The sequence below is a fragment of the Nicotiana tabacum genome, chromosome 17, assembly GCF_000715075.1.
Source record: "Nicotiana tabacum cultivar K326 chromosome 17, ASM71507v2, whole genome shotgun sequence".
NCBI classification, from domain to species: domain Eukaryota; kingdom Viridiplantae; phylum Streptophyta; class Magnoliopsida; order Solanales; family Solanaceae; genus Nicotiana; species Nicotiana tabacum.
Window position 1 is genome coordinate 109,191,191 of NC_134096.1, and position 144,179 is coordinate 109,335,369.

General features: G+C 39.0%; 8 protein-coding genes across 9 annotated transcripts; 7 read left to right on the forward strand and 1 right to left on the reverse strand.

The window, feature by feature from the left end:
- Positions 1–21,663: 21,663 nt before the first annotated feature.
- On the forward strand, positions 21,664–22,176 carry LOC142172038 (uncharacterized). The gene has a single exon (XM_075235794.1). It carries the CDS (start codon positions 21,664–21,666, stop codon positions 22,174–22,176), a length of 513 nt encoding a protein of 170 aa, XP_075091895.1.
- Positions 22,177–39,052: 16,876 nt separating this feature from the next.
- On the forward strand, positions 39,053–40,992 carry LOC107773140 (berberine bridge enzyme-like 22). The gene has a single exon (XM_016592585.2). The coding sequence runs from the start codon at positions 39,166–39,168 to the stop codon at positions 40,810–40,812; it is 1,647 nt and encodes a 548-aa protein (XP_016448071.2). The 5' UTR covers positions 39,053–39,165; the 3' UTR covers positions 40,813–40,992.
- An 8,527-nt stretch (positions 40,993–49,519) lies between these two features.
- LOC107823762 (secreted RxLR effector protein 161-like) lies at positions 49,520–50,215 on the forward strand. Its single transcript, XM_075235795.1, has 2 exons — positions 49,520–49,986; positions 50,119–50,215. Exons 1-2 carry the CDS (start codon positions 49,520–49,522, stop codon positions 50,213–50,215), a joined length of 564 nt encoding a protein of 187 aa, XP_075091896.1.
- A 3,484-nt stretch (positions 50,216–53,699) lies between these two features.
- LOC107823765 (uncharacterized) lies at positions 53,700–54,867 on the forward strand. The gene is made up of 2 exons (XM_016650470.2): positions 53,700–54,341; positions 54,603–54,867. The coding sequence occupies exons 1-2, from the start codon at positions 53,865–53,867 to the stop codon at positions 54,654–54,656; spliced, it is 531 nt and encodes a 176-aa protein (XP_016505956.1). The 5' UTR covers positions 53,700–53,864; the 3' UTR covers positions 54,657–54,867.
- Positions 54,868–62,541: 7,674 nt separating this feature from the next.
- Positions 62,542–68,086, reverse strand: LOC107823766 (universal stress protein PHOS32). 2 transcript variants are annotated; one of them, XR_012701404.1, is made up of 3 exons: positions 67,159–68,086; positions 63,690–64,192; positions 62,542–62,818 (listed from the first exon to the last, which is right to left on the reverse strand). XR_012701404.1 is itself a non-coding variant. In XM_016650471.2 (2 exons), exons 1-2 carry the CDS (start codon positions 67,865–67,867, stop codon positions 62,790–62,792), a joined length of 738 nt encoding a protein of 245 aa, XP_016505957.1. In that variant the 5' UTR covers positions 67,868–68,086; the 3' UTR covers positions 62,542–62,789. The 2 variants fall into 2 exon arrangements, 1 of the variants encoding a protein (XP_016505957.1); XM_016650471.2 differs by lacking the exon at positions 63,690–64,192.
- Positions 68,087–74,322: 6,236 nt separating this feature from the next.
- LOC107823767 (E3 ubiquitin-protein ligase CSU1) lies at positions 74,323–77,239 on the forward strand. Its single transcript, XM_016650472.2, has 2 exons — positions 74,323–74,694; positions 76,376–77,239. The coding sequence occupies exons 1-2, from the start codon at positions 74,456–74,458 to the stop codon at positions 77,049–77,051; spliced, it is 915 nt and encodes a 304-aa protein (XP_016505958.1). The 5' UTR covers positions 74,323–74,455; the 3' UTR covers positions 77,052–77,239.
- Positions 77,240–81,083: 3,844 nt separating this feature from the next.
- Positions 81,084–85,506, forward strand: LOC107823768 (protein PLANT CADMIUM RESISTANCE 11). The gene is made up of 5 exons (XM_016650473.2): positions 81,084–81,588; positions 82,220–82,283; positions 82,713–82,877; positions 84,495–84,557; positions 84,805–85,506. The coding sequence occupies exons 1-5, from the start codon at positions 81,329–81,331 to the stop codon at positions 84,955–84,957; spliced, it is 705 nt and encodes a 234-aa protein (XP_016505959.1). The 5' UTR covers positions 81,084–81,328; the 3' UTR covers positions 84,958–85,506.
- Positions 85,507–86,693: 1,187 nt separating this feature from the next.
- LOC107823769 (pentatricopeptide repeat-containing protein At1g11290, chloroplastic-like) lies at positions 86,694–90,356 on the forward strand. The gene is made up of 2 exons (XM_016650475.2): positions 86,694–89,494; positions 90,040–90,356. Exon 1 carries the CDS (start codon positions 86,828–86,830, stop codon positions 89,267–89,269), a length of 2,442 nt encoding a protein of 813 aa, XP_016505961.1. The 5' UTR covers positions 86,694–86,827; the 3' UTR covers positions 89,270–89,494; positions 90,040–90,356.
- The last annotated feature ends 53,823 nt before the right edge of the window (positions 90,357–144,179 follow it).

Genomic DNA, 144,179 nt, shown 5'->3' on the forward strand with positions numbered 1-144,179 from the left:
CACATGTAGGTGGTCGACAAGAAACGACGATGGATTTTTTAGCGAACGGCACAAAGTGTTTAGGTCTGAAAGTACGTGTTGCACTCTTTTTCCTTCAGACTGAGTTTTATCCCAAATAGATATTTTCGGCGAGGTTTTTAACGAGGCAACAATGAATCGTGCTAACTTAGAATCAAGCCCGATTATGAATCGGCACCAAAGATCAATCCAATAATATTCAAGGTTCCTTTGCAATCAACCTTGAATACTGGGGGACTACTTTAACGAGAAGACTACTTCACAATGGGATGGTCTCGATAGATAAGATTTATTATAAAGGTCAAACGATTAAAACGAACCATACCCACAAAGATTGCTCGGGCCCCATTTTTTTTATCAAGAATAAAGAAAAGTACTTTGCTTACAAACATCTTATGTTTTTAAAATTGAGCCCAAAGAGCAGTGCTTAACCGGAATATGAATGATTTCTCCCTCACTTGGGGGCTGTTGTACGACTCAAACATCTCAAGTAATCGGGCCTCGGGCAAAAAATACCTAATAGGCAACTCCCCGACTTCTAAAGATCACGGCCACCCCACTCGGTGACTATTATCTCAGGCAAGCCCGGATAAAACGGGAAAACAATCCCAATGGGTAGCTTCCGAACTAAAAGGCCATGGCCAACATAACATGGTTAGGAGACGTCCGAAATCCGTAACAAATATAGGCCTTCGAAAATTAAAATATTCTTTCACAAACCGGTTCTAAAGGTTACCCTCGGTAAAGTCTCAAACTAAAGATATTTTCGGAGAAAAACTTGGGTAACACCGAACCCCAACAACGCCTTAACCCAGAAAGGAAGTAAAGGCAAGGTTTGTTCGAACCCTCGAATACAACCTTATTGTTTTATGCTAAAGCATTTCAAAATTTGTAAATACAATTAACAAAGCAAAAGGAAAATATGAGAGCCGAAAGAGAAAGAAAAACCTTATATTTATATACAAAAGTTTTATACAAATACCAAATCGGCCTAACACAAAAACTTATAACGGCCTCAGAAAAAATGCAAAAAGTAAAAAGTCCTATGTGGCTTGGTCTTCATCGGAGGTTATATCTCCACCCTCGGGATTTTCTTAGTCTTCGGAATCACTTGAGCTATCGGAGTCATCCTCAGGGAAGGCCAGCCTCCGGGCCCTGGTTTCCTCGGCTTTAGCATGCTTGAGCTCAGCCATTATATCGAAACCCTGGGCATTAACTCCCTCGAGAGGCTTCCCTTCGAGCTTGCCATTTTGCATGATCCACCATGCCCTTGGCCTTGGCCTGAATGGACTCAACGTCAAACTGGGCCACTTTAGCATCAGCGTTTGTGTTGGCCATGGCCACCTCGGATATGGCCACGGTCACCTCGGATCTGGACACTTCGAGATCGTTGGCCAAGCTTGCCTTGTAAGAAACGGCCAAATCCAACCGAGACTGAAGCTCATTGATCTTCTTGACATGTACCGAGGCCTTCTCTTTTACAGCTCGAAGCTGGGTCTCGGCCAACTCCAATTGCGCTTGGATGGTCTCCTTTTTCGAGGCTAGGATGTCAATGTTCTTTTTGAATTCTTCCGCCTCGGCATGTATCGCATCTACCTGCGTCTGGAGACATCCAATTTGTTCGAGCCTCTACCGAGCCTGCAGAATCGGATCATTAGTGGTTATCTCCAATTCATCTTCACTATCGTGAAGAACTCGGAATACCTGCTCGGCCATCTCGGCATGCTTATCCCGAGCTATCACTAAGTCGACCCGAAGCTTCTCACTAAGAAACTTGTAGGTATCACTTTTCTCAGTGAGGTTCCGAACCTCAGCCTCGTGCTTCTTCCGGATTCGGAGGAAAGCCTCGTGATGCAACACCAAACCATGCACACAAGGGAGAAGATGTTAGAATTATCTACAACAATGAGTTTAAAAGAAATAATGAAGAAACCTTTGCAGTTACTTGATTCAGAGCATGCTAGGCCTCATTGAAAAGACAAGCGACTCCCACCGCGTTCATCATGGCTTGGTCTTCCTAGGTCACCAAAGATCGAAGGTAGCTAGCAATCCCCACGGGATGAGAGAAAATCCGAGCATCCGCCAGGATAGAAAGCACTATATTCCGCCTACGGTTGGGATTAACACTTGGGGACGGGAATCGATCCACCAGTATTAGGCTCGATGAAGAATCGGTAGCGCCCGATGATGGTACTTTTTCGGTACCGATAAACTCCCAAACCCGATGGCATCCTCTGAAGCAGAATACTCAAACCCGTCCAAAAAACCTTGGATATCGGTCGCCTCACGAATACCTTTGTAAGAGCGACCTTCCAATATATTGGCCTCGAGGATCATAGCGTCCGAAATCTGAGGGGATCCGGAAATATCGATCACTCCGAGCTCGTCCCTCGAGACATCCTCTGCTGCCCGGGAAGCTTCGCCCCCGGTCTCTCTCTCGACCATCTCATCTTGGGACGGAGTGGCCTCTTCCCATTCTGGTTCAGGAACTATGGCCAAAGCTCCCTCTTCGACCTCTGCCAGATTGGAGGACTATGGTATCGAAGTACGAGCCCGTACGCGGGACACTAATTAGGGATTATTTTTATCTTCTCCTTCTTCGGGCTCATCCCTTAATCGACTAATTAATTTCGAAGACATAACACCGATGTTCCCCTTGGGCTCGCGAGGAACTCAAAGCCCCTTTTCTTTTCTTCTCTTTGGCCAGCTTTGGAGCAGGTAGAAGGACTTCTTCGTCACCAGATGGGGGCCTCATTGCAACATCTTTTCCGAGGCCTACAAAAGAAAAAGATTAGTAAGCTCGAAGTAAAGCCTGAATGATCACCGTTCTAAGAAGGAAACTCACCATGGTTACGGGCCTCCCATCGATCCTTCGACAACTCCATCCAAGCACGCTCTGAGTACGACCTCTGTAACACGAGTCCTTTGACCTATTTTCTAAGATCCGGAATCGGGTCCAGCATCTTGGCCACAGCTGCAATGCCAGAAAATATCAATAAAAAAGAAATGAGAAGAAAAGCAACGAGATTAAAACCTTCAGAGCAAAGTGCTACTTACGTTTCATGTTTCATTTCTCGGGAAATGGCATATATTCAGCAGGGATCAGATCCGAATTCCTTACTCGAACAAATCGACCCATCCAACCTCGATCCCGACCTTCATCTATGCTCGAGAATGGAGCCTTATTGGCTCGGCGAGCAAGCTTGATCAACCCCCTCAATAGAGTCAGGGACTATAGAGGCGCACAAGGTGATCGAGGGTAAAGGGACATCCCTCGATTTTGCTTACAAAAAATCGGAGAAGAATCACTATTCTCCAGAAAGAGGGGTGGATTGCCGAGGGTCACATCATACCTTTTACAAAAGGCAATAATGATGGGATCTAAGGGACCCAATATAAAGGAGTAACTGTAAACACTTAGAAACCCCTCCACGAAGGTAGTGATCGATTCCTCGGGCAAAGGAACTACCACATGCTTATCGACCCAGTTGCATTCCTGTTTTACCCTAGGGAGGAGTTTTTCGCTGATGGTAGATATGTACCTCGAGACCGGTTCACATCGGCCCACTACCAAAGAGGCCTTTTCTACCCTAAAATCAGTAACAGTCGGGTACCCTGCCAGAACAAATTCCTCAGGGTGAGGTTGTGTCGCAGCCTCACCGCCGGCGGGCCGTGATAAAGAAGCAGATTCCTTTTGCGGTACGGTTTTGAAAGTTTTCTCCATTTATGAGCAAAGGAAAAGAGAATTAGGATGATATGCGATTTGATTAGAGTTCTAGAAATTTTGGTGTAAGAATTGTGGAGCAAAGGGATTTTTTTTCTGAAGAAGAAGCAAGAGTAGAAAGAGCTTTTGAGTGTGAAAGTTTGAATACTTATAACTTGGTGACGACGGTTCAGAAGTGGTAGTGGCCGACAATGGCTGACAGGCATTTAATATCTTGGTAACTGGACCGACGGGATATTTTGTCACATACGTCATAATCGGGCTCGTCGCTGACGTCATTACCCATCTAGTCGGAGTTCAGAAATTCATATCGTTTCTCGCCATCTTCTTTCCAAGAAACGAGGGGACTATCTATATACGGTCAAAATCAAGCCTGCCTTTCATGTGATTTATCGAGAGTAGAACGTGGCTGTGCAAAGTTCAACCTCGTGAATATCGAACCATAATGCGAAGTTAGGTTGTCGAATCCGTGACCGAGAGACCGATCAAAGATCGAGATCGAGCAAAATAGAGACCGATCAAGCTCGAGATCGGCCAAGATCGAGGAAAGCTTATCGAGCCAAAAAAACAAAAAAGCCAGAATATCCGCAATTAGGCGAGAATCTTGGCGAAAATCCCGGCGCATATCAAGGAGAGGCCAATTAATTAATCTATCATGAGATTCCTTGTTGTATTTAGAAATTTTATTAAGAATAGGACTTCCCTGCTATATAAAGGGGGTCTGATCATTTGTAGAGGGATTCATTCATAGAATATAAAGCAATATACTGCCTTTCTTTTGGTTTTCAATATCCAGTCATTTTGTTCTTGTATCAGTTTACCCTCTATTTAGTTTGAGGGTGATCAAATTTGAGGGCCAAGACTAATTGATTCATTCAGTTTGCATTCATTTTGTTTACAGCTAATTTCGATACTAATATTTATATTTTCTTTATTTGTACCAAGTTATATCACGTATCCTTAAAATCACGTACAAATTCAATTGTTATCCATTTTTCGGGTAAACAAAACCCTAGCTCCGCCTCTTATCTTTGATTGAAGTGCATCGGAAGGGATGCACATTCGAGGCAGAAGCCAGCTGGAACCAAAGTAACGCGTGAAATTCTGAGAAGAACAAGATTAATGTGCCGGGAAAAAAAGGGGTATTATCACTTTTAACCCGCGCCAGAAACTATTTACATTTGGTAGCTGAAAAAGTGTATAAAACTTGTATATTTTTTTGTATATAACATACAGAATGTATATATATACAAAAAATATACATTTTTTTGCTATTATTTTGAGCTATTATTTTTACAGCGACAAAAGTACATATAACGCACTCTTAGCATGCGCTATACAAGTTTGGGCTACCGGCCGTTAACTAAGATTTTCTGCACATTAATCCCAGCTCCACCTCCGATCTTTGGCAGAAATCTTGGATGCATGCACTTACTGACTCGTATTCTTCATTAGAAGGGATGCACGTTCGAGATATTTAGTGAAACCGTATTATTCAAACTTATGTGTCCACAAAAAAAGCGAAAAAATCAAGTCCTGACAGGTTTTAGTGAATTCACCTGAATAATACAAAGAAGCATAATATATGATTGACTATGTTCCGGAATTATCCTGTTGAAAGAAATAGAATGACGGAGACAAAATATTCAGCAAGCAAATTGGAGTTTATGTGATTGTAACTCATAGGAAAAGATGATGCAAAGGTTCTTAAATTTTTGTTGGATTTTTATAACTTACAACACCATTATACATTCTTTGTTCCCCTCCTTGTACATTAAGCTAGTCAATCACCACCACTCCAGTAATTTCAAATTTATTAGTTTTTAGCAAGACATTAATACCTAATTCCTTAGTTGCCTTTTGGTAGCTAATAATCATCTTTCTGATTATTTGATTTTAGTATTATTAATCTCATGTTTGAATTTCTTTTTATTCCTTTTCGATTCCCTTTGTTGGAGCCGTTACTCTTTTGTTAATTCGAACCCACGATTATGAGATTGTAAGTGGATGTAATGACCATTTTAGCAACTCCTCTTGTCTGTCATGTTTGATTCATTTCATCATTTGGCTTATTTTCAAGTCAAGTAACTCTGTACGTAGTTGTGCAATAGTAGACGCATCAATATTTATAAATACTTAAACAAAAAGTCTCCTTTGAGTAATTAAGAACTAGATCATCTTTCCGAATATTTTGATTTTAGTATTGTTAATCTCGTCTTTGATTCCTGGGCTGACTTACAACTGTCAGGCATCTTTATAGTTGACACTTGACAATCCCAATATTTTTTATTTTATTTGAGTAATTAAGAATTAAATCATCTTAGCTTTCCGTATATTTTGCGTCGAGTATTGTTAATCTTGTCCTGCACTAATTGATTACACAATAATAGTTTCAATCTATTTTGCGTCTAGCATTGTTAATCTAGTCCTGCACTAATTGATTACACAATAATAGTTTCAATCACATTAGTACTCTACTCATGAGAACCATGAAAACTAGCAAAGTCCATCTGAAAACTTATCTAGCCGCCATGTGAGAGAAATTACTAGAACACAAGTATTAATCAGATACCTCACAAAATTAAAGTATATGCTTATGAATTGTACAAGTCTTGCCAGCTGAATACTCGTATTTAGGGAAAAGGGATATATGCATAATTTCCAAGTGGGAGAAATTTTCTACCACCCCAATATTAATTGGGATAATTATGTCACGACTCGGAATTCCCACCCTCAGGACCGTGATGGCGCTTAACATTTCACTTGCTAGGTAAGCCAACGTTAGAAATTATTTTAGCCATTTTAATAAATGCAATTAAGTGATATCAAGAAACTGAATAAAACCGAAATAGAGTGAGTAAACCCAAATAACAACGATGTCTAGATACAACCCCACAACTGATGTCACAAGTACACGAGCGACTAGAGTACTACAAATAAAAGTCAGAATGAAAGCATAACTGTCGGAAATACAATAAGTAGCTAGAGAGATGTGAAAGGGGAATTCAGGGCTGCGAACGTCATACAGTTGTACCTCAAGTCTCTCTAAAGCCATCAATCCGAGCAATCTACTGACCGCCGCTAGGACTGACTCCAAAATCTACACAAGAAGTACAGAGTGTAGTATGAGTTCAACTGACCCCATGTACTCTGTAAGTATCGAGTCTAACCTCGACGAAATAGTGATGAGGCTAAGACGGATCACCTACAATAATCTGTACGCAGTATAATAATAATAACAGGAAAGGAATACAGAAAAAGTAAGGCAGTTAACTTATGAAAATAAACTCGATCATCGAAATCAATAAAATCAGAAACCTCAGTCCTCAGAAACTCGAATGAAAACACTGAAAGCTAACACAATGCAACAATGAATACGAAATACACAATCTGTTGCAGCGTGCAACCCGATCCCACCATACAAACACAATCCTCGCGTATTTCACCATATCAATATCACGAATAATATGTAAAATCCGTTGCGGCGCGCAACCCGATCCTACCATATAATCAGAATCAATATCATAATCCTCCCCTATTTTACCGTATCAAAATTACATATAAAATATGTTGCGGCGTGCAACCCGATCCCACCATATTAATATCAGTCCTCCCTCGTTCCACCTGTTGCGGTGTACAATCCGATCCATAAATAAAATCAATAAATGTAATCAATTCAACAACTCAATTCACAAGAATCTCTACGATTAAAAATATGAAAGTAAAGTCATAAAGGAACCTCGTACCAAATCAAAGAGTGCTACAATTAATACAAAGCAACAAGACAAGACAAATATATGACAATTAAAGTGTACAAGTTATAAGACAAGTAGAAATTAACCATGGAAGAAACGAGATTTCAATACAAGAGTAAATAGATGACAAATAACAAGTTACAGCATAGAAAGCAACTAAGACATGTAATAGTTAAGACATGGAATGAGATAATTAATGAAATACGGGAAAGCATGAAAACAACTGTTTTGACGGCGTATATATACTCGTTACCTCTCATATACGCCGCTATACATGTAATTCATATAACACATAGCTCAAGGGTTCCTAATTCCCTCAAATCAAGTTTAGACCCAATACATACCTCGCTCCCCAATCAAATTAAAGCTCAACCTAGGTCTTTCCTCTAAAATTCGCCTCCAAGTCAATCGAATCTAACCAAAATCGATTGAATAACATCAAACAATGCTAGGGAAAACAATTACAATTTACAATAAATAAAGTTAAGATCTTTACTTTTTTTCCAAAAATTTAACAAAAGTCAACCCCGGGCTCGCTTGGTCAAAACCCAAGATTCGAACCAAAATTCGAGATTCGGACCAAAACTCGATTACCCATTCACCCTCGAGCTCGATTATGTGATTAGTTTTGAAGTCCGACCTCAATTTGAGGTCTAAATCTCAAATTTACAAAAATTCTAATTATACCCAAATCCCTAATTTCTACCATAAAAATTCTAGATTAATGTTGAAAACACTTGAAAAGTAATGGGTAATTTAAAAGAAATAGATTAAAGTTGCTTACCAATATTTTTGGAAAGAAAATCCTCTTAGAAAATCACCTCTAAGATGTTTAGGATTGAGAGTTTGTGAGAAATGAGCTAAATCCCGTCTTCTCAGCCTTTTGTCCTGGCGCAGATGTCGCAAATGTGAACCCCGCAAAAGCAAGAAATCCATCACAAATGCGAAGAAACTCACATCTCTGTTGTCATCGCAATTGCGATGATTTGTTCGTAAATGCAAACATTGGAACTTCGCAAAAGCGATCAATTGATTGCAATTAGGATCTCTGCTGTTCCGAGACCCTATTCGCAATTGCGAACAAAATATTCGCAAATGCGATCATGACAGACTTGGCCAGATATCGCAAATCAACTTCGTATTGCATCAAATTTTGCAGACAAGTCATAAATACAGAAATGAACCTATTCCAAGTTTCGAAACCGAAATCCGACCCATGTATCAACAAAGTCAAACTTAGAAATTCTTTTAACCTTCAAATTACTAGTTTTTAACAAATTATGCTAAATCAAGTTAGGGACCTCCAAATTCGATTTTGGGCATACGTCTAAGTCCTAAATCACGACACGGACCCACCGAAATCGTCAAAACACTGATCTAGGTACGTTTACACAAAACGCTGACCGTAGTCAACTCAAATGAGTTTTAAGGCAAGATTTTCACATTTTCATCAATTTTTCGGAAAAAGACATAGACTGCGCACGCAAATCGAGTAAGGCTAATTAGATCTATATATTCGAGGTCTCGGAACACAGAAATGAAGGCTAAAATTTAAAATGACCTATCGGGTCATCACAAAACCACATGTTTGTGAATAGTACAAATATTGCCAGCTAAATTGGATTTAGGGGAAAAAAAGTTCAGGATTTACATATACATCTTATTCCCTGGATTTATTTAAGAGTTTGATCTTGAGTCTAGGCACATGAAAATAAGATGTATAAATAAACAAATTCTTCTCTATAAGAAGTATCATTCTGAAGGGTAAGTCCTTTTTTCCCCTCAAAGAATGATATGTAGCTCAATTTTTGTCATTCTGCTGGTTATAGAAGGTGCTTCATGTCCTCTTACATTGCAATTTCTTGCATGAAATCTACTGTGCTTTCGTTCAATCATATTGCCAGAATGGGTTCACTTTATTTTGTTTTTTGTTTTTTGTTTTTTGTTTTTTGTTTTTTGTTTTTCTTTTTACTTGGCATGGATGGAAGTGACACCAACAAGTTTATTAGTTATTTAATTAAGTAGTATAAGAGTGAAAATATTGCCATATTTAAAAGGACTTTAGAGGTTATGTCAATATTGTTGTACTGTTATATATTGGAACAATGAAGTAACTGATGTTTAGAATGATTAACTAAACCAAACGTAGATGTTGGAAGAGCCTAACAATACGCCTATATCAAGAAGCATATGAATTTAAAAATTTGCTACAAGTTAATTTGTTTTCACCAGCGTCCTTAAAAAGATTGTATGGGTCAAAATCTGTCTTTAGAGTATTTAAGCCAAGATAATACTAATGGAAGAGTTCTGAAGTCATCGTTAGTTGATATGACCCAATAAGCAGCAAAGTCCATGGTCGAAGTGTCGACGAGAGCCGTAGCCGAGATGTCAACAAGGGTCGAGGTCGAGATCGAGTATCGTTGATAGAGTTGTAACGGCTAGTTTTCAAGATAAGATATTAAAAGAGAATATTCTAGAGGATATTCTAGTCAAAGTGTAAAGAACACACTTTGACTAAAATATCTCTCTCTCTTGCTAAGATACAAGCACCACCTTTTTACTAAGATTCTTGTCCATACTTTTCCATCAGATCCGAGAATAACTCAAATATTCAAGGATTTGTCTGTCATTCATCATTGTGAGGAGGAACATCCTCGTATTCCATCCTTTATTGGGTGAATCATTCTTCCTATTTACCTAAATTCTATTTATTGCTATTTATTGTTATTGAATGCTACATTCTTGCTCTTGCTTTCTAGAACAATTATTTCATGTTGTTACCATTGTTCGGCTGACCCCTCTAATATTTGTTGCTTCATTGAAGATTACACATAAGGATATTATTATTAATTAAGATTAACCCTTGCTCACATAAATTTAATTATTTGAACCAAGATATACGATTTTTGGTCAAATAATTTGGTGTCATCTGTGGGAATTTCATAGTTAAACTTTTAGTTTCCTCTAGATGTACAACTAGCACAGGTCACTAACGTAAAACAAATAAGACCTCATTTCTTTGTGTACACAAAATCCAACATGGCAGGTAACCGAGAAGAAAGGACGAGAATAACAAGTGACCTCTCAACCAACCTCATAAACGTCATCAACGAAAGTTGTGAAATAGCATATGAGGGCACGACACCCAGTGCTTCCCCTAGACGAGATGGGTCATCGCCCCCACACTGCAGCATAACAAAATCTCGTGGTAAAGGAGCCTCCACATATGTGGAAGAAGAGACGCCCTCAACTATGAAAAAACTCCTTGAAGCGTGGCTAACTGACACGCTAACAAGTGTCCTCAACAAGCCCACTCAGGGCTTGCACAATACAACAAACAGACGAGCAACGCAACCAACCCTTTCCTACGGAGAATGAAAACAAGAAACTCCGAGATCAAATGAAAGAACACCAAGAAAGGGTCGAAAAAATATCGAGTGCTCCCAAGCTATTTCCGAAGAGGGACGCCGGCCAGTTCGTCGAGAAGTCGTATAGTGATGACGCAGCCCTACATTCCATACTAAAGATCTTCAAAATGCCACCCTACCTCAGGATATATGACGGCACGACCGACCCTGAAGATCACGTAACTCATTACGTCACCTCCATAAAAGGCAATGATCTTGCCAAAGAACAAGTATCTTTCATTTTGCTGAAGAATTTTGGCGAAACTCTCACATGAGGGGCATTAACATGGTATTCGCAGCTACCAGCACACTCCATAGAAACTTTCGAGGAAATGACCGATAAATTCGTAACGGCCCATGCCGGAGCCAAGAAGGCTGAGGCAAAAGTGAACGATATATTTGCTATTAAGCTGTCCCTGGGAGAGGGACTAAGGGACTTCCTCTCCCGGTTCAACCGAGTGAGCATGACTCTGCCAAATATATCAGAAGGGATGGCGGTCACAGCCTTTCAGAATGGGCTGAGTAGAGATGGTTCAGGAGCAACTAGAAAACTGTTGAGTCGATTGATTAAGTATCCCCCAACCACTTAGGATGAAATCCACAATTCTTACTTTGCCGAGGTCCGTGCAGATGAGGACAACCTAAAAGGACCATTTCACCGACTAACCTCGGTATAAGCTGAATCAAGAAAAGATCGAAGAGACAATGCCAAAAGAGATCATCCAATTCCGTGACCTAACAGGGAACGGCATCAACCATATATCAGGACGGTCGTTGCACCCTCCCCCCGCTATGAAGAAGGTCCATCCAGACCAAGGACAGGAACTCATCGGAACGATAGAGGTATGCCTCCCATATTATCTGCTCACAATTTTTATGTGTCACCTACAGAGATAGTCTACGCTCTGGAGAAGCTCGGACCAAAAGTGAAGTGGCTGCCGAAGATGAGTTTGGACCCGAACACCAGAAAGTCTGACGCCCTCTGTGAGTTCTACCATGAACGAGGACATAAAACTGAAGATTGCATCGCCCTGAGGCAAGAAGTCGTAAACATGTTGCGACAAGGGCACCTCAAATAGTTACTAAGCGATGGGGGGAGAACCAACTTCACCAGAGGACGCGAATACCAAGGACCGCCAAAACCACCCTCACCAGATTGTACCATGAACATGATCATCGGCGGCAACAATGACACCTATGTCATAGCGTGAAGTTCACCACTACCCATAAACTCAAGCGATCTATCACCCATGAACGGTACGATTAACTCGAATAAAGTATCATCTTCGATAAGTCGGATGCTGACGGTTTGACCTTTCCTCATAATGACGCCCTCATTATTACTTTACGTATTTTAGATACCAATGTTAAACGCATTATGATAGATGATGGGAGCGGCACGCGCATTATCCATCCCCGAGTGCTTACCTAAATAAGACTCGAATATAAATAGTGTCGTGCTGCATCACGCTAACTGGTTTTAGCAATGCGGTTGAACAGACATCCGGGCAAATTACACTCCCCATTTTGGCCGACAGTGTAACTCTGGAGACAATGTTCAACATCATGGACCAGGCCACCGCGTAGAATGCCATAGTGGGAACACCATGGATACATCCCATGAAAGCCGTCCCCTCCAGCTTATACCAATTAACTAAATTCCCAACTCCATGGGGGATTTTCAGTATACAAGGAGAAAAGCGCACATCACGAGAATGCTACCACATTGCCTTAGACGGCACAGCCGTCCAACAGAGAAAAGACAAATAAAAGAAGGCATAGCAATCAACATGGTCAAGGTCGGAGCAAAAGGAGACAGAGAACGTCATCAAGGACCCTGATGCGGCCGAAGTCGTGGGTTCGACCATAGAATACCTCGACCCCGTTCAGTTGGATCTCAACGACCATAGCAAGAAGGCCTATATCGGCTGCAAGCTTCATGAACCAGGTAAATTCAGTCAAGTCTTAAAAACTAACGCATACTTGTTTACTTTCAGCCATGCAGATATGTCGGGAATCCCAAAGGAAATCACCATGCACAAATTAAACGTCAACCCACTCCACCCCCAGTGAGGCAAGTCGAACGTAAATTCAACTCCACAATTAATGTCGCAGTGCGCGAGGAGGTGGAAAAACTGCTGGAAAATGGTTCCATTAGGGAATCGAAGTACCCCAAATGGGTCGCTAATGTAGTGATGGTCAAAACGAAGAATGGGAAGTGGTGGATGTGCGTGGATTTCACAGATTTGAACAAAGCATGCCCGAAGGATTCGTTCCCATTATCACATATAGACCAACTCATCGATGCAACGATAGGGCATGGGCTACTAAGCTTCTTGGATGCTTACTCAGGCTATAATCAAATCCTTATGGAAGAAGAAGATCAGGAAAAAACTACGTTCATCACCCACCAAGGAACGTATTGCTACAGGGTCATGCCATTTCTACTAAAGAACGCAGGAGTTACTTATCAAAGGTTGGTGACAAAGATGTTCAAAGACCAGCTCGGCAAAATAATGGAGATATATATAGACGACATGCTGGTCAAGTCAAAAAAGGAGAAGATCACATCGATCATTTTAAAGAAACTTTCGACATACTCCGACGGTACGGAATGAAGCTGAACCCAGAAAAATGCGCATTCGGTGTAGCCTAGGGAAAGTTCTTGGGTTTTCTGGTATCACAACAAGGTATCGAGGTCAACCCCTACCAAATCAAAGCCATCGAGGGTCTACCGGAACTCTTGACCACCAAGAAATAAGTCCAAAGTTTAACCGATCGCATCGCTGCTCTATCGAGGTTCATCTCGTGATCATTGTATAGGTGCCATAAATTCTTCGGCATACTCAAGAAAGATAACGGCCTCAAATGGACTTCTGAATGTGTCCAGGCCCTGCGAGAACTAAAGGCATACCTATCATCTCCGCCTCTACTTTCAAAACCCGATCTGGGGGAGCGTCTCCTCATCTATCTGGCCGTATCCGAGGTAGTTGTAAGCGCAGTCTTAATTTGAGAAAACAAAGGTACGCAATCTCCTATATATTATATTAGTAAAACACTCGTCGACGCCGAGACGAGGTACCCACACCTCAAAAAATTTGCTTTGGCCTTAGTCGTAGCTTTACGAAATCTTAGACCATATTTCTAATGTCACCCCATCTCGGTCGTCACGACCTTCCCCCTCAGAAGCATTTTACATAAAGCTGAACTATCAGGAAGGATGGCCAAGTGGTTCATCGAGTTGAGTGAGCACGATATCACTTATCAGCCGCAAACGACGATAAAGTCACAACTGCTCGCCGACTTTAGCACAAAGATAATGCTTGAAGTCGAAAAGGAAGCCATCTAAACCTACCTCCAAACACAAGACCTCTGGATGCTATACGCCGATAGCGCATCCAACACGTCGGGGTCCGGACTGGGATTCGTACTTGAAGTCCCAATAGGCAAAGTGATTCGCTAGTCCATAAGGTGCCCGAATATGACTGACAATGAGGCCGAGTATGAAGTCGTAATTGCAGGTCTGAGACTAGCACTCAAATATGGAGCAAAACGGTTGAAATTGTGCTGCGATTCCCAGTTCGTTGTCATTCAAGTCACAGGGACTTTCCAAATCAAGGAACAAAGGTTGCAAAAATACCAGACTGAAATCTACAAGCTACTATCTGAGTTTGACGAATGTCAGCTCGACCAAATCCCCCGAGCATAGAATGTCTAGGTGGATGGCCTCGCCAAACTACGCAGCCCCAAAAAGCATCACTACCAGAGACACAAATGTGGTCCACCTCCTCAACTCATCACTAGACCAAGTCGAGGTAATAACCATAAACTTATTTTAGGACTGGAGCAGTCATTTATCGCATACTTGTAGGACGGCACACTACCTAGCGAAAAAAAGTAGGCCAAGAAACTGATAATGCAAGCGGCCAAGTTACAGTATCCTCCGCAGAAATCTGTACAAGAGAACATACAGTGGCCCTCTAGCGAAGTGCTTGGTCACGAACCAAACTCAGCGCATCCTTGAAGAAGTTCACGAAGGCCATTGCAGGGCTCACTCCGGCAACCGGTCACTGGTCAGATGCCTCATACAGGCAGGATATTACTGGCCCACAATGAAAAAGGATGTCGCAGACTTCGTAAGGCGATGCGAGCAGTACCAAAAGTACGCCCCAATGATTCACCAAGCAGGCGAACATCTCAACTTAGTCACATCCCCTTGGTCATTCATCAAATGGGGAATGGACATAATGGGCCCCCTACCAAATCAAAGCCATCGAGGGTCTACCGGAACTCTTGACCACCAAGAAATAAGTCCAAAGGTTGACCGATCGCATCGCTGCTCTATCGAGGTTCATCTCGTGATCATTGTATAGGTGCCATAAATTCTTTGGCATACTCAAGAAAGATAACGGCCTCAAATGGACTTCTGAATATGTCCAGGCCCTGCGAGAACTAAAGGCATACCTATCATCTCCGCCTCTATTTTCAAAACCCGAGCTGGGGGAGCGTCTCCTCATCTATCTGGCCGTATCCGAGGTAGTTGTAAGCGCAGTCTTAATTTGAGAAAACAAAGGTATGCAATCTCCTATATATTGTATTAGTAAAACACTCGTCGACGCCGAGACGAGGTACCCACACCTCAAAAAATTTGCTTTGGCCTTAGTCGTAGCTTTACGAAATCTTAGACCATATTTCTAATGTCACCCCATCTCGGTCGTCACGACCTTCCCCCTCAGAAGCATTTTACATAAAGCTGAACTATCAGGAAGGATGGCCAAGTGGTTCATCGAGTTGAGTGAGCACGATATCACTTATCAGCCGCAAACGACGATAAAGTCACAACTGCTCGCCGACTTTAGCACAAAGATAATGCTTGAAGTCGAAAAGGAAGCCATCTAAACCTACCTCCAAACACAAGACCTCTGGATGCTATACACCGATAGCGCATCCAACACGTCGGGGTCCGGACTGGGACTCGTACTTGAAGTCCCAATAGGCAAAGTGATTCGCTAGTCCATAAGGTGCCCGAATATGACTAACAATGAGGCCGAGTATGAAGTCGTAATTGCAGGTCTGACACTAGCACTCAAATATGGAGCAAAACGGTTGAAATTGTGCTGTGATTCCCAGTTCGTTGTCATTCAAGTCACGGGGACTTTCCAAATCAAGGAACAAAGGTTGCAAAAATACCAGACTGAAATCTGCAAGCTACTATCTGAGTTTGACGAATGTCAGCTCGACCAAATCCCCCGAGCATAGAATGTCTAGGTGGATGGCCTCGCCAAACTACGCAGCCCCAAAAAGCATCACTACCAGAGACACAAATGTGGTCCACCTCCTCAACTCATCACTAGACCAAGTCGAGGTAATAACCATAAACTTATTTTACGACTGGAGCAGTCATTTATCGCATACTTGTAGGACGGCTCACTACCTAGCGAAAAAAAGTAGGCCAAGAAACTTATAATGCAAGCGGCCAAGTTACAGTATCCTCCGCAGAAATCTGTACAAGAGAACATACAGTGGCCTTCTAGCGAAGTGCTTGGTCACAAACCAAACTCAGCGCATCCTTGAAGAAGTTCACGAAGGCCATTACAGGGCTCACTCCGGCAACCGGTCACTGGTCAGATGCCTCATACAGGCAGGATATTACTGGCCCACAATGAAAAAGGATGTCGCAGACTTCGTAAGGCGATGCGAGCAGTACCAAAAGTACGCCCCAATGATTCACCAAGAAGGCGAACATCTCAACTTAGTCACATCCCCTTGGTCATTCATCAAATGGGGAATGGACATCATGGGCCCCCTACCAAATCAAAGCCATCGAGGGTCTACCGGAACTCTTGACCACCAAGAAATAAGTCCAAAGGTTGACCGATCGCATCGCTGCTCTATCGAGGTTCATCTCGTGATCATTGTATAGGTGCCATAAATTCTTTGGCATACTCAAGAAAGATAACGGCCTCAAATGGACTTCTGAATGTGTCCAGGCCCTGCGAGAACTAAAGGCATACCTATCATCTCCGCCTCTACTTTCAAAACCCGAGTTGGGGGAGCGTCTCCTCATCTATCTGGCCGTATCCGAGGTAGTTGTAAGCGCAGTCTTAATTTGAGAAAACAAAGGTATGCAATCTCCTATATATTATATTAGTAAAACACTCGTCGACGCCGAGACGAGGTACCCACACCTCAAAAAATTTGCTTTGGCCTTAGTCGTAGCTTTACGAAATCTTAGACCATATTTCTAATGTCACCCCATCTCGGTCGTCACGACCTTCCCCCTCAGAAGCATTTTACATAAAGCTGAACTATCAGGAAGGATGGCCAAGTGGTTCATCGAGTTGAGTGAGCACGATATCACTTATCAGCCGCAAACGACGATAAAGTCACAACTGCTCGCCGACTTTAGCACAAAGATAATGCTTGAAGTCGAAAAGGAAGCCATCTAAACCTACCTCCAAACACAAGACCTCTGGATGCTATACACCGATAGCGCATCCAACACGTCGGGGTCCGGACTGGGACTCGTACTTGAAGTCCCAATAGGCAAAGTGATTCGCTAGTCCATAAGGTGCCCGAATATGATTGACAATAAGGCCGAGTATGAAGTCGTAATTGTAGGTCTGAGACTAGCACTCAAATATGGAGCAAAACGGTTGAAATTGTGCTGTGATTCCCAGTTCGTTGTCATTCAAGTCACGGGGACTTTCCAAATCAAGGAACAAAGGTTGCAAAAATACCAGACTGAAATCTGCAAGCTACTATCTGAGTTTGACGAATGTCAGCTCGACCAAATCCCCCGAGCATAGAATGTCTAGGTGGATGGCCTCGCCAAACTACGCAGCCCCAAAAAGCATCACTACCAGAGACACAAATGTGGTCCACCTCCTCAACTCATCACTAGACCAAGTCGAGGTAATAACCATAAACTTATTTTAGGACTGGAGCAGTCATTTATCGCATACTTGTAGGACGGCACACTACCTAGCGAAAAAAAGTAGGCCAAGAAACTGATAATGCAAGCGGCCAAGTTACAGTATCCTCCGCAGAAATCTGTACAAGAGAACATACAGTGGCCCTCTAGCGAAGTGCTTGGTCACGAACCAAACTCAGCGCATCCTTGAAGAAGTTCACGAAGGCCATTGCAGGGCTCACTCCGGCAACCGGGCACTGGTTAGATGCCTCATACAGGCAGGATATTACTGGCCCACAATGAAAAAGGATGTCGCAGACTTCGTAAGGCGATGCGAGCAGTACCAAAAGTACGCCCCAATGATTCACCAAGCAGGCGAACATCTCAACTTAGTCACATCCCCTTGGTCATTCATCAAATGAGGAATGGACATCATGGGCCCCCTACCAAATAAAAGCCATCGAGGGTCTACCGGAACTCTTGACCACCAAGAAATAAGTCCAAAGGTTGACCGATCGCATCGCTGCTCTATCGAGGTTCATCTCGTGATCATTGTATAGGTGCCATAAATTCTTTGGCATACTCAAGAAAGATAACGGCCTCAAATGGACTTCTGAATGTGTCCAGGCCCTGTGAGAACTAAAGGCATACCTATCATCTCCGCCTCTACTTTCAAAACCCGAGCTGGGGGAGCGTCTCCTCATCTATCTGGCCGTATCCGAGGTAGTTGTAAGCGCAGTCTTAATTTGAGAAAACAAAGGTACGCAATCTCCAATATATTATATTAGTAAAACACTCGTCGACTCCGAGACGAGGTACCCACACCTCAAAAAATTTGCTTTGGCCTTAGTCGTAGCTTTACGAAATCTTAGACCATATTTCTAATGTCACCCCATCTCGGTCGTCACGACCTTCCCCCTCAGAAGCATTTTACATAAAGCTGAACTATCAGGAAGGATGGCCAAGTGGTTCATCGAGTTGAGTGAGCACGATATCACTTATCAGCCGCAAACGACGATAAAGTCACAACTGCTCGCCGACTTTAGCACAAAGATAATGCTTGAAGTCGAAAAGGAAGCCATCTAAACCTACCTCCAAACACAAGACCTCTGGATGCTATACACCGATAGCGCATCCAACACGTCGGGGTCCGGACTGGGACTCGTACTTGAAGTCCCAATAGGCAAAGTGATTCGCTAGTCCATAAGGTGCCCGAATATGACTGACAATGAGGCCGAGTATGAAGTCGTAATTGCAGGTCTGAGACTAGCACTCAAATATGGAGCAAAACGGTTGAAATTGTGCTGCGATTCCCAGTTCGTTGTCATTCAAGTCACGGGGACTTTCCAAATCAAGGAACAAAGGTTGCAAAAATACCAGACTGAAATCTGCAAGCTACTATCTGAGTTTGACGAATGTCAGCTCGACCAAATCCCTCGAGCATAGAATGTCTAGGTGGATGGCCTCGCCAAACTACGCAGCCCCAAAAAGCATCACTACCAGAGACACAAATGTGGTCCACCTCCTCAACTCATCACTAGACCAAGTCGAGGTAATAACCATAAACTTATTTTACGACTGGAGCAATCATTTATCGCATACTTGTAGGACGGCACACTACCTAGCGAAAAAAAGTAGGCCAAGAAACTGATAATGCAAGCGGCCAAGTTACAGTATCCTCCGCAGAAATCTGTACAAGAGAACATACAGTGGCCCTCTAGCGAAGTGCTTGGTCACGAACCAAACTCAGCGCATCCTTGAAGAAGTTCACGAAGGCCATTGCAGGGCTCAATCCGGCAACCGGTCACTGGTCAGATGCCTCATACAGGCAGGATATTACTGGCCCACAATGAAAAAGGATGTCGCAGACTTCGTAAGGCGATGCGAGCAGTACCAAAAGTATGCCCCAATGATTCACCAAGCAGGCGAACATCTCAACTTAGTCACATCCCCTTGGTCATTCATCAAATGGGGAATGGACATCATGGGCCCCCTACCAAATCAAAGCCATCGAGGGTTTACCGGAACTCTTGACCACCAAGAAATAAGTCCAAAGGTTGACCGATCGCATCGCTGCTCTATCGAGGTTCATCTCGTGATCATTGTATAGGTGCCATAAATTCTTTGGCATACTCAAGAAAGATAACGGCCTCAAATGGACTTCTGAATATGTCCAGGCCCTGCGAGAACTAAAGGCATACCTATCATCTCCGCCTCTACTTTCAAAACCCGAGCTGGGGGAGCGTCTCCTCATCTATCTGGCCGTATCCGAGGTAGTTGTAAGCGCAGTCTTAATTTGAGAAAACAAAGGTACGCAATCTCCTATATATTATATTAGTAAAACACTCGTCGACGCCGAGACGAGGTACCCACACCTCAAAAAATTTGCTTTGGCCTTAGTCGTAGCTTTACGAAATCTTAGACCATATTTCTAATGTCACCCCATCTCGGTCGTCACGACCTTCCCCCTCAGAAGCATTTTACATAAAGCTGAACTATCAGGAAGGATGGCCAAGTGGTTCATCGAGTTGAGTGAGCACGATATCACTTATCAGCCGCAAACGACGATAAAGTCACAACTGCTCGCCGACTTTAGCACAAAGATAATGCTTGAAGTTGAAAAGGAAGCCATCTAAACCTACCTCCAAACACAAGACCTCTGGATGCTATACACCGATAGCGCATCCAACACGTCGGGGTCCGGACTGGGACTCGTACTTGAAGTCCCAATAGGCAAAGTGATTCGCTAGTCCATAAGGTGCCCGAATATGACTGACAATGAGGCCGAGTATGAAGTCGTAATTGCAGGTCTGAGACTAGCACTCAAATATGGAGCAAAACGGTTGAAATTGTGCTGCGATTCCCAGTTCGTTGTCATTCAAGTCACGGGGACTTTCCAAATCAAGGAACAAAGGTTGCAAAAATACCAGACTGAAATCTGCAAGCTACTATCTGAGTTTGACGAATGTCAGCTCGACCAAATCCCCCGAGCATAGAATGTCTAGGTGGATGGCCTCGCCAAACTACGCAGCCCCAAAAAGCATCACTACCAGAGACACAAATGTGGTCCACCTCCTCAACTCATCACTAGACCAAGTCGAGGTAATAACCATAAACTTATTTTAGGACTGGAGCAGTCATTTATCGCATACTTGTAGGACGGCACACTACCTAGCGAAAAAAAGTAGGCCAAGAAACTGATAATGCAAGCGGCCAAGTTACAGTATCCTCCGCAGAAATCTGTACAAGAGAACATACAGTGGCCCTCTAGCGAAGTGCTTGGTCACGAACCAAACTCAGCGCATCCTTGAAGAAGTTCACGAAGGCCATTGCAGGGCTCACTCCGGCAACCGGTCACTGGTCAGATGCCTCATACAGGCAGGATATTACTGGCCCACAATGAAAAAGGATGTCGCAGACTTCGTAAGGCGATGCGAGCAGTACCAAAAGTACGCCCCAATGATTCACCACGCAGGCGAACATCTCAACTTAGTCACATCCCCTTGGTCATTCATCAAATGGGGAATGGACATCATGGGCCCCCTACCAGCAGGGCAAGGTAATGTATGATTCCTTTTGGTTTTAACTGACTATTTCTCTAAGTGGGTGGAAGTAAGAGCATTCGCCCAAATACGGGAATAGGAAGTAATCACCTTTATATGGAGAAACATCATTTGCCGATTCGGCCTTCCCAAAGAAGTCAGTTGTGACAACGGACCCTGGTTCACAAGAAAGAAAACTATTGAATTCTTCGAGAAATGACATATCAAGAGGATAATCTCGACCCCGTACCACCCTGCTGGAAACAGACATGCAGAATCATCCAACAAGTCAATACTAAGTATCATGAAAAAGAAGCTCAAAGACGCCAAAGGACTATGGCTGGAAATACTACCAGAAGTATTGTGGGCCTACCGAACAACTCTGAAAACAAGCATAGGAGAGATGCCCTACTCTTTGGTCTATGGGACAGAGGCAGTAATACCAGTCGGAGAACCTAGCCTAAGGTACTACCATGAGAGCGACACGAGTAACGATGAGAGCAGAAGGAAGGAACTCGACGAAGTCGACGAACGAAGAGATATGGCCTACATAAGAATGGTCACCCAAAAGCAACAAGCAGAATGCTATTACAACAAGAAATCAAAGGTCAGGCCGCTCAAAGTCGGCAACTACGTACTAAAAGCTAAAACTCAAGCGAGCAAAGATCCCAGGGAAAGCAAGCTGGGAACAAATTGGGATGGTCCATGTAAAATCACAGACGAAGTAATTAAGGGTTCGTTCCAATTAGAGACAATAGAAGGAAATCTACTACCAAACAATTGGAATATCAGCCATCTCAAATTCTTCAACTTCTGAGAGAAAAAAACGTCCCCCAAGTCGTACTCGTTTTTCCCTCACTTGAGTTTTGTCCCATTTGGGCTTTCTCAAGGAGGTTTTAACTAGGCGGCGAAGCGAACGTTTCGAGTCAAAGTACACGAAAGTAGGGACACGGTTACTATTTCATTACTCGACCTCTCACTATTATCCAGATCGACTAATGAAGGGATTAGATAGACCGGGACTGGGACTGGAACGCCATCCAACACCCAAAAGTTTGTAAATTTCTCCAAGTATGTAACAAAAGCAACAATGTCAAGGCAATAAATTTTACACTTATCAGCACATCTTTCTCGCATTTAGGTTATGTTAGACCTCGCTCGAACTAACACCTACCGGCCCTCGGTCGCAACTTAAATGAAAGGTTATGTTCGACCTCACTTGAACTGACACCTACGGCCCTCGGCTACAACTTAAATGAAAGATTATGTTCGACCTCGCACGAACTAACACCTACCGGCCCTCGACTGCAACTTAAAGAAAAGGTTATGTTCGACCTTACTCGAACTAACACCTACCGGCCCTCGGCTGCAACTTAAAGGAAAGGTTATGTTCAACCTCGCTCGAACTAACACCTACCAGCCCTCGGCCATAACTTAAACGAAAGGTCATGTTCGACCTTGCTCGAACTAACACCTACCAGACTTCGGCCACAACTTAAATGAAAGGTTATGTTCGACCTTGCTCGAGCTCATACCTACCGGCCTTCGGCCATAACTTAATGAAAGGATATGTTCGATCCTACTCGAATAAACACCTATCAGCCCTCGGCCGTGATTTAACGAAAGGTAACGACCAAACAATTTGACACCCTTGATAAGTGGGGATTTTATCTGCTTATTAGCACCTTTTAGCTTTTGTTTTAGTCTGAAAGTATTGAATTGTGTTCCCGAAAATAATAAAATTGTGCAAATTGCAGGAATGCTGGAAGTTTGGTCTCCGGTGATGAAATCAGACTCAAAAAGGAGTGTTCCAAAGCACAAGGCAATAAAGGGCACAGAAGCACAAATGTGCGGTCCGCAGAAGGAATTTTGCGGCCGCAGAAGAAATTGTGGACCGCAGAATTTCATCTGCAGCTGCAAACCAAGAAGAAAAACCCAACAGGACTTTTAGCAATGTGCGGCCGAAGAACTAGGCCTAAGAATCAAAGATCAGAGAGTATGCAAAAAGACCAAGTCTAGGAGCCACTATGAAGTGCGGACCGCACAAGAATTGTGTGACCGCAGAAGATTACCTCGCGGCCACAATCCTAAAATGTGCGGCCACAGTCTAGAAATGTGTGGCCACAGAACTCACCTTCCTGCCAACTGAAGAAATATGCGGACCGCACATGGAATTCTGTGGCCGCAGAACCTCCCTAGGGGCATTTTTGTCCGCAATTTTTAGCCTTGTATAAATAGACGAGTTTCACAAAATTAGGTCAAGTTTGAACATACACAGCTATTGTAGCCGTTTTCTTTGCTATTTTAGGAAGTTTTAGCTTATTTGAGTATTTTAACATTAGATTTCATCATTTTAATCTTCCATTATGAGTTTAATTAGCTCTTTATGAGTAGCTAGATTTTTACTAGGGTTGTGACCCAACCCTAGTGTGTAAACCTTATGGGTGATTAATTTTATGCTTGTTTATGATTAGGCGTTGATTATTTAGCTTAGTTCATGCTTAGATTTTATAATTAATGATTGCAAATATTGATTCATGCCTATTTGACTTAGTCTCTACTTGAGAAAGAGGGACCTAGTCTAGACTAACTTAGCTAACAAGGAATTGGGTTAATTGAGAGATTGATTAACCTAATTAAAGGATTCAAACTATAAATAGTGAGAACCCAACTTGAGCTCTTATCAACTGTTTTGGTTGATACCCATTTGGACTTGAGAAGGTCAAATTGGGAAAAATCACTCTCTGACCGAGAGGTATTGAGTGGATAACATGGAGTTGAGAGCTATAATACACCCAAATCAACAAAATAGGTATAAACATCTTTATCCCATTAGGCAAACACCTAGGTGATGGTCATATCCCTAGGCCTTTAATCCAATTGGAAAAACCTCAAAAACATTTAACTATAATCTATTTTCTTTAGCTTGCATTCATTAGAGTAACAGTAGAAATAGAAAACAAAACCTTGTTGTATAAGTGCAATCTTAGATAACCCATTTGCTTGCTTCAAATATATACTCCTAACACCCCTTATAACTCCATGTGGAAATCGATCCCGACTCTTGTTGGATACTATTATTGCATATGACTGTATCATATCTCCTATAGAGGTGTGTTGTGGACATCATCAATTTTTGGCGCCGTTGTCGGGGAGTTAAAACAGTGTTAGATATATATTTGGATGTGTTTTTGGAATATCTTATTTTCCTTCCATGTTACTAACTTGTTTGAGAAATCGTAGGTACAACCATGTCAAACAATGAGCTCGAAAATTTACCTTTGGAAGATGTGGACGTCGAGGATGATCAAGTTAATGAGGTTCCTCTTGAACCTCAAGCCAATAGAAGAGGTCGAATGCCTCATGACAATGTCCCCGCTCCACCCCCACCATCACCACGAGCTGCTCCACACCGGATATTACCCAATGAAGGATATGCAAGTGCAATAATCCCTCCCCGTATTAGGGTAGGCAACTTTCAAATACCAATGTGATGCTCACTTTACTTGAGCAACGGGTTTTTTTTACCGGTGCTCCAACTCAAAATGCGTACAAACATTTGAAGGGATTTGTGGACACATGTTGGGGGAGTAAACAAACAAATGTCTCCGAAGATGCATTAAGGCTAACTCTTTTTCCCTTCTCTTTGTGGGGAAAAGCTTTAGATTGGTTGGAATGATTGCTAACCATTCCATTCACACTTGGGATGAGTTAGCAGAAATGTTTATTTCTAAGTTCTTCTCTCCGGGGCACATGGCTACAATTCGGGATGAGATTTTGGCATTCAAGCAAGAGCCAAATGAACCACTACACGAGATATGGGAATGCTATAGAACAATGGTTAAGGAATGTCCCAACAATGGTATGACGGAGAATATGATTCAACAAACTTTCTATCGTAGGATTAACATAACCAACCAATGTGTAGTGAATCAACTTGCTGGTGGGAACTTCATGACTACGCCTTATGCGGAGGCATGTGAAATTTTAAATGAGATTGCAGAAACGTTATCGGCTTGGCAATCCAGGGCCAATATTCCACAAGGTGACCCAAACATGATTCACCTTCACAAAGAATTGCAAGACTATGGGCAAGCCATTTCCGAGTTGACAACCACCATGACGCAACTAGCAAAGGCCCAACTAAATCAAGTGCAAAATCCTAAGCAAGTCAATGCCATGGAGAGAGTGAATATGATGGTGAACAAGAGGACGACTAAAGGCCCACAAGTGAAAAATAGAGTGGAGAATTATGTGCAACAAGATAGTGGTTTTGATCAAGATGATTCTTATAATGAACAAGAAGAGGAGGTGCAATATGTGAACAACTTTCAAGGGCAAAGAAATAACTTCCAAATCCCAAACCAACAACAATGGCGACATCAAAACAATCAAGGCAATTGGAATTCTAACAAACAAGGAAATTGGAGTGGTGGCAACAATCAAGGAAATTGGTTAACAATAACACTCAAGAAAATTGGAGTGGAAATAGTCAAGGAAATTGGGGGGGGGGGGGGGGATCAAGGAGGATGGAACAACAATCAAGGCAACTGGGGGTCGGGCTTTCAAAGGCCCTCGATGTATCAACAACCGAACAACCCGCCTCCTTCTCCTTAACATAGTTCAAGTTCTTCGAAACAACGAGATGGAGCATATTAGAAACAAGTTCAAGAAAATTATAGAAAAGAATGTCGATTCGGATGCCCAACTTGCCTCACACAACACATCAATCCGCAACTTAGAAGTTCAAATTAGGAAAATCTCTTAAGCTCTAAATTCTCTCCCAAAGGGGGCACTACCAAGTGAACACGGTAGTAAATCCAAAGGGTGAAAACAACACGGGGCATGCCATGGCCGTTATTACAAGAAGTGGAAGAGGTGGTAATGCACCCACCTCAAGTCAAAGGCAACTTGTGGATGATGGAAAAGTGGTGCAAGAAGAAGAGAGCCCGAGCAATGCGATGCTACCTAATGATGAAGTTCGGATTGATATTGATGATAGTGTGAAAGAGACTCAAGAGGAGGTAAACCCATCTAAGGATCATATTATTGGCATACCGGAGTCATTAGTGCAAAAGGCTAAGGCACCATTGCCTAAGCCTCCACCTCCATGCCCTCAAAGACTTGCTAAGCAAAAATGTGAAAACCAATTCAAGAAGTTTATTCAAATGATGAAGAATCTCTCAATCAATGTGCCATTAATTGAATCTTTAGAGCAAATGCCCGGTTATGCAAAGTTCATGAAGGATCTCATGACAAAGAAGCGGTCAATGAATTTTGAAACAATCAAAGTCAGTCATCAAGTGAGTGCAATTGTTCCTTCAATGGCTCCTAGGTTGGAAAAACTTGGTGCTTTCATGATTCCTTGTATAATTAGAAGTGCCGAGTTTGCTAAAGCTCTTTATGATCTAGGGGCAAGTATCAATTTGATGCCCTATTCGGTTTTCAAGACTTTGGGGATTGGGCAACCAAGACCCACCTCTATGAGATTGCAAATGGCCAATCGTACTATGAAGAGACCCTTGGGAGTGATTGAAGATGTCTTGGTTCGTGTTGATCATCAAGTGCGTGCAATTGTTCCTTCAATGGCTCTTAAGTTAGAAAAACTCGGTGCTTTCACGATTCCTTGTATAATTGGAAGTGCCGAGTTTGCTAAAGCTATTTATGATCTTGGGGCAAGTATCAATTTGATGCCCTATTCGATTTTCAAGACTTTGGGGATTAGGCAACCAAGACCCACTTCGATGAGATTGCAAATGGCAAATCGTACTATGAAGAGACCCTTGGGAGTGATTGAAGATGTCTTGGTTCGTGTTGATAAGTTCATTCTTCCAACGGATTTTGTCATTCTAGATTGTGAAGTTTATTATGAGGTGCCGATTATTCTTGGAAGACATTTCCTTTCTACGTGGAAAGATCTTTGTGATGTTGAAGCCGGAGAACTTAAATTCCAGGTTGGTGAAGAAAAAGTGGTTTTCCATGTAAGTAAGTCCATGCGAAAACCAAATAGCAATGAGGTATGCTCTTTTGTGGATTTGGTGACCGATGTTATTATTGATGACACAAGTGTTACAATCAATATTGGAGTCCGTCTTGCTTAACTTTTATGATGACGAGATGGATGGCTTTCATGAAATGTGTGAACTCATTGCAAGGAATGTGGTCGTGCAACTATGCACCCCGGAAATTATCTTTGGATCTTAAAAATATGACAACTCCTCCTACAAAGCCTTCTATTGAAGAGCCTCCCACCTTAGAGTTAAATACATTGCCTCCACATTCTCGGTATGAATTTCTTGGCCCTTGTTCTAATTTACCGGTTATTCTTTCCTCTTGTTTGACTAACATGCAGGTAGATTCTACATTGGCAGTGCTACACAAGAGGAAGAAGGCTATTGGGTGGACATTGGCGGATATTCAGGGGATAAGCCCTGCCTTTTGCATGCATAAGATCAAGTTGGAGGATGGCGCCAAACCATCTATTGAACATCAAAGGAGACTCAATGAGGCTATGCAATAAGTTGTCAATAAGGAGATTATCAAGTAGTTAGATGTCGGAGTTGTCTACCCCATCTCCGATAGTTCATGGACTTCTTCGGTTCAATGTGTCCCAAAGAGAGGGGAATGACGGTGGTCACCAATGACAAGAATGAGTTGATTCCTACAAGAATGGTGAACGGATTGATGGTGTGTATGGACTATCGCAATTTCAATAAAGTCACAAGGAAATATCACTTTCCACTTCCTTTCTTAGATCAAATGCTTGATAGATTGGCCGGTGGTGCTTTGTATTGATTTCTTGATGGGTATTCGGGATACAACTAAATTCTTATTGCTTCGGAAGATCAAGAGAAAACAACCTTTACATGTCCATATGGTACTTTCTCCTTCAAGCGGATGCCATTCGGTTTGTGCAATACACCGACGACTTTTCAAATGTGTATGATGGGTATCTTCACGGACATGGTGGAGTACTACCTTGAAGTTTTCATGGATGACTTCTAGGTGGTTGGAGATTCTTTTGATGATTGTCTTGCAAATTTAGATAAAGTGTTGGCTAGATGTGAAGAAACAAATTTGGTGCTTAATTGGGAGAAATGTCATTTCATGGTCGACGAAGGCATTGTCCTTGGCCACAAAATCTCAAAGAATGGAATTGAAGTTGAAAAGGAAAAGATTGAGGTGATTTCTAAACTTCCACATACAACTTCAGTGAAGGGTGTACAGAGCTTCTTAGGCCACGCAGGGTTTTACCGGCGTTTCATCAAAGATTTCACTAAGGTGGTGAACATGTTGTGCAAGCTTCTTGAGAAGGATGCTAAGTTCAAGTTCAATGATGCTTTCATGAGAGATTTTGAATTTTTGAAGTTCAAGCTGACAACTACTCCCATCATCACCGCTCCAAATTGGAGTGTCTCTTTTGAACTCATGTGTGATGTAAGTGACGTAGCGGTTGAGGCTATTTTGGGGCTATGAATAGTTCCCAGGTCAACTATACCATTACAAAGAAAGAGTTCATTGCCATTGTGTTTGCAATTGAGAAGTTTTGCCCGTACTTGATGGGTGCAAAAGTCATTGTCCACACGGATCATGCGGCGCTTCGGTATCCTATGAGCAAGAAGGACTCCAAATCTCGCTTGATGAGATGGGTGCTTTTGTTGCAAGAGTTTGATATTGACATCCAAGATAGAAAAGGGAATAAAAACCAAGTGGCGGACCACTTGTCTCGTTTGGAGGAGGAGGGGAGGCCGCATGATGGCCTTGAAATCAATGACTCCTTCCCTGATGAGCAACTCTTGGCTATTTCAATGACATAAGTGTCATGCTTCATGGATCTAGCAAATTTTCTTGTGTGTGGAATCATTCCGGATGAGTTCTCTTTGAACCAAAGGAAGAAACTCAAACCGGATTGTCAAGATTATTATTGGTATGAACCATACCTTTTCCAGATTTGTACGAATGGGGTGATTAAAAGATGTGTACCGGAAGAAGAGCAAGGTGAAATTCTTGGGGCTTGTCATTCTTCGCCATATGGTGGTCATCATGGTGGAGCAAGATCGGCGGCCAAAGTGCTTAGTTGCGGCTTTTATTGGCCCACTCTTTACAAGGATACAAGTGAGCTAGTGAAGAGATGTGATGAATGTCAATGGGCCGGTGGAATCTCAAAGAAGAATGAAATGCCTCTCACAACCATCTTGGAGATTGGTATTTTCGATGTGTGGGGTATTGAGTTCATGGGACCTTTTGTGAGTTCATGTGAAAACACCTACATCTTGGTCGCGGTTGATTATGTGTCTGAATGGGTTGAGGTCGTTGCTTTACCCAATAACGAGGCGAGAAGTGTGGTGGTTTTCTTGAAGAAGGATATTTTTACACGATTTGGTACTCTACGTGCTATTATAAGCGATGGGGGTCACATTTTTGCAACAAGGCTTTTGACACCTTGCTTAGCAAGTATGGTGTTACTCACAAAAACACGGCTCCTTATCACCCACAAGCTAGTGGGTAAGTGGAAGTTTCCAACCAGAAAATGAAGAGTATCTTGTCCAAAACGGTGAATGCTAATCGGACGGATTGGTCAAAGAAGCTTGATGATGCATTATGCGCTTATCGGACATCTTACAAAACACATATCGGGATGTCGCCATACCGGTTGGTTTTCGAAAAAGCTTGTCATCTTCCGGTAGAACTGGAGCACAAGGCCATGTGGGATCTAAAGAAGTTGAAACTTGACTCGGATGTAGCGGCCAACTTGAGGGTTGCACATTTGAATGAATTGGATGAGTTCCGGTACCATGCTTATACAAGTTCATCCTTGTACAAACAAAATATAAAATATCTTCATGAAAAATACATTTGGAACAAAGTGTTCAAGGTGGGCAATCTTGTATTGTCGTTTAACTCAAGGTTGAGGATCTTTCCCAAGAAGCTAAAGTCTAAATAAAGTGGTCCTTTTGAAATTGTGGGTGTGACATCTTTTGGTGCATTATCCTTGAAGAACAAAAATAATGAAGTATTTCGAGTCAATGGTCACCCGGTGAAGCACTATTTGGGAAAGGTTGGAGATAGACACGTCGTGGCGGTCATTCATTAAAATTAATGGTATTCTGCGTCGTGCCTCGACGTTAAATCAGGCGCTTCTTGGGAGGCAACCCATGTTTCTTATCCTTTTTTCTTTTGTAGTTAGGTGTTATTTTTGTGCTAACTTGATTTGAAGTGTGCTACAGGGTTGAGTGTGACTTACAGGAATTGTGGACAGAAATCTGGCTTAAGTGTTGCAAGAATTACAGACCGTAGTTGAATTCTGCGGACCGCACATTTATGGTTGTTGCAGCAAAAATGCAATGCGACCGCACACAAAACTGTGTGGACCGTAGATGAGAGGTTGAGTAAAGGTCACCAGGTAACAGAGTGCGGACCGTACATGAAATTGTGCGTCCGCACTCGCTCCTCTCTCCTTTAGCCATCCAACTCGTATAAATAGATGAACAAGGGCATGTATTACGTTTTTCACTCTCTGAGCATAGAAATAGTTCCCTCTTGAAATTTCTTGGTGCTTTCATCTGTCCACTCACACAACATAATTTATCAGTCACTCATTCATCTTATATGCTTCAATTTCTTGTTAATCTTTTTCGTTTAATTTGTAGAGTTTTAGTTATTTTTAGGCCATTTGTCATTAGAATTCAATTGTGTATCCGTGTGGGGGTAAATCTGTAATGGGTTAAATAATACATGCTCTATGGGGACTGGGTTAACATATTTTCATGCTTCTATGATGTTTCCATGTCAAATTGTGCACGAAATTGAAAAATCTAGAATGAAACAAATAAATTGTTCGTAATTTTTGAATTATACGGTCGTACCTGAATTTGTGCGGTCCGTAGAAAATGATTTTAGCGCAGCAATAGTGAAGAAGGGATCTGCGTCCGCAAGGTAAAATGTACGGACCGCAAAATTTCCATTGCGTCCACAGAAATGCACTTTTACTGTCATCAGAAAGTCCCTACTTTGAGACTCCAATGTGCGGCCACAAGTTTAATTGTGCGGACCGTAGAAAACGTGTTACGACCACACATCAACCAATTCTCTGTCATCAGAGAGTTGGCATTTTTTGGGTCTCAGAGGTGCGGCCACAAGCTGAATTGTGCAGACCGTAAGTCATCATCTACGGCCGCAAGAAAATTATGCGGACCGCAGATATGGTTTCCTGCAAGCATACTTTGACTGTGTACTCTCACTGTGTCTTCTGGTTTATAGCTTACTTGCATATCTCCTGTGTATGTCTGAACATTGAATTATAACTAACAATCACTTTTGGTTAATACAAATAATGATTCGATCTAGAGGACGCGGCGACACATCTAAAGGGAGAGGGGAACCTTCACGGGGTAGAGGCAAGAGTGGCTTACCCCTTGGCCAACAAAAAACTATTACAAAGAAAGCTACAGCCGACAAAGGGAAAGGTGTAGATCTCTCCGAGACGAGCTTATATGTCCCATCTAAGGAAGTATTAGAGGGCAACTCAGCCTCTGTTCAGGAGTAGTCAGCCGTACAATCAAGGCCGCAAGGGAGATACCAACTTAGGGATGAGCCGTCCTCATCTCATAGCACTTCCGAGGACTCGGAGAGTGCTAGTCAGGCTTCTGAGCCATCGGCTACACCTGTCCCTGAGGCACAAGATACACCAGTTCAGGATATCCCCGATGATGGCAGAGAGGGAGATGCTACAGCTGTCGGCCTTGAAAGGTCGAAGAAGAAAGAGGTATGGGAGGACCGATTTGTTAGCTTGGCTACCTTCACCAGCTTTCGTACATGGTGGCCAGTGAGGTCGCTAACTCTCTAGCGATAGTTTCTATTGAAAGATTTGGAGAGGTACAACCCAACAGTGCTGAAACAGTTCAGAGAGCGTAAGGGGTGGATGTGGTTCACTCAAAGTGTAGTGGACGCCAAAGAGTACCTGGCCCAGGAATTCTATGCAAATATGGCTCACATTAAAAAGGGGACAAAAGTGACTAAAGTACATAACTTAAAAGTGAGATTTGATCAACGTACACACAACACATACTTGGGCTTCGAAGATGTTGAGCCAAAGGAATATTTGGAGAAGTATACATTGGGAGACGCAGCCCGACCTTGGTTAGAGGAGATTCTAGCAGCACTAGGGCCACCACCTCCATGGATTGCCGTTGGGGTTCCTATCCACAGGAGCACTCTGAGTTTCGAGGCGAAGGGGTGGCAAACCTTCGTCTGCAGCAGACTGGACCCAAGCCGGAATGAGACTAACCTTCCGATTCATCGGGCAGTTCTGGTTGCTTCTATTATGGCCGGGTACCCGATCAATGTGGGTAGCTTAATATCGGCCAACATTTGAGTGATTGCTCGGCAAGATGACTTGTCTTACCCGTATCCCAACACTATTATAGAATATCTCACGGATGCAAGGGTAGAGCCGAGGTATTATGACATGAAGGTGAAGCCGAAGAACCCTTTTAATTGGTATTCATTGATGGATACGAATAATCCAAAAAAGAAAGTTCAGCCTCCTACCACCGCGAGTCAGTCTAATGAGCTAGCTATGGTAGCTGCCGGGGCAGTTGATATCCCATACATTTTTTCCGAACCTTACTCCAGTGCCACGGCTATGCCTCCGCCTTTCTCCACAGCCCCTACTGCAGCTCCCCCCTCGGCTTTGAAGTCAGTGCCTATGTTTACCGCTGATGAGCCAGCTATGGTAGTTGTCGAGGCAGTTGATGTCCCATCCACTTCGGCTAAACCTTCCTCCAGTGCTGCAGATATGCCTTCGCCTTCCTCCAAAACCCCTACTGTCCCTCCACAACTCCCACCTCGGCTTTGAAGCCAGTTCCTATGCCTACTTCCCCACTTTCTGCAGTGCGAGTCTCCCAGACATTGGCGAGTCTCAACAACTAGATGTAGACATCCACTACAAAGTTGTCTGACTTATCAGTACTGATGTAGTGCAGTCTTCTGTTCAGGCACCTCAGTTTTCCCTGACAGTTGAAGAGACATTGAAGAAGCTCCTAGAGAACCAGAACACTATTATGGCTACATGTCTACAGCACAGGTCAGTGATTGAAGAGCTAGGAAAAAAAGCAAAGAAGATGAGAAAGTCCCAGGCCAGTAAAAAGTCAGTGGACAAGCTCTGGAGACAGGTGACAAGGCTTGATACAGCCGGAGATCTCTCCTTTGACATGCTGCTTGACCCAGACCATTCTGTCCCAGATCCTACAGCACCGGCGGCACCAGCTGGCCAGTTTGAGGAGCCGGACCTTGCTGCCGACACTGCTGAGGCAGTGTATCATATGTTTGTCAACCCAGCCACACCTAGAGTTGAGGATGATGAAATTTAGTTGGCTGAGCCTGAGGTCGATGACACTTCTATGGACACAACGATGTCCAAGGAGGGAGTTTTCTTCACTTTTTCCCCTATTTTACTCTTCTTTTTGTTAAGCATTGGGGACAATGCTTATATTTATTCGAGGGGTGGAGTTTATTGATCATATTTGATACATTCTGAGACATTTGGCCTGTAATAACTTGATATTATTCTTTCTTTTCTTATTATGTATATATATTTTCTCTTTTTCTCTCATTATGTATATTCATTCTATCTTCAGTAGTTTTTGCTTATTAGCTTCTTTATTATTATTTCCTTATTAGTCTTTATTTGATTTAGTAGTTTCTTTGTTTGATGTAGTAGCTTCTTTGTTTGATTTAGTAGTTTCTTTTTATGTTTTAGTATATAATAAGCCTTTGATTTTCTTAATGTCACGGTTCTTTCCAAAGGTAGTTATTGTGTAAACCGAATGACTCGTCCCAATGATGGATGGTGTGACAGCCTTCTTAAGGGAATAAGTCAGTTCTTTTGTGTTTAGGTAATAATAGTAGTAGTAATGATTAAAATAATCTAATTAAGTCAGTGGTCGAAGCCCCCACGGTCCCGGAAGGAGCAGGACCAGACACCGTAATAGGAGGGATTGAGGCACGAGCAAAAATAGTCGCAGTCGAGGTTGGAGCGGAAGGCGAGGGCACAACAGCCTTTCTTTTTCGGAATGAGGGGGCGGGAGCTCTCAACCTCCTCGAAGGTCCCCTGGCTGAAGCTAGGAAAAAAACAGGGAAAGGGGAAGATCAGCAAAATAAACGAAAAGAAAAAAAACCACGACTCCGATAATAAAAGGGACTTACCAGCCGAAAGGAGAGCATGCCCAAACCTCTTGAAGAATCCCAGCCACTCACGCATCCCCACAATGTGAGGGAGGAGCCGACTAACCCAGTCGGAAATGTCTTCGACCAAAGGAGGAGGCGAGATCTTGGCTACACAAAAAAGAGAAAGGACCAGAAATCAAAACCCACAACCAATCGAGGGAGAAAAATCAAACACATACAAATGAGGAAACTAGGTACTTACAAGTACAATTCCAAACCTCAGGAAAACCGTCAACGTTGGCCACCACGTCTTCGGTTCTGACGAAGAAGTAGTTTAACCAAAATTGGCGGTTAGCTTTCTCATCCATCTTTACCACCAAATACTTGACTCCTCGGTGGCAAAGGTTCAATATCGCCACCCCACCCCCACCCCTATAAAAGCTAGGGGAGAATAAGTGTATTAAATGCCGAAGTGTGAGTTCGACCCCGACCAGCTCAGCAACATTGGTGAGCATCCTTATGAGCTTGTAAACATATGGCACGAGTTGGGCTGGGAAGATGCCATAATAACGGCAAAAATCCTCCACTAACGGAAGTAGAGGGAGAGTAAGGCCGACTTGGAAGGGGTAGGCGTAGAAGACGCAGTATCCAGGGTGATGGACCTGTACCATATCCCACCCAGCCGGGATTAACTCGAGGTGATCGGGGATGCTGAAATTAGCCCTAAGTTCTCCCAATTCCTTCTCCGTCATCACAGACCGAAAGGATCCAGGATCGGAGTCAAGAGATTTTGAGAAGTCAGACCTGGTGTCAGGATTGCAAGGAACTATCTCCTCCACCAAAGGGAAGCCTCCATCCTCGACGGTGGTAGGAGCATTCCCCTCATGAGGAGGGAGCACCATCGCTAAAGGGACCGCATCACTTTCCTCACTGGATTCGAAAGGTATGTTAGTCATGTTTTATCAGAAGAAAGAGAGGTATCAAGCAATGAATAATTGAAAACGATGAAAGCCCCTGGAACAGAGAGGGAAAGTGTCAAGTCAGAATGAAGAAAGAAAGATATATGGGGTTTCGAAGTAGAAAGCTTGAAACTTCAAAACCACATCTTAACATCTCTATTTATAAGAACTTGGGCACTAAAGCCGAAAACGGTTCATCATTACTGGCACCGTAACTGAAGCGGAAGATTCAATTAAGCGACACACGTGAAACAAAGCAACGTATCGGGAATGTGTGTCATAATGATGCATGACGTCATCCTAATTTGTGGACAGCCCCAACTCCAACAAACAGTCGAGAAAATTGAGGCATTTTGAAATAAGCTGCCCACGTAGGGCCACGTTTCCAGTTCGCTATGACCACCATGACCCGCACTGCTCGCTCAATTATTTTGACCATAACGAGCAAAATCCGCTCACCGGCCCTGCCTGGAGCCGGCCTCAATAAGCGGAGGACTAACTGTATGGGTCAAAATCTATCTTTAGAGTATTTAAGCCAAGATAATACTGAGGGAAGAGTTCTCAAGTCGTCGTTAGTCGAAATGACCCAAGAAGTAGCAAAGTCCATGGTCGAAGTGTCGAAGAGAGCCGTAGCCGAGATGTCAACAAAGATCGAGTTCGAGTATCGTTGATAAAGCCATAACGACTAGTTTTCAAGATAAAATATTAAAAGAGAATATTCTTGGGGATATTATCTGCATTTATACTATTAGGATTTCTTAGGAACATGTCCCATATAAATAGAAAAAAGAGACAATGACAGGGGCATGTGATATTCATTTGTAAAAAATACACTTTGACTAAAATATCTCTCTCTCTCTTGCTAAGATACAAGCACCATCTTTTCATTAAGATTCTTATTCATACTTTTCCATCAGATCCGAGAATAACTCGAATATTCAAGTATTTGTCAGTCATTCATCATTGTGGGGAGGAACATCCTCGTATTCCATCCTATATTGGGTGAATCATTCTTCCTATTTACCTAAATGTCATTTATTGTTATTTATTGTTATTGAATGCTACATTCTTGCTCTTGCGTTCTAGAACAATTATTTCATGTTGTTACTGATGTTCGGCTCACCCCTCTAATATTTATTGCTTCTTTGAAGATTTCACCTAAAGATATTATTATTAACTAAGATTAACCCTTGCTCACATAAATTAGATTTTTGGTCAAACAAAGATGTTGCATAATAACATGCTACTACTAGTACTCATTCGCCTTATAAGCAAATTTTCTCTCAGTTACAATTACCTATCTTCCATTTAACTAAATTCCAACACCTCTTTCAGTTACGATTGAATATATTTCTAAAATCAACATCATAATATTTTTGTTGGATTTTTTAGATTAAGTTGCAATAACATTATTATACATACATTCTTTGTGCCCATATACACTAAGGTAGTTAATAACCACAATTCCAATAATTACAAATTTCAGATCTTTACTATTATTAGTTAATCTCATGTCTGATTCCTTAGTCTCAATTCCAATTGTCAAGTACTATCTCCATACGTAGTTGTGCAAAAGAAGACACAACAATGTTTATACTTAAACGGAAAGTTTCCTTTTGACTACTAATTAATAACTACACTTTGAGATTAGATATATATAACATGCTAAATCCTAGGTTTGACCTATAGTTTCCTTTAAGAAGTGAATAACCATTCTTCCACGAAATTTTAAGTGAACTATTTAATGGACTAAAATATTGATATAATGTGTATTCCTTACAAGTAATATCTCATTGTTACAAAAGAAGTCTATATATTAGGGTGCTTGATGCACTTGAAGGCCGCTCAAAAGAAGTTAGGTTTCAAATATTTTACTGCAATTTCTTCTCTACAAGTTATCCAAAACTTGCAATGATCGTCAATCAGATATTATATTTGAATGATGAAAAAATAATAACTATTGAATAGAAAGAGAAGTAGTAATGCCAAATCTCTTAAATATTTTTCTACAATATCTGATAAGATAGCCAAACACTCCTAGTCTCCTATAAAGGTATAATGTAACAAGCCAACAAAAATAAGCTTGCACGTCTAATATCACAATCAAAACAAAATTTTGGTATAATGGAATGGTTGGTGATTCCTTTTACTGATAATATATCAAGAATCATATGGCCAATGAATATTTATACAACCCACTCAAACTTATTTGGAATTAAGGAGTTGATTTTCTTAAAACAAATAATTTCCTCTTTTATGATCTCACGTCTTTACTGTAATATGGTCATTATTTTGTCAAATGGAGTCCATCTCACATAAGTATAAGCATCTTTGCAAAGTGTAGATTTTGTTGGCAATATTCTTTGGGACCCAAAAATAATACATTGTGTATTGGACATCATTTGCACAAGTTGTATCTCTTCTTTTACACCTAAGAGGTCAAGACTTTTTTGCCTATAAAAGGGAAGGTCATTAGTTCATTTTAGATACACCAACAAGACTTGAGTCTTCATTTCTTGTTTCTTCCTTTCTTTCTTTATTAACAGTGTTTTGTATGAGAGTTAAGTGTTAGGAAGCACTTGTGTGAACCATTTCTTTGGAGTGATCTTGTGAGGTTATTCTCTTAGGGTATTTGGGATTAATTAGAGTGTTTACTCTAATTTTGTACTATCTTTTGTACTTTTATTCTTATAGTAAATTGCTCCTCTCCGCTTGTGGACGTAGGTCACTTTGACCGAACCACGTTAAATTTGTGTCTTCTTTATCTACTTTAATTGTCGTTGTTATCAACTTCAATTGTCTTTGTTATTGTCATTATACCGTTGTTTGACTATATTCCGCACTTCCCGAATTTCCGATCCTAACAGTTACCTCCCGATTCACGTATCCATTAGTATATACTTTTATCAGTTCTATTTTTCCCGATAACCATGAAAAACTTGTGCTGGACGAATTAAGCAAGATTCTTGACACGTTATTAACCCAAAAAGTAAACTTAAGAACCGAAGTAGCTATATACTACCGAAATGCTTGGAAATGGAATAACTAAGATAAAGACTTAATAGTTTTAAATAAATTATCACTATTACTATAAATTAATATATTATTCTCCCAAAATGAGACGTTACAATTTGTTTATAAAGCTTAGTTGTCTAGTAGATAATCTGCAAGTTATAAACTGGAAATACACGACTAATTATGTGAGAAAAATTCAAATATGACGTAGCTTCTTGCAAGTTGCCAGCCACTATTTAAAAATGTCAATAATAATTTCAATCCACATGAACATTTCAGCATTATGGGAACCATCGCAACTAGTAAAGTCCATTCACAAATTTATAAAGTCAAGTGGGAGAAATTTTCTTGCTCTCATATAATTAATTTTGGCATGCCAAAAGCATCTGTAAAAACAATACAAATTTTGCCAGCTGAAAACTCGGATTTTAAGTCTGTATTCATGTGCCTATAGTCAAAGTCAAGCTATTGAATAAATCTCTTTTTTTTCGTAAACTTTTGAATAAATCTAGATAAGTAGATTTACACTATAAAAAATTCTATAAATATGGATCATTCGAAAGGGTATAGTCATGAGCAAATTCATCTTCTTTCCCTTCATAGCATGATAGCTCATTCTTTCCCATTCTCGTTATAGAAAGTACATTCTAATCTCTCAAATTTGCATGATACCTCTTATGCTTCTTCTTTCATTCCAAAGAAAAGAAATGCGTAGCCTTCAAATTCTTTCTCTTTTACTCTTTTCATTCTTTTTGGCAAAATGTTACTCCCAAGAAGATTTTCTCCACTGTCTTTCCAAATACTCTAAAAACAATACCAAAAACATTTACACCCCAAACTCTCCAACTTATTCATCTATCCTAGAATACGCTCAAAAGAACCCCAGATGGTTGAATTCTTCACATCCCCTCTTAATTGTCTCCCCTAGGAAAGAATCAGAAATCAAGCCTGTTATTCTTTGTGGTAAAAAACTAGGCTTGCAAATTAAAATAAAAAGTGGTGGCCACGACTATGAAGGAATCTCCTTTAGGTCTAAAACCCCATTTGTCATGCTTGATTTAAGCAATCTTGATGATATCAAGATTGATTTAAAAGAAGAGACAGTTTGGGTACAAGCAGGAGCAACCCTTGGCCAACTTTACTATGCAATTGCCAAAAAAAGTAAAGTGCATGGTTTTGCAGGAGGTGTTTGTTTCAGTATTGGCACTGGAGGGATTATTAGTGGTGGAGGAATTGGTACTATGATGAGAAAATATGGTTTAGCAGCAGATAATGTTATCGACGCTCGTGTAATGGATGTCAATGGAAAAATCCTTGATAGAAAGAAAATGAAAGAAGATTTATTTTGGGCAATAAGAGGAGGTGGAGGAGCAAGTTTTGGTGTCATTCTTGCATGGAAACTCAAACTTGTTCGTGTTCCAGAGAAGGTTACTTCTTTCACAGTTTACAAGAGGCTAGAGGGTAACCAAAATCTCCTCCAAAAATGGGAAAAAATCGGACATCAATTACCTGATGATTTGCTCGTCAGAGTAGTTATACAAAATGATGGAGCAGGGAATGAGAAGTATGTTGAAATCTTTTTTCAAGCACTATATCTTGGACCAGTTGATGAGTTAATTCCATTGCTCAAAGAGAAGTTCCCTGAATTTGATTTGGAGAAAAAAGATTGTTTTCAAGAGCCTGTTGTGGACTGTAGTAACAGACCTTGCATTAAAAAAGAATGTCGTGAATCTTCATGGATTGGATCAGTCTTGTATTTCTATGGTAGGAGAACAAATGAGTCACTAGAAGTTTTGCTAGAAAAGAGTATTCCAATACAGAAGAATTATTTTAAAGCTACATCTGATTTTGTGAAGACTCCAGTTCCAGAAAAAGGTTGGAAAATGGTGGAAAAACTGTTCTTGGAAGAAGAAAGACCTCAGATGATAATGGAGCCATTAGGTGGAAAATTAGATGAAATTTCAGAATCTGAAATTCCATTCTCGCATAGAAAGGGCAATTTGTATAATATTCAGTATTTGGTCAACTGGGGTGATAATAGTGAGAGTGTATCAAGTCAGAAGATAGCATGGATGAGGAAACTCTACAAGAAAATGGGGCCATATGTTGCAAAATCTCCAAGAACTGCTTATCTGAATTACAGGGACCTTGATTTTGGAACAAACCAAGAGGACTACAGCTATTCCAAGGCCAAAATCTGGGGTGAAAAATACTTTAATGGCAACTTTGAGAGATTGGCCAAAATAAAGAGTAAGGTGGATCCCAGCAATTTTTTCAGAAATGAACAAAGTATTCCACCTTATCATACTTAATTAGTAGCTGATGAAGACTGGATTGCATGCAAGGGCAGAAAAAATAGTCCAAGTTGTTTGAAGTTTTTTTAAAGATTCCTTTTTTTTTTTTAATCTAATGCAATAATGTATCATTATGTCCACTTTATCACCGCTTAATCTACAATAAAATAAAACTTGAATGTTTATTGCATCCAAAAACGCTATAAAATCACCTTTTATTCTGAGAGTTACCCTTATTATGTTACTTTATACTATAATTATGAAGGGAACTCCAACCTGCGTGCTCGGTGGATTTTAAATCTAACATGCTCAATTGGTTTACAATTTTTTATCTTGGGTTTGGCTCTCCTTTCCCTCGTTTAGGTTTCCAGCATATATTTTTTTCGACTTTTTTATTACCAACTACTCGAACTTTACCCCTCTTTTTATTTTCATACTGTGAAATCCACATGATCAGAATGAGCTCTTATTGTATTTAAAAGTGTGGGCCAGATCAACCCAACCCGTTAGTTGGATAAAGTTAGACTAAAATGCTTTCAGTGATTCAGTCCATTTAAAATTGAAGTTTTTCGGCCCAGACCTAATCAGCCCACTGGCCTCAAGGAGTTGTGGCCCGTGAGGCCTAACATTAAAAATCTTCATTGGAAGTTCAGTTAACGACACGACAAAAAAGAAAAAAGAAAAAAAAAAAAGAAACCTATACTAAAGTAAACGAACACAAAAGAAATTGATTGTTTGTCCTTTGGAATAACCCTCGTTTCTGTTTGTGATTAGTGAAGATTAAGTAATAAGTAGATTTTTGTATACTAGCCGCACCCGAGTTTATTCATCCACTTTTTCTTTTAGAGGTTCAAAGACTAAATCAAACTTATAAACATGACATTTTGAAGTTAACAGACAGTCCGGTAGACAAAGCGTCAAGGGAAGGGCTGAATAATAAAACTGTGTGCTACATATTGTGAGTGGAAAAGTTGGAATGGACCATGTAATACTTGTGGACCTTGTAGTTTGTTTGGTTTGACTAACTGGCCAACTTGATTCATGGGCCAATAAATGGTGGCTGGCACATCAAATACATCTCAAACTAACAGGTTTAAAACAAACGCAGCTTCGAAAGGAAAACCAAGTGGCAGAGGAAGCTGACCACAAAGCTTTTCAGTTTGATTCTCACTAGCTATTTCTTTTCTCTTCCTTTTTCCTTTCCATGTGTAATTGAATAAAAAAAAATTAAAATAGGGGATAATGGAGATGGAGATGGCACGAAAATCACACTCAGTGTTTACATAAAGATTAATATGACATATATCTTCTAGATATATTTTTATCATTTAATTATTAATTAAATCTTCACCTGAATTTATTAATTAACTATGCGTCACAAAGTAATATGATTTAATGTAAATATTAAGTGTGGATGAATTATTTTTGAAATGACACCCCACCAAGAGACATCATTCCATATCAAATTAAATTATTTGCATTGAGAAATAATTTAATATTTGGTGTATTATGTAGAGAATGAAAGAAACATTTGAAATTAGGTTGGGACATTAAAAAACCATATATGTAGACAAAATTAGGAACATGATTATCCACATGGACCTAACCTTACACTAGAGCATGGAGGCTAGGCATTATTATTTCTTTGGGTGATATAAAGTTTGTTCTAGAAAATCATGGGCCTCAGCATTCCCCAGCCACAACCATAGATGCGTGGGTCATGCTTTCTATATGTTATCCTTGTTATAGATTTAACTGAATTTCCCTCTCTACCTCCTTCATGTCTCTCCTTATATATATTGGATAAGAATCACTAGCGAAACTAGAAAATTCAATAAGAGTGTTCAAAATCTGAACCTCATTTGCTAGTGAATTATGCAAGGGTGTTCAAAATCTATTTTTATTTATTTATAAATAACACGTAATATTTTACTCGGTACACGGTAGCCGCACATTACTTCGCCCCGGATAAGAATATAACCTTAATTAATATGCAGATAAGTCTCAATCTATAGATCAATTTATATGAAGCATGTGATAGCAGCAAGCCGCAGTTCCTTTTTCACATTTGTTCTTCTCTTTGTATGCGTGTATCGAATAAGTTAAACTGTAATTTTTTGTAAAAGAGTTAATAAGATTTCAGTAGCAAAAAACAATAACTCACATATGAAATCTTGCTCAGTCAAATAAATATATGGATTGAGTAACTAGTAACAGATGTAGTATATTGATAGTATCATCCCTTTGCTATATTGGCTTGACAAACAAAATATGTATAAAGGCAAACCTGTAAATGCTAAATCGATATTCTAAAAAAGCAACGGTTGTGTCATAAATGGCGATGTAGTAATTTCTCCCACGTTAATGTGGTGGTATAACAAAGCATCTACTCGTCAATTCATCAAAAGCTTATGATGTTCATTAACGTTTTATGAGTAAAAAAAAAAACTTTTATGGACGTTTTAGAAATACTCTACGACATTATTATTCTGTTTGGACCCCAAAGTTACATCATTGTCACTATGCTGGGCCATAACTCATCCTTGTCCGTCGAAAAAAGCAGGCAAACAAACCTATTTATGAATGCCATTTGGATTCGGTTTTCGTCTATTTTCTTTTTGGAAAGTTTACATTGCAGAAAATATATTTGGGGAAAAAGTTATTTGTTTGGATTAACTTTTCAGAAAATTATACTGTTATTTATTCTCTATAGTTCCATAACATTTTGGATAGATTTCCGAAACCCAAAGTTGCTAAGCATTCAATTTACAACACAGACTCGGTTAATTTCAACAAAGCTTTCACAAAGATTTTTTCAATCCAAGCAGGTTATGTTCTGCAGTTATTCACCTTTTTTTTTTTTGGAATTATAATTAATTTAGTTATTAGTCAAATAGTTTTGTGGGTCTTTAGAAACGTGTTTGTAGTTTTATGACTATCTCTTTTTTTTTTACACATAAGAGATTTACGTTTACATATAAAAGATCTAAAAAGGACATTTTCTTAATTTCAATATTGTGAATGATTGATAGGTTATATATACCTTGTTATGTTTTGATGATCTAACAAATTTAATGACAAGAACCAGATAAGGAACCTGATACACATCCTCAAGTATGTGACAACAAGACTTAAGCTGGAATTGTAAATCAACGCTTCAGGAGTCAAAGAATCAACAAGGGGAACATATGGACATTAGTTTCCCTAGTGATCGTACTAGTCAACTCTCCAACAACTGTAAAGTTGCTACCTGCACAGGCAATAGTGCGAAGTAATGCAGCAGTCAACTTCATTGGGAATGATCATGTACCATCCATGCTTGCATCATTCAAGTAATGTCACCAATGTTATATTAACATTAAACCAAAGACAAAACATTACTTGAACTTTTGAAGAATCCATCAAGCATTCTCTTAAGTGACCAATCAATCTAGCAAGCGATTCTCAAGAGCATCAAGAACAAAGAACAACATAACAACGGACTAGTTCCCTATATTGAGTAATTACATGTCCTTAGTTGTGTTGCACCTTTGTTAAAGTTTTATACTTGTAATTCCTACTTAGCTTAGTTAGAAGTATTGTGTAGGAAACCTTTGTAAATCATAAACCCTTGTGTTTGTGTCTTGGCTAGTTTTGTCCAGTTAGAAGTCTTTGTAATAGAGTTATTACAAAGTGGCTTGTAATAGAGTTGTTACAAGTTAGTGAGGGATTAAAAGGTTAATTCCTAGATTACAATAGGTTGTAATCTAAAGTTTGCTCAGTAGTGAAGTTGAAATCCTACAAGGGTAGGCCGTGATTTTTAATCCCGTGAGCTGGGAGTTTGCCACATAAAACTTCCTTGTGTCATTTACTTATTGCAGTGTGCGTGTGTTCTGTGGGAACTAATAGAGAACCTGGTTCTCTATATAGTTTGGTGGACCCTTAAATTCTATCAATTGGTATTAGAGCAGGTTCTTTCTATCAGGCTAACACCTAGAAAGGATCCTCATGGCTGCTCCACCAAACTTCGAAGAAGGTCAATCTACCTACAGGCCACAAAGATTCAATGGCCAATACTATGGATGGTGGAAGACTAGGATCCACGACTTCATCATGGCTGAAGACTCAGAGTTCTGGGATGTCATTTGCGATGGACCCTTCGTCCCCACAAAAACCAGTGGCGACCCAGCTGTAACAATCCCCAAAACAAGAAAGGAGTTCAATGATGCTGACCACAAGGCTATAGAAAAGAACTTTCATGCAAAGAAAATTCTTGTTCGTGGTATTGGTCCTGATGAATACAACAGGATATCAGCATGCCAATCTGCTAAGGAGATCTGGGAGGCTCTCCAAATAGCCCATGAGGGAACAACACAAGTTAAGCAATCAAAGATTAGCATGCTTACCACAGAATATGAGCTTTTCAGAATGAAAGATGATGAATCCATTCAGGACATGCAAACTCGGTTCACTTCTATCATCAAAGAGCTTCACTCTCTAGGAGAAATCATTCCAAGAAACAAACTCGTCAGGAAAATACTTAGTGTTTTGCCCAGTTCCTGGGAAAGCAAAGTGAATGCTATCACAGAGGCAAAGGACCTGCAGAAGCTAACCATCAATGAACTTGTTGGCAATCTGAAAACCTATGAAATAAAGAAGAAGAAGAAGAAGAAGAAGAAGAAGAAGAAGAAGAAGAAGAAGAAGAAGAAGAAGAAGAAGAAGAAGAAGAAGAAGAAGAAGAAGAAGAAGAAGAAGAAGAAGAAGAAGAAGAAGAAGAAGAAGAAGAAGAAGAGAAGAGAGCCCAAAGGGAGAAGAACTTGGTCCTCAAGATATACAGCAATGATCCAGGTGGTGAGGATGCTGATATGGCTTACGTGACAAAACGATTCCAGAAAATGGTTCGCAGAAATGAAGGCATTCCAAAAAGGGGCAGTTCCAGCAAGCCAAAAAATTATGACCTTTGTCATAAGTATGGTAATCCAGGAAATTTCATCAAGGATTGTCCTCTCCTCAAGCAAGATCAATACAAACACAACACAGACAAAGCAGCTAAGAGGAATCCGGTTCCTGACAAACGCTTCAAGAGGAAAAATATCGCTGACAATGTTGTGAAACAAGCTCTTGCTGCATGGGGATACTCTTCCAGCGAATCTGAAGAAAATGATGATCAAGGTGACAGCTCCATGATGGCAGTGGAAAGTGAAGCAGCTGATGATGACTCCATCTTTGCCTTGATGGCATAGTCCGATGATGATGAAGTAAATTTTCTAGATGTTCAAAGAAATCTGAAGTCCTATTCTCCTAAAAACTTATATCTCTGGAAAATATTTTAATTGATACTTATCACAGTCTTATAAATGATAAAAATGCATTGACTCTTGAACTAGGAGAAGCAGAATAGTCAAGAGATGACCTAGTAGTTATTGTGGTAGATTTAAAAGAAACCATTGAGAGTTTGAAGAAAGAAAAGGATGTTTTAACTGAAAAAATTGCAAATGTAGAACATGAGAGAGATGATCTAGTGGTTGTTGTGGTAGATCTAAAGGAGACCATTAAGTGTGTTAAGAAAGAGAAAGAAGCCTTGACTGAAAAGGTTGCTAGCATAAAGCATAAGAGAGATGATCTATTAGTAGTAGTTGTAGATTTGAAGGATATAATTGAGGAACTAAAAGGAGAAGGTAGGCATGAGATTCTTCAAAAGGGAAAGGAAGTTGCAGATGAAATACATCTTAGGCTTGAAGATGAGATAAAATTGGTGAAATCTAGTCTATGTGCTGAACTTGAGAAGAACAAACAACTTTAAGAAGAACTAGGTAAAGTCAAGAGTGATCTTGAAAAATCACTCAAGTGGACCTGGTCCTCTGATGCTATCACTGCTATGTACACAAACAATGGGGGGAAATAGGCAGGGAATCAGGTTCCAAAGGGAAAAAACTCTCTACAACCCTCATAGAAAGTACATTGGCTCTGCACTCACTGTGGTAACTCTGGGCACTTTAAGGAAACATGTAAGGCTAAGTTTCAGTCTCAACAGAAAAACAAAGTGTTTGCTAAGAAGGTAACTACCGCTAGAGAACCTAGTCCCTCATATAAAAGACGCATGATGCCTGCTTGGACCAAAAGAACTCTCATTCATCCCTTTTTCTCATTATAAGGGACCCAAACTTGTTTGGGTTCCTAAATCTAACCCTTGATTTCCTTGTGCAGGGAGCAGTGAAGGGAAGCAGCCAGCAATGGTATATGGATAGTGGTTGCTCAAAGCACATGATTGGAAGTACAATCGATTTTCTTTCACTGAAAGCCCTGCAAGGAGGGAGTATATCCTTTAGAAATGGCAAAAAGGGATACATTCTGGGAGTTGAAAGGACTAGGAAGTCACTCTCTCATTCTATTGAAAATGTGTACTATGTCAACGGATTGAAGTACATCTTGTTGAGTGTTTCCCAAATCTGTGACAAGGGAAACTAGGTGGAATTTGTGTCAAAAATATGCACAGTCACAAATCTTCTGACTGGTGAAGGGGTGCTAGTGGCGAAAAGATACAAAAGCATCCATGTTGCTGATTTTGAGTCCCTGCAGAGTGGTGATCTCAGTTGTCTAAGTGTTGTTGTTAATGATGCTGAGTTATGGCATAGAAGGCTCGGTCATGCAAGTTTCTCACTCCTGAACAAACTGGTCAAGAAGGACCTAGTTCATGGTCTAGCCAAGTTAATATTCAAGGATCACAAGGTGTGTGATGCGTGTGCTAAAGGAAAGCATGTCAGATCCTTTTTCAAGCCCAAAAAGGAAGTTAGTACCTCAAGGCCACTTGATCTTCTCCATATGGATCTATGTAGACCTATGAGAGTGCCAAGCAGAGGAGGAAAAAGGTACATCTTCATCATTGTGGACGGCTACTCCAGATTCACCTGGACTTTGTTTCTCAGAACCAAGGATGAAACCTTCCAAGTATTTGTTGCATTTGTCAAGAAGATCCAAGTGAAGATGGGTAAAAACGTAGTATATATCAGGTATGACCATGGGACAGAATTTGATAATGCCAAATTCGACGAATTCTGTGTTGAAATGGCATTACTCATAATTTTTCAGCTCCAAGAACACCACAACAAAATGGTGTTGTGGAGAGTAAGAATAAGACTCTTGAAGACATGGCAAGAACAATGACGATTGATAGTGGTGTTGCAAAGGGTTTTTGGGCAGAGGCAGTCAACACTGCATGCTACTTGGTGAACAGGTGCATGATCAGGTCCCTCCTGAACAAAACCCCGTATGAATTGCTGAATGGGAGAAAACCTAAGCTAACACACTTGAGGATATTTGGTTGTAAATGCTTTGTTCTCAATAATGGTAAGGAAGCTCTGGGAAAGTTTTATGCCAAGAGTGATGAAGGAATATTTTTAGAATATTCATCACAAAGCAAATCCTATAAGGTATATAACAAAAGAACTCAATGTGTTGAAGAAAGCATACATGTGATCTTTGACAAAGCACAGCGCCCTCTTGGAAAAGCTGCACATGATAAGGCTAATCAAGATGGAGAGCTATAAAATATCCCTGGTGAAGTTATTGACATGGCAAATGGAAAGGCTGACATGATGAGTCACGTCAAGGAATCTAATGAAGATGGTGTGACTATGTCTCCAACTGGTGGAGAGGAAGTTGGTCCCACAATCACGACAACTGAAGCTGAGAATAGAGTTGTCGATGTTGTCTAAGGCACCCCACATGCTAAGATAAGAAGCGGCCAAGAACCACAGTCAGATATACCTGGATCTTCTATCAATGAGATTCAGGTACCAAATTGGAAGCACAAAGGTTCACACCATCTTGAAAACATAATCACTCCTCTTGATTCAGGAATTCAAACTAGATCAAAGGCTCGAAACATACTTGCCTTCTCAACCTTGCTTTATCAAATAAAGCCAAAATATCAAAAAAGCATTAAAAGATACAAACTGGATTACTGCCATGCAAGAAGAGCTCCATCAATTTGAGAGAAACAAGGTATGGCACCTGGTTCCATAATCTGTGGATTGTACTGTTATTGGAACCAGGTGGGTATTCAGGAACAAACTTGATGAGTTTGGAAACACCACAAGAAACAAGGCAAGACTAGTAGTTCAAGGCTACAATCAGGAAGAAGGGATTGATTGTGATGAAACTTTCGCTCCACTCGCTTGAATGAAGTCTATCAGAATTCTTATTGCCTTTGCATCACATATGGAACTCACATTGTTCCAAATGGATATCAAAAGTGCATTTTTGAATGGCTTTCTAAAGGAATAAGTCTTCGTCAAGCAACCTCCTAGATTTGAGAATCATGAGCATCCTGAGCATGTTTAAACTTGACAAGGCTTTATATGGACTAAAGCAGGCTCCTCGCGCTTAGTATGAAAGGTTGTCAAAATTCCTTCTAGAGAATGACTTTACAAGAGGAAAAATTGACAACACCCTTTTTCTGAAAAAACATGGGAAGAACCTGCTCATTGTGCAAGTTTATGTTGATGACATTATTCTCGGAGCAATAGTCAATTCTTTGTGTGAGGAATTTGCAAAACTCATAGGAAGTGAGTTTAAAATGAGCATGATAGGGGAATTGAATTTTTTCTTGGGTTTACAAGTGAAACAATCTCAAAAGAGGACTTTGAAAAGTCAGTAAAAGTACATCAAGGAGCTGCTGAAGAGATTTGACATAGAAGCATCAAAAATCATTGACACTCCCATTGCCACAGCCACTCGTCTAGACATGGGTGAACTTAGTTCTCCTGTGAATCAGACCTTGTATAGAGGTATCATAGGGTCACTCCTGTATCTCACAGCAAGCAGACCAGATATTGTCTTCAGTGTGGGACTTTGTGCCAGGTTTCAATCTAATCCAAAGGAATCTCATCTGAAGGCTGCCAAGAAAATCCTGAGATATCTCAAAGGAACACAAGACATGGTTCTCTACTACCCCTCTGGAGATAACTTTGACTTAGTTGGGTATGTTGATTCTGATTATGCATTGTATTTGGTGGACAGGAAAAGCACATCTGGAACGGCACATTTTCTGGGTTCATGTCTAATTTCATGGGGTACAAGAAAACAAAACTCAGTGGCCCTCTCCACTACAGAAGTAGAATATGTGGAAGATACATCTCGTTGTGCTCAACTACTATGGATTAAGCAGCAGCTGGAAGACTTTGGAGTGTTCTCTGATTGTGTGCCCTTGCTGTGTGACAATACCAGTGCACTCAACATGGCCAAGAATCCAGTTCAACATAAGAGAACAAAGCACATTGATGTGCGTCACCACTTTCGCATAGACAATGTTGAAAAAGGGCTCACATGTATGAAACATTGCAGCACAGAAGATCAAATTGCAGACATATTCACCAAAGCACTAAATAGAGAGCACTTTGAAAGAAATCACTTGGCACTAGGGCTGATAAAACCAAGCTGAGAACCTGGTCCCTCGATGCTTGGCTATGAAAGAAATGTACAGGTAGTTTAGCTAAAAAGTATTTTCTGGCAAAGTCTAACTCATTTATATATTGTTGCAGGTAAACACGCATGATGATTATAGAGCAAACAAGCAACTACTGCATTGCACGTTGGTCAAAGGATGAAGCTTACATTTGCAAAATCCGTCAGGGAACCTGGTTCCTTTGACATAGGTTAGTAGTTTCTCTGTATTCTCATTCACAATTTTTAAACGGTTCAAACGGTGCCACGTCATCACATTGTCAGTTTCTTTTCTTTCCCGATTTTTGAACCCAAGCGTCTCACCCGTTAGGGAGCGACCCGACTACCCAAACTGCCGCCTTTCTTAACCTGTCCCTCATCCTTCTTAAATACATCCTTTCACCATCACTTCCACCACTATTCATATCAAAAATCCAAAATTTCCCTTTATTTTCTCTATTTAAACCAAAATTATCTCTTCTTCAACTCATTGCTTCCCACCATGTCTGAACACCAGGAAACACCTCGTGTTGAGAGAAGGTCAATTACATCTCGAGCAGACCTGGTTCTCATGGAAGCACTGGATGGCTACACCACCATTAACCTGCTTGGCATTATGATAGAACACATGTGGAAGGTAGCAGAGTTTAAGGATGGTAATCATGGGTTGCCTTATGGGTTCCTTCTCACCAAGGTGTTTGAGTTCTTCAATGTCCCTCTGGGAAAAGCTAAGGTGGGTACTCGTAAGCAAATATTCTCTAAGACCACTCTAGAGGAGTGTGAGTATATTGATAAAGTTGGAGGGGTTGGCAGCACTTTTACTATCTCCCAGTTTATCAACGCCCAAAACAGTGTCACTGATGAGATCAGGAAGCTGAAGGCAAGGAATGCCATTCTTGAGGGTCAGCTAAGTCAGCTTCAGGAGGCACATGGTTCTAGTAGCTCTCAAAGCACAGAGGTTGCCCATCTGACTAAGGAGAATGCCGATCTCAAGAAACAGGTTGAGGACATGAAGGAGAAACTGCTCAATGAGCAGATGTCAGCAAACGCTCGAATGGACATCGTCCTCAAAACCCTTGCCTCTTTCTCTATGCATTCCCCTTCCAATGCTCCCTTGAACGTGTTCCCTTTCCAGTATCAAATCCTAGTTTCTGCCCTTTGTTTTAGTTCTGATGATGTTTATGACTGGTACTTCTGTCTTTGCTGTTTTTATTTTGTGGATGTGCTGGTAACAATGGAACTACACCCTGCTTACTTTCCAAAAATTAATAGAAGTTTCATCATTTTGATGTGTATGTCTTGCTCTTTTGCTTTGTTTTTAGTCACGATTGTGTGCACACATGTGGCATGAATTAACCAAGCTAGACTTCTTTTTGCTTATTGCTTGCTACTGATATTTTTATGATGCCAAAAGGGAGGAAAATAATTAAGGGGGAACAAGCTGGGGAACATATTCATGGGGAATACAGGATACGTGTGTATGTCATTTTGGTTCTTAGGGGGGAACTTCAATTATAAGTTTTTCATCATCAAAAGGGGGGAAATTGATAGGTTATATGTACCTTGTTATGTTTTGATGATCTAACAAACTTAATGACAAGAACCAGATAAGAAACCTGATACACATCCTCAAGTATGTGGCAACAAGACTTAAGCTGGAATTGTAAATCAATGCTTCAGGAGTCAAAGAATCAACAAGGGGAACAGATGGACATTAGTTTCCCTGGTGATCATACTAGTCAACTCTCTAACAGTTGTAAAGTTGCTACCTGCACACGCAACAGTGCAGCAGTCAACTTCATTGGGAATGATCCTGTACCATCCATGCTTGCATCATTCAAGTGATGTCACCAATGTTATATTAACATTAAACCAAAGACAAAACACCACTTGAACTTTTGAAGAATCCATCAAGCACTCTCTCAAGTGACCAATCAATCTGGCAAGCGATTCTCAAGAGCATCAAGAACAAAGAACAACATAACAATGGACCAGTTCCCTGTATTGAGTAATTACATGTCCTTAGTTGTGTTGTACCTTTGTTAAAGTTCTATACTTGTAATTCCTACTTCGCTTAGTTAGAAGCATTGTGTAGGAAACCTTTGTAAATCATAAACCCTTGTGTTTGTGTCTTGGCTAGTTTAGTTGAGTTAGAAGTCTTTGTAATAGAGTTATTACAAAGTGGCTTGTAATAGAGTTGTTACAAGTTAGTGAGAGATTAAGAGGTTAATTCCTAGATTACAATAGGTTGTAATCTAAAGTTTGCTCAGTAGTGAAGTTGAAATCCTACAAGGGTAGGTCGTGGTTTTTAATCACGTGAGCTGGAGTTTTTCACGTAAAACTTCCTTGTGTCATTTACCTACTGCAGTGTGCGTGTGTTCTGTGGGAGCTAATAGAGAACCCGGTTCTCTATATAGTTTGGTGAACTCTTAAATTCTATCAACCATGAAAGCCAATTTTCCCGTGGAGAGATGTGATTAAACGGAAGGGGAAAAAAAGAGTCATTTGAATTTGGTAGACATGTACCGATGTACGTATAGAAGTGATAAATGAAAGACGAGAAAATATGTTTAAGGCAAAAGAAAAGAAAAAATTTCAGGTCAAGAAAAGTGTTAGCGAACACTTATTCAAAAATTGCCGAAAATACGGCAAAAACTTTAATCAAAGCTTAAAACATTAAAAAATTATACTATAAATATGGAATAAATTTTTGTCTTTCTAATTGACGATCTAAATTAGAAACAGTATTTCATAAAGCATATTAATTTTCTACAAGTAGCACCTCGCTAGAATGGTTCCATGAATCTTCATTCATGGGTTCCATAGGCAATGTTTCATCTTTAATAAAATAAGTATAGAATTTGCTTCTACGACACCCAATAACAACATCCCAATTTTTACAAATTCAATTAATACGTAGAAGAACTTAAAGTTTTATTCGCTTGCTATATGAAATATATATACACAATCAGGTCAGACTACAGTTAACTATTAGAATATGTTCACTAGCATTAGGAATGTGTTTGAGCTATTATAGCTTATCAAATTACATTAAAGATGTAACATTATTTCGTAAATAGTAATATACGGCGCAAATGAAAAGAAAAAATCTACAATATCAATGTTATTTAACTTGTTATAATAGATAACTGCTCTAATTTCAGTTTACCATATTGGACTTGCTATAATTGCATAATAGTATAGGTCAACTTAATTAAATGGTATAAAAACTCTGAGAGTGTAAACCACAATACCACACCCAAAACTAGTCCAGATTTTTTCTTGGCTCAAGAATTAGCTTAAAACTTGAGAAAAACTATTTTTAGTAATTTGACAGTTGTTACTTGTTAGACACTAACAAAATTTAAAAAAGATAAGGGGTGTGGTTGATGACCTGGGGTTGCGGGGGGTTCGTGATGTGACTGCTAAGTTTTTTTTACCTTTTCTATATAAGGGCCACTCTGGGTTGTAGTCTTGTACACATTTATATTTTTGTATGTAACATCATATTTTTCACAGTCTCCGGAGATCTAAAAATAGACCCAAATTTCAGCTAGCAAAATAAAAAATATTTTCTCTCTTTAGCATCTATTTTATATGTGTGATAATTCAGTGAAGTGCTTCTACAGAAGAGGCTAAAGAGAGCAATGAAGAAATGCGAGTTATGCAATAGTATAGCAAGAGTTTACTGTGAATCAGATCAAGCCAGTCTTTGTTGGGATTGTGATGCCAGAGTTCACGCAGCTAATTTCCTAGTGGCTAAGCATTCAAGAAATCTTCTGTGCAATTCTTGCCAATCACTTACCCCATGGACTGGCTCTGGCTCTAAACTTGGTCCTACTGTTTCAGTTTGCCAGACTTGTTTTCACAGAAATAATGATAGGGCAAATCATAATGATACAGATGAAGATGAAGAAGAAGATGACGGAAGCAGTGACGAAGATGATGGTGATAATCAAGTGGTTCCTTTGTCTTTTTCAACTACTGATCAGCCTCGTCATCCGCCATTGGCGTCAAGCTCTTCTTCAAGTAGTGAAGAGTCTACTAGCAGATTTTATAGGAGAAGAGTAGTTGGTGCCTCCAATTCAACTATTGGGTTTTCACCTAACAGAACAGATGAAAATGTTCGATCCCATTTTCGTATATGTCTTTAATTTTCTTCATCATACTTTTCTCCCCATTGATTAATGGAGCCCGGATTTTCTCGAAATATTATACTATTAATATGTAAGGGGATTCGACATCTACTATTTATATATAAAAAATAATTTTGACCTTATATTACGGTGTAATTTTTCGGTGATCCTCTTCCGCTACTCTAGCTCCGCCCCTGCCAATAATATTATCTAAAACTATAGTGTGCTCTGTTTCTTTTGCATTTCCAGGGAATTTCAAGACCTGAAGAGAAGGTAAAGATGAGTTCATGGACTTGGAGATAAAATAGGGAAATTTTCAGATTAAAAGCTTCTTTGTTATATATCAGATAGATGCAGGGAAAGAATATTGGCAGTGATAGATCGTCGTTATGAATAAATCTTGAAGAGTTAGTTGTACATAACATGAGGTAGCTAGTTTTTCATGTTTCCATCCTGCTGTTGACATCAATCCTGGAGTTCGTTCTTGGAAATTTTTAATTGATTATTTCATGCTTGGGAGTCTGCTAAGTTACAAGTATTACTGCATAGACTAAAGATTCCTTATATTTGTCCTTACTTTCTGGATGTTAATCTGTTTTAATTACTTTTTTTCATCTACTGCGTCTTTATTTTTGTTTAGTTGAAAATAATGAAAGCCAGATGTGGCCGAAATCAAGATGAGGGAAAATGATGATTGGACAGGACAGCTCCCAATTATAGGTAGGGATACTAATTTGATCTCAAACCCATTTGACCCGTCCCACTCATCTAAGCTTAGGCTGGTTATTGACTCGCTCATTTGTTGAACTCAACCCAACCCATTTCAACTCATCTAAAGGGGTTGATTTTTAGCCCAAATTGATCAATGAGCAACTTTATTAAAATATTTTTTAAAAAACATTATCTTTTTGTTTGATATGTTAATATGACAATAACAAAAGAATAAAAGTCGTATTTGATAATTAAACAATTCATAAGAAAACAGTACACATTAATTAAAGTTTGGTAAGAGTTGTGCGGGTTGGGTTATGACCCAAATTTTAGCACAACTTAACCCAACTCATCTCAATCCAAGTTACTTTTGGGCGGGTCAAATGATCCGTTCATTTATTGTCTCAGCTCATTTTAACCCGTCCAAAATCAATACAACTCGCCCATTTGACACCCCTAAATCCTAATTATAGGTGATGATAGAAAAGTCATGGTTTTATTCATTGGCAAACAAGAATGGTTTTTTCACCAAATACAATAAAAGAATGCATGACATGATGCTCATTCCTACAACAAATAAGATAAGAGGCTTATTAATCACATTTTCTTTGATTTCATCTTAGTGTCACATACAGTTTCTTTGGGAAAGTGTGTGATACCACCACCTATTACGTCGACGGGCGATTCACCGAGCTCTGTAAAAAAGATTTTTACACGAATAATGCAGTTTATATGTTGTAGAAGGTTGATTTTTAGCCAAATAGCTCATGCCGGAACAAAGTCTTTTTTTTTTTTCTTTGTAACGCTCCAGAAAAGACTTTACAGCTTGTAGCCTATTGGAAATAACTTCTCTATCTTCACTTAATAGAGGTAAAATTTGTGTACACTCTACTCCCTTTTAATTTTTATTTTATAGGATTACACTGGGTTTGTTATTGGTGGTTGTTAGAACTCAAGAAAAGACCATTGGTCTAATAGTCCAAAACTATATCAAGATAACAGTATTTACCTTACCTGCTCACATAATATGCCGAGTTACCCATGGTCCCAAAAACAAGCTCTTACCAATTAAAGTAAGATATTACTGATTTTCTTCTTAGTGGCACGACGTTAAGAAAAGGAAATATAATCTATTCCCTATGTAAGAACTACTTGAGTGGCCTTTTATAGCTAACCAAAAATAATGTCAAAGAGGACCCAAATTTAATGACCAATACTATAGCTACCAGCCAGCACAACCAAACTTTGAATAATTGTATCTTCTTACCGTGTTTTTGTGACTCTCAAGTTTCCTTGTCATTGTTTCTATCTTGACATATATGGTCCAATTTCAAACCAAACGGTCCACTTGTTGACTCAAGAAACTCTACAACAACTCTCCTTAATTTCCCCCCTCCCCCAAACAAAAACCAACAACGTATGGGGGGATGGGGGGGGTCCTAAAATTCTAAAAATATGTAGTACCAAGTTTCTGTTGTGGTATAAAGTGGGACCTCTTTGAGATAGACAAAAATGTGGAGGGTTTGGCATGTTCTACTTTTGATTTCTTCAATGGCTATCAATGGACCCTTGGACTCAAATGTCACAACGCAGATTGCTCACTTTAGAAGGATTGTGCATGAACCTGAGACACTTGTCCTTTTTATTGAAAGCTTTGCTCTTTAGCTGAAGCTTTGCCTGCTCCACAAGTTAATTTTCTACAACTCCTTCCCGGGCCAGAATTTTCGTTAAGGGATGTCAAAATATATAAAAGGAAACATATCAGGAAATTAAGGGGAGTCAATATATAGTATATATACATATAATTTATTTTTTTACCTAGCTATACAGTGTATTTTTTCCGCGAAAGGGTGTCATTTGACACATCTTCCTATAAGGTGACTCCGCCACCGGTTCCCCTAGCTTTTAAAGAGAAATAATGTAGCAATGAATTATTATACATTGCTCAAACTTTTGTTTTTTTCTTCCTCCATATTTCATTGATTTGTTTTTAAAGTATGCATTATCTCATTAAAAATTTAAGTTATTAGCACAAAAAAAAAGATACTTTATTTTAGGTCTGTAACATGTTCAATCGAGTACATAGAAATATATTTGCTTATGAGTTATGGTAGGACTAGGTGCCAAGATCTCATGTTAAAGTATAAGATTTTTTTTGGCTTTTTATAATAATAGTGTTGGACCAATCGTAATTTTCTTTCTCTTTGCTAGGAATCAAATTCGATCCTGTGAACTTCATTTCTACTTCAGCAACTATTATGTCAATTATTGGGTGCCTGTTAAAAGAGACACTTTTAATTATTAAAGGTTAAAGGGTATATAGCCAAGAATCTTGGGATGTAAAAATTGAAGTTAGTACAAATAAAAATTAAGTCGAATATAAAAAGTGGAAGCACATGTGCTGGGTTATTAAGGTTTCATTAGATTATACATGTCAGAGTGGAAGAATTATTGAGAAGCGGACAGCTAACCATATTTTGTTGAGGACTTGAGGTTAATGGACATATAATCAAGAATCTTTTGATTAGCATGCGAAGGAACTTAATCATGACGCTTTCTATTAATCTATACCATTAAAATATGTGAGCAGCTGAAGAAGAGTATAAAAATGAGATTAACAACAACTCAGTATAATCTCACTAGTGGGGTCTGGGGAGAGTAGTGTATATACAGACCTTACCTTACCTGGGGTAGAAAGGCTGTTTCCGATAGACCCTCGGCTCCCTCCTTCCAAGAACTTCCCACCTTGCTCTTGGGGTGACTCGAACTCACAACCTCTTGGTTGAAAGTGGAGGGTGTTTACCACTAAAATAACTCACTCTTGTCCAAAAAAAAAAAAATGAGATTAACAGACTGAGACATCTTAGACCCAAAGTTTTCGACATGGCCACGTGCACAACACAGACCCTATTAATAAAATTATTTGCAATTTGATATCAATTTAATTGCAATCCGTCAAATTGTCTAATGTTAATGTTAACATTTAGGGTATTTAGCCTATGCATAAATACACGTAAAAATATTACGCTATAATCACTACATTTTAACCAATTGTAGCTGATTGTTTACCTTATTTTTTAGGTAACTAATTCCCAGCGTATCATAAAAAGTTACTTTTACACTATTGGTATGCAAAAAAGTAAATTATAGTACTATAATACTTTGGAAGTTGTTAACGTTCAAGAGAATTAGGGAATCTAGTCTAGAAATAAAGAACTATGTGTGGTCGTAACACATTGCGTAAACAAGAAAATTGGACTCTTTTGATATGTGTGGATATGGTGTCATTATTTTCAAAATTGTAGCCACCATAACCATGGGATAAAATGATTGCTTTTTTTTTTTCTCGTGTATTGCTTTTCTTAGATACGGTCTAGCTAGGCCCTTTAAACTGAAAATATCTTTGGATTCTATTTCACCTGATCAGAGATTTGATTTGTGTGTTTCAGTTTCACAACCATAAAGACAATGATTCCTGAAAATTTTGTTGAATCATAGCCACCCAAGTCCACATTGACTTGGCCTTATCATTTAACAGCACTGATTTACCTCAGCGTGGTTTTTTATTTTCTTTTTCCTTTTCGTTGATTTTATCTCAACTTCAAAAACTATATGATAAGATTTAGATTGTCTAAAGTTATAGGAGACAATAACTGAAAAAATTCAGCAATGTAGGAACTCTTAACTCCCTTGCTTCACAGGTCTTTGGAGCGTAAATAACATAACATGGCCCTCAATAAACATGATTTCATTTTATGTGCCTATCTATAGTCTATACCTGCGGAACTTTAATTTAGTAGTCTTATTTTTTTAAATAAACTTGACTAAGACTGATACACTACCCTTTCAAGTAAAATTATAAAAGCGCAACCAAATCACTTTTAAGATTCATCATATTAATTTCAAGGAACTCAGCTTTTGGTAGTAAATTTTTCCAAGCAATGAGCAACCTTGAAAAATGGTGTTTTCCTAAGTTAAAAGAATTGCCAACTTCCTTTCGTTGGCCACCAGAAATGCATAGAAGATGCTTCTCATTCACTAAAAGCTGCACTCGAATCTTTGAGCTATAATATGATGTGTTGATGGACGTCTATGGTTCTGGAACATATCCCCAAATTGACCTTTTTCTTTGCTCTTTTGGTTCTAACCACTCTATTTCTTCCAATTTCTGACAAATTTCGAGTACATAATTTGAGGTCTCCAATATCTTTTTTTGTTGGGAATAAGTTCCCCATCACTTCTTTCTTCCTTTCAAAATGACACCTGCAAAGCATTAACATTTCGCAATTCTGGTCCTAGAAATACGAGATTTAGGGCGAGTTCTATTAGTTCGTCTAAATATATTACTTTTAACTGGAATTGTGTGTATATATGTGAAAAATTAAAGTTTAGACATAAAATCTCACACATTATGATTCCGGCGACTCTACATCTTGTATTTGTATCCGGTCCTAAATGAAGATTCCAACTCATCAGAGCCACTACACCTCAAAATTTTCTATTCCACACATCAAATATGTGCTAGGACCGAAAAAATCAGGTATCATGCCGAAGCTAGTAAGCAAACCTTGAACAACGGTACATCAGACATCAAAAGAGAAATATACCAAAATAGACATAAATATTTAATGTGGTTCGGCCAATTGACTTATTCCATGGTGGAGATGAGTAATCCACTATATAAAAGAGAGTACAAAATATCGAGAGAACAACCTCACAAATAGGCAAACACAAGTGACGCACTAACACTTGTCCCGTAAAGTTCTCTCCCTAAACACAACTCTCAAACCCCATATGGCTACATTGTGGATGTTATTAATGAGAATGAAGGATCCTCAATTTATAGAAGTCCAAACCTTTTTCCTACAAGAAAAGTAACTAGCCAAATATGAAAGACTTATAATTTCCTTCTACAAGAAGGAAAAGCCAATTACGGTAAACATGTTGTCATTTCCTTCAAGAGATAGGAAAATCAAATATGGTAAGAGAATCTGGACAACACCTAACAATTCTCCTTCTTGGTCTGAATTTTCTGATAAAATAAATTTGATCCACCTTCTTCATATAGCCTTCGACATGTCGCATCTCCAAATCTCCACCGCAAAGTTTGTCTCAATGTGAGTAACACTCCAATCAAATTTCTCATACAAAAATTATGATTACCGTCAAATAGGTTGCGGCTAAAACTAAACCCGCTAAGATCAAGATGAACTTGTCTTCAAGCTTGAAAAAAAAAATGTTGTGCTACACTAGCCCAAATACACTCCTAACATGTATGATATTGTCCGCTTTGGGGCAAGTCCACATCGTTTTTCCCAAAAGGTCTTACACCATTAAGAGATCTTTACACCTCGTATGTAGGCTCCCAATCTTTTCAGTTACCAATGTGGGAATTTGTTAGGTGTTTGTCCTGATTTTCTTACCATATTTGATTTTCCTATCTCTAGGAGGAAGGGACAACTATAAATCTCTCATATTTGGCTAGTCTCTTTTCTTGTAGAAAAAGGTTTGGACTTTTATAAATTGAGGATCCCTCCTTTTCATTCAGTAGCATCCACAATATAGCCATATGGGATTTGAGAGTCTTATTTAAGAGGAGAACTTTACGGGACAAGTGTTAGTGTGTCACTTGTGTTTGTCTTTTCGTGAGGTTGTTCTCTCGATATTTTATACTCTCTTTTATATATAGTGGATTGCTCGTCTCTGCAGTGGACGTATGTCAATTGATCGAACCACGTTAAATGTTTGTATCTCGTTTGGTATATTTCTCTTTTGTTATATGATTTATCGTCGTTCAAGTGTTTCTTTACTAGCTTACGCATGACACCTGATCATTTCGATTCTAATAAAAAGTGGTATCAGAGCGAGGTTCAAGACATGTTCATCTTGGCGGATTTAGTTCTAGCCGCAACCTATTTGACGGTAATCATGATTTTTGTATGAGAAATTTGATCGGAGTGTTACTCACGTAAGACAAACTTTGCGGTGGAGACTTAGAGATGCGACCTGTTGAAGATTATGTGAATAAGGTGGATCAAGTTTGTTTTGTCAGAAAATTTAGGCCAAGGGGGGGGGGGAGGAATTGTTATGTGTTCGTCCTGATTTTCTTACCATATTTGATTTTCCTATCTCTAAAAGGAAAGGACAACTATAAATCTCTCATATTTGGCTAATCTCTTTTCTTGTAGAAAAGGGTTTGGACTTCTATAAATTGAGGATTCTTCCTTTTCATTCAGTAGCATCCACAATATAGGGGTTTGAGAGTTTTATTTAGGGGAGGGACCTTACGGGGCAAGTGTCAGTGTGTCACTTGTGTTTGCCGCTTCGTGAGGTTGTTCTCTCTATATTTTGTACTCTCTTTTATATATAGTGGATTGTTCGTCTGGGAGAACTTTACGGGATAAATGTTAGTGTGTCACTTGTGTTTGCTTTTTCGTGAGGTTGTTATCTCGATATTTTGTACTCTCTTTAATATATAGTGGATTGTTCGTCTTCACCGTGGACGTAAATCAATTGACCAAATCACGTTAAATATTTGTATCTCGTTTGATAGATTTCTTTCTCTTTTGTTGGATGATTTATCGTCGTTCAAATATTGTTTTGCTAGCTTCGGTATGACAACTGATTTTTTTCAGTTCTACCAAGATGCACTTACCTTGCTCAGCTTGTTTACTCCCCAAAATATTACTGAAGATATTTCCTTAGAAATTCCATGTACTGTTAATGTAGGACTTGAGTTGATAGTTGCAACCCCACCAGGGTCCACCCCATTAAATTCAAGACGTGGATTTGGACCATTTGGTATGGAAAAAAGTAGCTACCAGGTTTTCCGCTATTTGGTTACTTAAGTTATTAGTAAATATTTCTTCCAAAGAATATTTTCACTAGAATAAGAAAAATGAATTCAGTGACTTATGGGCAAAAGTTTTTTTCTTTGATAAATATCCCAACTCCAACGCCATATCACTTAATCAAGTAGTTGTCAATTCTTTAGTACTTGAAAAGCTCCTACGCCTATTACAGAATCATACCCAACTACATATTAGAAAATGATCCACGAAATGATATCCCAAATGACTATGAAAAACATTTCCTCCATGCTAAACCAACTCCCTTATGTAAACTACATTAAGAGATAATAAAACAGATTATGGGGCGTAGGAACAAGGACCAGTTCAGCTATCTACATCTAGAAACTGCGATTTTCAGATAAATCTAAGGCTCAATTTGGGATACAATTACTGTAATAGGCCTTAGAAAAAAATGAGAAAAGTGCCCCTTCGATACTTCAAGGATTCTTTCTAGCTTGTGTACACTATACTATGAATCTTGTTGTAAGTTATCTGACACACATAGGATTGTAGCAACTGAATCTTAAAAAAAACATAGTAAAATAGAAAGAAAAGAAGAAGCAACTCTCTAGAATAAGAGAAAAAGTTTAGGCATAGTTGCAAGCAAATGCAATCAACATGGAAAGTTGAACAAAGCAGCTTCAAAAGATAGTTATTCCACATAAAAAGCAGGCAGCCATTTTTAAAACCTAAAACAAAGAGAAGAAGCTCAGGAATAATAACAATCATTTCAAACTTCATAAACTCGAAACACAGAAGACAACCATAAGCAGAAAGAAAGCACTGAAAACCACCAAACTCATTTTCCAAATGGCCCATGCCCACAACCAAAACCAAGTCCGTCTCATTAGAGTACTCGAACATCTCTGCACCTTCAACTTACTCGAGAAGCCTTCTCCAAATCTGCACAACGAGGAGAGCTCAGGTATCAGCAATGTCATCCAGAAGAGAGAGTAAAACATGATTTTAATTTCATCGAATGACAGGGCATTGTTTAGATGGAAGCACGTGCAGAAAGAAAGGCCTGTTTTTTCAAGGGATTTTCCCTTTTGGTACGGGTAGAAGACAGCAATTTGGTAGGAATGTCCTCACAAGGTATAAAAGGTACCCAATACTAAGAAACAAAATCTAAGAGACAGAAAAAAAGACAAACATTCACACCTCTATTTTGAGCTTTAAGAAGCAATTTGATAACATTTCCATATTAGCTTATCTTTAAGCTTTCCAGATTGGTTTTGGAACAGTTTAGATGGGCAGGCCTTTGTGTTGACCAGTGACTGTCAGTACATTAAAGGAAGGGTGGTTACAAGCAGCCATTTAGAAATTGCAAACAGTCAATAATATTTCAATCTTTTATCACCTATCATGAGTTTCCATGGAAATCCCCTCCCACTGATTGATCAGAATCCAGGTTTAAATTGTACATGGACATACAGTTAATAAGCTTAAAACTATTTATGCATGAAAATTGTTATATAGCACTTCCAATTTTTTTTCCCTTTTACAGTTGGCCCCCTTGGCACACTACAACAAAGATCTGACATAAGCCAAATTCTTGCATCATTGAACTTACTGCTTAAAATTTATACACCAATCTTTCCATCTTTATCTCATAGAAAATAATAATATCGTTCATTCAATCTGCATGGTGAAAATGCAGAATGCCACTTAGTGTCGTGCTGAAAAGTCATGGTGTGTCAAACCAACTATAGCTCTCACTTGTCAGAAAAGGGAAAGATGCAAGAAGTACAAATTAGGGAGCTGGAAAACTAACATAATTCATCGAGATCACGAGATGTCAAGGTTGGTGCCAGACAGGGATCAAAAGTCTGGTTTTCAACTGGAGAACGTTCGACGCTGATGCTAGATGTCAGTGCTGAACAAGCAGTGTGTTCAAGTTGAATGTTTCCAACTTCCTTCCTTCACCCTGCACTACTAAGTACCGTGCCTTGAATGATAGGACCAGCATTTTCTCTTTCCACTTGTATCAATCGCCACCCACCTCCTCTGAACCTCCCCCTCCTCTCTCCTCGTTGCCACCATTTTTACCAGCAACCATCCACATGCCTGATTCAAGACGCCCGCCTCCCTCCCTCCCTCTCCTCAACCTGTATTTATCAACACCAATTCAGACCTTGATCACCATAACCCCGCTTTTGAAACACTGTTCATTCCTCGTCTATCTCTATCGTTACCTTTACACACCAGCAGTTGCACCTACCTCCTCCACAGCGAAAACTGTTTATGTTGCTTACCTTTCTTCCCCCCTTCTCCCATCTAAAAATAATTGGAACCTAGGTGAAAAAGCTTCTTCTGATAGGTGACTTAAGAGAACAAACTATCTAATTAATGGTATTTGATGATAAATGCCCCACAACATCTCTAGAAATTCAGCTGATTCTCAAATAGTACTATATCAACAACTAAAACAGGTCGATCTTTTTTCCACAAAGAACTAAAATAGGATGATTAGACAATTATTTCTCAACCATACTTATAGTTGATTCATTGTTGATTGAAGACATGAAGATACAAAAGAATTACTGCTCTCTACTAATAATCATCCAACAGACCAACAGTCCTTTTGCAAAAATTATTAGTTGTTGAGTATCAAAGATGTTAGGTGCTGAAACGCAACAAAGTTGGTTCCACAATATTTTGTTAATTATGGGATAGAGAGTTAACTGTTAAGTTATATAAGGAGAACAACATATTGAAGATAGCTGAAACAAGATAATCATAATTAGTCTAACAAAATTATTTGCAAATTTCTCAACTTAGGAAATTAGGGTAGAAAGATCCAAATATATTACTATATAAGAAAAAGAGATCAATCTTTGTTGACACCAAATACTCCATGAAAACATGAGCGAAGGGTTGACTTCTCAATGGCTCTATCAAAGAAAGGGATGTTAAGCAATTATCCTAAACAAAATAAAAATGAGATTGCAGAGTAATAGACCTTTAGTGGTGAAAAAGGACTTTATACTCGCAAGACTTGCCTCCGTAGTCATCAAGAAAACAAGATATACTCATTTTTCGGCTATATTTTGGCGGTAACCACATTTAAAAATAAGGCAATCCACAAATGACATGTACAACAAATTCTAAGCAATAACTTGCAAACTAGAACAACTGGAAATGGTCTTTAAAGCAAGAATTACTTGCTTATACATAATGCAACTTCCATAAAGTAGCATTAGAAGAGTCCCATTAGTACTAGGAGGAACAAATGCTTAAAGCAAAGCTCAGCTTTAAAATCTATGCTTATTAGGAAAACCACATATTGACTTCTCTATTAACCCATACCTTTTACTAAATTTTAAAAATTACGTTTAAGAGGGAAGACCGAGCCTGAAGACTAAAACAATCCCCTCAAACGAACCAACTATCGAAATAGTTTACAATTAGCTTTGATTTTGAAAAATAAAAGCAATGTCATCAGAGAACTCAAGTGAGAACCAACAGAATAAAACAGCCAGACAAGAGAAAACTAAATTGTCAAGTGAGAACTTGCTTTGCAACTTTCAGTTGATACTCTTGATAAGAGCGAGTATCAGTAATGGTTTTGTTTGTGGGAAGAAGAGGGCTTAGCAGTAACCAAAAACTTATCATGTTGAATAAATCAAATCCGTCACTGCAAAAGGGAAGAGAGTTCAAGAACGTACTTACAAGGTAGTGCAACTTCAGGGAACATAACAGGGTAGCAGATAAACTAGCTAAATATGGAAGCAATATGCAACTGACTAATAGTACCAGCACAGTTCATTTTGCAGTTCCTCGTTTATTTGCCTTAGAGGTACTAGAGGCGGAGAGACATAGATGCCCCGGTTAGGAGGTGTGAGAGGTTAGGAAGGGTAGAAGCAGGCCAAAGAAGTACTGAGGAGAGGTGATTAGGCAGGACATGACTCTCAATAGGAAGGTGTGAAAGTCGATAATTAGGGTTGAAGGTTGACAGTTAGTCGAGAGTTTCTCCTAGTCTTACCAGTCGTATTAGTAATATTCTTATATTTTCTTATTCCTAGATCTTTGTTATTACACATTGTGTCATTCTCACCAGTAGTATTAGTATTATTCTTGTATTTCTTATTTCTGACCTGATCTTTGTTATTACACGTTGTGTCTTTGTTATTTCTTGTTGTTATTATTTGTTGCTTCCATTTAATTGTTCCTTGAGCCAAGGGTCTATCGGAAACCTATCTACCTTCACAAGGTAGGGGTAAGGTATGCGTACACATTACCCTCCCCATACTCCACTTGTGGGATTACACTGGCTTTGTTGTTGTTGTAGTAGTAGTACTACTAGAGGCAGACAAATTAGAAACTACTTAACCTAGAAGCATAACCATATTTAATGACGCTACAATATGTAATGGTTATCTTTAATATATAAATATTATCTTTTGCAGCCAAAAAGAATATATTATTCGTGACTATGTTTTTCTGAATTTTCTTGTACCAAAGATGCATTTGCATATGTGAACAGCATACAAAATGCCCAAACTAAAATGCAGATGTTCTAGCATTGAGAAAGCATAAGCATGATATTCCAAGGAAAGATTAGGTAGTTGAATATGCAGAACTAATAGAGTTCAAGGGAAGGAGGAGGAAAAAGAGATGGATTTTTTTTTTACAAAAGTTAAATTATCTCTACTAGATTAACAGTGACGAAATTTATTCTCCTAAATTTTACCCCAGCAATCCAAATGCAGCTAATGGTGTATCATCTACTGGTTTGAAGCGCAAGCTTACATATATACACCAGCTCAGAAAATGACACGAAAGCACGGCTAAAAAGAGGAACATAAGACAGAAACCAAAATAAATGATCAAAGTGAAATAGTCAAAACCTGATCACAGGCTACAACCCCATAAAATTCTCCTGTAATAAATCATCCAATCAACAATCATCCAATGGTAAAGAAACAAAATAAAATTTGCCAGGGCATTACTTACAACTAGCTTGGCTGATTGCAACATAAAACTACATTCAGCTCATTTCCTAGCTAATAATCAAACTCCTTGATGGAGTAATTACAACAAACCACTTTCACATACCTAAAGGTACACAAAAAGATTGAAAGACAAAGGTGCAAATGCATAAACCATCATATAAAGTTACGACCTTTGAGGTAGTAATCAACATCCAATCATTCAAACAAAACTTATATCACTAAACAAAAAACATACAGAATCAATGCCTACTTGCAAAGAAATTACAAATTGTAATCAATAAGATATACCTGCAGCTTTATCCTCGGCATCATGGTATATAGGTTCATCCTCAGGCACAGGGTGAAGAACCCCATCTGTCTCTTTTTTAACTGAACCTTCATTTGCATCATCAGCAGCAACCCCATCTTTATCATCAGGATATCTAACAACAACAACTGGGCAAACACAATGATGCACACAATAATCACTCACACTACCTAGCCTCCCTCCTTTTATGCTACGCCTCGAAGCACCAAACCCTCTACTCCCCATTATCACTGCACTCAAACCCAACCTCTCTACTTCAAGACACAGCCTTTCTTTCATATCATGATCCTTCACTATATGAATCTTGAACGGTATATTCCCCTCAACGAGCGGCTGTGCTAAATCATTAGCTTTTGTAGTTGTGAAGTTATCAAAATCATCTTCTAATTTCTGCTGCGATTCTTCATTTGTAGTGTCAACGGAGACATCAATAGCACCCCAATCAGCGCCGTAGAGGACGGAAGTTGGACGGACGTGGAGGAGGATAACGCCGTCACCTGGTCGGAGGTAATTTTGGACGGCCCATTTGACGGCGTAAGCGCTTTCGTCGCTAAGATCGACGGCGATAGCGATCTTTCGATTGGCGCGTGAAGTGGGTGTTCCGGAAGGGAAACGTGGGGATGCAGGTTGGTGCATGATCGCCGTCGGTGGTCGGTCGGATTCTGCCGGTGGCTTTTTGGGTGATGCCATAAAGGGAAACTGGAAACGGGTATTGGAGAATTTGGAAAGTTATTGAGTTTTTTGTGATCTCCGATGTGTGTGTGTGTGTGTGTGTTTCTGATAATAGAGGATGTTTTGGAAGAAGAAAGGTTACAGGAATTAGCTGGAATCGAGTGTACTAGATGTTCTTTGCACCCCTTTTCTATTTTTGTTTTTTAAAGTGAAAAGGCCTAAAAATAACGCTCAAGTAACATAAATGGCATATCTATGTCATCCATGTATTTATGTCACTAATATTATATTTTTGGCTTATTTATGTCATTGATGTTATATTTTTAACCTATTTATGTCATTGTCTACTAACAATTCTATTTTTTAGTTTTTAAATAATAAGAATTAATTTTTTGACCCCACCCTTGTCACATGTCTTTATTTTTCGACCCCACCTAGTCGTGATGTCACATAACCCAACTCGCTAGGTACGCCAATTAACAACTATCCAATTTAATGAGATTTGTTTTTAGACAAATAAATGATAAAATAACCGAACCTTAATACATTGCCCAAGTTATTTTATTAAGGTTCAATTATTTTAAGGTTTAGTTATTTTATCATTTATTTGTCTAAAAAAAATCTCATTAAATTTGATAGTTGTTAATTGGCTTACCTAGCGGGTTAGATTAGGTGACATCACGATTAATTGAATTTTGGGTCGTGACAAGGAATTAGGGGTTGGGTTAAAAGATGGTTGGATTTTATCGGGTTGGGCATGGTTAATTATACATAATCAGGTTTAAAAGAAATATAGGGTCAAGTAAAGGAGAACTAGTAATATAAAGACACGTGGCAAAGGTGAGGTTGAAAAATTAATTCTTGTTATTTAAAAACCATGAAATGAAACTGTTAGTAGACAATGACATAAATAGGCCAAAAGTATAACGTTAGTGGCATAAATATGCCAAAAGTATAACGTTAGTGGTATAAATAGGCCAAAAGTATAACGTTAGTGCATAAATAGGCCAAAAGTATAATGTTAGTGGCATGAATAGGGCGATCTTTTAACGGATGGCATAAATAAACTATTTATGTTAATTGAGTGGCATTTTTAGGCCTTTTCCCATTTTTTAATTAATGTGAAATGGTCAATATTTTGACTTTTGGCTATTCCTATCCAGTACAATACATGACACTTTGATTATACTGTATTTAGTTTCAGATTTTTTTAATAAAATTGGATCTAATACTACGAGTACTAGTATTTTACCTTTCTTTTCCTTATCTCATTTTTTTGCACCTCTGATTTCTCTGTTTTTCTTCTTCTTTACTTTTGTCCTCCCCTCTCTCGTTGTGCCCAAGTCACCTTATCTATTCTTACTTTTATATATACTAACTTCTATGTACGTGCGTTGCATGTATATTCTTATTCATTTTTTGCATACAAAAACGACAAATTAAATTTATAAACTGACACGTATTATGAAAAAATTGTTTTGAGTTACAGCAAATGAATAAACAATGCAACTTTTGCATGATATTATGATAAAATGTAAGAAAATTTATCGATCAAGAAAGTAGTTTTACTTATATTTAAATTTAGAATGTAAATCACATATACCTTAGAGAAGTTCACTAAAGAAAGAGACACACCTTAAAATCCTTATGGCGAAAAGAGATTCAAATGATTGAGAATTTTTAGATGACCAAATTAGTGACAATTGAGTGTTGATAAAGTTATTTCATCTAGGTGTTATCAATCCATATGGAAACTCAAGATAGTTTATGTTTTTTAAACCTTATAATCTTCTAATACACCTTCTGCTTGGCTAGTATACAAGGAAAAAAAGAGAGAAGAGATATTATATATATATTTTCCATGTGATACATATGTAGTTCTTTTAAGGTTCAACTTGCCACATGAATATAGGCACAAAATTTCTTTACGTTTATAAAGTCATGTGCATATTCTAATGCCAATGATCTAATTTATTGAATTTGAAGATTTGCTGGTAATATATGTCAAAGTTTATACATGTTACCACTTACCAGTGATATATATGTTCTTGTTTCAAGCAAATTTTAAAAAATTCAGCAGTATATACAGTAAAAATCCTTGCAATATTTTAACTTTGATGGGAATCAACATTGATATGTGAAAGGTAGCCAAATCCTTTTCTAATTCAAAGTTCTAATTTCTATTGGGAAATCTGAGGGATACCTTTTCTTTTTTGGATTCTTTCGAACATACACATATTAGTTTTTCTTTCTCAATCAATATGCAGTTTTTTTAATGAATTCGAAATACGAAATATTCAAAAAAATCCGAAACATTCTTTTAGTTTTTTGGGTTTTAAGAAGTTTTCATCCTAACATGTATTATTCCAAATTGTGTCCTTTCATTTTGAATTGTATTTAATATTTTAAAACTATTTTGGTCTACCAATATTGTATTCAAACTTTTTCCAAAGTTAGACCATGTTTCCAGCAAAAGATCATATTTCATTACTACCAATTTTTGAGTATCTTTAATTGTCAATATCTACGGTATAGGAGTTTAGCTTCCTCCGAAGTACTTTGCTCCCATGAAAGTTTCAAAGGCTATTTTGACTTCTTAATTTTATTCACCATATATATATATATATATATATATATATATATATATATATATATATATATATATATATATATATATATATATTCTCTTTATTCATGAATGAGTTTTTCGTGGTATAAAAATACATGGAGCTTCAATGCAGGAGAGGAAGATTGATGACTGAATCATAGAAACAAACAATTGCACTAACTTAGTTGATGCAAAAAGAAAGCGCCGTAAAAAACAAAGGCCGGAGAATATATATAATTGTTCTTCTCCTTCTCAAATCTGGCTGTAGAGCTTCAACCATAGCTCAATCGACTAAGAAGTTGGAAATTGAGTATGATTAGAGGTCCAAAAAATTTATAACAGACAAAGTTAGAATTACAATTCCATCCAACATAAAATTAGTTGTTGAAGGAATAATTTAGCTTTTAAAGGGTATAAAATTCAGTCAATATTTCACAGATATTTTGGTCAATCAATTTTTAGCGTTTCAATATTCGTACTTTTATAATAACTAGCTAGTATCTATAAGCGTGTGTTGCACGTTAATAATGGCACGTGGTGATTTAAACATTTATTTATATGAAAATTATTTTCACACAAATTTAAAAGGATATTCCTTAGTTTCGGAAGACGAAAGTTGAATTCAGGGATAAGAATATACTTAGAAACACATTAATCAATATCATAATTTTTGCATGTATGACGTTATTGTCAAAACTTCTATATAACATTTGTGTGCTATTACATAAGCTATTCGGCTTATCTAAGTTTTGTCAGTAGCACGAGGGGCATATTTTTCTTCAAAATTAACCTATATACAATGAAAGACCAATTTTAACTTAGTCTATTATATATACGGTGATACTGTGACACTGACATACGTAAGAAATAAAAAACTTGACAACAAACATGTATGGTATAAGGCCATTTGGTATTAAAGTATTTAAGTATTTTTCTTGGTATCATTTTCTGTTGAGTCAAAAACTGAACAATATTTTATTTTTACTATAAAATTTTGCAATTGACCTTTTATTAAGTTGATCAATATATTCATTTCTGCTAGCTAAGATATCTTTTTAATTCTATCATGCGATTTGCACAAATTGCGTTTTAATCTAATGATAGAAATATTTCTCTTATTAAATGCACTACTATTACCATTGGGATTGATAACCAAGTGTTCAGGAAGAACCAAATCCTCTTTTATTGGATGCTCTTTTTCATTTCTAACACGAAGTAAAAAGACACTGAATACTGGATCTATTCTTATTTTATATTTCTTGTCAGTTGAATCTTTTTCATTCGAGGCCAAAAGTATAATTATGGCAAGCTAGCTTTTACAGTCTCTGCTTTTATCGATTTTGGAACTACTGATAGTACTTGACAGAAATCACCTCCCAAACCATTAATTTTTCACCAAACGGTTCATTGATATCCAATATATCACTAGAACTCCGGACAATTATTTTGATCGGTTGACACTTAGCCATAGGTGCTTTATCCCATATTATCAATTTTGATTTCCTTATAAATTTAGCACAATTGCTCTGCTTTGATATATTTGTGATGGTTATTTAAGTTATTTGAAGAGGTATATAAAATCTAAAATGGGTGGTCTCACAATAAAATCATTATTGGTACACCACTTGCTATTATTGCTAGCGGTGTCATGCCTCTTGATATGATATTTGTAAGTAATGCATGACATAGAAAAATTATTTCGATTCCGCTGGAGGCATCTACAAAGAATAATCTCGTTATACCAGAGTAGACTATTTATAATATAGTCTTGAAAGCTTGTTCTTGTTTAGGATTTAGATTTGATTGTACTTCTTTCATAGTATAACATTTTGATTCTTAATAATATACTAACCTTTTTACTTTGTGTTCTAACTCTCTTTTTATGAAATTAATTTATATACTATAAGATTTTTTTTTAACTTGAATAAGAATTTTACTCATATGATGAATTTAAAAAATAATTGAATTGGATTCTCTTGCTAAATAATTAACTAAAAGATTTAATTTTTGGTTTTAACATAAAAAATAATTTATTCTATGTTGATTCAGATCTTAATATTAGTTCATCTCTTGTTTTGAATATTTAATTGACTCTTACCAACTATTTTTCTCTCTTTCTCATACATTTATATTCTTAAATATTTTTTTAGCTGTCGTTTAATAATTAAGTATTTTTCATTATTACACGAAAAATTGATTAATATTATTTGAGTAAGAAAATAGTTCAAATATAATATAAAAATATATTATCGCGGGAGTATTTTTTTTCTCAATTTCAACTCTTTATGCAGTCCATTTAATATTACTTTTTTTTTTTTCATATTGGATATTATGTAATGGTAATGTATTGCCAATACAGATGATTCTTATGAAATTGATTTTATTAAACCTTCCTACATATTTTAATGAGAATTTAATAGATAAAATTTTATTAATTTTAAAATCTTAAATATTAAAAATTAGCATATAATGTATTGTAATCCAAAAAATTGGTTATTATAGTTATGTCCTTTCCCTATGAGTTCTTGCATTTAATATTTTAGGGCTATTTTGATATATTAGTATTGTATTTATGAAAGATAGGCTCTCATTTTTCTAAATAAATTTGTACAATATAATACATTCTCAAATAAATTAGTAATAGGACATTATTATACGTTTTCAAATTAAATTAATAATAGAAACTTTTAAGAGGTATATCCTAAAAGTAATAGGATTACATGACTAAAAATATTTACTTGTTAATTTTATATGAATTAGACAGTCCGAAATTAATTTTACTAATAATATTCCTAAAGGTAATCATGTAAGATTCCTAACGTATAATATTATGTCATAAAACTAATAGGATTATAAGGCTAATATCTAAAATTTCGGTTATGTCCTTTTATTATGAATTATTATATTTAATATTATAAGGTTATTTTAGTAAACCGACATTGTATTCATGCTTTTATAATAACTAGTCTCTATATATACGTGCGTTGCACGTAAATCTTCAATTAAATATTTATATGAGAAATAAATTAAATATATTAAAAATTCTATACAAGTAGAAAGAACCATTGTAAAGTAATTTACATGGATAAAGTTCAATAATTTTTTAAATACTAAAATTCAATATTATTGCAGTATATAGTACTTGAATTTAAAATGATTCAACACTGAACCTACAAAGATGATCAATTTAATTATATTAGATAGTATTTGTTTTTGTAGCATAGAGATGTGCTACTATTTTTTTGTGAACAATATCTTGGTGTATGTTCATTTAATTTTGTGTCACTTTAACTACTTTGTGGGACATAATTTTAACCAATTAGGTTTTTAGCTCTTCTTGTGCGTCTTCTTCTAATAAATCAGAATTAGGACTCACATTCTTTATTCGATGTTAGTGTCCAAGTGAAATTAGCATTACACGATCACTAATATTACGATTTCATCATTTAGGGATGATTCCTTTTAAAATTAATTTAGTTTTCAAAGGGTATAAAAGTCGAGTAATATTTTGAGGATATTTTCGTCGTTTAATATTCAGTGTTCTTATATTCGTGCTTTTATAATAATATAGATAGATATATAGATATAGATATAGATAGACATAGATATATAGATAGATAGATATATAATAGATATATAGATATAGATGAGGAGAAAAAAAGAGAGCAAATATTTGTAACCAAAGTTCTTGAAATAGAAAAGAAAAAGGGAGAGAAAAAACCAAAGGAAAAGAAAGACATAAAGAGACGAGGAAACGGATTATTCTCCTAATAAAAGAAGGAAAACGAGAAGCCACGTGTACCAGCATTTTGTCACCGCCAGTCACGCTATAAACCCCTAGGAAAACCGACGACAGAAAGTCAGAAACTGACCCGATTGAAATTTGGATAATCCAGTTTCATCGTAGATCTTCCTGCATAGGGTTTTGTTCGTTCTCTCCCCCAATTCGCAAAAATCGTCCCCCAAAATTCAGCTGAATCACATTAGGATTTAGAGAGATGCCGCAGAGACATTCGAAGAACAACAACGATCTCGCCTTCTTCACATACGATGAGAAGAGAAAGTTAGGGTACGGAACGCAGAAGGAGAGGCTGGGCAAAGACTCAATTAAGCCGTTCGATGCTTGTTGCCTTTGCTTAAAACCCTACATCGATCCTTTGTGTTGTCAGAAAGGACACGTCTTTTGCAAAGAGTGCATTCTAGAATGCCTTTTATCCCAGAAAAAGGATATCCAAAGGTGCCTATTTTTGTAGATTTGAAAAATATAATTTTTAATTTGAATTGCCTTGTTTTTTTATGCTTATGGTGCGTGTGCTATGAAATATGTCTTGGTTTACCCTGACTTAATTCCTATGGTTAGCTTAGGTGATCTCATTTACTTTGTAGTATTTCTCAATTTTGTGTCCAGGTTTGTAAAATTCTGCTTGTGAATGCTATTTCAGTTAAGATAAATTGACAATATGTGTGGTTTTTAATTGAGGAATGATTTGTGGAAGTTGGCTTTAAGTTAAATTTTCTTAGTAGATTGGTAAGTGGAACTTTAAGATGGCTTTATAGTGCTGGGAGACTAGTAGTTTAAGGAGGATACTGCAGTATATCTCAGAATTAGCAACTACGAGGGCCATAGCTAGTGCTTTCATCCATTTGACACCAAAATAGATAATATCTCATTGGTTAAGAGGCTCCTCTTTTTTTGTCCTTAATGTAGTTCTAGTTAGGATTTGCTAATTGTTTGATGTCTGAGGTTGTAGGATATTGCTTATGGTGCAGTGTATCTTGAAGACAATCTGTTTGATATGTTCAGTGGTGGATGTAGATAATAACGTATGGGTTCGACTAAACCCAGCATATTTGACACTGAGCTTGGATATATGTGAAAACTGAAATTTCAATAAATATTATATTTTGAATCCATAATGTTAATGTTACAATGGGTTTGGTGATAAGAACATAAAGATTGAACCCATCATGTTTAAATGTGGATTATTGAATACTGCCTCTGGATATGTTAGTCTATGTTGTGGTTGTGGAATTGACTTATTACATGCCATATCAATTAAGGGATTTTTGGTTTAGTTGCAAATGTACCCATATCATTTGGACAGGGTGCTGATTTGCAAGATATATAATAGTGCATCGTTGACACAAACTATTGTTGTTTAGTTATTGATATAAACTAGAGTCTCTTGCACTAGCAAATTACAATAATTTGATGACATGGTTAGTTTTAAGAAGGGTACTATTATTTTTCAGCAGCTTCTTTAATGCTATTCTTTACTATTACCCCTATACCAAAATGCAAGTACAACAACTATGCCTCAATCCCAAGCATATTGGAGATGCTGTATGATAATGTGAATCCTTACTATCCATGTCACTCCATTTAAGCTCATTTCAGTCCGATACTAATATGCAAGTGAAAAAAAAAGAGGATAACACTAAAAATTTTCACAAGCCACCTTAATGTTTGCCTTCTATTATTTCGATGATAATATGCTAGTCAAAATTATTTCTGGTCTCCAAGTCCAATTAAATTGTGTCCCATAACTTGGTGGTGGTGGGATAAGGGAGTACTAGATAAACTAGCTAATAAAGAGGTCTTCGTACTGAATAGTGGAATACTTGTTTGGAATCCCTTTCAAGTGAACACAGCAGCCTGTTCGAAGGATATAGTTACATGATCTTGAGTTGCAATGTCTGTTGCTAGTTGCTTCTACTAACAAAACAGTTGTCCACATTCCACCTAGAAGGGATAACATTGACTAATACATCTGCAGATCTTTCTTCAACCTGCACTTCTCTGTGAAAAAAGGGCAGTGAGGAGTGAAAGGGGGTGTGGGGTGGGAACATACTTGTGTGTAATCTCAGAATCATCCTTTGGAAAATTTCATTTGAGAAGCTGTTATTTTGTCTTGCAGAAAGTTGGCTGCTCACGCTGCTCAGCAGAAGCAAGAAAAAGAAGATGAAGAGGAGGGGTTGATGCTGCAGAAAGCCAGGGAGCTTGAGGCATTTGATCAACAGAATCATGGTCCAGTGCCCCAGTACAACGATAAGAACTACAACAGAGACAAGAATGGATTCCATGGGGCCAACAGCGTGAAGACCACTTCTTATGAGGAGGAAGCACTTAGAACCATGAAAGCATTTTGGCTGCCCTCTGCAACACCAGATGCACCTGCTAAAGTGGATGCCCCATCCACAAGCACAGTTTGTCCTGAAGGGAACGAAAAACTTAAGATGAAAAACCTTTTCCCTATTCACTTTACTGAAGATACCAGTGCACAGAAGAAAACCAAGTCTCTTGACAAGAGTTTCATATGTCCCAGTTGCAAGGTCACGCTAACCAATACTTTGTCACTTGTAGCACTTAATACTTGTGGACATGTCTTCTGCAAGAAATGTGCAGAGAAATTTGTGGCTGTAGACAAGGTTTGCGTGGTCTGTGACAAACCATGTAAAGATAGAAATCTGGTGAATGTGGAAAAGGGAGGAACCGGGTTTGCTGGCCATGGAGATAATCTTGAAGCAAAAGACTTCAAACACTTGGGGAGTGGAAGCGGGTTGGGCCTGGTGAGACCTGCCATGAAGACATAACCTGCAGTGTGCCAGTTCGCACATTAAAGTGGCTTTGTTATGTTGTAGTATAATTTGGTTTACTGTCTTCTACAAGGAAAACTTAGTATTTTCTTTCTCTGTGTTTGTTCAACTACAGCTCTGCAAAAGCAACTTCTGTAACTTATTATAGCATTTCTATTTCACAAGGGTTCTATTTCATTTGAAAATTGATTGAAACTCACTCCTCCAGCGGTAGCTGATGCTTTTCATTGTTCGTTTAGTCACTTATATTTTAGGCAACTACCCCATCCATTCTTGGAGCTGGATGGAGCTATCAGTTTCAAATAACTGTATGTACGTTGAGGGGTGGTGAAGGGAGAGGAAATTTGACTTGTTTTCTGTCAACCTATTCTCAAATCAAATCAAAACAAATTATCTAAACATCGATTTCATCCCCAAGAATAATTTCAAATTTCTTTTCATGTTTTTTTTGGAGGGGCTGATTTAGAACTCAAAAGCCGAACAGCAAAACCAAAAGTTTGACAATGAAAAATTTAATTCCGCCGTCCAAGAAACATAAACAAAAGTAGAAATTTCCGAGTCATGAATTAAACTCTAATATTTAAACCTATCAAATATTAGGTCTCGTGTTTATATTTCAGGAATGACCCAATCAAGTGAAAGAAAGTAGGTTGAATATGAAAGCGTCAATTTTGAGCCGCTCAAATTCTTTAAGTATACAAAATGGCATTATCAAAGATCCGAAAGCGAAAGATTGAGGAAAAACACATTCTCCTAGTCGGCCACAACTTCACTAGAATAGTATGGTCAATTGGTCCATGTGTAGGTGACCTTTTGGAAATAATGGCCAAAATTGTTGCAACTTACAAAAGGGCTTACCATTCATGTGCAGCAGTTGAGGTGTTTCATCTGAATCTTATCCAAATAGACAACTCTTTTGTCATTGTCCACTAGGCCACTTTGGTTCCCCACCACTGCTTTTGCTTTGTTTTTTTAATTAAATACAAAAACATGGGTAAACCAACTTGGACTTGATCAAGAATCCTTCCCCATCTTTGAAAGGGTAAAAAGGAGTAAACGCACTTTCATTTCTAGAACTTCTTTTTGATTTCCTACTTTTATTGAATGGTGATTGAACCATCTACACAACTTGAATTAGGTTGTTAAACAAGAAACCAAAATCCGCTTGTTGAAAGAAGCAAACTGTTCCTGCTTCCTTTTTATTTTGTGACTTTATGAATGAGGAATCCTTTTTGTTATATGCCTTATACACCCCTAGATTTCTTTATTATTGTTATTATTATCTAGCTATACTATCATATAAAAATAATATGTAGTACACTCATAGTGGGTTCATGAATTGAATCAAATGAGACCTTTTAATTTAAATAACTGAACACAATTAAACTAAGGTTTCATGCCCTTTAAGTGCCCTATAAGAGTTCTTTTTCTAAAATCAAGATTTGTCTAATCAAATAATAGTGGCTTCAGTGATTCGAACGTGTACGTGAGTTTTAAATTGTGACATTTTAACCATAAAACTCTTCCCTAAAACACTGCTTTCAGTTTGTGTAATTAAAGTGTTGTGACAAAGGAAGATTTGCATAAGAGAACATGTTCGATTTTTGAAAAAGTGAAAAGTCATCAAACAAGAATCTAAACCACGCCTATTTCCTTCTTCCTTTTTTTTAGTAATGCCACCTTTGAACGAAATTCCGTTTGTATCAAAACCGAAAATAGAAATGACTAGAAAACGGTAAATTGGAGTTAGGCTTTTGTGAGCAGAAACTTGAAAAGAGGCTATAGGAATTGTGGCGAGTTATATTACGTGAAAGGATCATTTACTTAGCGAAACTGTTATGTTTTGTTTGCTTTCTGGTCTGTTTCAGCTTTACAGCCTTGTTTTTAGGAGACAAAGGATTACTTACTTGAAATTCAATTCTCTATTGAGTTTGTAGTCTAAGGAATTCCCTCTGGTTGGCATCATCTTGATTCTTAGTTGAGGGAGAAAGCAGGTGACGGAGTTAAGATTAAAATCAATGGTTTTTGTTCTTTATATATATACGTATTTTTATTAATTTATTTTTACATACATATAAGGTTTGAATTAGACGTAACAAATTCGACCCAATTCGTTGGCGTTAGGAAGAAAGGCAGGGTTAGTGGACTAACATTTTCTTTGCATCATTTAAACTTCCATGAATAAGATATTAAATTTCAATTATCTTTCCGTCCTCGTCCAAACAAATCAAATACAAGATAAAAGTTATTCAATCATTAGTCACCACGATTATTTAATATAAGTTGCTTTATTATTGGTCATATTCATCATCCCATTTATAAGTAGACAAAATAATATTCTAACTTTATCTCAAAAAGGATCCAGTAACAAATTAATATTTTATAACGTTGTCCCAAGGAATCAAAGAGCATTTAAACCATGATCAATTATGATTGAGACCCCTATAATATAATATAATTAGCACAACACCCACCAAATACAACATATAGATACAGCTAATAGATTATAGGCTGGCTCACATTTCACACTGGCTATCATTAAGTCAACCCCTTTCAATTTACAATCCTTTGCTTCAAGTGGTCCAAAAGTCACAATGAATGAATCACAATAATATGCAATCAAAGGGTGAATTTTCACCTTTTGGTTATGGGGTTTAAGGTCAGGAAAATCAACAACTTCTTAGTAGAAATATTTTTTTCTCCTTAATGGACTTACATGGTGAATTCAAATTAGTTGAGCTAATGATTATAAATGCCAAAAACCTAAAAATAATAATTAATTCATTAAATTTAAGATAAAACGGACCAAGATTAAGATTTTTTAACTTTGCCGACGAGCTTATGTTTTTAACTTCTATTATTTATATATATATATATATAATACTTTTAGCTATTATGAGTTCGATCTATATTATCTTCGTATTAGGTATTGCCTACTTTATTATTGACGAAAAAGAGCTATTCATAGTCGATGTTTATATGAAACATCTTAATTATTATGTTATATATAACTTAATATGAGTAAATTCATCATAGTTAAATGTGTAGTGTGTATAAATAACATTTATCATGTAGTATTATTTAGTCTAATATAAACATCAGTGTGTATGATCTTTTTTCCTTATTGAATTTGTGGAAAAAAGAAAAAAATTATGATGGTGTGAATAAGACAAACAATTCCTCTGTTAATCCAAGAACAAGAATCACATGTTGCACTAAAATTTTCTCCATATGATGCATTAATTAATGAATGCTTTTCTTATTGATTTAATGTGAGTCAGATATATTTGACCGTTAATTCAGCCAAGTAAAATCCCTCGAAAGAACAAAGCTATAAATCCCTTCGTTATACTATTGAGTTATTTATACCCTGCGGTCATACTTTGGGTTCAAATATATCTCTCATTTAAACGGAAGGACACGTGTCATCATCCTATTAGTCAATTCTAAAATATCTTCTAATTAATTAAAATGACCCATTACCCATACCTGAAAAATATTTTTTTTTCAGTTTTTACAAATAAACATATATTTTTTTTCAGTTTTTACAAAAATATTGTTTTAGAAAATATTTTTCAGTTTTTTTAAAGCAGTTTTTTGTAAAAACTGGAAAAAAAATATTTTCGTTTTTTTCAGTTTTTAGTAAAAACTTTTTTTTAGTTTTTTCAAGTTTTTTTTTAAAAAAAATTATTTTTCGGATATGAGTAATGAGTTTTTTTAATTAATTAAGAGATATTTAAAATTAACCAACAAGACGATGACACGTGTCCCTTCGTTGAAATAAGGGGTATATTTAAATCCAAAGTATGACCGTAGGGGTATATGACCGTAAGGATATAAATAATCAATAGTGTAAGGAATGTTATTCTTACGTCATTTTTTGAAAGTATACTTTAACGAAGCTATATTCACGTGTAGACGTGTCACCAGCTGTACCCGTCATCCATAATAAGGGGCCCACCATCATTATTTCTCGCGCCAACCAAAATGCCTTTTTATTTTTTACCAATAATAGAATCGCCACCAATTATCCAGCCACGATATCCTCCTCCCAATAAATTAACTCAACAGATTATGCTCCACATCGATCCTCATTACCAAATATATAACTCTGTTTCAATCCCTAATAATTGTTATTGGTATTACATAACTCATCTATATCTATTCCGTTATATTCGGACCAAAACTGCTCCTCAATCCAGAATACTAATTCCGTTGATTATATAAATCTGCTATAAGGAGAGGTGCAGTTGAAGGAGCAATTTTGGAAGAAAATGGATGTGATGGAAAAGAGAGAAGTGGATGAAGAGGGAGAGAGGTTGTTGGAAGGGGTGAGGGTGGTGGATTTTGATATGTTGTGTTCAACGGTGGCACTACAGGCACAAAAGGGACAGTGGGTGAAGTTGAATTTGAATAATGGGGATGAGGAAAATGTTGGTTATGATTACGGAGGAGGAGCTGTTTTGAGAATGTGGGAAGGCGAGCTTTTCTGTGACTCTCTTGAGGACCGTCGCATCGCTATTCAATCCCTTTGGTAAAGTTTTATTCTTTTTCTTTTCCTAATTTTCATTTTCCAGTTTTCTTGTTGATTTCATGTTTTTTTTCATTTTCGGATGTGGGTTTTGTATTTTGGACCATTTGGTTACGGTATTGACTAAAATTTTCTCACTTTTGTTGTGTTCTTCGTTTTGCTGCTCTTCCATTTAGTTTCTTTTTCATTTCTTGGGTTTGTTAATTGAAGTTAGTAACTTTTTCTCAATTAGGTTGAGATTGAGGTTCGATTGATTGATTGATTGATTAAATTTTAGTTTCTAATTTGGTTCTTTGGAAATTCAAGTGATCATTTTCTGTATAGAACAGATATGGAGAAGATAGTTGGGCTCTTTTTCATTTCCTCTTTTGTTATTGTTAGCCTATGTTTGGATAGGGGACATCTTTTGGGAAGGTGTAATTGATTTCAGCTGATAGGAAACCATCAAACCCTCTTTCAGTACAGGAAAATTTAGCAGTCTTGCCAAATTTGACTTCCTTGAATTTTCTATTTATAGCCATGAAATGGACTATTTTAATTTCTCAATTGGACATTTTTCTCTTGTTCTTAATTCATCATCAAATAAGTGGTTGTGATTATGGTGGTGATTTTAATTTCTGTTCATGTATTGCAGCTGCCCATGGTACAGATTTGGGAAGAATATGAAACGTGCTGGTTTTGGTTCCTGCTTTGTTCAGGTCAATATTTTTATCACATTTAAATCCATGTTAGTCAATGTTGTTAAACCTACCCACCCCCTCAACTTCTTTGTGATCCTTCGTGGTCAAAGTCTTCTTTAAATCCGTTTCTATTATATCGATTAGCTATGGCCTCTTTTAATTATGTATTGTAGTTGGTAAATGGTAATCTATCTTAAATTGTTAATCTATGTCGTCAACATAGATTGGTTAGAACTAGAAGGGTTTTGGTGATTAATTATTGTACATCTAAAAATAGAAAATAATATAGTGGACTCTGGATTGGTGACTTCCATAACACAATGTCTGTATAATCTGTTACTCTCAATAAGAACGGATGAAAATTTACTGCTTAGTACTTTAACATTGGTTTGACAGCATACACTAAATACTCGTGTACTGAAACAGATTTATATACTGGTCTTGCAGGGTTCTATTTATTTGATTCTCAGTCTTGTTGCTCTCCTAAGCATGCTAGCATTCATTGTCACAAAGAAGCACTGCTTTCTCTACATAGGCGGTGGTTTTATAATCTCAGTTGGATTATATTTGGGTTATCACCGCACAAAAATGAGAAACAAGTTCAATATCAGAGTGAGTATTTTAATTCCTTATTTTTGCTTTTATTGCTACTTTTCTGTTTCTGTATGCTTGATCATATATCCTTTCTAGAGTTGCACAAGCTATGTGGGGGAAAGTGGTTGAAATATCGATGAGGTGGTTTGCAGAAGATTACTATAAAATATAGGGTTAAGAGGAAGTAGAAGTAGCTTTGAGAATACAGGAAGTGGGGAGTAGTTGAAGGGTTATAGAGGTTTGGGAAAATTGAGAAGGGAATAATCAATGTTCTAGATACCTAAAGTTTGATCCTCAAAGAATGAATCGGGTCGCAATTTTCCTAATGTAGAATTGGGAGTGAGCTCTGTTATACTTCCCTTTATCTGGATGTTGAAGTGTTTCCCTTGATTTAATAATCCTATAAACAAAAACTAAATTGAGGAATGCACACATCCTATATTTCATGAGCCTGTGCAAGCACCAGTACTTTTCTTGATCCACTTTGAACGTATGCACTGTCAATCCTCCCGAGCACCATTATTTTGCATCCTGCCACTTACTTTATGGGGGTAAGATGGATGACTCTTGACCTGTTTTAAACGGTCTTGCTTTAGAGGAGGTTAGCAGAAAGCTGCAGCAAAGAACTGGTGTCTGTAATGCCACTAGTCCAGTCACCTTTAATTTCCTCTTTCAGTTTAAGTTTATTTCTGGGTCAGCATATTAACCCCAGGGAAGCAGCCAGCACGTATTTGAATTTGTGTCATGTGAATGTCAAATAGTAGATTACTCGAAGTACTTTACTTTTTCTTTCCTTTATCTCGTTGTCTGAGAGGGTCTTCTGATGATTTCTGACTTCAAGCTTGTGTTTTCACCAGTGAATATTACTAGGTAATTTGAAATTTCAAAGCATGGAAAGAATAGAGCAAATGGCTGCATGATAAAATTTTCTCATAGTTTGTATGTAGGATATGCTCTTGATTACAAGATACTTGGTCCAGTGGCGTACGCAGGATATTTCATAAGCGGTGTCATAATTTTAAAAAGTGGACTAATGCGATAAGCGGTGTCATTTTTTATATTTATCCTCAATATTTTCATTTTTCTAAAAAATTTCGATGAAGCGGTGTCCTGTGACACCACGCAACAAGGTGCATATGCCCCTGACTTGGTCCTCAGAAGAAAATTTTAATCAATCTATCGTGCTTGGTATTATTAATCGTTTTCTGCAACCTGGTTTGTGCAAAGAATCATTGATCTTTATCGGTGTCATTTTTTATATTTATCCTCAATATTTTCATTTTTCTAAAAATATTCGATGAAGCGGTGTCCCGTGACACCACGCAACAAGGTGCATACGCCCCTGACTTGGTCCTCAGAAGAAAATTTTAATCAATCTATCATGCCTGGTATTATTAATCGTTTTCTGCAACCTGGTTTGTGCAAAGAATCATTGATCTTCTTCAGTTTTTCTTCTTAAACCTACCCTCTTTATCGGATTTGCGCATTCTCATATCTTCTCTATTGTATCTTGAGCTGCTGAAATGCTAATGAGTGGTTCCACATGTGGATGAGCCACAGTATTTTACTTGATCTGTTATCATTTGTCTTTGACTATTGTGATAGCTAACTCTTACTCTTTTTACACTTCTTCAGGGCGATAGTTCTTTGGATGATTGCATCTTCCATTTGACCTGTCCATGTTGCACCTTATCTCAGGTTTGTTCTCTTATTCAATCTGCATTAAAGAACAGCAAAGTGGAGTTTACTTATATGGTTGCATGAAGTTGCCTGTTGCTTCTCACCTTCTTTGTCTCACCCCTCGGTCCCCAAGAAAAGCTGAATAAAAGCGCATAGACTGATCCAGAAAACACAATCTAAGTCAATTACGATTTGTAGTTTGTGAAGCTTGATGTCATATTTTGTTCTGTAATTTGGGTTTAATTTTTGTTGTTTTATTGAGCAGGAAGCTAGAACATTAGAGATGAACAATGTCCAAGATGGCATTTGGCATGGTAGAGGTGATACCATATGCATAGGAAGTTATTCTGAACTTGGCAAGACTCCGTTGGAACTAAGTCCGCCTGCTATTGTGTCTACAAAGTCTCCTGAACCATAAACTCTGCAAGGTTCAGAACGCAACACAGAATGAAAATACGCTTAGTAGTTAATTCTAGAGTAGAGCATCCTTCACATTGTTCTTTCCCTTGAAAAGTTAAGCCTACAAGCAAGGATCTGAATTAGGAAATTCTTTTTCCAGAAAGGAAGAATTTCATTTAACTTGCCTATGATCAAAAGGGGAAGAATCCCATATAGGTTATCGCTATGTAATGTTAAGGCACAGAATGCCTGCTGGGTTTTAGGAAGCAAAAGGCATTTTCCAGCATCAAAGTGGCAAATGCTTCAGAAAGATTTGCTTCCACTTTCAAAGATGTATTGCAAATATGAAACTTGCAAGCATATGTAAAATATGTAGTATAGGCAATTGCTTCCAAAAAGAATGAGGGAGGCAGTTGCTTATTGATCACCTAGTACCAAGTCCATTTTCTTTTTAGAATAGCACAAGCTTTCGTGTGTATATATTCCATTGAATCATAGAATAAGAGATTCTACTTGTCTCTTGAATTAAATTATTGGGGAAAAAGAATTTTCTTCTTGATCCGGCTTACTAGATATCTCGTTTGTTAATGTTGTGGTTCAAATTACCCTGCATCTGTGCTCGTGGTCTATTTTCTCTTTACCTTTCTCTAATCACGTCCAGAGTACAGGAGGAGTTTTATGTTAAAAGAATGGATAAAACTAGATTGCAAGTTTAACATGGTATATTGTATCTAGTGGTGGCAAAATGGATAAAAAATTGATTATCCATCCAGATTATCCACTAAAAAATGGGTTGGAGAATGAACTTTTTAAAAATAGGTCAAATATTGATAAGATCCATATTATCCACTTAAAAAATGGATAATCAATGAATTTAACTTTTCCCTTTACAGAGACTCAAATTAGGAGTTCCTCAAGTTTGAGAGACCAGGAATTCCGTCAAAAGTGATCATATTTAAGAAGCATCCATATTATCTTCCGGTTAACCTATTTTCTATACGTATTAAATATGGGTCGAGTCAGATAGTATATCCATTTTTGCACTACCCGTTTTCGACCCGCCTAATCCGCCCGCCCTGCTCGGCTGCCACGCCTAATTGTATCTAATAACAAGTGTATCATGATATCCCCCTCACTTCTACCAGTAAGATAGGACATTACATCCCTCAAAATGCCATTATAAATGATCTTGACGCCTATGGATTTGGTTCTAGTTTAGGTTTGGAGAACTAGTCCGAGTGTGTTTGAAAAATACTCTCTGGAAACATACTTATATCTGAAATAAAATTTAAAAACATTTTATTTTAGTAAACCCAATAAAAATCCAAAAGTAGTTTGGACAAGTTCTTAGATGAATTTGGAAGGAAGTATTATGTTGGAATTATATTGTGAGAATTTGTTTTGGAGAACATTAATGTTAATCGTGTCAAAACCTTACTTTGAGTTGTTATTGGTTTCCAAAAGCATATTTGGTTTGATTTTGAAAACGAAGTCGATTAAGAGAACAAAATACCACTACAAGATGTAACTATCTTTGTTGACATCTTAATTAATTCTTTATTTTTTCCTTTCAAGAGTAAATAAAATATCTATTCATATAAAAAAAAGTAAATAAATAAATATAGAATTTATCCGATGATCAGATCTTTCAAATATTGATTGGTGATTTTTTGTTAAGTATGTCCCGAAAGAAATATTTTAAAAATGAAAGTCCTTATATTCTCAAAATATAAATTGTTTAGATTAAAGAAAAAAATTGCAAGAACATAGAAGCTGAAAGATAATACTCCAATGATTATTAATGGACATTTACAACTCCATAGTACGCTGCACTTTGGAAGTTGTACTTAGCTCTATCTGTAGATTCCCAGAGAAAGTCGCTAAGCTTCATGAGTTTCCCGCTGTTAGCCAGCTCCACCACTCTACCACCACCACCGCTACCGGCGGCGATTCCCGGCCAGCCGCCGTCTCTAGCTCAAAGGATCCACATCCCATCACATATATATAAGCACCCAACAGCAATCCTTCTTGAGCTCTGCACTTCCATGAAAGAGCTTCACCAAATTCTCCCTCACATCATTAAAAATGGTCTTTATAACGAACACCTTTTCGAAACCAAATTAATCAGCTTATTTACCAAATATGGTAGCCTTAATGATGCTACCAAAGTCTTTGACTTTGCTAAACTCAAAGTTGACCCCATGTATCATACCATGCTTAAAGCTCATACTCGTCAATCTACTGTGGATTCATCTTTATCTTTTTACTCTCGTTTGAGATATGATAATGTAACTCCGGTAATTTACAATTTTGGGTATTTGTTAAAAGCTTGTGCAGATACTTCTGATGTTTTAAAGGGTAAACAGGTGCACGCACAGTTGATTCTTCATGGGTTTTCGGATAATTTGTTTGCAATGACTAGTATAGTGAACCTTTATGCGAAATGTGGGATGGTTGGTGATGCATGTAAGATGTTTGATAGAATGCCTGATAGGGATTTGGTTTGTTGGAATACGGTTATCGCTGGGTATGCACAAAATGGGATGTCGAAGAGAGCGTTGGGGTTGGTTTTGAGGATGCATGAGGAAGGGTGTCATAGGCCGGATTCGGTTACGGTTGTGTCCATTTTGCCTGCTTGTGCTGCTATTGGGTCCTTGCGAATGGGGAAGTCGATCCATGGATATGTTTATAGAAACGGGTTTGAGTCGCTTGTGAATGTCTTGACTGCTTTGGTTGATATGTATGCTAAATGTGGGTCGGTGGGCACTGCTAGGTTGGTTTTTGATAAGATTGATTCTAAGACGGTTGTATCGCTGAATGCTATGATAGACGGATATGCACGGAATGGATATTATGATGAAGCTCTTATTATCTTCCGGAGAATGTTGGATGAAGGATTCAAACCGACGAATGTGACTATTATGAGCACTTTACATGCATGTGCTGAATCAAGGAATCTCGAGCTTGGACAATTTGTTCACAAATTAGTCAACCAACTAGGTCTTGGTTCTAATGTTGCAGTTGTTAACTCATTGATTTCAATGTTCTGCAAGTGCCAAAGAGTGGATATTGCAGCTGGATTGTTTAAAAACTTGACTGGAAAAACACTTGTCTCATGGAATGCTATGATATTGGGCTATGCACAAAACGGGTGTGTAATGGATGCATTAACTCTTTTTTGTAAAATGCATCTGCTGAACATCAAACCCGACTCATTTACAATGGTGAGTGTTGTTACAGCTCTTGCTGAATTATCCGTATTGCGTCAAGCTAAGTGGATCCATGGATTTGCTATAAGGACTTGTTTAAACAGGAATGTTTTTGCAGCCACTGCACTTGTTGACATGTATGCGAAATGTGGAGCAGTTCACACAGCAAGAAAGCTATTTGACATAATGGATGATAGGCATGTTACAACATGGAATGCCATGATAGATGGATATGGCACGCATGGCTTTGGAAAGGAAGCTGTTGAATTATTTGACGAAATGCGAAAGGGGCATGTAAAGCCTAATGACATAACATTTCTATGTGTCATCTCAGCTTGCAGCCACTCTGGCTTTGTAGATAAGGGGCGCAATTATTTCAAGATCATGAGGGAAGAATACAGCTTGGAGCCTTCAATGGACCATTATGGGGCAATGGTTGACCTACTTGGTCGAGCTGGTCAGCTCGGTGAAGCTTGGGACTTCATCGATAATATGCCTGTCAGACCAGGACTCAACGTCTATGGTGCAATGTTGGGAGCTTGCAAGATTCACAGAAATGTAGAGCTGGGGGAGAAGGCAGCAGACAAGCTATTTGAGCTAGATCCTGATGATGGTGGATATCATGTGCTTCTTGCTAATATGTATGCCACGGCTTCAATGTGGCATAAAGTTGCTAAAGTCAGAACTATGATGGAGAGAAAAGGTATTCAAAAGACACCTGGATGCAGTCTAGTTGATTTAAGAAACGAGGTCCACACATTCTACTCGGGAAGCACTAGCCATCCTCAGTCTGAGAAGATCTATGCTTACCTTGAGAAATTGCTTGATAGGATTAAAGCTGCTGGGTATATACCTGATACCGATTCAATTCACGATGTGGAAGATGATGTTCAGGAGCAATTGTTAAAGAGCCACAGTGAGAAGCTTGCTATTTCATTTGGGCTTTTAAATACAACTGCTGGTACAACTATTCACATCAGGAAAAATCTTCGGGTTTGTGGGGACTGCCATAGTGCAACAAAGTACATCTCGCTTGTCATGAAACGAGAAATTATTGTACGTGATATGCACCGCTTCCACCATTTTAAGGATGGAGCCTGTTCATGTGGAGATTACTGGTGATCTGAATGATTGATAACTCTTCCAAGTTGTTACCTCATGTTGATTTTGTTAAAACATTATATTAATCTGAAACAAAGATCTACACAAATGCAACAGTTCAGCAGCAAAGATCAGAAGTCACGACTGAAGTTGGATTGTTGTCTTTAATTTATTCAACGTCACATTGGCACCTTGAGAGGTATTGAATTGTGGAATGATCATCATATTCAACAACAAATTTTTCAGGTATTTCCTGCTTACCCACAAAATATTTTCAGAAACTTCAATTTTATTCTGCTGAACTTTTTATATTTTCTCGCTGTCTTTTGGAAGTGGATTAATACCTTGAGCTGCTAGTGATATCATAACATTAACATCCTTGTATTTACTTGACTGAAGACAAAATATTACCCTCCTCGAATCTGAGATCTTTGGCCAATTCTACAGAAAATGTGATCTCTGAAAAAGGAATTACTAAGTTCAAAGATCTGGCTCTATCGGTATCTAATAATACTAGAGCTGATATTTTAAAGAGTCTTTACAACCACTAAATATTTGAGGAGTAAATGTACATTTTATATGCTTATTGTTTCTCTTTATCTATTCAGTATCTCAGAATCCTTAATGTCCTCGTAGCACTTTATCCTTCTAATCCCCTTAAAAAGAATCTACACTACCTGATATTGCACTTCTACATAATAGCATGAGAAGGTTTCAAAGTTATATGTTTCTTTTTTCCTAGGTATGGCTATCTGTAAGTAAATTTAAGCGGTAGATTGTCTTATTTTCAGATTGCCAACAGTTGCAGCCTACATGGAAGAACTGACAACGAGAAGTCGCATACTTGGTTCAAGAAAAAACCTGATTAATAGAGTGAAACTATTGGCCATTTAGCAACAAGTGGAATATCACTTTTGAGCACTATTTTACTTCCTAAAATTTGGAAGTTTAAACAGAAGAGTCCCGCAAACTTCAAGCAAAATCTCTAGTGCTTGATGAACTTCCCGGTAAATTCTACTGGTACCTGGTTGTGGTACTGCTGCTTTCCGATCTGGAATTTCCCAAATTTCTATTACGAGTAATAAAAGGCAACCCTTATCACAAGAAAGGTTCAACGTGGAAGACTAGCAAATACTCTTGATATTTAATACTAAGATTATTACAACCCATATTCGCGTACGTTAGATCACGCCGTAAGTTAGTCGACATAAATCCGAGAAGAGATTATCTTTGAGATGATAAGAAGTTAATCCTATTGGTCTTAAATGATACAAGGGCGTATAAGAGTGGTTAACAAGTATTAGAAGTTAAACGAATCAAGGATATTGTAACCCGTATTTTCGAGTGAAACTAAAGGTGCTTAATATTCTCAGGAGTTCGTGTTTTAAGGTATTTGAATCATATAATATCCGTATCATAAGTCTTGAAGTCAAATGAGTTATGAAACAAAAATCGACAAAAGTTGTCGCAACTTACGTTCATAATTTTAACTTTAGGTCAAATGTTACTAAGCTTTTCTCCCAATTTACTTGGAATTATGGGGTGATATACCCACTAAATAGAAGATCTATGAGTCTAGTTTCCAACGCATTAAACCGTTCGTCGAACAAGATATTCCGAAGACGGCCTTCCGAACAAGATATGGGCACTTTGAGTTCTTGGTGATGTCGTTCGGGCTAACAAATGCCCCAGCATCTTTTATGGATCTCATGAATAGTGTATTCAGACCCTATCTTGACGTGTTCGTGATCGTATTCATTGATGACATTCTGGTGTATTCTCGTTCGGAGGTGAAACATGCGGGCCACTTGCGGATAGTATTATAGACCCTTTAGGATCGTAAGTTATATGCTAAGCTCTCCAAATGTGAATTCTGGCTGAACTCAGTAGCATTCCTTGGCCATGTGGTATCTGACGATGGTATTAGTGTCGACACTCAGAAGATCGATACAGTGAAGAATTGGCCGAGACCTACAAAACCGTCAGAAGTCCGCAGCTTCTTGGGGCTAGCAGGATATTATAGGCGGTTTGTAGAATGGTTTTCCTCTATATCAGCACCATTGACTAAGTTAACACAGAAAGCTACCAAGTTCCAGTGGTCTGACGCTTGTGAACGTAGTTTTCAGGAGCTAAAGAATCGATTGACATCCGCGCCAATGCTCACTCTCCCAGAAGGAACAGAAGATTATGTGGTATATTGTGATGCCTTAGGTATAGGTTTGGGGTGCGTATTGATGCAACGTGGGAAGGCGATTACTTATGCATCGAGACAATTGGAGAAATATGAAAAGAATTACCCGACTCATGATTTGGAATTGGCTGCAGTAATATATGCTTTGAAGGTATGGCGACACTACTTATATGGCGTCCATGTTGACATCTACACAAATCACAAGACTTTACAATACATCTTCAAGCAGAACGAGTTGAATTTGAGGCAGCGTAGGTGGCTTGAATTACTGAAAGACTACGATGTCGAGATTGTACCATCCCGGTAAAATCAATGTTGTGGCAGACGCTCTCAGTCGTAAGTCAATGGGAAGCTTAGTACACATTGAGGCAGGTAGACAAGGGTTGACTAAAGAGCTTCATCAGCTGGCCAATATGAGAATCAGATTGTTAGACTCTAATGATAGAGGTGTTACTGTACAGAATACAATAGAATCATCTTTGGTAGCCCAGGTAAAAACACGACAATATGAAGATCCTACCTTAGTATTGAGAGAGGGCATTCTGCAACGTAAGATTACAACTTTTGAGATCCGAGAAGATGGGGCACTGAGATACCAAGGCCGATTATGTGTGCCTAATATGGTAGGGTTGCGAGAGAAGATTATGATTGAGATTTATCAGTCCCGATATTCCATCCATCCCGGCTCGACAAAGATGTATCATAACGTTAAGGAGCTGTATTGGTAGGATAACATGAAGAAGTTTATTGCAGAATTTGTAGCCCAGTGTCCTAATTGTCAACAAGTAAAGATCGAGCATCAGAAACCCGGTGGATTGATTCAGAATATAGAGATTCCGACCTGGAAATGGGAGGTGATCAATATGGACTTCATTATTGGATTACCTCGCTCTTATCATAAGTTTGACTCCATCTGGGTGATAGTTGATCGACTTACAAAATCTGCCTATTTTGTGCATGTTAAGACAACTTACATAGCTGAAGATTATGCAAGATTGTATATCAAGGAGATTGTTAGGCTTCATGGTGTGCCGGTATCTATTATATCAGACCGATGAGCTCAATTTACGACTAACTTTTGGAGGTCTTTTCAGAAGGGTTTAGGCACACAAGTGAATCTCAGCACTGCATTCTATCCGCAAACTGACGGACAGGCTGAACGCACCATTCAGACACTCAAAGATATGCTATGAGCATGTGTTCTGAATTTCAAGGGGAATTGGGATGACCATCTGCCACTCATAGAATTAGCCTACAATAATAGTTACCATTCCAGTATTAAAATGGCCCCGTACGAGGCGCTGTATGGGAAGAGATATAGATCACTAGTTTGATGGTTCGAAGTCGGTGAAACAGAATTATATGGGCCAGATTTGATTCACCAAGCCATTGAGAAGGTGAAAGTGATAAAAGAACGACCGAGGACGGCGCAAAGCAGGCAAAAGTCTTATTCCGATGTCCGACATCGTGATCTGGAGTTTGAGGTTGGTGATTGGGTTTTCCTGAGGATCTCACCGATGAAGGGTGTTATGCATTTTGGGAAGGAGGGTAAGCTGAGTCCGTGGTATATCGGGCCGTACAAGATTTTTCGACGAATTGGACAGGTTGCTTATGAGTTAGAATTGCCATCCGAATTAGAATTTGTCCACCCGGTATTCCATGTATCTATGTTGAGAAAATGTATTGGAGACCCTTCTCGGTTCGTCCCTATCAAAGATGTACAAGTTACAGAGGACCTATCATATAGAGAAGTGCCAGTGGCTATATTAGATCGACAAGTCCGCAAGCTGAGAACAAAGGATGTAGGTTCCATCAAAGTATTGTGGAGGAACAAGAATACAGAAGAAATGACATGGAAAGCAGAAGAGGAGATGAAGTCTAAATACCCTTACCTATTCCAGATTGATGATAACGAGGATGCCGGGGGAACACAAGACGCAATGGAAGCTGAAATGGCTCTATGAGGTAAGCAATAGCTTGAGAATACTCTTCCTTAATACAAAATGGTGATATGCAGATAATGTACATATCCATAATGCTTTGTATAGCCTTGTGAGGCCATAGATTGGTTTTAACCGCTTGCAAGTTTGGCTAGTGTCCATTTTATAGGGGAAACTCGGCCGGAAATTTTCGTTGGAATCCACGATGAGTTAGACTCCCCATAAATCCTTACATTCGAGGACGAATGTTCCTAAGGAAGGGAGGGTGTTACAACCCATATTCACGTATGTTAGATCACGCCGTAAGTTAGTCGACGTAAATTCGAGAAGAGATTATCTTTGAGATGATAATAAGTTAATTCAATTGGTCTTAAATGATACAAGGGTGTATAAGAGTGGTTAACAAGTATTAGAAGTTAAACGAATCAAGGATATTGTAACCCATATTTTCGGGTGAAACTAGAGGTGCTTAATATTCTCAGGAGGTCGTGTTTTAAGGTATTTGAATCATATAATATCCGTATCATAAGTCTTGAAGTTATACGAGTTATGAAACAAAAGTCGATAAAAGTTATCGCAACTTACATTCATAATTTTACTTAAACTTTAGGTCAAATGTTACAAAGCTTTTCTCCCAATTTACTTAGAATTATGGGGTTATATACCCACCAATTTGAATATATGTGAGTCTAGTTTCCAACGCATTAAACCGTTCGTCGATACTGCGCAAGCAGCATTCTATGGGACCCATATAAGCGGTTGAGATATATATTGATACATATGCGATACCTTAAGCCCGTTTTAACTCATTCATTTTCACTCTCTTCAGACCCTAGACACCTAAAAACTCTCTCTCAAGGTTCTCTCATTATCCAAGACCCAAACAAAGGGCAAATACTACAAATCAAGTGTCGGGAATCCCGTGGCACTAGTAAGTTTCTTGTTCTTCTTGTTGTTGATGATTTTTGTGGGGTTCCAGCTCGCGTGAGAGTTTGTTTTAGGTAGTTAAGTTCTGTAAAATACTCTCTCAAGTTTTTAATATCAATCTTAGGTGATTTCAAGTCTTCCAAAGTGATTCTAGTGCCGAAAAACCCGAATTGATTGCTAGTTTCGCTTCTTTGTTCTTGTGGCAGCATTGGAAGGATATTTCGTGGCGAAGTAAGGTCAAATTGGAGTTTTTCTATATGTTTAAAGGTAAGTAACCTCTTACTATACGTGTATTTAAGATTATCCAAGTTGCAGCTAAGTCGTTGAAGTTAGAACTTCTGAGATATCTATCGAAAAGCTTGTTAGTAATGTTGTTGGTTAGTGGACTGTTTTGGGAGGCTTAATATGATAATTATTGATGTTGTTTGGGCTGTTTGGTGATTGTTTTAACTTGTGAGAAGTCATATAAATAGGGGAGGCGCTGTCCGTTTCATCATAAAATAGGTTGCGCTCAATATATAATAGTTACGACACTTAAACGATAGCGATAGTATCATTTCTCTTATTGTACACTAAGGAGTCATGACATTTTCATAGCTTGAGGTTGGGAAGTATATAAAAGGTATGTGAGGCTATCCCTTTCCTTCTTTTGTACGACTCCGATTGTACATAGTGTAATGAACGAGCTTCCAAAGATACTCCACTCTTAGAAGCTAGCAGTACTTACATTGTTTCCCTTCTTATGGAATGATTGATGTTGATGTTACTTCTCTTATTCTTATGTTATCAATGTTGTTGGTATTTTCTGATTCTTATAAGATCCATGACGAAGAGTTAGTCCTAATAACATGAAAACATCACCAAGATATTTAATAAAAATAAATTTAAGGAAAGGCATACAACATGGTGAGTTGGGAGTTCATAGCTGAAGCATTGATTGGATATGGGTTCCTGGAGACTTTCATACAGCTAGTCATGACATGTATTACCACCACTAAATCCCCACTACTATTTGTCTTAGTCATGTTGTACTTTTCCAAAACACTTAAGAAAATGAGTGAGCTTCCAGATTTCACATACCACTGACAAGGCCAATGTGTATTGAAATTTTCTGCTCGTACTCTGTCAAATTCTAGTATAGTTTAAGATATCGTCCCACAGAGACTGGATAATCTATGCTATAGACTTGTAATATTTTAACTACTATTTGAGAGAATCAAATTGATGAAAAGTGAGTGAGGTTTAAAACTTGTTAATTACTTAAACAAAACAAATAACTTTTGAAAGATTTATAATTTAAAAAAAGAGTTGGGAATCATTGAATTCACTTGATAATATTACTATAACAAAATCTCAATTTCTACATTTATTTCTTTAAAGAATAATTATTTATTTCTAATACAATTATATTTTGCTCACTAAGAAATAACCAATTAATAACACTCCATGAGAATTTAATTAACCAACTTAAGACTAGTGATGTTTAAATCAAAATATTTTTCTTGCTTGAATTATGCTAAAAGAAAGTAAAAACTTCGTGAGAATATTTTTACTAAGGATCAATAATCTTGCCTACAATAATTCCTCCGTGAGAATTAAAACTGAGGCAAGCAAGATTATTGACTTGAAATAATAGTTTACTAAAGAATTAATTTCACTTTACTATTTTATTCATCAGTTAATATATATTAATTTTGCTCCGCGAGAATTAGAAAATTAATATATGAATAAATTAGAGATAAAATATGTAGATGTGATGATAGAGTAATTAAAAACCATTATTTCAGCACAATATGAAATGTAAATAAAAAGTTTCAAGCCAAGAATATAAAAACTGAGATAGTATTATAAAATATATCAAGTTTCATCAACTATCCCAACGAAAAGAGATTATTCCATTATGGAGTAAGAAAAGATTAAAAAGATATTTAGAAGACTAGAAATATTTAAAAGACTAAGGAAATATTTTTACTACAAAGAAAGAAGACTAAGATTAGTTCTTGTCTTACAAAGATTTTATATCCTTATACAAAGAGAGCTTGCAATTTATAGGAAAAGATGAGTAGCTTTTGTCATGTTCCACTTTTGCGAATGTGAAATCCATGTATGCGAAGTGACCTTTGTGTACGTAAATTCCATATATGCAACTATGACACTTGTGCTTCACTCTTGATTTCATGAGTTAGTCTTGCAAATATAAGTTCCATGTATGCGAATGTGACCTTTACAAATATAGATTCCACACATGCATCTATGGCTCTGTTGCTTCAATTCTTGATTTCATGAGTTAGACTTGCAAATGTAGGTTCCATATATGCGAATGTGACCTTGCGTATATAGATTCCACAATATGCAACTATGCTCCTTTTCATCTCTAATTATCTCTTTCTATAAGCCCATATGTATATTCCACATTTGCGAATATGAAGATGATGTGTGCAACTATAGCTTTGCTCCATTCTCTTGTCTTTTAGCCTCTTTCCTTCTTTTTTATAATTTCTTCTTCCTACAAGATTTATTAGAAAATACGCGAGGATAGGATATCATTATTCATATTTTATTTTAAAAACTTATTTTTTACATATAAAATTACATGAATAATTTATATCCATCAAATACCCCCATACTTGAATTTTTGCTCGTACTTGAGGAAAAGGAATACTTTAAAAATATATCTTCCAAAATCTATGACTATTGTAGGATAAAAAATTTATACAAAATAAATATCCTCCAATATGGTCAATGCAATTAACCTTTATAAATTCACCAAATCTTTTACCGTATTTCTGTATTCTGCTTTGATCAACAAGAATTTGCAATCTTCTTCCCTTGCATTTTTCAGAATTGATAGATTTATGATCACTTATTCAGTTAGTATCATACTCTTGTCCATAGGCTTGCTCCTCATGTTTTTCTCCAATAATATAGATTCAACACTGATTTCTAAAAATTTTCTAGGACTTTTCCTAGCTTGTAATGTTAGGCTTCAGGCTGGTATGATAACGATATTTTTAGAGTGACTATTTTTTCCTCCAGCTTAGAGCAAACATTTCTTAGTGCTCGATATTTCCTCCCTTTGGTAACACTTTTTTGATTTTTTTTTGTTTTGTAATTTCAAACACCTTATATTCACATTATTATTATTTTTCTTAAACTTTTTTTTTCTTCTTCCATCCTTTTTCTTAAATATACACACCAATCTCTGCTCATTTTTAGCTGGAAGATCTCATGACTATATATATATATAGTTACTCTTTTTTTTTATTTTTTATAATCAAGGTGTTAAAAAAACAGGATTAAGGCTCAAAGAAGGATTCTAAAAGGAATATATTTATTTATATATATATGTATTTGGTTATAAATAAGAAGGCTAAAAAATGGTGAATCAAATAAATTCTAATTTCATTTTTCAAAAATCAGTATCACCCATTATTTCGCCTTGAGAAACATTTAGAGCAAGTTCTAGCCAAGTTTATTGATTCTACCTGTTTTGCGATCATAATTATTCTCAATTCCAACGATTTCCTGAGATAAAGACGCTTGCTCTTGCCTTCACAAAATTAAAATCATAGATATTGTATTTATATGGTGAAGATGAAAAGAATTAATCATTGGACATATAGTAAAGAATTTATTTTGTTAATTAAAAACCTACAAATAGGATAGAGGAGAGAAAAATAATTATATATAAATATATAAGAAAATAGAACTTTATATAAACATATATATCTATTAATTAGATACATATATATAGCATATATTAGAACTGCATCAGAATATACCCCTTCACATGTGAGCTGTTTCATCCTCCTGGATAAAACGCGTGATTAGAGATATACTTATATAAGTATTAATTTAAAGAAAAAATTATATAAAAAAATCTTTTTGGCTTTCAAATTTACAATCACAAAAGAAAGATTGAAAGAAACTGTGACCACACATATTCTATGTGTAATACAACAACAACAACAACAACAACAACCCAGTATAATCCCATTAATGGGGTCTGGGAAGGGTAGTGTGTACGCAGAACTTACCCCTACCCTGAGGTAGAGAGGCTGTTTCCGAAAGACCCTCGGCTCTCTCCCTCCAAGAACTCCCCACTTTGCTCTTGGGGTGACTCGAACTCACAACCTCTTGGTGAAAGTGGAGGGTACTCACCATTAGAGCAACCCACTCTTGTTAGTCATTTGGTCCTGGTTAATAATAAACCAAAAATTACCTGAGCCAGCATTCGACTCGAATCATTAAATGGTTAGCCAACCAGTTACTTAGGCATACCGATCACCATGGAGTTTCTCCTATGTATGTGACTCTGTTTTTGTAGAAGCCTTCATGAGATACTCTGGTTGTGCAATAACCTAGATATTGACCAGATTAATTGGTTAAGCATTTAATTACCAAATCTATATTGGCCTTATAAGGCTCCATTGCTTCACCCTCAATGGCTACGGGTATGTCACTATAGTTCTGAGTTTAACGTCGTCAGCTCGACTTATTACTTGTAAAATTCATCAGTCTATCAAAGTGACAGATGAACGTTGCTCAAAATATCCTCTAAAGTACAATTTGAGTCTTTGACCATTTACCTTAAACTTGTCACCTCCATTGTTCGGTTGGATTTCAATTGCTCCATATGGAGTAACATTTGTTACATTGTAAGGACTTGTCCACCTTGATTTTAATTTTCCCGGGAATAGCCTGAGTCGACTATTGTAAAGAAGTACTTGATCTCCAATTTTAAAACTTTTTTGTCGGATCAAATTGTCATGCCATTTTTTTGTTTTTTCTTTAAAAAGTTTTGCATTTTCATAGGCTTCCAATCTCATTTCTTCCAACTCATTAACCTGAAAAAATCTATTTTTACCAACATAGGCTAATTCAAAGTTTAATGCTTTTCATGCTCAAAAAGCTTTGTGTTCTAATTCAAATGGCCAATGACAAGCTTTTCCAAAGACTAATCTATATGGGGATGTTCCAATTGGTGTTTTGAACGCCGTTCGGTACGACCATAATGCATCATCTAATTTTAAAGCCCAGCCTTTTCTTGAGATTCCAACCATTTTTTCAAGAATTCTTTTTAACTCACGGTTGAAAACTTTAATTTTCCCTTGAGTTTGAGCATGAGATAAAAATTGCACGGGGCGCCCTATTTGATCGCCCCCATTTAACATATACCCATATTTTTAAAATTCTTTAACCTATACCCTAATTTTGATAATTTCAGACGCCCCCTCTTTTTCCTCTTGACCTATGCGCTCCTTTCTTCCTCCTCTTCTTTTCCTCTTCTTCTTTTCTCTCTCAAACACATGAGATTTGTATAAGTATTATTGATTGGATATGTAAAGTTTTTATTAAATCTTATCAACTACCATATTCTATGTTGAAGGACGAGTAAATAAAACTCCACAAGCTGGTTAAAGTAGGTGTGATTTGTGTCCTTCCTTGATCCATCCTTCTTAAACATACAACAACAACTGACTATTGCATGTCCTCTCTTCCAAGTTACCTGCCACAAGAATGGCACATGCATGTAAAATTTATTATACATAATAGTTGCTCTCACGATCTCTTGGAATTAGCTTACCCCTTGCTTTATGATATCATCTGCAAGAAAAATGACAGAAAAGGGCTGCAGAACTGAAAAATAAAAGATAGAAAAAATAACTTCAGAACATTATCAAAAAAAATTAGTTAAAATTTCAGCACAATTTGGCTTAAGTTATATTTTAAAGCCATCTAACTTCAAAGAAAGGAAGAGCACAACTTCTGCTGAAGTTTAGCAAATGTAAAACAAAAATTTCAGCTCCTAGAATACCGAAGTTCAGCAAATATAAAACAAAACTTCAGCTCCTAGAATGCTGAAGTTCAGCAATTACAAAACAAAACTTCAGTTCCTAGAATGCTGAAGTTCAGCAATTACAAACAAAAACTTCAGCCAAAACATTATGTAGTTTTATTGAACTGAAGTTTGCCATTGCACTATGAACTAAAGTTTGCGTGATTGCCTTTGCAAGTCAGTCCAAACTTCAGGCAAAAATATCTGAAGTTTTGCTTTGATAAGGCTACACTTCAGGCAAAACATTCTGAAGTTCAAACTTCAGACATAAAATTTTGCTACTTCAGGCCCGTATGTCTGAAGTTAGCTGAAAAGTGAGTACGCTTGCAATTTTTTTTACAAAGCGGGTATAAGTTAAAATGTGATCCAAAAATTGGGTATAGATGCAGATCTCCCGATATGGTATTCCTGTTTTATGAGTCACACCATATTTTGTCAGCAAAACAGAAAATTGTCTATTCATAAAATGAGTCCCTTGGTCACTAATGATTACTCGTGGTGTGTCAAATCTGGTAAAAATAATTTTTTTTAGAAACTTGCATACAGTTCTGTCATGATCCCATTTTCTCCTACGTAGGATATCGTGATGGCACCTAGTCTCTAAGTCTAGGTAAGCCTAACAATTTACGGAATCAATAAGTAATAAACTGAACTCCCATCTCAACACATGATATATAAATATAAAAATATCATTCAATAATTACAACTGCTAAAACCCGGTGAAAATAAGTCATAAGCTTCTAAGAGCAAATACTAAGTGTCTCTATACATCAAAGTCTAAAGAAAGATAAGGAATACAACATAATAAGGATAGAGGGGGGGACTCCGAGGTCTGCGGACGTTGGCAGATATACCTAGAAGTTTCCACGTATAGTCCAACTCACTGGTATCTAGTATGGTGGGAAGAACCTGGATCTCCACAAAAATATGTTCGGAGTGTAGTATGAGTATGCCATAACGGTACTCAGTAAGTGCCAAGCCTAACCTCGGTAGAGTAGTGACGAGGTCGGGTCAGGGCCCTACTGGTTTAAAAGAAAAGTAAGGCAGAAGATATAATAATATTTTGAAATGACTAAGAATTTAAACAATAAGAAGTTTCAGAAAATATCAGCACAATAAATATAGGTACACAGTAGGGGCACTCCCGAGGTACCGCCTTGAAGTCCCAAATGTAAAGAAGTAGTACAGGGGGGATCTCCCGAGGAACCGCCTCGTAGTCCCAAAGTAAATATGCAGTACAGGGGGATCTCCCGAGTAAACGTCTCGTAGTCCCAAAGTAAATATGCAGTACAAGGGGGATCTCTCGAGGAACCGCCTTGTAGTCCCAAAGTAAATATGCAGCAGGAAATCAAAGGGAAACACGAAATTTCAGCAAGAATCTTACAGTTAAAGATTTAATTCAAATCAAGTAAAGTAGGTAATTCAACTAAGCATGTTGCACAAATTACAAGTAAGAGTTAAGTGTAATGATCCGGCTGGTCGTTTTGAGTATTACAACCCCGTTCCACCATTTACTGCTCTATTTGTGCTTTATAACTGTATTATGACCTATCAGATTAGTTAGTTCGGGTACGGAAGGAATTCAGATTGAATTGAGACACTTAGTCTCATAATGGAAAGCTTAAGTTGGAAAAGTTGATCGGATGTTAGCTTATGTATAAACGACCTTAGATTTGAATTATGATAATTCCAATAGCTCCGTATGGTGATTTTGAACTTATGAGCGTGCCCGGAAAATTATTTGGAGGTCCGTAGTGGAATTAGGCTTGAAATGGCTAAAGTTGAATTTTTGGGAAGTTTGACCGGGGGGTTGACTTTTTGATATCGGGGTCGGAATACAATTCTGGAAATAGGAATAGCTTCGTTATGTCATTTATGACTTGTGTGCAAAATTTGAAGTCATTCCGTATTGATTTGATGTGTTTCGGCACAAGATATAGAATTTGAAAGTTCTAAGTTCATAGATTTTGAATTGGGGTATGATTCATCGTTTTGATGTTGTTTGATGTGATTTGAGGCCTCGAGTAGGTCCGTGGTATATTTTAGGACTTGTTGGTGTATTTGATTGAGGTCTCGGGGGCCTCGGGTGAGTATCAGATGGTTAACAAATTAAATTAGGACTTAAGCAAAATGGTGGAACTGCTGTCTCTGATGTTATCGCACATGCGAGGGTCTTGGCCACAGGTGCGATGCCGCAGGTGCGGCGTGGTTGGTGCAGATGCGGGCCTGGGGTCTTCGAAGGTGCGGCGATTTTTGCGCAAAAGCGCGACCGCAGATGAGGTCCTAAGCATCACATGAGCGGAGGCCCGCAGAAGCGCAATTCCTTCTGCAAAAGTGGATGCGCAGGTGCGAGCCCAGGCTCCGCAGGTGCGGAAATGCCTGGGCAGTGTTAAAAATGAGGGTTTCCGAGATTTTTCTCATTTTGGTCATTTTGGAGCTCGGTTTGGGCGATTTTGGAGAGGAATGTTTTCACACAACTTGGGGTAAGTGTTCTTGACTCTCTTGTGATTATATTCCATGAATCTATTTTCATTTTAGCAATTGGTTGATGAATTTAAAGAGGAAATTGGGGGAGTTGGCCTAAAGTTCATAATACGAATTTTTGGAGTTTTGAACACCGATTTGGAGTCGGATTTGAGTGAAATTTGTATGGTTGAACATGTAATTAGATGGGTTGTCGGATTTTGTGAGTTTCGTCAGATTCCGAGATGTGGGCCCCACAGGCGATTTTTGGAGTGTAATTTCAGATTTTGTTGGGAAAATATTAGAATTTTGATATGGAATTAATTCCTATAATTGTGTGGACTGAATCAAATTTATTGTGGCTAGATTTGAGCCGTTCAGGAGTTGATACGCGCAGAATGGGATTTCTGGAGCATTGTTAGCTTGCTCGTCATTGGGTTCGTCTTGTTCGAGGTAAGTAACTCTTCTAATCTTGGAGCTGAGGGTATGAACTCTGAATATACGTATTATGTGAATTGTTTGGGGGTGACGCACATGCTAGGTGACGGGCGTGTGGGCGTGCACCATAGAAATTGTGACGTAATTGTTTCGTGGAATTTTGTAGTCAAATAATCTTGGCATTTTCATGTAGTTTTATGTGTCAAAGAAATTGAGCTGAGAATCATATTAAAAATCATGTGAGGCTATGTGCCAGTATTATTGAGACCCACAAAGATCATATTGTTGTGAATTATTTGTTCAAAATAAAATTTCATACTCAGTCATATTCCTTTCATTGCATATCATATCTCAGTCTCTGTTATTTATTGATACATCATATCATCATTTTCGGGCTATTTTCATGATATTGTGAGCCCATGAGAGAGAGACTAGAGAGATTGATGACTGAGGGAGGCTGAGAGCCTAACTATGAGGATATTATTATGTGGATCGGGGCTGCCCGCTTGCAGCAGGCCATATTGGCTTTATATATATTATTATTATTATGTGGATCGGGGCTGCCCGCCTGCAGTAGGCCTTATAGGCTTTACTATAGCACGCGAGTTGTCTGTACAACACGTGAGTTATCCGTGCGATTTATAGCGCTTGGGCTGAAGGAGCCCCTCCGGAGTCTGTACACCCCCAGTGAGCGTGGTTGATATTATTGAGGGATGGATCTTCCCTGGACATGGATCTTGTCCGAAGTATTATATACCTGGAGATGGATCTTCTCCACGGGCTGGATTGGCCCCTACTCGGTACTGAGTGACTGATGATCAGTTGATGTGTATATTCCAGGATGGATCTTCTCTGGGCCAGATTGGCCATATACAGTACCGAGTGATTGGCATGATGAGTGGAATGTGTGAGAAAGTGAGATTGAGTACTCTGAGAGTGTGAGTACACGAGTTCATCTCTGAGATACATTGCGTTGACATGCACACATGACATACATGCATAGAGATGTATTTTCCTCATGCTGTACGGTATCACATCATTCATGATTTCTCACACATGTTGACAGATGGGGCATAGTGATGCATTTGTTTTACACTATTATCTAGAAAGAAAATGAAATATCTTATTTATTATTGAAAGGATTTTGAAAAAATTATTATTTTCAAACTTATTCATATTTTTGGCAATTCCGGTAAATGATTTGGGTTTTCATTGATGTACTTGAAAGGCAGAATTATTTTCAGAAATCATGTTTTTGTTGAGCATTTGATTGTTGAGTTACTTTTGGTATTATTTGTTTTATGTTGTTATGAACTATTGTTGGTTATTGAAGTTGGGACCCGACCTTGGTACAAGCTCGTCACTACTTTCAACCTAAGGTTAGGTTTGTTACTTATTGAGTACATGGGGTCGACTCTACTCATACTATACTTCTGCACCTTGCGTTCAGATGTTGGCTGCTGATGTTGCTGTGTTCGTTGGGAGCTGGATCTGAAGATGTACCTGCGCTCCGGTTGTAGCTGCCTCTTGTTCATAGTAGCCTTAGATTCATAAAATTCTGTTTATGTACTTTTCAAACAGATTATATATTTACTTCATACCAGCGTTGTATACTCTATTCTTAGAAGCTCATGATTTGTACTACCAGTTCTTGGGGAATGTATAAGATTAAGATAATTCTTTACTTAAATTGTTTTATTAATTGTTATTGGAATTGGTTAGTGGTTAAGTGACTTACCTAGTAGGTGGGTTAGGTGCCATCACGACTAGTCGGATTTTGGATCGTGATATTAAGGCACGTAGACATGCGATACTAGGCTGAACATGATTACTACATATGCTAAGGCAACTCAGTTAATGTATTTTAAAAGAAGACAACTCCGTTAAAGTATTTTAAAAGGAGACAACTCCGTTATTGTATTTTAAAAGATGACAAATCAGCAAGAACTGAATTTTTTCATAACCAGCCCATGTATGCACTCGTCATTTTGCGTACACGGCGCTCACATATCACAAATTGTTACAACATTACCAAATCCTAAGGAGATTTCTCTCACACCAGGTTAGACAAGTCACTTACCTCAAATGTCGCTCAATCAATCGGTAAGAATGCCTTTCCCTTGATTTTCCGACTCCGAATGGACCAAATCTAGCCAAAAGCAAATTCATAACACGAAAAAAATTACAAGAAACTAATTTAAATCATAAATTTACGACTTTAGCAAGGAATCGAAAAATCACCCCAAAACATCGACCCGAGCCCACGTCTCGGAATCGGGTAAAAGTCACAAAATACGAATACCCATTCAACCACGAGTTCACCCATACCAAAATTACCAAAATTTGACACCAAGTCGCCACTCAAATCCCCAAATTATACTCTCCAAATCCCTAGCCTCAAACTCCCACATTTCAGCTTAAACACACAAAATTTAGGTGGAAAAATCAATGGGGAAACAAGATTATTGATCAAAAATAAGCATAAAAGACTTACCTCAATAAATCTCTCAAAAATGCTCTCAAAAATTGCCAAAACCGAACTCAAATATCCACCAAATGATAAAAATCCCGAGCCCTTGAATTAATAGAATCTGCCCAGGCTTTCCGCTTTTGCGGACCAAATTCTGCTTCTGCGGTACCGCTTCTGCGGTGAAGTCTCCGCATCTGCAGAGTTCACTTAAATCCCCAGGTTTCGCACCTGCGCGCAAATCTCCGCATCTGCGGATGCGCTTCTGCGGTCCTCTCACCGCACCTGTGATCACTGGACAATTCCCTTAGCCCCGCACCTGCGTCCCATTGCTCGCACCTGCGGTCAACCTTGCGCAGGTGCGATTACACCAGAATCAACCCAGCACCAAAAAATCTTCTAAGTTCAAAAATGATCCGTTAACCATCCGAAACTCAACCTAGGCCCCCGGGACCTCAACTAAATATACCAACCAGTCCTAAAATATCACACGAACTTAGTCGAGCTTTTAAATCACACCAAACAATGCTAAAAATACAAATTACACATCAATTCAAGCCTAATGAACTTTAAAGTTTCAAACTTCTACATCCGACGCCGAAACCTATCAAATCAAGTCCGATTGACCTCAAATTTTGCACACAAGTCATAATTGACATTACAGACCTACTCCAACTTTTGAAAGAATCCGACCTCGATATCAATGTCACGGCCTAATTTTTTCTCCGTTGGGTATCGTGATGGCACCTAGTCTTAGGGACTAGGTAAGCCTAACATTTACTGAATAACAACCATAATAAATAACATCTAACAACTTGAAATGGAATTCTTTATAAAAAATTTACAATTCCCAAAACCGGTAGTACATGTCATAAGCTCTATAGAGATTGCTACAAATTTCTAAATACAACTATTTGAAAATAGGTAAAACAGTGTGAATACAAAATAGGAAGGTGACTCCGAAGCCTGCGAATGCAGCAACAGGTTTACCTTGAGTCTCCACAGCAACAATCCGCACAGCTAGCTAATGATCATCTGACTTCGAAATACCTGAATCTGTACAAAAATGTGCAGAAGTGTAGTATGAGTACACCACGGCAGTACCCAGCAAGTATTAAGACTAACCTCAGTGGAGTAGTGATGTGGACCAGTCAAGACACCTACTGGACTAAATGACCTGAACAAAGTATAAGTATAGAAACAACAGAGTATAATATCTACATAAAGGCTACGCGATATGACTAACAATACAGTAATTGCAATAGGAAAGGACAACAACAAGTATCAGCGGAATACCATAATAATGACAGAAGGGTGAACGTAAACACAAACTAAATCTGAAATCATAGATACAACAAGAACAAATAATAACTCAGAAACAACGACCGCTTTCACATCAGGTTTTAGTCAACAAACTCCACGAGGTACCGAACCTCGGACAAATCACAACTCACGGGTCTTAATACTTGAACCCTAACACTTGACATCCTGTGCCCTCATTACACCTCATAACCGCACTGACGACTCGCGTGCCAAATAGAGCCATTCTCACATAGAAGGCAAGTAAGCAAGGGTGTGCATTTATACTCAACAATATCAAGAAAACCTCTTATCCGATAAGAGTGCTTAACTACGTGTATGCTTGTGCAAGTGTCCTAACATAGTTCATACCAGCTAGTGAGCATAAGGAAAAGAACAGACATCACGTAGAATGTTTTCTCACAACTTTTACAAGATAAAGTTCACACAGGTAAGTGTACCACTACACAAATATCAACAACAAGAATGCCCCCAGGCCATCACAAATCATCACAAACCAATCCCTGACATAGCCCACCTTGTCTCGCCATACGTGCATAATAATGTTCCCACCTTGTCTCGCCACATGCGCAACCCACACATATATATCCCGCCTTGTCATGCCGCATGTGTAAATATCAATAGTAACAATAGCAAGGCAGAAGTCTCGTGCAACCCCATAACAAAGAGATGTCAACAAAAGGCACTCCCGAGATACCGTCTCGTAGTCCCCAAAGTAAATATGCTAGACAGGGGGATCTCCCGAGGTACCGCCTCGTAGTCCCAAAGTAAATATGCAAGAACAACAAGTACAACAACAACAATAACACTAATACAAGGGTACGACAAATAAATCAACTCAGAAATTCCAGAACTCAAGGGAACGGAGGAAATAAATTCACAAGGAGTGGCCACAATAGAGAATGCTACTCATAATAAAAACAGCTCAATAAGAAAGGAAATATTATGTAACAACGGTCCACAATGTACAGTTCGACAACGAGGGAGCTAACACAAGGTGAATAATTCCAAATAAGGACAAGTCAACTAAAATATAGGATATCTAACTTCTTTTAAGGTTGGCAATTAAGAAAGAGATACAACAAATTCAATTAGGGATAAGCAGCAGAAAGATAATCATAGCCTCAGTTTAGAATGAACAATTACAAAAGAGATAATTATAACTTTAGATAAAGATAAGCAGTTAGGGGAAAGATAACATGGCAATAGAAGAGATAACAATTTCAGTTAAGGCACAGATGACTCAAATAAGTATCAAGGGCGGATCATGAAGCAATTAATTCTAATTAAAGCAGGTAGAGGTGAAACTAGTAATTAAGAGACGTATTCATAACATAACAACTGCATAATCAGTGAATACAAGGACCTAAGAACCCAAAAGGGCCAACTTTTCACAAATAAGTCCGAGCACGTACTCGCCACCTCACGTACACGGACTACAATTAGCATAGAAGACTCAAATCCTAAGGGGTAGTTCCCCCATATGAAGTTAGGCAAGATACTTACCTCAAAGAAGACAAACCGATACTCAAAAAATGAACTTCTCATGTGAAATGACCTCCGGGCGGCTCAAATCTAACCAAAATAACTTCAAAGCACAAATAAAACTCATAAGAAACTATTCCGGATCATAAAGCCTCAATCTTTATCAAAATCTAAAAATCAACTCAAAAGTTGACCCACGGGCCCGCACCTCAAAACCCGACAAATTTCACAAAAACCCAAACTCCCATTCCGATACGAGTTCAACCATACTAAAATTATCAAATTTTGATACATTTCGGCCCTCAAATCATGATTTTTTATTTTGGAAGTTTTCTTCAAAAACGTCCATTTTTCTCAACTGAAAACACAATTTAATGATAAAAATGAAGATAAAATCATGGAATATATTAAATTCAAGGTGAAGTACACTTACCCAATCGTTTTTCTTGAAAAACCCACAAGGAAGCTCCCAAAACCGAAGTCTAAAACTCAAAATATGAAGAAAATGGCCAAACCCTCGACTTAAATGATTCTGCCCAGGACTTCCGCATTTGCGGACAAGGAAGCACATCTGCGCTCTTGCATTTGCGAGAAATCGTTTGCATCTGCGAACTCAGCTGATCAGGCCTGGAACCGCATCTGCGGATTTACAGCCGCACCAGCGGCACCGCAAACGCAGAAGCGAGATTCTTCGCTGGTGCGACCGCTGGACCGCAAAAGCGGCCTTCGCACCTGGGTGCCGGCCTCCGCAGAAGAGAGCGAGACTCCAGGACACCATGAACGCAGAAGAGACCACGCTCACGCAGAAGTGGAGCCGCACCTGCGCTCCAAAGCATCACAGGTGCGAAAACACCAGAATCAGACCTGTTCAAAACCATGAAAAACATCCGGAACTCGTCCGAAACACACCTGGGGCCCCCGGGACCCCGTCCAAGCATACCAACAAGTTCCATACCCTAATACGGACTTGCTTGAGAACTCCAATCACATCAAACAACACTAAAAACACAAATCACCCTCCAATTCAAACTTAATGAATTTGAAACTTCAAGTTTCTACAACCGATGCCGAAACCTATCAAACCGCGTTCGATTGACACCAAATTTTGCACACAAGTCATATTCAACATTACGGGCCTACTACAACTTCCAGAATCAGAATTTGACCCCGATATCAAAAATTTCACTTCCGGTCAAAATCTCCAAAAATTCGACTTTCGCCATTTCAAGCCTAAACGAGCTACAGACCTCCAAAACACAATCCGAACACGCCCCTAACACCAAAATCACCCAACGGAGCTAACGAAACCGACGAAACTCCATTCTGGAGTTGTCTTCACACAGTTCTGACTACGGTCAAAATCCTAAGGCTTATGTTTCCGTTTTAGGGTCTAAATGTCCCAAATCACTCCGAATCATGCGGTAATTGAATTCAAACACGCACGCAAGTCAATACACATAATACGAAGCTGCTCAGGGACTTATGCCGCCGAACGAGACTTAAATTCTCAAAACGACCGGCTGGGTCGTTATAATCAAAAAGTCCACTCCTGGTTAAACTTTTCAAAAATCATCATTTTTCCAACTTTCGCCAATTAGCGCTAAAATGACCTACGGACCTCCAATTCAACATCCGAACACTCTCCTAAGACCAAAATCGCCCTATGGAGCTATAGGAACCGTCAAAACTCCATTCTGGAGTCATCTTCACATAGTTCGAACTACGGTCAATTTTTATGACTTAAACCTCCATTTTAGGGACTATGTGTCCCATTTCACTCAGAAACTAAAACAAATCTTCCCGGCAAGTTACAAAACCCAAAAATGAATTAGAGGGAACAATAAATAGGGGTTCGGGGCTAATTTACTCAAAATGACCGGCCGGGTTGTTACATCCTCCCTCTCTTAAAATATACGTTCGTACTCGAACGAGTATAGAGACATACCTGAAGTGGCGAAAAGATGAGGATAGCTGCTACACATATCATGCTCGGTCTCTCAAGTTGCCTCATCGACCGGATGACCCCTCCACTAAACCTTCACCGAAGCGATGTTCTTCGACCTCAACTTTCGAACCTGCCTGTCCAAGATGGCCACTGGCTCCTCAACATAAGATATGTCCTTGTCCAACTAGATTGAGCTGAAGTCTAACACATGAGTTGGATCGCCGTGATACTTCCGGAGCATGGAAACATGGAATACTGGATGAACTGCAGAGAGACTAGGTGGTAGTGCAAGTCTGTAAGCCACATCTCCAACCCTCTCAAGGATCTCAAAAGGTCCGATATACCTAGGGCTCAACCTGCCCTTCTTTCCGAACCTCATAACACCCTTCATGGGCGAAACCCAGAGCAAGACCCACTCCCCAACCATGAATGCAACGTCGCGAACCTTCCGATCCGCATAACTCTTCTTCCTGGACTGGGCTGTACAAAGTCGATCCTGAATCAATTTAATCTTCTCCAAGGCATCCTGAACCAAGTCTGTACCCAATAGCCTGACCTCGCCGGCTCGAACTAACCCACTAGAGACCGGCACCGTCTACCATATAAAGCCTCGTACGACGCCATCTGAATGCTTGACTAATAATTGTTGTTGTAGGCAAACTCCACAAGTGGCAAGAAATGATCCCAAGCACCTCCAAAATCAATCACACACGCACAAAGCATATCCTCCAATATCTGAATAGTACACTCGGACTGTCTGTCTGTCTATGGGTGAAATGGTGTACTCACCTCCACATGAGTACCCAACTCACGCTATACGACTCTCCAGAACCGTGATATAAACGTCGTTCCCCAGTCAGAGATGATAGATACCGGTACACCATGAAGTGTGACAATCTCGCGGATGTAAACCTGAGCTAGCTGCTCCAAAGAGTAAGTATTAACCACAGGAATGAAATGAGCTAATTTGGTCAATCTATCCACAATCACCCAAACCGCATCAAACTTCCTATGAGTCCGTGGGAGCCCAACAACAAAATCCATAGTCCGTGGGATGCTCATACTTCACCTGCTGACAATTTAGGCAACGAGCTACATATTCCACTATGTCCTTCTTCATCTGCCTCCACCAATAGTGCTGCCTCAAATCTTGATACATCTTCGCAGCACCTAGATGAATAGAGTGCCGCAAACCGTGAGCCTCTTGGAGGATCAACTCATGCAAACCATCTACATTAGGCACACATAGCCTGCCCTACATTTTTAATACACCGTCATCTCCAATAATGACTTCCTTGGCATCACCATGCTGAACTGTGTCCTTAAGGACAGGCAGATGGGGGTCATCATACTGATGCTCCCTGATGCGATCATAAAGAGAATACTGAGAAACCACACAAGCCAAAACTTAGCTCGGCTCGGAAACATCCAATCTGACAAACTGGTTGGTCAAGGCCTGAACATCCAAGTCTAAAGGCCTCTCCACTACTGGTAGATATGCTAAACTGTCCAAACTCTTCACCTTGCGACTCAAGGCATCGACTACCACATTGGCCTTTCCAGGATGATAGAGAATGGTGATGTCATAATACTTAAGCAACTCCAACCATCTCCGTTGCATCAAGTTAAGATCATTCTGTTTAAACAGATGTTGTAGACTCTGGTGATTGGTGAAAAGCTCACAAGGAACACCATATAAGTAGTGCCGCCAGATCTTCAAGGCATAAACAATAGCTGTTACCTCGAGGTCATGGACATGATAATTCTTCTCATGCACCTTCAACTATCTATTCGTGTAGGCAATCACCCTACCGTCCTGCATCAACACCGCGCCGAGACCAATGTGCGACGCATTACAATACACCTTATAGGACCCCGATCCGATAGGCAGCACTAATACTGGGGCTGTAGTCAAAGCAGTCTTGAGCTTTTGAAAGCCTTCCTCACACTCCTCGGTCCACCTGAGCGGAGCACCTTTCTAGGTCAATCTGGTCATAAGTGATGCAATAGACGAGAAACCCTCTATAAATCGACGGTAATACCCCACCAAGCTAAGAAAACTCCGGATCTATGTAGCTGAGGATGGTCTGGGCCAACTATGCACTGCTTCAATCTTCTTCGGGTCTACCTTGATCCCCTCATTCGATACTACATGCCCCAAAAATGCCACAGAATCTAGCCAGAATTCACACTTCGAAAATTTTACATACAACTTCTTCTCCCTCAAAGTCTGTAGCGCAGTCCTCAGGTGCTGCTCATGATCTTTCTGACTCCGGGAGTACACCAGAATGTCGTCAATAAACACAATGATGAAGGAGTCAAGATAGGGCTGAAATACACTGTTCATAAAGTGCATGAATGTTGTTGGGGCGTTGGTCAGCCCAAACGACATTACAAGGAAATCGTAATGACCATACCGAGTCTTAAAAGCAGTCTTCGGGATATCTGGCTCCCGAATCTTCAACTGATGATAGCCTAAACGCAAGTCGATCTTAGAGAACACTCTAGCACCCTGAAGCTAATAAAAAAGGTCATCAATACATGGCAAGGGATACCCGTTCTTCACTGTAACCTTGTTCAATTGGCGATAATCAATACACATTCGCATAGAACCATCCTTCCTTTTCTTCACAAACAAGACAGGAGCACCCCATGATGACACACTGGGCCGAATGAAGCCCTTATCGATGAACTCTTGCAAATGTTTCTTTAACTCTTTCAACTCTGTTGGGGCCATATGATAAGGTGGAATACAAATAGGCTGAGTGCCGGTAACAAATCAATGCCAAATTCAATATCTCTGTCGGGCAGCATGCCCGGAAGATATACTGGAAATACGTCTGCAAAATCCCTCACTACCGAAACTAACTCGACAGTAGGAGTATCAACAATAACATATCTCACATAGCCCAGATACGTATCACACCCCTTCTCAACCATTTGCTGAGCTTTAAGAAATGAAACAACCCTGCTAGGAACATGATCCAAGGTGCCTCTCCACTCTAGTCACGGTAGACCTGGCATAGCCAACGTCACCGTCTTGGAATGACAATCAAGGATAGCGTGATAGAGCGACAACTAGTCCATGCCCAAAATAACATCAAAATCCACCATATTGAGCAATAATAAATCAGCTCTGGTCTTAAAACCACTAAGAATAATCAAACACGTCCGATACACACGGTCAACAACAATGGAATCACCCACAGGTGTAGATACATAAACAGGTAAACTCAGAGAATCACGAGATACACCAAAATATGAAGCAAAATAAGATGACACACATGAATAAGTGGAGCCTAGATCAAATAAGATTGATGCATCTCTATGACAGACCGGAACAGTACCTGTGATAACAGAATTTGATACAACTTCCTCTGTCCTAGCAGGCAGGGCGTAATATCTGGCCTGGCCTCCCCCTCTAAGGCGACCTCTACCTGTCCGACCTCCACCTCTAGTTGGCTGTGCATGTGGGGTGGTAGTTGGTGCTGTAATCATAGCCTGAGAACCTAGTGGAGCACGCGGTGCCTAAGAAATCTGTGGAGGTGCACCCCTCCTGAATCTGGGGCAATCCCTCACCAAATGATGAGTGTCTCCACACTTAAAACAAGCTCTCGGAGGATGTGGCTGCTGCGACTGGCTCGGGCCTGATTGACTGGACTGACCACTAGAAGTACCTCGTACAGGAGGCACACTAGACACTGGCGGTGCATAATAAGGATCCCGGGGCCTAATAGTGGTTGGAGCACCGCTGGCGGCTGGAAGTGCTGAATGAACAGGGCAACCCATATAACCTCTGCCCTGACGAGCTATAGCTGGGGCACGAGTACCACTGTAAGTGTCAGACTCTTGAGACCTCTTGGCCTCTCTCTCCTCTCTATCCTGAGTCAACATACCCTTCAATACCTCTTAGCAATCCCTACTACTTGCTGGTACATAATATCTATCTCTAACTCGTGGGACATGCTCAATCTGATACTGGGGTTGAGCCCTTCAATGAACCGACGAACCCGCTCTCGAGCAGTAGCGACCAGGGCTGGTGCATGCCTAGCCAAATCACTGAATCAGATCACATACTCTGACACGGTCATAGCACCCTGGCACAACTTCTCAAACTCTACGCGCCAAGCATCTCTGAGACTCTGGGGAACATACTACCTCAAGAACATATGTGAGAACTGAGTCCAAGTGAGTGAAGCTGCCTCAGTCGGACTATCCAACTCGTATGCGCGCCACCACTGGTAGACCACTCCTCTAAGCTGGAATGTAGTGAATAAAACCCCACTAGTCTCTGCAACACCCATAGTACGGAGTATACGGTGGCACTCCTCAAGAAAACCCCGGGCATCCTCTGACGCCAAGCCACTGAAAGTAGGTGGGTGGTACTTCTTGTACCTCTCGAGCCTGAGCTGCTCTGCCTCAAAAGCTGCTGCACTGACCTCGGGCTGAACTAGAGCTACTGGCTATATCAGTATGATCTCTCTATCCTGGTCTACTTGAACCCGCTTCTCGGGGTACCGGCGACGGGAATCTGTGCTCCTTCCCTGGCTTAAGATGTGACAGGAGCAAGGGGTATCAATCCTGCCTGAGACAAGGTGCTAAACATGCTCTAAAACTGGGCTAGAGTCTCCTGGAGAGCTGGTGCAGTAAGAAGGGTCTCGGGTGCCTGTCCTCCAACTGGAGATACTGGTGGCTCCTTTGTAGTAGCTCGTGCGAGTGCTCTGGCTGCACCACGTGGATGTCCTCGGCCTCTACCCCGGCCTCTCGTGGCTCTAGCAGGGGGCGCAATTGTCTGATCGTCCGATCTAGCTGTACGTGTCCTCACCATCTGTGAGAGAATAGAAAGACAGAAGTTTAGAGTCCGAAGTCAAAATATCACATGATAAGGAATCAAAGAAAGTGAAACTTTTCCTAACAGTTCCATAGCCTCCCGAAGATAAGTACAGGCGTCTCCGTACCGATCCGCGAGACTCTACTAATCCTGCTTGTGAGTCATAACACCTATGAACCTAGTGCTCTAATACCAACTTGTCACGACCCCATTTTCCCGTCCGTAGGATATCGTGATGGCACCTAGTCTTTAAGACTAGGCAAGCCTAACAATTTACGGAATCAATGAGTAATAAACTGAACTCCCTTCTCAACACATGATATATAGATATAAAAATGTCATTCAATAATTACAACTCTCAAAACCCGGTGAAAACTAGTCAAAAGCTTCTAAGAGAAAATACTAAGTGTCTCTATACATCAGAGTCTAAAGAAAGATAAGGAATACAACATAGTAAGGATAGAGGGGGGACTCTGAGGTCTACGGACGCTGGCAGATTACCACGTACGGTCCGACTCACTAGTATCTTGTCTAGTGGGAAGAACCTGGATCTGCACAAAAAGATGTGCAAAGTGTAGTATGAGTATGCCACAACGGTACCCAGTAAGTGCCAAGCCTAACCTCGGTAGAGTAGTGACGAGGTCGGGTCAGGGCCCTACTGGTTTAAAAGAAAAGTAAAGCAGAAGATATAATAATATTTTGAAATGACTGCGAATTTAAACAATAAGAAGTTTCAGAAAATATCAGCACAATAAATAGAGCTACACAACATGGGTACTCCTAAGGTACCGCCTCGAAGTCCCAAATGTAAATATGCAGTACATGGGGTATCTCCCGAGGAACCGCCTCGTAGTCCCAAAGTAAATATGCAGCAAGCAATCGAAGGGAAACACGAATTTTCAGCAAGAATCTGACAGTTAAAGATTTAAATCAAATCAAGTAAAGCAGGTAATTCAACTAAGCATGTTGCACAAATTGCAAGTAAGAGTTAAGGCACGTAGACATGCGATACTAGGCTGAACATGATCACTACATATGCTAAGGCAACTTAGTTAATGTATTTTAAAAGGAGACAACTCCGTTAATGTATTTTAAAAGATGACAAATCAGCAAGAACTGAATTTTTCCATAACCAGCCCATGTACGCACTCGTCATTTCGCGTACACGGCGCTCACATATCACAAATTGTTATAATAATAACAAATCCTAAGGGGATTTTTCCCACACAAGGTTAGACAAGTCACTTACCTCAAATGTCGCATCAATTGGTAAGAATGCCTTTCCCTCGATTTTTCGACTCCGAATGGCCCAAATCTAGCTAAAAGTAATTTCATAACATGAATACAATTACAAGAAACTAATTTAAATCATAAATTTATGACTGTAGCAAGGAATCAAAAAATTGCCCCAAAACGTCGACCCGGGCCCACGTCTCGGAATCGGGTAAAAGTCACAAAATACGAACACTCATTCAACCACGAATTCACCCATACCAAAATTACCAAAATCCGATACCAAGTCGCCACTCAAATCCCCAAATTACACTCTCCAAATCCCTAGCCTCAAACTCTTACATTCCACCTTAAAAACACATAATCTAGGTGGTAAAATCAACGGGAAAACAAGATTATTGATAAAAAATAAGCACAAAGGACTTACCTCAAGAAATCCCTCGAAATTGCTCTCAAAAACCGCCAAATCCGAGCTCATATGTCCAACAAATGATAAAAATCCCGAGCCCTTGAATTAATAGAATTTGCCCAGGCTTTCCGCTTTTGCAGACCAAATTCCGCTTCTGCGGTACTGCTTCTGCGGTTAAGTCTCCGCATCTGCGGATGCGCTTCTACGGTCCTCATCCGCTTCTGCGGAAGCCTCCCCAAGCACTCGCCCGCTTCTGCGATCGATCCCCCGCAGAAGCGACTCCGCTTCTTCGGCCCTCTGGCCGCACCGGCGACCACTGGACAATTCCCTTAGCCCCGCACCTGCGCCACATTGCTCGCACCTGCGGTCAACCTTGCGCATGTCCAATTACACCAGAACCAGAAAATCTTCTAAGTCCAAAAATGATCTATTAACCATCCGAAACTACCCGAGGCCCCTAGGACCTCAACCAAATATACCAACTAGTCCTAAAATATCACACAAACTAAGTCGAGCCTTTAAATCACATCAAACAACGCTAAAAAAATGAATTACACATCGATTCAAGCCGAATGAACTTCAAAGTTTCAAACTTCTACATCCGACGCCGAAACTTATCAAATCAAGTTCGATTGACCTCAAATTTTGCACACAAGTCATAATTGACATTACAGACCTACTCCAACTTTCGGAATCAGAATCCGGCCTTGATATCAAAAAGTCCACTTCCAGTCAAACTTTCCAACTTTCGCCAATTAGCGCTAAAATGACCTACAGACCTCCAATTCAACATCCAAACACGCTCCTAAGACCAAAATCACCCTACAAAGCTATATGAATCGTCAAAACTCCATTCCGGAGTCGTCTTCACATAGTTCGAACTACGGTCAATTCTTATGGCTTAAACCTCCATTTTAGGGACTATGTGTCCCATTTCACTCCGAAACCAAAACAAATTCTCCTGGCAAGTCACAAAACCCAAAAATGAATTAGAGGGAACATTAAATAGGGGTTCGGGGCTAATTTTCTCAAAACGACCGGCCGAGTCGTTACAAGATCGAGCATTATTTTTCCTTGTAGGGATGGCTTCAACCCATCTTGACATATAATCCACAGGCACAAGGATATATTCAAAAGAATGAGAATAAGGAAAATGACCCATAAAATCTATTCCCCATACATCAAATATTTCACATACCTGTATTGATTGCAATGGCATCTCATCTCTCTTAGTGATGTTACCTATTCTCTAACACCTATCACATTGTGCAATATATGCTCAAGCATCTTTAAAAAGAGTCGGCCAGAAAAATCTAGCTTCTAAAACTTTAAAGGTTGTTCGATTTGCTGCATAATGACCTGCAATTGCTCCATCATGACAGTGATATAGAATTTTGTTCGTCTCTTCTTCAGTCACACATCTTATAATGATATTATCTACACAATTTTTAAACAAGTAAGGTTCATTACACAAATAATACTTTGCATCAGATATAAGCTTTTTTCTTGCTGGTAAAAGAGATCTTTGGGTGTCCATTTTCCAACCAAGTAGTTTGCAATATCTGCAAACCAGGGTGGTTGAGTCACAATTGAGTTAACTGAGAAAATGTTTTCATCAAGAAATTCTTCCTTTATTTCGCTAAACTCAAGGGGGGGGGGGGATCTTCTAATCTAGACAAATGGTAAGCTACTTGATTCTCTGTTCCTTTTTTGTCTTTTATCTCAAGGTCAAATTCTTGTAGAAGTAAAATTTATCTTAATAATCTAGGTCGAGCATCTTTTTTTGCTAAGAAGTATTTTAAAGCTGCATGATCAGTAAAAACATCGACCTTGGTTCCTATCAAATAAGATCGAAACTTATCAAAAGCAAATACTACTGCTAGTAACTCTTTTTCTGTTGTGGCATAATTTAATTGAGCCTCATTCATTGTTCTACTAGTATAGTAAATGGGACGAAAGATCTTATCCTTTCTCTGGCCTAAAACATCTCCAATTTCTGTATCACTAGCATCACGCATGACCTCAAAAGATTGATTCCAGTATGGGAACACAACTACATGGGCAGTTGATAACTTTTCCTTAAGGGTCTCAAATGCTTTCAAACAATCACCTGAAAAATTAAATTTAATATCTTTCATCAAGAGGATAGTCAACGGTTTTGAAATGTTTGAAAAGTCTTTTATGAACCGTCTGTAAAAACCTGCATGACCTAGAAAGCTTCTAATGCCTTTAACAGTTGTGGGAGGGGGTAATCCTGCTATAAGATGAATTTTAGCCTTATTAACTTTTATCCCTTTAGCAATGATTTTATGTCCTAAAACAATTCCCTCAGTAAACATAAAATAATAATTTTCCCAATTAAGAATTAAGTTTGTCTCTTCACATCTCTTAAGGACTAAGGTCAAGTGGTGAAGACAATCCTCAAATGTTTTGCCAAAGAGTGTAAAATCATCCATAAAAATTTCGAGAAATTTTTCGGTCATGTCAGAAAAGAATTGCTGACATGCAACGCTGAAATGTAGCAAGGGCGTTGCATAGACCAAATGGCATTCTCCTATAGGCATATGTTCCATGAGGACATGTGAAAGTTGTCTTGTCCTAATCTTCAGGTGCAATTGGTATTTGGTTATACCCTGAATAGCCATCAAGAAAACAGTAAAAACCATATCATGCAATTCTTTCTAACATTTGATCAATAAATGGTAAAAGAAAATGATCTTTTCTAGTGGCATCATTGAGACGTCTATAATCAATACAGACTCTCCACCATGTGACAGTCCTGGTAGGTATGAGTGCATTACTTTCATAAAATTCTATAATTCTATAGTTTCGTACATTATTTGCCCTGCATTTCATATGCTTTAATGATAAACTACACTTTATTTATGCGTAATGGAGTCTATTTTGTGTATAGGTGAATTGGAGATGAAACTAGAGCAAAAAGGAATACTTAAAGTCTAAAGCGTGCTAAAAAACAACAGTTGAAAAGAAGAAGGAAAGAAGTGAGCAGCTGACAAATGAAAAGTTGGCGAAGCCAGGCATAGAGCAGGTTGGGTGAGCTCTTTAGCTAGCGTGGGAGCTGGCGAAGCGAGACTTGGGGAGAGGTCCTCCAAGCTGTGAAGCTGGCAAGGTGAGGTAGAAGGCGAGCTGAAGAAGACGTTACACCTCACGACGCAGGCCTGGGGCAAGCTTAAGCAGGCGTTATGCCTCGCGAGGCCAGGTCTGGGCGTGCACATTCATAGCTTTGAAGACTTATTTCGTCTCCTGGTTTGACTAGGACTTGGCCTACGTATTTAGGTCTTTTCCTACACATATAAATACACCTAAAAAATGCCATTTTGGAGGACTTTTGCAATCGGAGGCAAGCAGAGCTCGTGGAACAACCATTGGGAGTTAGACTCATCGATTTCTACACCCCTTTATCCTTACTTTGTAATTTAATTATGCAAAATACTTTGGATATTGTGACTATGAGTATGAGTAGCTAAACTCCTAATCTAGGGTTTGATGGAACCTATTAGAGGATGATTTTCCTGTTACGTTAATATAGATTTGCCGTAGTATTTTCTCTATTTGTTCAACTATATTATTATTATTGTTGATTGAAGGGCCCTCAATCGACTGTGCCTATTTAGTGTGTATTACTCAAGAGAGAGTGCATATTTAGGTAGTTGTTGAACAACATTACTCCTAACGTATATGAAGGATCAATACGAAGGGTTTAAAAGTGGGATTAGGGATAACGAAACCTTGGTGCGATCCGAGTGAGCCGTACTTAATGCCAGCTAGCTTAATTCGGGAGAATATGTCTAGTAAATTGTGGTAATTACTCGGGAGAGAGTTACAACAGTCAGAGTACTCATGATCGATAGAGAAGACTTAGGCAAATTTATAGAAAACATAGCGAAAAAGATTCCGACAATAAGGGAAATCACAACCTTAGACCATTCCAATTCTTGTCTACTAACCGTAGTAGTTAGTTATTAATTGTTGCACTTTCATTACATAATATTTAGTTAGTAAACATCCAAATTGTTACTTAAATATTTCTGAAGATTGATTGCGTGAGTTCGTGCAAGTCTAGTAGCTGTGTTTGATAAGTGAATTACCTATGGGATTCGACTCCGGACTTATTAGCCGAAATATATTTTCAACAACCACTTAGTCCCTTTTACAAGGCATAGTTGGGCGTGATCAAATTTTGGTGCCGTTGCCGGGGAATTAACGGTGTATTAAATGTTGCTAAAAGAATTGCTAGAATTCTTAGTGTAGTCAATTTTCTTCATTTTAAACCAAATACATTGAAATTTTAATGTTTGTTGTCTTGGGTGTTATAGGTGCATGCCTAGGAACTCCTCGAGAACTGGTGAATTGCTCGAAGCATTATCAGATCCTGAGAAAGTTTTCAAGGCATTGAATCGTGCAAACAAGAAGGACATACAGCAACAGAACTCAACAGAACGAATCGAACTAGACATGGATGACGTAATAGAAAATCCAAATAACATAAATAATGCGAATGACCCGAACAATCAGGGTGTGGCGCCTCTTGTGCCAGAAGCAACCTTGTATGATTGGGCACAACCCACTGCTGAAAATCTGGCAACCACAATTGCAGTCCCTCAAATACAAGCGGAATCATTTCAAATCACAAACAACATGCTACATTTGTTGCAGAACAAGGGACTGCTTTCAGGGTCTTACATTGAAGATCCTCAACAGCATCTGAAAAATTTCCTATCAATATATGTCACACAAAGGCAACCTAATGTGACACCAAAAGCAATGAAACTGTTATTGTTTCCATTCTCGGTGACGGGAGAGGCCCAGACTTGGCTTAATTCACTCCCCATAAACTCCATCACTACTTGGGAGGAATTAGTCAAGCAATTTGTAAACAAGTTCTACCCACCCAATAAGACTAACAAACAAATTGATGAGATATTGAGCTTCAAGCAGAGACTAACAGAAACACTACAAGAAATGTGGAAGAGGTTCAAGGTTATGCTTGTTAAGTGCCCACATTATGGCATTCCAGAGCAAATATTGGGGCAGAGGTTCTACATAGGATTGGCAGACAACTTAAAGGCTAATGTTTATGCTTCAGTGGGTGGAGCATTTTTGAGCAAATCATTCCGAGAATGCAATATCCTACTCGATAAAATGGTTCAAAACTCAGGATGGATGACAAGAGACTCTACGATTACTCCTGTAGTTCACTCTGTGGCTTTGGACCCAAACAACTCTATAGCCGAAAATATGGCCACTCTAATGACGCAAATGAGTATCCTCACAAAAATGATCGATGAATCAGGTCCGAAGCAGCAGGTACACATAGTTGATGTAACTAATGGGGGATTATGTACACTATGCATTAACCAACCTTATGTATGCTCGTGGAGTGCGGAAGGTGACAACCAGCACTATCAGGAAGATATGAACTATGTAGCCAACTATGGGGGACATAGGCAAGGTAGTCAGAATTGGGGTCAACAGAATAAACAATATAGACCAGCACAACAACAGTATAATAACAACAACAATCTTGGAGCTATGCGACCACAGGGTCAAGTGGTGTCTTACCAAAGGCAACAGGGTTACAACCAGCAAAATTAGCAACTGCCTTATCAACAACTGCAACAACAACAGATTGTGAGACAAGATGATGGGTTTGCTGAACTTAAGGGAATGCTAGACAACAACAACAGAATGATGTAACAACTGATTGGGTCTACCGAAAAAATGTAAGAGAGAGTGGACTCACATGAATCATCGATAAAAGGGGTTGCGATTCAATTAGGATAGATTTCTATAGCTCTAAATAATCGTCCCCAAGGGACATTACCTGCAGACACACAAGTCAATCCAAAATATCAGGGCCCGAAACAACTTATGACAATGAGCCTACGAAATGGTAGAGACCTAGATCTAGAGCAAGGGATTGCTCGCGAAAGCTGACCTACTGAAACACTTGTGCCAGTACCCATTGAGATAGATGATTCAATAGGGTTAAAATGAGGTGACGGTACAACATGCTAAAGAGATCACAAGCAAAGAAAAAAAGGTTGCGAAGGAGACTGAGGTAGCACAAGAAACGACAGTAGAAGCAGTGCCTGAGCAAGATAAAACTCAAATCACAGGAAAGAAGCGACTTCCAGCACCATTCCCGCAGAGATTGGCAAAATATTAGAAGGACGAGCAATATAAGAAATTCATGGAGATGTTGAAACAAATACAGGTGAACATTCCACTGATTGATGCGTTGCGAGAGATACCTGGGTATGCCATAATGATGAAAGATTTAATGTCTCGCAAATTTGACTACCAAGACCTGTCCACTGTTACTTTGGCACAAACCTGTAGAGCAGTCGTAATGAGACCCATAACTGAGAAGTTGTGAGACCCAGGGAGTTTCACAATCCCATGCACGATAGGTAACTATGCTTTTGCTAAAGCATTGTGTGATTTAGGGGCAAGCATAAACTTGATGCCCTTGGCTATCTACAAAAGGTTAGGCATTGGAAGAGCTAGACCCACATCCATGTTACTACAGCTAGCCGACCAGACAGTGAAGAGGCCCTCTGGTATCCTTGATGATGTATTAGTACAGGTTGGGAAGTTTGTGTTCCCAACAGATTTTGTCATTCTAGATTGCTGGGTTGACGAGGAGATTCCCACAATTTTGGGAAGACCATTCTTGGACACTGGGAGAGCTTTAATTGACTGTGAAACTGGAGAGCTCAAAATGAGACTAAATGATGAAGAGTTAACATTCAACGTGCAGAAATCTATGCGTCGACCAAGTGAATTTGCTAACTGCTCTCTAATAGAAGTCGTGGATGTAATTTTGGAGGAGGAAGATGAGACTAAATGATGAAGAGATAACATTCAACGTGTAGAAATCTATGCATCGACCAAGTGAATTTGCTAACTGCTCTCTAATAGAAGTCGTGGATGTAATTTTGGAGGAGGAAGATGAGACCTTGAACGCTAAAGACCCTCTAACAGCCTGTCTCTTGAACTTAGATGAAGTAAATGGAGAGGATTTGGCGGAGTGGGTGCTAGCTCTTGAAGGCCAAGAGTTTTGGAAAAGAGAGCTCGAATTTGAGCATTTGCACTTAGAAGAAAGACAAATTCCTCCAGCTAAGCCATCGATAGAAGAGCCACCAAAGTTGGAATTGAAACCGCTACCACCTCACCTTAGGTATGCTTTCTTGGGACCTAACTCAACTTTACCTGTTATTATCTCATCTGGTTTGTTAGATGTGCAGAGAGAAAAACTTTTGCAAGTATTGAGTGAGTGCAAAACTGCAATTGGTTGGACCGTTGCAGACATTAAGGGGATCAGCCCAGCCTTCTGTATGCATAAGATTCTACTAGAAGATGGCCATAAACCTTCCAGAGAACATCAAAGAAGGCTGAACCCCAACATGAAGGAAGTTGTGAAAAAGGAGGTGATAAAGTGGTTAGATGCGGGGATCATTTCCCCCATCTCCGACAGCAACTAGATCAGCCCATTCCAATGTGTGCCTTAGAAAGGTGGGATGACTGTAGTGCAAAATAAGAACAATGAGTTGATATCAACAAGAACAGTCACAGGGTGGCGAATTTGTATGGACTACAGAAGATTGAACAAGGCCACCCGAAAAGACCACTTTCCCTTGCCGTTCATTGATCAAATGCTCGATAGATTGGCCGGGAAGTCCCACTTTTGCTTTCTAGATGGATACTTGGGGTATATTCAAATCTCCATTGCCCCGGAAGATAGAGAAAAAACATCATTCACCTGCCCATATGGCGTCTACACCTTCCGGAGGATGCCGTTCGGCCTATGCAATGCACCCGCCACATTTCAAAAGTGCATGATGGCCATCTTCACTGATATGGTAGAGGACATCATGGAGGTCTTTATGGATTATTTCTCGGTGGTGGGAGACTCATTCGATGATGGCCTAAGGAATTTGAAAAGAGTGCTGAAAAGATGTGTCGAGACTAATCTGGTACTCAATTGGGAAAAGTGCCATTTCATGGTACAGAAAGGTATAGTCTTGGGGCACCTAGTGTCGAGTAAGGGCATTAATGTAGATCGTGCAAAGGTTGATATGATCGAAAAGCTTCCACCACCCACTTCCATCAAAGCAATAAGAAGTTTCCTTGGCCACGCCGGGTTCTATAGATGGTTTATAAAAGATTTTCCAAAATTGCTAACCCCTTATGTAAATTGCTTGAAAAAGATCACCCTTTTGTGTTTTCTGATGACTACCGGGTAGCTTTTGAGGAATTGAAGAAGAGGCTGGTGACAACACCTATTATAGTTGCACCTGACTGGGAGCAACTATTTGAGCTGATGTGTGACGCAAGCGACTATACTGTGGGAGCAGTGCTTGGGCAGCGCAAAGACAAAGTCATGCATCCAATATATTACGCAAGTAGAACTTTGAGTGGTGCCTAACTAAATTACACAATAACCGAGAAGGAGATGCTAGCAGTTGTGTTCGCATTTGACAAATTTAGGTCATATCTGATAGGCTCGAAGGTAATTGTTTATATTGACCATGATTCTCTCAGGGACCTAATTGATAAGAAGGAGTCAAAGCCGTGCCTGATTCAATAGGTGCTACTGCTGCAAGAATTTGACTTGGAAATCCATGACCGAAAAGGAACGGAGAACCAAGTGGCTGATCACTTGTCTAGGCTGGAAGGAGCCGAAAAGAAGGTTGAGGGGGAAGAGATTGTAGAGACTTTCCCGGATGAACAACTACTAGCCACGAGTCTTGAGGTAGCGCCATGGTATGCAAAAATTGCAAACTACCTGGCAAGTTGTATTGTTCCCTATGACCTTTCCTCTGTTCAAAAGAAAAAGTTCTTTCGTGACTATCGCATGTATTATTGGGATGAGCCTTATCTGTTCAGGATTTGTGTTGATAACATGATTCGAAGATGTATCCCTGAGATAAACCAATCTTCTATTTTGCAGGCTTGTCACGCGTCACCATATGGTGGCCATTTTGGGGGAGTAAGGACAGCTGCGAAAGTGCTGGAGTCGGTCTTCTACTGGCCGACATTGTTCAAAGATGCACACTTATGGGTGAAGGGTTGTGACGAATGCCAACGAACTAGGAATATTTCCCGCCGACATGACATGCCTATAAACCCAATTCAGGAGGTAGAATTGTTTGATGTGTGGGGAATCGATTTCATGGGGCCTTTCGTCTGATCATACGGCAACAAGTACATACTCGTAGCTGTGGACTACATGTAAAAATAGGTGGAGGCTGCAGCGCTCCATACAAATGATGCAAATGGGGTAATTGGTTTTTTGAGAAAGAATATATTCACCCGATTTGGTACTACAAGGGCAATAATCAGTGACTGAGGCATTCACTTATGTAATCGAGCCTTCACAAAGTTGTTAGAAAAGTATGATGTAAGCCACAAGTTTGCACTTTCATTATCATCCACAAACGAGTGGGCAAGTGGAAGTCTCGAACAGAAAGATAAGAGTGTTTTGATAAAGACTGTGAATGCTATAAGAACGGATTGGGCGAGAAAGTTAGATGATGCACTCTGGGCCTATCGAACCGCTTTCAAAACTCCGATTGGCATGTCGCCATATAAATTGGTGTTTGGGAAGGCGTGTCACTTACCAGTGGAGTTGGAGCATAGAGCTTTATGGTCATTGAGGCAGCTGAATCTCGATATAGAAGCTGCGGGTACAAGTAGAGTCACAGAGTTGCACGAATTTGATGAGTTTCATTACCATGCTTTTGAGAGCACAATATTATACAAGGAGAGAATGAAGATGATGCATGATAAAAATATTCTTGAGCGGAATTTTAAACCCGGAGATATGGTATTGCTATACAATTCGAGATTGAGGTTATTTTCGAGCAAATTGAAGTCAAGATGGTCAAGACCATTTCATGTGGTAGAGATTCACCCCATTAGTGCCGTAGAGATTGTTGCGGAAAATGACTCTCACATGTTTAGAGTCAATGGGCACAAGTTAAAACATTATTTGGGTATGGATGATGCGAAAGTAGTGTCGGTGACTCATTTGCTCGAGCCACCAAGGTTGAGCAAGCCTTAAGTGCGATTACCTGCGTCGTGCCGCGACGTTAAATCAGGCGCTTCATGGGAGGCAACCCATTGTAATGTTGTATTCGTCGTGACACGACATTAACTAAGGCGCTCGTTGGGAGGCAACCCAATTCATAGTTAATTTCTTTTAGTGTAGCTAGAATTTTTCTTTTGGTTGTAGGTACTAACAAGTTTGCAGGTGATTTTGGGCAAGTTGAGCAGAGTTTTCAGCGTCACATGAAGGAAACTAAGCGGTGGAGCTCTCCTCGCGAGGGTGGAGGAGAGGTATAGCTGGCGAAGGAGCTCGCCTCACCTGGGGTAATGCCAGGTACACCAGGCGCTAAGACGCGCATCGCATGGGTTGAGGCCAGGTACTTCACGCATTAAGACGCATGCCGCAAGCTCCCAGGCTCGCGTTAGAGATGGCTAGGCGAGGGATTACACGAGATCTTTCAGTAGGCATCGCCAGAAACGAATATGCCTCCGAGAAAAGATACCGGCAAAGGAAAGGCTACTTCTACTGCTCCGGCTAAAGCAAAGGCGACCTCCGCACCTCCCCCAAAGAAGAGAAAAGGGGGAGAAGCTACCTCCAGTCGAGGTAAAGGAGCACAAGATATGGCAGCTATAGCAGCCATACGTCCACAACCCCAAGGCCAACGGGAGTTTGGCATCAGAAGTATACCCCCTCATACTAAGGATTGGTACAGGCATTGTAAGCCTAAACATGTACATCCGGTAGCCGCTATACATGAGCGCCGACTGCAAGCAAAGTACCAGGCTATTTGGAGGGGCATCCATGATTTGGGGTTGAGCTATGTCTTTAAGAACACAGGGGATATTAATCTCAATCTAGTGAGGAAATTCTATGCAGGGTTTGATCTATAGGATACCGAACAGCTGGTGCCGATTCGTGGACAGTTGATAAACTTTTCAGCCACATCCATATGTAACTTTTTAGGTGCTCCGGATGTTCCTGTGGAGCCATTGGACTACTTCATTCGCTGTCCTACATATAGAGAGCTGAGACACACATTATGTGGTGTCAATTCTACAACAGCGTGGATCCGTGATAAGAAAACAAATCGGCACAAGAAGTTCACCAAAAAGAAGATGAGGGCGGAGGCTCAAGTTTGGTTGAAACTGATTAACGCACGGCTCCTACCGTGCAATCATGACACGCTCATTAGCCGACAGAGGACTTGTGCGCTCTACTTCCTCATGACGGGTCAAAGAATGAATGTGGGTTATCTGATCCGCTACCAAATATCTTCGGTAAGAACGGGTAAGAAGGTCGATCGAATACCATTTGCCAATTTTTTGACTCAATTCTTAAGACACGAGGAGGTTGAGGAGGAGCCAGAGTTTGACCACATCATTTATCAGCCCATACGACAGACAAACATCACTAGTGTCCGGGTGAAAGAAGAGACTGCTATGCCATCGTTGACAGGTGCCGAGCGCAATGCTCATGATGATAGTTTTATGGCCCATTTCTATGGGATGATGGATTTGAAGATGAGGATGGGGGGGGCTGGCCACGACTGAGGAGAGGTCCTTATTGGATGAGCGGTTCCCGCTCAACGCTCATGCTCAGCAACTGGTTGGGCGAGGTGATGTATACAGACTTCCAAATGATGAGGACATTAACACACCTGAGCATTCCGAGGCTGAGCCGGTCCAGTCAGACGATGAGGACGATGAAGATGAGGAGGAGGAAGCACAAGATGAAGAATGGGCAGCCTCAGAGGATGAGGGCGACGATGCAGCATGACCAGGGAGTTTTTCCTTACACCCTACTCATTTTTCTTGTTTTGTCAATCTGTGCATGCACCAAGGACAATGCATGATCTAAGTATGGGGTGGATACTTATAAATATTAGTTTTGCTTAGTTGTTTTAGTTATTAGTTTAGTTAAGTGTTTAGTTATTTGTTTAGTTAACTGTTTTAGTATTTGTTTTTAGTTATTTGTTATTAGTTAAAAAAAAAGATTTTCTTGTAAGTAGTGTAGTAATTCCCCCTTGGTTTTTATTTGGGCCGCGATTTTTTTCCAAGGGATTTTAGTTGAACCGGGTGTAGTTAGTTTTAATTTTTAGGAGTAGGAACCACGGGGCTATGCATTTAATTGCAGCAATAGCTCTTAGCTTTGTTATGCCTTGAGAATAGTTAGTACTATGGTTGTGATGCTTAGGCTCGCGATGAAACCAATCCTAAGTGAGTTATGTGCCATGTATGTGTGAGGTTTGTATGTATTCTGTGCATTGCATTTGATGTCTAGAACTTGCCCCGTGTGTGTGCAAAGCGAAATAAGTAGTATTGTTCAGTCTAGGTAGTGATATAGGCATTTCTTTGTTAAGCCAGATATATAAAGTTTTCCCACCTAAATGAAATGTATCATAGTTAACCCCGTTGAGTCTATAATCCTGTTTCTTTGGTAACCACATTACAAGTCGTACCCCTTTGTTTTAATCGACCATATATTTGAACCTTTTCACCTCTCATGAGCACTTGAATTATGATGAATTATGAAAAAGTTAAAGTGTGGGGTGGTGGGTTGGCTTTTGAGTGAAACAGTTGAAATAAGGAGAAAGGTGCACCGTTTGAAAGAAAAAAAAATATGTCAATAAAAGCCACTTGGATTAAGAGAAAAGAAAAAAAAATAGTTGTATTGTATGAAAAATAATTCTTAATGGTGGTGGCTAGTGATATACTGGTGCTTAAAGAAGTAGGGGATAATATAAAGTGAAGTTAAGGTGGAGTTTTGGTTTGACATAAGTATGGGCTTGAATGTTAAAGTGTATGTATTAAAGTGCTTAAGGGAGGTGTAGTCACTTATATCCAAATGTATCTTACCCGACTCGCAGCCTACATTACAACCAATCAAAGTCCTACTTGATCTTAGACTGAATGAGCTCGATTAGTAGAGTATTACACTATGGGCAAGCCTATGGTGCATCATTTGTAGCATATGAATGTCATTTCTGAGAGCGAGTGAATTTTTCCTATCTTGCGTTCCTATGTTCTTAAAATTCATTGTGTGTGGAACTGAGCTCTTTGTTGGGTGAGGGCACATGATTCATAAAGGAAAGGTAATATCGTTGACCTCCATGTTAGAGTAAGTAAGTGAATTGTGAATAAGTCATGGTATTTGTGAGTCAAATCTTGAGGTGAGGATGTTACACATTGGTGCTTAGACTATTTTAAACATTCTTGGTGTGATGAGTTAAGGGAATTGCTTAAAGAGGTTGTGTTTATAAGTGTAGTTTGATTGCGCGAGGACGCACAATGTTTAAGTGTGGGGTATTGATGTGTGGCTATAATTCCATAGTTTCGTACATTATTTGCCTTGCATTTCATATGCTTTAATGATAAACTACACTTTATTTGTGCGTAATGGAGTCTATTTTGTGTGTAGATGAATTGGAGATGAAAGTAGAGCAAAAAGGAATACTTAAAGTCTAAAGCGTGCTCAAAAACAACAATTGAAAAGAAGAAGGAAAGAAGTGAGCAGCTGACAAATGAAAAGTTGGCGAAGCCAGGCCTAGAGCAGGCGTTAGAGCAGGCTGGGCGAGCTCTTTATCTCGCGTGGGAGCTGGTGAAGCGAGGCTTGGGGTGAGGTCCACCAGGCTGTGCAGCTGGCGAGGCGAGGCAGAAGATGAGCTCAAGCAGGCGTTACACCTCGCGACGCCAGGCCTGGGGCGAGCTTAAGCAGGCATTATGCCTCGCGGGCCAGGTCTGGGCGTGCACATTCAGAGCTTTGAAGACTTATTTCATCTCCTGGTTTGACTAGGACTTGGCCTACATATTTAGGTCTTTTCCTACACATATAAATAACCTAAAAATGCCATTTTGGAGGACTTTTGCAACCGGAGGTAAGGAGAGCTCGTGGAACAACCGTTGGGAGTTAGACTCATCGATTTCTACACCCCTTTATCCTTACTTTGTAATTTAATTATGCAAAATACTTTGGATATTGTGACTATGAGTATGCGTAGCTAAACTCCTAATCTAGGGTTTGATGGAACCTATTGGAGGATGATTTTCCTGTTACATTAATATAGATTTTCCGTAGTATTTCCTCTATTTGTTCAACTATATTATTATTGTTGTTGATTGAAGGGCCCTCAATAGACTGTGCCTATTTAGTATGTATTACTCGGGAGAAAGTGCATATTTAGGTAGTTGTTGAATAACATCACTCCTAACGTATATGAGGGATCAATACAAAGGGTTTAAAGGTGGGATTAGGAATAACGAAATCTTAGTGCGATCCGAGTGAGCCGTACTTAATGCTAGCTGCGTAATTTGGGAGAATATGTCTAGTAAATTATGGTAATTAATTGGGAGAGAGTTATGACAGTCAGAGTGCTCATGATCGATAGAGAAGACTTAGGCGAATTTATAGAAAACATAGCGGAAAAGATTCTGACAATAGGGGAAATCACAACCTTAGACCATTCCAATTCTTGTCTACAAACCGTAGTAGTTAGTTATTAATTGTTGCACTTTCATTACGTAATATTTAGTTAGTAAACATCCAAATTGTTACTTAAATATTTCTGAAGATTGATTGCGTGAGTTCGTGCAAGTCTAGTAGCTGTGTTTGATAAGTGAATTACCTATGGGATTCGACTCCGGACTTATTAGCCGAAATATATTTTCAACGACCACTTAGTCCTTTTTACAAGGCATAGTTGGGCGTGATCATACTACCTGAACAGGGCTTACCCAAGGGCTGTCTGAAATGGGATAAATAATACCTGCCGCCAAAAGCTTTACGATCTCTTTTTTTACTACTTCCTGCATTGCTGGATTCAATCTCTTTTAGGGTTGGACTATTGGCCTGTAGCTATCTTCCATGAGGATTCTATGTCCCAATTTCCCCTCCGTTGGGTATCGTGATGGCACCTAGTCTTAGGGACTAGGTAAGCCTAACATTTACTGAATAACAACCATAATAAATAACATCTAACAACTTTGAAATGGAATGTTTTATAAAAATTTACAATTCCCAAAACCGGTAGTACAAGTCATAAGCTCTATAGAGTTTACTACAACTTCTAAATACGACTGTTTGGAAATAAGTAAAAACAGTGCGAATACAAAATAGGACGGGGACTCCGAAGCCTGCGAACACAGCAGCAGGTTTACCTTGAGTCTCCACAGCAACAATCCGCACTACTAGCTATTGATCAACTGGCTTTGCAATACCTGGATCTGCACAAAAATGTGCAGAAGTGTAGTATGAGTACACCACAACGGTACCCAACAAGTATCAAGACTAACCTCAGTAGAGTAGTGACGAGGAACAGTCAAGACACCTACTGGACTAAATAACCTGAACAAGTATAAATATAGAAAAAACAGAGTATAATATCTACATAAAGACTACGCGAAGTGGCAATTAATACGGTAATTGCAATAAGGAAGGAAAATAACAACTATCAGCGGAACACCATAATAATGACATAGAAGAATGAACGGAAACATATCCTAAGTCCGATAATCACAGATAAAGAAAGGACAAGTAACAACTCAACAATAAGACAGTTTTCACACCTGGTTTTAGTCAATAAACTCCACGAGGTACCGAACCTCATACTATTCACAACTCACGGGTTCCAATACCTGAAGCCTAACACTTGGCATCATGTGCCTTCATTACACTTCATAACCGCACTGACAACTCACGTTCCAAATAGAGCCATCCTCACATAGAAGGCAGGTAAAGAAGGGTGTTCATCTATACTCAACAATATCAAGAAAAATTCTTAACTGATAAGAGTGCTCAACTATGTGTATGCTTGTGCAAGTGTCCTAACATAGTTCATGCCAGCTAGTAAATACAGGAAAAGAAATGGACAACACGTAGAATATTTTCACACAACTTTCCACAAGATAAAGCTCACACAGGTAAGTGTACCACTACACAAATATCAACAACAAGAATGCTCCTAGGCCATCACAAATCATCACAAATCAATCCCTGACATAGCCTACCTTGTCTCACCACATGTGCAATAATATAGTAAGTACCCGCCTTGTCTCGCCACACATGCATAACAATGTTCCCACCTTGACTCACCACATGCGCAACCCACATATATATATCCTGCCTTGTCACGTCGTATGTGCAAATATCAATAGTAACAATAGCACGACAGAAACCTCGTGCAACCCAATACCACTCGCACGACAGAAACCTCGCACATCAAAATAACAACAATCGCACGACAGAAACCTCGTGCATCACAATAACAAGTACAACAACAACAATGAAAATAACACAAGAGGACGACAAATAAGTCAACTCAGAGATTCAAGAACTCAAAGAAATAGAGGAACTAATTCATAAGGAGTAGCCACAATCGGGGAATGCTAGTCATAATAAGAATATCTCAACAAGAAAGGAAATACTATGTAACAATGGTCCACAATATACAGTTCGACAACGAGGAAGCTAACACAAGTCGAATAATTCCAAATAAGGACAAGTCAACTAAAATATAGGACATCTAACTTCTTTTAAGTTTGGGAAATTAGGAAAGAGATACAACAAATTCAACTAAGAAGAAGCAGCGGAAAGATAACCATAACCTCAATTAAGGCTAAACAATTACAGAAGAGATAATAATAATTTCAAATAAAGATAAGCAGTTAGGGAAAGAATAACACGGCAATAGAAAGGTAACAATTTCAGTTAAGGCATATATGAATCAAATAAGCAATAAGAGTGAATCATGAAGCAATTAATTCTAATTAAGCAGGTAGAGGTAAAACTACTAATTAAGAAGCGTAATCAATAAAAGAACAACTGCATATTCAGTGAATACAAGGGCCTAAGAACCCTAAAAGGCTAATTTTCCACAAATATGTCTGAGCACGTATTCGTCACCTCGCGTACATGGACTACAATTAGCATAGAACACTCAAATCTTAAGGGATAGTTCCCCCATACAAGGTTAGGCAAGATACTTATCTCAAAGAAGACAAATTGATACTCTAAAATGAACTTCTCGGGTGAAATGACCTCCAGACGACTCAAATCTAACCAAAATAACTTCAAAGCACAAATAAAACTCATAAGAAACTATTCCGGATCATAAAGCTTCAATCCTTATCAAAATGTAAAAATCGGCCCAAAAGTCGACCCCTGGGCCCGCACCTCGGAACCTGACAAATTTCACAAAACCTGAACACCCATTCGGATACGAGTTCAACCATACTACAATTATCAAATTCCGATACCAATTCGTCCCTCAAATCATGCTTTTTCATTTTAAATTTTTTTTTCAAAAACCTCCATTTTCCTCAACTTAAAACACAAATTAAATGATAAAAATAAAGATAAAATCATGGAATATAATAAATTCTAGGTGAAGAATACTTACCCAATCAATTTCCTTGAAAAACCCACAATCGAGCTCCACAAGTCAAGATATGATAAAAATGGCTTAACCTTCGATTTGGAAAATATATTCTGTTGCGCAGATGTTAAAGCATCGCGAATGTGGAAGACTACTCGCGTACGCGAAGAAGGAAAAATGAAGGCTGCCTGGATATGCTTCGCGAACGCGAAAGATGACTCGCCAACGCGGAGAGCAAAATTTGATGGTTCAATGAATGGTCTATGTGAAAGCGTGAAGGGGTGCACGAACGCGGAGGAGGGGGTGGCATACCTTCGCGAATGCGGGAAGAGAGACGCGAACGCGAAGATGAAAAAGTCTCCAGTGCCCAGCTCCTATTTTCTACTATGCGGACGCAAGGGAGTAACTGCGAATGCGAAGAAAAGGAATGCAGAACTCTGCGAACGGGAGAGGAAGGATGCGAACACGAAGAAGAAACATTTTATCCTCCAAAATAACACTATGCAAACGCGAGAACATGGACGCGATCGCGATGAAGGAAACCAGATGACAGATTCAGCAGTTCGAAAATAGAAGAAAATGGCCCGTAGCCCATTTGAAACACACCCGAGGCCCCCCGGACCCCGTCTAAACATACCAACAAGTTGCATAACCTAACACAGACTCGATCGAGGTCTCAAATCACATCAAACAACATCGAAACTACGAATCGCACCATGAATCGAACTTATGAACTTTCAAATCTTCCAACTTCTAAAACTCGCGCCGAAACCTAACAAATTAACCCAGAATGACGTCAAAATTTGCAGGCAAGTCCCAAATAACATAACGGAGTTGCTCCAACTCTCGAAATCGCATTCCGACCCCGATATCAAAAAGTCCACTTCCGGTCAAAATCTCCGAAAATTTAATTTTTGCCATTTAAAGCCTAAATCAGCTATAGACCTCAAATTCACCATCCGGACACGCTCCTAAGTCCAAAATCACCCAACGGAGCTAACGGAACACCGGAACTATATTTCGGAGTCGTCCTCTCACAGTTCCAATTATGGTCAAAATCCTAAGACTTAAGATTCCGTTTTAGGGAATAAGTGTCCCAAATCACTCCGAATCATCCGGTAACTGAATTCAACCACGCACGCAAGTCAATAGACATAATACGAAGCTGCTCAAGGCCTTATGCCGCCGAACGTGACTTAAATTCTCAAAATAACCGGCTGGGTCGTTACATACTTCCCCTCTAAAACAAATGTTCGTCCTCGAACGTGCCAAGAATCGCCTCGAAGTCTTCCATTCACTGAAAGCACATATCCAACATACACCCGCGGGTGACCCCACATCACCCCAATCCACATATGCCTGACGACACCATCTCCATTGTAATTATCCTTTCTACCAACACCGATAAGCCTTAGAGTTAAAATTCTCACCTTCCATTCATCTCCAAAAGACCCGATTCTAACTCCACACATGATATCAGTCTCAACCAGCTGCAACAACTCATGCCTACACCCACAAGGTACGACCACTCAACATGACATGCCACATATAGGCCCATAATAACATTTCTGATCACAATAGTTGCCCGTAATCAAAACCAGCACCGGCAATTAGCCTCTTATCCGTTAGAACCCTGTTTCAAACCTCCACAACACTGACAACGATGCAAGAAACATGAAGACCTCTTAACTATACACCCGAATCAACAAGTCACATCTAACGCCACCGAGCATACACCCCGTAAGCTAAAACTCAAAAAGCACAGAAGGAAAATAACTGAATATGTAAAGAGAAACACATAAGAGAAATATCAAACAAGCCCGACAAGTACAACTCTCTATTAGTGCCATACTACGAATCAATTTAAAAAGGAAGAATCAAGGTATTTGAAAAAATCACAAGGATATCATCGTGATATAACTTCCACCGCGGCACGCAGCCCGGCTCAAACATATCAAATCATATGGAATCGCGAGGGTCTCACCCTCAACTCTGAATCACAAGGCGAATACACATCATACAAATTGAAATCTTCCACTAACTCAATTCTGCCAATAAAATCACAGCACTTACTAAACTCTCACCCCAGTAGAGTATCAAATCACAAATTGTAACCAAATTACTCAGGAATCACATCAAACCTGCCATAATAGACAACATGAATTCACTTTCTAGTCCCATAACTTTCAATAATGAATTAAAACAATGACAAACACGGCTATCACTCATAGAATCTCCCAACAGGGGAAAACACATAAACATAATACTAGGTCATGAACTCACCCATAGGTGGGACAACAAATAGGGGACTCACCCCGATAAGCAGAACTGAAACAAAATACGAATGGTGCCCCTCTGTAACAAATCAAAAGCATGCCTGTATGGCATCATCTGGCGCAACGGCCTCAAGCCTACTATATGAAACACATCAACGGGCCGGGCCTTCCCCTCTTGGGTGCCCTCTACTCGCCTGAATACTCCGCTGTGACACACCTATCCGGAGTCTAGGATAATCTCTCACCCTGTGGCTGGTATCTCCACACTCGAAGCAACCTATCTGCTGACATGGATGTGGGTACTATGCGGTACGGGTACTCTGAGACCCATAAGCACATGAAACATTGTGCAAAGCCTGAAGTGCAAACTGAACTGGCTGACCCACAAAACCTCTTCCATGCCGTACCCTTCCTCCAAAATAAGGGCTAGTGGATCTCTCCGGTCTACGATGCCTTCTTGCCTCCCTGTCCTCTCTCTCTTGACCTCACATACCCTCTCTCTCCTGGCCTCGCCTGATCTCTCTCTCCTGGCCTCACCTGTCCCCTCTCTCCTGATCCCACATGCCCTCTATCCGACAAGTGATCCCTACCACCTACTGAAATGAAACATCCGACTCTAACTCCCGAGCCATGCTGAACCGAATATCATGCCTGAGTCCCTTAATGAATATACGGACACGCTCTCCAACTGTAGTGACAAAGCAGGTGCATGACTGGCCAAATCACTAAATCTCATGGCATACTCTAATACTGACATAGTGCCCTGACGCAGCTGCTCAAACTCTGTGCGCCATGCATCTCAAAGGGACTGAGGTACAAACTCTCTCAGGAACATCTCTGAAAACTGCACCCATGAAAATGAAGCTGCCTCGGTTGGGCTACCCAACTCGTACGCCTGCCACCACTGATAAGCCGCTCCCCTAAGCTGAAACATAACAAAACAACCTCGCTCGTCTCCACAATACCCATAGTGCGAAGAAAGTGGTGACACTCCTCCAGAAAATCCTGGGCATCATCTGACGCCAATCCACTGAAGGTAGGAGGGTGGTACTTCTTGTACCTCTCAAGTCTAAGCTGTTCTTCCTCAGATGCTGCTGCTCTAACCACGGGTTAAACTGGGACCACTGGCTGTGTCGCCATGACACCTGGAACCTGACCAACATGAACTCGCTGCTCTGGAGGGTAGGCGGCAGGAGTTTGAGCTCCTCCCCCGGTCTGTGAAATAGCTGGTGCAACCGGAATCAACCCCGCCTAAGCCAATATACCAAACATACTTAGGAACTGTGCTAAGGTCTCCTGAAGTCTGGGGGTAACAGCATGTGCCTCCGGTACTTGCCCCCAACTGGAACTACTGGCGGCTCCTCAATTGCTGCTCTGGTAGGTGCCCTAGCCGCGTCACGTGCTCCTCGTCGGCCTCTGCCTCTACCCCTAGCGACATATGCTCCGGGGGTAACGTGATCAGCAACTGCAGCTCGTGTCCTCACCATCTGTGAGAGAATGGAATGATAAAAGTTCAAACTCCGAGATCAATAAGCTCGCACGACAGGAATAAAAGAAGTGAAATTGTCCTAATAGTTCTGTAGCCTCTCGAAGATAAGTACAGACATCTCCGTACCGATCCGCAAGACTCTACTAAACTCGCTTATGACTCATAGCACCTATGAACCTAGAGCTTCGATACCAACTTGTCACGACCCAAAATTTCTACCGTTGGGTGTCATGATGGCACCTAGTCTTAGGGACTAGGTAAGCCTAACATTTACTAAATAACAACCATAATAAATAACATCTAACAACTCTGAAATGGAATTCTTTATAAAAATTTACAATTCCCAAAACTAGTAGTACAAGTCATAAGCTCTACAGAGTTTACTACAACTTCTAAATACGACTATTTGGAAATAAGTAAAAATAGTGCGAATACAAAATAGGACGGTGACTCCGAAGCCTGCGAACACAGCAGCAGGTTTACCTTGAGTCTCCACAGCAACAATCCGCGCTGCTAGCTATTGATCAATTGGCTTCGCAATACCTGGATCTGCACAAAAATGTGAAGAAGTGTAGTATGAGTACACCACAACGGTACCCAGCAAGTATTAAGACTAACCTCAGTAGAGTAGTGATGAGGAACAGTCAAGACACCTACTAGACTAAATAACCTGAACAAGTATAAATATAGAAACAATAGAGTATGATATCTACATAAAGACTACGCGAAGTGGCAATTAATATGGTAATTGCAATAAGGAAGGAAAACAACAACTATCAGCGAAACACCATAATAATGACATAGAAGAATGAACGAAAACATATCCTAAGTCTGATAATCACAAATAAAGAAAGGACAAGTAACAACTCAACAATACGACAGCTTTCACACCGAATTTTAGTCAATAAACTCCACGAGGTACCGAACCTCATACTATTCACAACTTACGGGTTTCAATACCTGAACTCTAACACTTGGAATCTTGTGCCCTCATTACACTTCATAACCGCACTGACAACTCATGTGCCAAATAGAGCCATCCTCACATAGAAGGCAGGTAAACAAGGGTGTTCATCTATACTCAACAATATCAAGAAAACTTCTTAACCGATAAATGCTCAACTATGTGTATGCTTGTGCAAGTGTCCTAACATAGTTCATGCCAGCTAGTAAGTACAGGAAAAGAAATGGACAACACGTAGAATGTTTTCACACAACTTTCCACAAGATAAAGCTCACACAGGTAAGTGTACCACTACACAAATATCAACAACAAGAATGCCCCTAGGCCATCACAAATCATCACAAATCAATCCTTGACATAGCCCACCTTGTCTCACCACGTGTGCAATAATATAGTAAGTACCCGCCTTGTCTCGCCACACGTGCATAACAATGTTCCCACCTTGTCTCGCCACATGCGCAACCCATATATATATCCCACTTTGTCACGACGCATGTGCAAATATCAATAGTAACAATAGCACGACAGAAACCTTGTGCAACCCAATAACACTCGCACGGCAGAAACCTCGTGCATCATAATAACAACAACCGCACAGCAGAAACTTCGTGCATCACAATAACAACTACAATAGCAATAATGACAATAATACAAGGGTACGACAAATAAGTCAACTCAGAGATTCCAGAACTCAAAGAAACAGAGGAACTAGTTCACAAGGAGTAGCCACAATCGGGGAATGCTAGTCATAATCAGAACATCTCAACAAGAAAGGAAATACTATGTAACAATGGTGCACAATATACAGTTCGACAACGAGGAAGCTAACACAAGTCGAATAATTCCAAATAAGGACAAGTCAACTAAAATATAGGATATCTAATTCTTTTAAGGTTGGAAAATTAGGAAAGAGATACAACAAATTCAGCTAAGAAGAAGCAGCGAAAAGATAACCATAACCTCAATAAAGGCTAAACATTTATAGAAGAGATAGTAATAATTTCAAATAAAGATAAGCAGTTAGGGAAAGGATAACAAGGCAATAGAAAGGTAACAATTTTAGTTAAGGCACATATGAATCAAATAAGAAATAAGAGTGAATCATGAAGCAATTAATTCTAATTAAATAGGTAGAGGTGAAACTAGAAATTAAGAAGCGTAATCATAACAAGAACAACTGCATATTCAGTGAATACAAGGGCCTAAGAACCCTAAAAGGCCAATTTTCCACAAATAAGTTCGAGCACGTACTCGTCACCTCGCGCACATGGACTATAATTAGCATGTTCCCCCACACAAGGTTAGGCAAGATACTTACCTCAAAGAAGATAAACCGATACTCTAAAATGAACTTCTCGGGTGAAATGACCTCCGGACGGCTCAAATCTAACCAAAATAACTTCAAAGCACAAATAAAACTCATAAGAAACTATTCCGGATCATAAAGCTTCAATCCTTATCAAAATCTAAAAATCGGCCCAAAAGTCGACCCCCGGGCCCGTACCTCGGAACCCGACAAATTTCACAAAACCCGAACACCCATTCCGATACGAGTTCAACCTTACTAAAATTATCAAATTCCAAAACCAATTCGTCCCTCAAATCATGATTTTTCATTTTGCAAATTTTCTTCAAAAACCTTCATTTTCCTCAACTCAAAACACAAATTAAATGAAAAAATAAAGATAAAATCATGGAATATAATAAATTCTAGGTGAAGAACACTTATCCAATCGATTTGCTTGAAAAACCTACAAAGAATCGCTCAACACCGAGCTCCACAAGTCAAGATATGATAAAAATGGCCTAACCCTCTATTTGGAAAGTATATTCTGCTGCCCAGGTGTTAAAGCATCGCGAACGCGGAAGATTACTCGCGTTCGCGAAGAAGGAAAAATGAAGGCTGCCTGGAAATGCTTCACGAACGCGAAAGATGACTCGTGAACGCGGAGAGAAAAATTTGATGGTCTAATGACTGGGCTACGCGAACGTGTGAAGGGGTGCGCAAGTGCGGAGGAGGGGGTGGCATACCTTCGCGAACGTGGGAAGAGAGACGCGAACGCGAAGAGGAAAAGGTCTCAATTGCCCAGCTCCTATTTTCTACTATGCGGACGCGAGGGAACAACTGCGAATGCGAAGAAGGGGAACGCAGAACTCCGCAAACGTGAGAGGAAGGATGCGAACGCGAAAAAGAAACATTTCATCCTCCAAAATAACACTACGCGAACGCGAGGAAATGGACGCAATCGCGATGAAGGAAACCAGATGACAGATTCAGCAGTTCAAAAATAGAAGAAAATGGCCCGTAGCCCGTACGACACACACCCGAGGCCCCCGGGACCCCATCTAAATATACCAACAAGTTAAATAACCTAACACAGACTCGCTAGAGGTCTCAAATCACATCAAACAACGTCGAAACTACGAATCGCACCATGAATCGAACTTATGAACTTTCAAATCTTCCAACTTCTAAAACTCGCGCCGAAACCTATCAAACCAACCCAGAATGATGTCAAATTTTACAGGCAAGTCCCAAATAACATAACGGAGTTGCTCCAACTCTCGAAATCGCATTCCGACCCCGATATCAAAAAGTCCACTTCCGGTCAAAATCTCCGAAAATTCGACTTTCACCATTTCAAGCCTAAATCAGCCACAAACCTCAAATTCACCGTCCGGACATGCTCCTAAGTCCAAAATCATCCAACGGAGCAAAGCAATTGCCGGAACTCCATTCCGGAGTCATCTTCACACAGTTTCAATTATGATCAAAATCATAAGACTTAAGCTTCCGTTTTAGGGACTAACTGTCCCAAATCACTCTGAATCATTCGATAACTGAATTCAACCATGCACACAAGTCAATACACATAATACGAAGCTGCTCAGGGCTTTATACTGCCGAACGTGACTTAAATTCTCAAAACGACCGGCTGGGTCGTTACACTGTGCGTACAAACCGCTGGATTAATCCCTTTGATATTTTTTATAGTCCACTCCAAGGCTCCTTTATGTGCTTTCAACACATCAATCAATTTTTCTTCTTGTCCTGCAGTATGAGAAGATGAAATAATTACTGGAAATAATTCTTTCTCAAGATAAACATATTTTAAATGAGATGGGAAAACTTTGAGTTCAATTTTTGGTTGAACTTGTTCTGGTTGCATCTCCACATCTTCATAATCTTTTTCTAGTATTTAGGCTTCTCTTCTGATGATAGGATCATCATCTTGTATGGTGCCAGATTTGGCCAAACATCTTTCCATTGAGTCTGGAATTAATTGATCGTCTTTGAATTCATCTGTAAGATAATTAAGCATGCCGATCGAAAAATACGGAGATGATGTCTCATCTCCTAAAAATCCTAATATCTTTTGCATATAAAAAATGACTCTTTTTTCATCAACTCTCAAAATTATTTGTCCTTGATGGACATCTATGATTGCTCTACCTGTAGCAAGAAGTGGTCTACCCAAAATAACTGGTTCATCGGGACATTCCTTCATTTCAAGTACTATAAAATTCACAGGAAAAACAAACTTATCTACTCTTACGAGCACATTTTTAATTATTCCCTTAGGTTTCTTAGTACTTTGATCTGTAAACTGAAGAGAAACACTTGTGTCTTTCATTTCACCAAGACTTAATTTTTTAAAGATAGAAAATGACATCAAGTTAATTGAAGATCCAGAATCACAAAGTGCTTTTTCAAAATATACTCCTCCTAAAGTGCATGGAATTGTAAAACTACTTGGATCACCAAGTTTTTGTGGTAGCTTATTTTGAAGTATAACACTGCATTTTTTTCAGTAAGCATCACCACAGAAACTTCTTCCAATTTCCTTTTACTTGACAAAATTTCTTTTAGGAATTTGGCATAAGAAGGCATTTGCAACAAAGCATCAGTGAAAGGAATATTAATGTGAATTTATTTTAAATTCCCCAAAAACTTTGAAAATTAATTATCAAGCTTTTCTCTTTTCATTTTTTGTGGAAAAGGAATTGTCACAGGGAAAGGAGTCAATTTTTTAATATTATTTTCTTCTTTTTTCTTGACTTCTTTCTCTTTAGATAGTTCAGAGGGTATTTCAACATTCTTACCGTTGTTTACCTGTTGTTCTGACTGGTTTGCATAGGGTTCATCAAGCTCCTTACCTGACCTTAAGTTGATGGCCTTGAGGTGATCCTTTGGATTTTTCTCTGTATTGCTTGGCAAGAGACCTTGAATCTTTTCTGACACAAGAGTTACAGTTGGCTTAATTGAATTTTCGAATTTTTGAAGGCTGAACCCTGGCTTTCCATCTTTTCATCAGTGACCTTAATGTACTTATACAAAAGGTCATCAAGACTTGAATGAGCTTGTTGAGGCCTTTACTGATATGACCCTGCTTGTTGATAAGGTCTGTAGTTTGGTTGCCCACGGCTCTGATTTTGGTATTACGACGAACCTTGTACTTGTTGCTTCTGGAAGCTTTGAGAGTTCTCTGCATCATTTGGATTGCTCCATTGAAATCCTGGATGCTTTTGTGCCATTGGACTCCCAAAAGTGTATGGTTTATAACCGACAGAATGGACATGTTCATCAATATAATTGGTTACTTGACATTCATGGTTCAGATGGTTTCCTCCACACATATCACAAGCCTCAGACTGGCTTGGTTGTTGTGTATTCATCTGAAAAGATTCAAACTTTTGTGCCAAAGAAATAATTTGCCGTGTTAGTGTATTTAAAGTATCAACCTGATTAACCGTAGTAACTTTCTTGATGATTACACGCTCAGATGGCCATTGGATGGCATTCTCATAAATCTCGTACAACAATTGCAATGCTTCCTCCGTGGTTTTTCCCATTACAGAACCTCTTGTAGCTTCATCAATCAGAAGAGGATTTTAACCCGTGAAAAAAATATACAATTGCATATGTTCAGGAATGTCATGGTGTGGGCATTTTATTAACATTGATTTTAATCTTTTCCAAACTTGATAAACTGACTTAGTGTCAGTTTGCAAGAAATTAGAGATGTCTTGTTTTAACTTTGTGGTTTTAGCAGGGGAAAAATATTTATTTAAAAATTTCTGATTCATTTGGTCCCATGTGGTAATGGAACCTTGTGACAAATTTCGCAACCAAGTCCTGGCATCTCCTTTTAAAGAAAAAGGAAATAGCCTTAACTTGATAGCTTCAGGAGGTACTCCATTATACTTAGTTGTTTCAACAAGTTTCAAAAAGTCAATTAAATGACTGTGTAGATCTTCACTTGCATCTC

Excerpts from the sequence above, each read along its gene's own strand:
- LOC142172038 (XM_075235794.1), top strand. The coding sequence starts at position 21,664 with ATGAAAAAGAAGCTCAAAGACGCCAAAGGACTATGGCTGGAAATACTA.
- LOC107773140 (XM_016592585.2), top strand. The coding sequence starts at position 39,166 with ATGATACCTCTTATGCTTCTTCTTTCATTCCAAAGAAAAGAAATGCGT.
- LOC107823762 (XM_075235795.1), top strand. The coding sequence starts at position 49,520 with ATGGGTGAACTTAGTTCTCCTGTGAATCAGACCTTGTATAGAGGTATC. Across the intron at positions 49,987-50,118 it reads TCTGATTGTGTGCCCTTGCT|CACAGAAGATCAAATTGCAG; the intron begins GTGTGACAATAC and ends GAAACATTGCAG.
- LOC107823765 (XM_016650470.2), top strand. The coding sequence starts at position 53,865 with ATGAAGAAATGCGAGTTATGCAATAGTATAGCAAGAGTTTACTGTGAA. Across the intron at positions 54,342-54,602 it reads CTAACAGAACAGATGAAAAT|GGAATTTCAAGACCTGAAGA; the intron begins GTTCGATCCCAT and ends TTGCATTTCCAG.
- LOC107823766 (XM_016650471.2), bottom strand. The coding sequence starts at position 67,867 with ATGGCATCACCCAAAAAGCCACCGGCAGAATCCGACCGACCACCGACG. Across the intron at positions 62,819-67,158 it reads TGCCGAGGATAAAGCTGCAG|ATTTGGAGAAGGCTTCTCGA; the intron begins GTATATCTTATT and ends CTCGTTGTGCAG.
- LOC107823767 (XM_016650472.2), top strand. The coding sequence starts at position 74,456 with ATGCCGCAGAGACATTCGAAGAACAACAACGATCTCGCCTTCTTCACA. Across the intron at positions 74,695-76,375 it reads CAGAAAAAGGATATCCAAAG|AAAGTTGGCTGCTCACGCTG; the intron begins GTGCCTATTTTT and ends TTTGTCTTGCAG.
- LOC107823768 (XM_016650473.2), top strand. The coding sequence starts at position 81,329 with ATGGATGTGATGGAAAAGAGAGAAGTGGATGAAGAGGGAGAGAGGTTG. Across the intron at positions 81,589-82,219 it reads ATCGCTATTCAATCCCTTTG|CTGCCCATGGTACAGATTTG; the intron begins GTAAAGTTTTAT and ends CATGTATTGCAG. Across the intron at positions 82,284-82,712 it reads TTGGTTCCTGCTTTGTTCAG|GGTTCTATTTATTTGATTCT; the intron begins GTCAATATTTTT and ends CTGGTCTTGCAG.
- LOC107823769 (XM_016650475.2), top strand. The coding sequence starts at position 86,828 with ATGAGTTTCCCGCTGTTAGCCAGCTCCACCACTCTACCACCACCACCG.